The 144,179-nt window shown below is 43.0% G+C and overlaps 2 protein-coding genes across 5 annotated transcripts; one reads left to right on the forward strand and one right to left on the reverse strand.

Annotated features, from left to right (window-relative positions):
- Positions 1-1,636: 1,636 nt before the first annotated feature.
- On the forward strand, positions 1,637-78,000 carry LOC126457515 (uncharacterized). Of its 3 annotated transcripts, none has more exons than XM_050093863.1 (4): positions 1,637-1,791; positions 31,332-31,549; positions 43,252-43,613; positions 63,129-63,332. In XM_050093863.1, the coding sequence occupies exons 1-4, from the start codon at positions 1,737-1,739 to the stop codon at positions 63,226-63,228; spliced, it is 735 nt and encodes a 244-aa protein (XP_049949820.1). In that variant the 5' UTR covers positions 1,637-1,736; the 3' UTR covers positions 63,229-63,332. The 3 variants fall into 3 exon arrangements, with proteins under 3 accessions (XP_049949820.1, XP_049949811.1, XP_049949829.1); XM_050093854.1 differs by lacking the exon at positions 63,129-63,332 and adding an exon at positions 77,472-78,000 and having other exon boundaries at positions 1,639-1,791; positions 43,252-43,597; XM_050093872.1 differs by having other exon boundaries at positions 1,639-1,791; positions 43,252-43,597; positions 63,129-63,288.
- A 10,090-nt stretch (positions 78,001-88,090) lies between these two features.
- LOC126457529 (follistatin-related protein 3-like) lies at positions 88,091-130,387 on the reverse strand. Of its 2 annotated transcripts, none has more exons than XM_050093886.1 (3): positions 130,268-130,387; positions 93,525-93,674; positions 88,091-88,248 (listed from the first exon to the last, which is right to left on the reverse strand). In XM_050093886.1, exons 1-3 carry the CDS (start codon positions 130,323-130,325, stop codon positions 88,145-88,147), a joined length of 312 nt encoding a protein of 103 aa, XP_049949843.1. In that variant the 5' UTR covers positions 130,326-130,387; the 3' UTR covers positions 88,091-88,144. The 2 variants fall into 2 exon arrangements, with proteins under 2 accessions (XP_049949843.1, XP_049949851.1); XM_050093894.1 differs by lacking the exon at positions 130,268-130,387 and adding an exon at positions 107,882-108,095.
- Between the last annotated feature and the right edge of the window lie 13,792 nt (positions 130,388-144,179).

Consider the following 144,179-nt stretch of genomic DNA (forward strand, 5'->3'; position numbering starts at 1 on the left):
AATGTCCCATGCATCTAGCTCCAACTACCATTCCTCGTTCAAAGTCTGCTCATTTCCGTTTTGCGGCCACAATCACGCCGGAAACATTTTCGCGTGAATCACCCGAGCACAAATGACAGCTCCGCCAATGCGCTGCCCTTTTATACACTGTGTACGCGATGCTATCGCCGTCTGTATAACTGCATATCGCTATCTCATGACATGGTCACCTCAGTGTACGCCTAATAATGGAATAGCTAAATTTTCAATACTGTATAAACAAATAGGAACAAGAAACTTTGGATGTCCCTTAAAGAGCTGGTGTGAACATTGCGAGTGGAGCAAGCCAAAAGGCCTGATCCTCGACGACGATGACTAACCAAGCCAGGACTTGTCGAATCCACGCCACAAAGAATCGCTGCTGTATTGTGCTTCAGTGGTGGACGAAGGTGCTATTTAGCATGTTTTGGCTCGTCAGTAGTTCTAATTCATGGGCAACTATTCAACCCTGGTTCAAATGGCTCTGAGCACTATGGGACTTAACATCTGAGGTCATCAGTCCCCTAGAACTTAGAACTACTTAAACCTAACTAACCTAAGGACAGCACACACATCCATGCCCGAGGCAGGATTCGAACCTGCGACCGTAGCGGTCGTTCGGTTCCAGATTGAAGCGCCTAGAACCGCACGGCCACACCGGCCGGCAACCCTTGAAATTTATCCAATTCGAACTTGTCCTAGAGTATCCAAATGAGATTTTCACTCTGCAGCGGAGTGTGCGCTGATATGAAACTTCCTGGTAGATTAAAACTGTGTGCTGGACCAAGACTCTAACTCGGGACCTTTGCCTTTCGCGGGCAAGTGCTCTGCCAACTGAGCTACCCAAGCACGACTCACGCCCCGTCCTCACAACTTCACTTCTGCCAGTACCTCGTCTCCTACCTTCCAGACTTTACAGAAGCTCTCCTGCGAACTTTGCAGAACTAGCACTCCTGAAAGAAAGGATATTCCGGCGACATGGTTTAGCCACAGCCTGGGGGATGTTTCCAGAATGAGATTTTCACTTTGCAGCGGAGTGTGCGCTGATATGAAACTTCCAAAATTCCTGCAGGAGAGCTTTTGTTTGGAAGGTAGGAGACGAGATGCTGGCAGAAGTGTTGTGAGGACCGGGCGTGAGTCGTGTTTGGGTAGCTCAGTTGGCAGAGCACTTGCCCGCGAAAGGCAAAGGTCCCGAGTTCGAGTCTCGGTCAAGCACACAGTTTTAATCTGCAGGAAGTTTCATGTCCTAGAGTACGCCATATTGCACTATGACCTTCGCCTCTTTATTGATGTTGCATGTAACACGAATGTTTTCAAATGTCATAGACCCTTCGACGACGTGAACATTAACGATTTCCATTGTGCCGTTTTGTGATCAGCTGAAGGCGATGTTTGTCACGTGCTAAAAGTGTAGGTGTAAACAGACGACAACGGCACCAAAACACTTCGTCAATTATACGTCCTCCGTGTGGCAAGACAGTTAAGAAGAGGTTTTGTGTGTGGGATACTGAACGGCGACGCTTTGTGTTACGCGAGTCGCGAGACAAACGCGGGCGCCGACTTGCGTGAGAAGAAGGCGGGAGGCCTTCGCACGGTTTGCCGGCACCAAGACGGAGAGGAAGCGGCGGAGCGCCAGCAGCAGCCGCGGGCTGGGCGAGGGAGGGGAAGGTGTCTGCTGCTAGGTCGCGCGCCGGCACAGTGAGCGCCCACCTGCAGACATGGCAGCCACGCCGCTACTCAGCCTGCTCCTACTGGCCGCCGCCGCCACCATCGGTAAGTGAGCCTCAATAGACACGTTTTCAAATGTTCTCTCTCCTGTTCCTGAAATGGACAAGCTACATGTACACACATATTAAACCAACGGTATATACACTACTGGCCATTAACATTGCTACACCACGAAGATGACGTGCTACAGACGCGAAATTTAACCGACAGGAAGAAGATGCTGTGATATGCAAATGATTAGCTTTTCAGAGCATTCACACAACGTTGGCGCCGGTGGCGACACCTACAACGTGCTGACATGAGCAAAGATTCCAACTGATTTCTCATACACAAACAGCAGTTGACCAGCGTTGCCTGGTGAAGCGTTGTTGTCACGCCTCGTGTAAAGGGGAGAAATGAGTACCATCACGTTGCCCACTTTGACAAAGGTCGGATTGTAGCCCATCGCGATTGCAGTTTCTCGTATCGCGACATTGCTGCTCGCGTTGGTCGAGATCCAATGACTGTTAGCAAAATACGGAACGGTGGGTTCAGGAGGGTAATACGGAACGCCATGCTGGATCCCAACGGCCTCGTATCACTAGTGGTCGAGATCACTTGGCTGTAACGGATCATGCAGCCACGTCTCGATCCCTGAGTCAACAGATGGGGACATTTGCAAGACAACAACCATGTGCACGAACAGTTCGACGACGTTTGCAGCAGCATGGACTATCAGCACGGAGACCATGGCTGCGGTTATCCTTGACGCTGCATCACAGACAGGAGCGCCTGCGATGGTGTACTCAACGACGAGCATGGATGCACGAATCCAGGTTCTGTTTACAGCATCATGATGGTCGCATCCGTGTTTGGCGACATCGCGGTGAACGCACATTGGAAGCGTGTATTCGTCATCGCCATACTGGCGTATCACCCGGCGTGATGGTATGGAGTGCCACTGGTTACACGTCTCGGTCACCTCTTGTTCGCATTGGCGTCACTTTGAACAGTGGACGTTACATTTCAGATGTGTTACTACCCGTGGCTGTAGCCTTCATTCGATCCCTGCGAAACCCTACATTTCAGCAGGATAATGCACGACCGCATGTTGCAGGTCATGTACGGGCCTTTCTCGACACAGAAAATGTTCGACTGCTGCCCTGGCCAGCACATTCTCCAGATTTCTCACCAATTGAAAACGTTTGGTCAATGGTGACCGAGCTACTGGCTCGTCACAATACGCCAGTCACTTTTCTTGATGAACTATGGTATCGTGTTGAAGCTGCATTGGCAGCTGTACCTGTACACGCCATCCAAGCTCTGTTTGACTCAATACCCTATCAAGGCCGTTATTACGGCCAGAGGTGGTTGTTCTTTGTTCTGGGTAGTGATTTCTCAGGATCTATGCACCCAAATTGCGTGAAAATGTAATCACAGGTAAGTTTTAGTATAATATATTTATCCAATGAATACCCGTTTATCATCTGCATTTCTTCTTGGTGTAGCAGTTTTAATGGCCAGTAGTGTAATATCCTGTTCTCCCTTGCAAGTTCCCTCGCATAAGTAGCACGAAAGAACACAAGGTGTTTTCAGCAGGAACTGTAAATACGAGGGGCTTTGAGTAAACTGCAACGCATTTTTTTCTCGCCCAATTTCTGTTGGAAAAATGTGGAATTTATTATGGGTCATCGTGGAATATGTGCGCTTCAGTTCCTATAGCTTCACGAAGTTCGGTAGGTCGAGGCGCTATACGTAGCCTTCAAAATGGCCTCTGTAACGGAGATCCGTTCCAAGCAGAGAGCTGTTATCAGGTTTCCTCTGCAAGAAAAACAGAGCATCGCAGGTATACACAGGCGCTTTCAGAATGTCTATGGAGACTTGGCAGTGACAAAAGACGGTGAGTTGTGTGGCGAGGTTTCTGTCATCATCGCAAGAAGGCCGCTCGAGCCTGTCCAATCCGCCACAGGCCGAACGGCCGCACACAGCTGTGACTCCTGCAATGTTGAAGCCTCATTCGAGGTGATCGACAAATCACAATCAGACACACTGTTCTGCAACTGGGGAGGTTATTGATGCAGCAAGACGTTGGGCATACAAGGCCGCCCTGTAAGCTGGCATTGAACGAAGTTTATGTTGTAAAACAGGACTTTTTAGCCAAAAGAATGGGGAATAATATAGCGTATTGAAAACCTGAATAAAACCAACCTACTTTCAGACAAAAATGTATTGCATTACTTACTGAAGACCTCTCGTATTTTGAGAGGTAGCACTATAGACTATTTCGAATAAAACATTCCGTGTAACACGTGTCGGAGATGTATTGGTTAAAAAGATGTACGTGATACTCTGTCACCTAAACAAATACTAACAGAAGGTTTTAAGACTGTCACCCAAACAAATACTCACAGAACGTTTTATGCAAAGACAAATAAGTTCGAAGTTGATTTTCATAAATTCAACCCTCTTTGCATTCAATGGACATTCTAGTTCTCCTCTCAAGTTGTCTCGGCGTTCTTGTTGAGGTCTGCGCTATTCAGAATCCGATTAGTTTTTTGATTACAGGCTATCAGCCATCATCACAGTCAAAAGTCTAAAGGGGTAAGGTCGGGGGATATTGGTCACAAGAAGCTTGACCATTTCTGCCTTTCTAGCTGCAGGGAATCTTAGCTTAGGTGATGTGTAATCTGACGACTTGAATATTCAGGGTCTTCCATCATGCTGGAAGAACATACGCATCCTTGTACCCAAAGGAAAAGCTCCCAATAGCGCTGGAAGCTCGTTTTCAAGAAAGTCCAGATAACAGGGACAGGTAAGACGATGCGGTAATTCAATAAACGCAATCAAATGATCGTCCATCGTACCAGACCACATATTTATAGAAAAGCGTTCATCGGACCACCAAAACAAAACTAATAGCGGATAAATAAACCCATAGCAGCTGGAGTTCAAACATGCTAAATGCAAAATTCTCTCTATAACCAACTGTACCTCTGTACCTAATAAAAACTTGACACATGTTACACGAAATATTTCATTTGTATTGGCCCATATTTCGACCTCCAAAAATATTTGTTATTCTTCCCGAAACACTCTTTATATCCCTAGGAATCAGCAACTATCGCTATTAACTTGCCCTTACGCAGAAGATACAATAGAGACATTTAGTATTGTTTTGCTGGTTCTCGTATTTTATCAAACAAAGAATGTTAAGCAGAATACAGTAATTATTCCATCACTGCCCATCTAAGTTTCCAGAACATAGCTTCAAAACATTCGTATTGACTAAAAACACACGTGATAAGTATCACTCAGTGTCTTAGACATGTATCTTCAGGCTGACTTGTGTTTCGATCGTGATCTTCAGCCCTAATACTGGTAGCGCCTGACGCTGGTCGGTCGTGTGCCAGCTTCTTCATCTCCCTGTAGCTGGGGCAACAAACATTAACTCGAGCCTCCTTACTGTTGTCAAGACTGTCTCCATCTACATTTTAGCCGGACGCTGTGGCCGATCGGTTCTAGGCCCTTCAGTCCGGAACCGGGCTGCTACTATGGTAGCAGGTTCGAATCCTGCCTCGGGCATGGATATGTGTGATGTCCTTAGGTTAGTTAGGTTTAAGTAGTTCTAAGTCTAGGGCACTGATAGCCTCAGATGTTAAGTCCCATAGTGCTTAGAGCCATTTGAACCCTCAACATTCGCGCCCGGGTTCCCAGGTTCGATTCCCGGCGGGGTCAGGGATTTTCTCTGCCTCGTGATGACTGGGTGTTGTGTGATGTCCTTAGGTTAGTTAGGTTTAAGTAGTTCTAAGTTCTAGGGGACTGATGACCATAGATGTTAAGTCCCACAGTGCTCAGAGCCTCCCTCAACATTTTCAACCCCCACACTCCCCCCTCCCCCCACTCCCCGTTAAAAAATGTACGACTCCTTGATGCCTCTAGATCTGTCCTATTAACCAATCCCTTCCTTTAATCAAATTGAAAGATAAATTTCTTTTCTTCCTAATCCAATTCCGTATCTCCATGATGTAAACCGATCTTCCCATCGAATCTTCAGCATTGTTGTACAAACCACATTTAAAAAGCTTATATTCTGTTCTTGCCTGAAATATTTATCATCTATCTTTCATCTTCTAACGGAAAAAGATTTCCTAATTCTCTAATTGATATTCGATGTTAACATTTTTCTCTTTATCAGGACAACTTTCTTACTGTTATCAGTTTGCATTTATATTTTCCCTAGATCGGCTATTATCAGTTATTTTGTAGCAATACTTATCGTCTGCTACTATTGTCTGATTTCCTAATGTAATTTCCCCACCATCGCCTGATAATACGACTCCGTCCTGTTACTCTTATTCACCTTTTGTTGATATTCTTTTTATAATCTCTTTTCATTACAGCATTACGAATATAGGCCACACGATGATAGAATACGTTGTTTATTCTGCAGAGGCATCTTATTCTCGCAAACTTTTTTCTGATGAAGTCACCTCGCCTCCCAGTAACTTCCTCTCTTCCTCTTTGTCGCAACACCTAAATATGTGTTCGATGTGACTGACTCCGGATGTTGTTATTAATTCTATAAAACAAAGTAATATTTTCTGATATTTCTGAAATATAATTTAGCTCCTATTCTCATACACTGCGAGCTTGACTTGAATAGAACTATTTCGGCAGTCAGTGTCACTTTCGCGAGGAAAGAGATGGCGAGGGGGGGGGGGCACATCCGTGTTCTGACTTGCCTCTATACGGCGCGCTACGACTTCCCCTTCTGTCCAGCCTCTTCATTTCAGAGTAGCACTTACACCCAACGTTCCATCTTATTTGTTGTTTGTATTACGATCTCTGTCTTCTCCTACAGTTTGTACCGTCTACAGCTCCCTCTTGTACCATGGAAGTCACTCTGTGATGCCCTGAAACACGTCCTGTCATCCTGCGCCACCTGCTCAGTGTTTTCCACGTATTTCTTTCCTCACACATTCTGCGGGGAATCCCCTCATTCCTTACCTTATCAGTCCACCTAATTTTCAACATTCTTCTGCAGCACCACATCTCAGACGTTGGGTTCTCTTCTTTTCTTGTTTCCCCACAGTCCACGATTCACTTCTACACAACGCTCTGCTCCAGACATACATTTTCAAGAATTTCCTTCTCAAATTAATCCCAATGTTTGATATCAGTAAACTTCATATAGGGAAGAACGCTATCTCTGGCTGTGCTAGGCTGATTTTTATGTCTTGTATTATTCGTCCGCCGTACGCTTCTGAACTAGCAGAATTTCTTCACTCTTGTGGACCCTAATTTAGATGACAAATGTCTCATCTCTTTTCTATCACTCTTCATTACTTTCGTCTTCCTTCGGTGTATTCTCAATCGATATTCTGTGCTCAGTGGATTGTTCATTCCATTAAGTATGTTATGTGTCCCTCCTTGCTTCCACTGAGGATAGCAATGTCATCATCGAATCTTATCGGTGGTAAACTTTCATACTGAATTTTAATCCCATTCCGGAAGCTAGCTTTAATTTATGCAATTGCTTCTTTGACGTACTTATCGAACCGAAGAGGTGGGAGGGATGCGGTGGGTGGAAAGACTGCATGTCTTGTACCTTTCCAACCCGATCACTTCTTATTTGGTCTTCCATTTCTGTTGCTCCTTCCTGATTCTTACATATGTTCTATATTACTGTTTGTTTTAAAGCTTACGTTTGTTTTTCTTAGAATTTTGAACAACTTGCACGCTTTTACTTTGTCGAACACTTTTTCTAGGTCCACATGTCTTATGATGTGACTTGATATTTCTTAGTCTTATTCCCATTAGCCAATCTGATCGTTACCCATGTGCTCAATTTTTTTATCCATTCTTCTGTATATTGTTCTCGTCAGCTATTTGCGTGCTTGAGTTGTTAGGTCAAGCTTGCGATGATTCTCATATTCATTTAAACTTTGCGTCTTTGACCTTTTGTGGATGACATTTTACCGAAAGTTTGATGCTAGGTTTGCAGCCTCATAGATTCTACTATGTCACTTACGCACTTTAAATAATGGCTCTACTTACGCACCTTAAATAATGGCTCTCAAGTAAGATATCCTAATAGTAGAAACACTTTTAACAGCTACCCGTGGACCACAAATTGACATTAGTGCTGACGACACCACTGATCCACTGATGGCAACTGAGGGAAGCAATCTATGTGCCTGTATCGTCTTCACCTTCTCACTCTCATCGCGCAATCACTCATAATGACACAGAGACAAGCAGTCGCCGCAATCGTTTGCTTGTCATCATCACGCAGTGGAGCCCGCCTGCCCATCTGACACGTAGGCGCAGCTGGCTGCAATGCGGAGGAGCCGGGTTAGATTCCAGATACAGTCAGGTTTCTTTCTGCATGAAAGGAGGCATCCAATGGCGCCAGTGGCAGTGGTTATCTCTGCAGTCGGTCGGTGGACGGAGTTATTTAGTTAATTAGTGAGTAAGCAGAGGACGCCAGACACAGAACTATAAGATAAAGAACTCAGCTCTGAATTTTTCTTTGACTTAGTAAAACTATCCGCAAATCAGTTGCAAATTCAGGTTGGAGAAATGATAAGGCACTACATTTCAAATGCTAGAAACAACCGCTTTCTCAGTGTTTATTAATCACTGCAGGAGAATACGAATGCAGCTACCCTATTTCAGTAGCTATATTACCCAAATGTTCCACGAAACTGGTGCATTAAATCTTTGAAGAACAATACTAGAGCGATTGCTGGAGAGTGTCTGTTATTTGTCCTCCGGCATACCTCTAATCCAAGTGTGGAATTTGTTCCATACCTTCTTTCTCTTCTCTTTATTCTTCTGTTGTCTCTATATCGCTAAATGTACTGAATTCACAGAAACAACTGCAAAAATTATTTCTTAGAGATTACTAAAGCCCGATTTCCAACAGACTCTTAATGCGAAATTTGCAAAGTTCTATGAACACTCTACATTCTTTTGGTCTCACATGACGTTATGCTTAGTATTTTGTGGTTTCCTAAACTCAAAAGATATTTTCTTTCAGTTTTATATACACGCTTCTTACAGCATCATTCTCATTACTGATTGTGGAACGCTTACTTGCTTCCATTTCCTTCTTATTTCTGTCTTTAAACACTCGAGTTTTCATATAATGTAGATGATGTTCCACTATGTAACAACACTGTAGCTTGTAGGGATGCGTTTTACTTAGTAAGACCACAGGAACCAAATAAATAAGAAATGCAGAGAGGCCAAGGCTAAATACCTGAATGAAAACTGCGAACCGATGTAAAAAGAAATGGTCATCGGAAGGACGTATGCAACAAATAGAAAATTCATGACAACCTTCGGTGGAATTGAAATCAAAAGAGTTAACTCGAAGAGCTCAAGAAGGATTTCACTGTTAAACGGTGAACAGAGTATACTGACAGCCCCGGCGAGTGGGGGGGAAACTGACTGAAGATGTGACAGAATGAGAAATGGGAGTCGATATGGAAGACAATAAGGATCCAGTATTAGAGTCAGAGTTTAAGAGAGCTTTGGAAGACTTTCCATCAGATAAGACGGTAGGCGTGTACCACATATCTTCCGAATTTCTAAAATCATTGGGAGAAGTAGCAACCAAACAATTAAAATTTCTTTGTGGAATCTCGTTTGAAGATTTTCGTAAAAATGTCATCCACACAATCCCGAAGACAGCAAGGGCAGATAACTGTGACGACTGTCGCACACTGATCTTGAAAGATTATGCATTCAAGTTACTGCCAAAAATAATAAACAGGTGAATGGAAAAGACTACCCCTTCAGTTTTTACCTTCTGCGACTTCCTCAACCACCACGGAAACTATTCTCTAATGTCTTAACACATGGTCTATCACTTTATATTTTTTGTCAATGTTTTCCACATGATCCTCTCCTCGATGGTTCTAGGGTGAACTTCCTCATTTCTTATCATATCAGTTCACCAACTTTTAGGCATCCTTCCGCAGCAGCACATCTTAAACTTTTCGATTCGCCCCTTTTCCAGTTCCCCCAACAGACCATGATTCACCTCCATACACTGATGTCCTCCACACGTATATCACCAGAATTTTCTTCCTCAAATTAAGGCCATTGTATGATGTATAAAGAAAATGAATGATCTTTTAAATGACGATCCATTTGGCTTTAGTAAAGATAAAGGCACCAGAAAGGCACTTCTGGAAGCAAGACTTAAGAAAAACGAAGACACGTTCAAAGGATTTATGGATCGAGTAAAAGTGTTTGGTAATTTAAAATGGTGCAAGTTGTTCTAAATCCTCAGGAAAATAGCAGTAGGCTACAGGGAAAGACGGGTAATAAACAATATGAATTTGGACAACTAGTCGCATCTTCCCATGGCTACAGTTGTTCAATAAGCCTGTCACTGTCGTTTCCTGTTGTACTTCATGAGAATATTTACGCAGTTTGCGCCACTTTATGTGTTTTATGGATGACTTACATAAATAAAAAATGTACTAATGTACAAAAAGCGAATGAAATGTGACCATTGATGAGAGCATCAGTGATCGATATTTGTATTAATATTTGTGACTAGTCGATCTCAACAACCTTGTTGAAATGTATCTGACTCTCAAAACAAAAATTTCATTCCGCTAGTAGAGTGCACACAGTAAAGAAAGATGCTAACATGTTAAAGCTGTATATCGGACCACAGCTTACACATTATCTGATAACACAACTGAATTTGCTTGCAAATTTCGTCACCGTAGGAAGATAATCAGTCGAATGGAGTAACAAACTAATGGAATCTGACATTGTAGCTTGTGAAAATCTGACATCGAAAGGTGACAAAATAGATTCCCAAAACCGAATTTCTCTCTCATTACTCCTTATTGCCGTATGCTGTTAACTTGTTTGCAAGACTTTTCAGGGAACTTATTGCCTACGTGTTGTATGGCACCCTGAAGTGCTAAGCTAATGATAGGAAAGAATACGCATCTACTTAATAGTCAAAAGCGTTTCTTGTTTCAAATACTATGCTATAACACGACTGCTTCATTGTAGTGATGAAATTACATAGCGAGGAAGAACAGCCTGCAGGTGAAGGACTATCATTAGTTCCGCTTAGGCAGAGCACCTGAGAAACAGCGTTTTCGTTACCCAACGTGCCTCCTCAGGATTGTCACCGCATAGGCTAGTCTTGTGACGATGCAGGAGGAAATTTATCAAGATGTAAAACTGTATTGTTGTGTGTGGTCTTCAGACCGAAGGCTGGTTTGATGCAGCTCTCCATGTTACTCGATCCTGTGCAAACCTCTTCATTTCCGAGTAACTAGTGCAGCCTACAGCCTTCTGAATGTGCTAACTGTATTTCTCTCTTGGTCTCCATGTACGATTTGTAACCCCCACATTTCCTTCCAACACTAAATTGGTGACTCCTTTATGTCTCAGAATGTGTCCTATTATCAGATCCCTTCTTCTACTCAGGTTGTGCCACAAACTTTTTTTCTCCCCAGTTCTCTTCATTACCTCGTTATTAGTTATGTGATCTACTTATCTAATCTTCAGACTTCTTCTGTAGCATCACATTTCAAATTCTTCTATTCTCTTCTTGTCTAAACTGTTTATTGTCCATGTTTTACTTCCATACGTGGCTACACTCCATACAAATACTTTCAGAAAAGATTTCGTAACACTTAAGCCTATATTCGATGTTAGCAAATTTCTTTTCTTCAGGAAACCTTTTCTTGTCGTTGCCAGTCTACATTTTATATCCTCTCTACTTCGGTCACCATCAGTTATTTTGCTTTCTAAATAGGAAACCTCATATAGTACTGTAAGTGTCTCGTTTTAATCTAATTCCCTTAGCGTCACCGGGTTTAATTCGACTGCATTCCATTACTCTTGTTTTGCTTTTTTTTTATGTTCATCTTATATCCTCTTTTCAAGACACTGTCCATTCCGTTCAACTGCTCTTCCAAGTCCTTTGCTGCTGTCTCTGACAGAATTACAATGTCATCGGCAAACCTGAAGGTTTTTATTTCTTATTCCAAAACTTTAATTCCTTCTCCAAATTTTACTGCTTGTTCAGTGTAGATATTGAATAACATCGGTGATAAACTACAAACCTGCCTCTCTCCCATCTCAACCACTGCTTCCCTTTCATGTCCTGCGACTCTTATAACTGTCATCTGGTTTCTGTAAAAGTTTAAATAGCCTTTCGTTCCCTGTATTTTTCGTCTGTTATCTTCAGATTTTCAAAGAGAGTATTCCAGTAAATATAGTCAAAAGCTTTCTTAAGTCTACAAATGCTGACAATGTAGTTTTGACTTCCCTTAACTTCTCTTCTGAGAGAAGTCGTAAGGTCAGTATCGCCTCCTGTGTTCTTACATTTCTCCGGAATCCAAACTGAACCAGTGGTCGGCTCCTACCAGTTTTTCCATTCTTCTGTAAGGAATTCGTGTTGGTGTTCTGCAACCATGAGTTACTAAACTGAGTGTTCGGTGCTTCCTTAGCAATTCGGATTATTATATTATTCATGAAATCTGATGTATATTGCCTGTCTCATACATCTTGCACATCAGATGGAAGACTTTTCTGATGGCTGGCTCTCCCAAAGCTATCAGTAGTTCTGATGGACTGTCGTCAGCTCCTGGGAATTTGTTTCAGTTTACGTGTTTCAGTGCTCTGCCAAATTCTTCTAGCAGTGTCATATCTCCCATTTCATCTTCATCTATGTCCTCTTAACAGTTCTATAATATCGCCTTCAATTACACCTCCCTTATATAGACCCTCTATATTCTCATTCTACCTTTCAGCTTTCTCTCCTTTGCTTAGGACTGGTTTTCCATCTAAACTTTTGGTATCCATACAGCTGTTTCTAATTTCTTCAAAGGTCTCTGTAATATTGCTGCAGAGGGTATCTATCTTTCCTCTAGTGATATATGCTTCCAAATCCTTATATTTGTCCTGTAGCCATTCCTGATTAGGCAATTTGCTCTTCCCGTCAACCCCATTTTTTAGATTTTGTATTCGCTCTCTCCTGCTTCATTTGCTGCATTTCTATATTTTCTCCTTTTATCAGTTAAGTTCAGTACCTCCTGTGTTATCCAAGGATTTGTACAAGGCCTTGCCATTTTCCCCCATTTGATTATCTGCTTCTTTCACTATTTCATCTCTCAAAGCTATCCATTCGTCTTCTAACGTATTCCTTTCCCAGTTCTTGTCATCGTTGCCTAATGCTCCCTCTGAAATTCTCAAAACCTTTGTTTCTCTCAACTTATTCAGGTCCTGTCTCCTTAATTTCCTACACTTTTGCAATGGGACAGTTTTATTCGTCGTATAATCTAATACAGAGTCTAAAAATAGCTATACTCTCACATCAGACTTAAAAATAGATTTCCATTCTCCGTAGCTTGCGATGAAATCTGTCGACAATTCAAGGAACTTCCGGCTCCATTAAAAGCGTTATTTTCAATATACACATTTTTTCCGAGACGTTATCCTTGGATTAGATTAACACAATGCCTTCTAGCATCAGATATGACGGACTCAAGGCTATGTTGTAAGGCTGGAGTAGACTACCACACAGTAAGCGTCTGCTGCACCTCCTTAATTGTATATCTACTAGTATTTAAAAAACTCCAGATTTATTGTTATACTCAGTGAGGGTTAAAAACTGAAGGACAGATTTGGTGCCCTGCAATAGTCTGTCAGTACTCTTATAACCAATACGTTCATTATATGTGCATCAGACCCATTCAGAGGTGGATGGAACATTGAAACTACTGCTGAAGAATGTTCCCCTCTGCTTCCTTTCTGTTATTTATCCGCACTCAAAATAACAAATTTATTCAGCAGACGAAATCTTTCAGAATATTCATAAGATACTTCAGCGACTGTAGATTCAAGGAGCAAACATCAACTGCTGTATGACATTCCATGAGTGGGATCTTTTTGTAGGGCGTGTATACTGAAAACACTAGCGTAAAAAAATGTAACATCTCTGTAGCTAGAAAAGCTTAGTGTTAATAGGAACAAGAGTATTAGAAAGAAGGTAATATGCTAAGGTTAATAATATCATTGATCCGATAATGTAAATCTTAATCAGACTTCGCATAGGAACCTGCCCGATGACACAGGACCAAATCACACGTTAGGTAATCCAGTAGCATGGGTCGAAACTGGTGTGCCATTATCAACGGAACACCTTTTACTAAACTGTGTTCGATCCTGTGACAGGGAGAGCAGTGTTAGAATTTCTTAGAGATTTGCTGCAATTTACGTTACAAAGAAACTGGTGCAGAAAAGATTTTAAAATTTCGTTTGTCCGGTATACCGCTAAAACTTTTAGAAAGTAGATTTCCATATGTGTCTCAAGTGGTGATATATCGTTTTTCCTATGAAATAAAAAGATTACGGGAAAATCCATTGCATGCCTCAAATAGAGAACCTACCTAACAATACTCACTACAGAAGTACTTTCTGAAAGTGAACGTGGACATTAGAACAGAGTGGAATAAACCAGAGGTATGAGGACAACAGGGTAAAGATCAGAAGACACACTCGGAGCTCCATCAGATGCATCACGTCAGTGTTAGTACTCGTATCGTTGTCAAAATGTTGCGCACCTGTTATGCTTGTCGCGTTAAACGTGGATAGTAGGCACCATATTTTAGACGTTTTGCCACCGTCTCGAGTTCTGAGTTCTCCCATGTGTCCTGCGCAGCAGCAGCGATGGATGTATGATTAAAACGAACCACTTTGAGCGCCATGATGTTTTTCGTACATTCTGGCGTGGAGAGTGTTTTTTACAGATCTTCGACAGCTGGCAGCACGTGCTATCCACGGAACGGCCTTGTTGGTGTTGTGTGTTTACGCGAGACCGCTTCGTACGTGACACCTGTGCTCACAACAGGTCTGGCTGTTCTTTGGGGACTGTTGTTTCCCCTAAGACAGACATTAACGGAACCCATCTTTGTTAACTTTACGTACTCAGGGAGTAGCTACCAGCCTCCTTACCGTAATATAAAAGCTACCGATTAAAATTAATAACAACCTCATAAGAACGTTAATTTTTTAATCGGGAGAAGGAACCTGTTGACTATAGCGGTTGATGTAGCACAATGAAACTTTGGGAAAAACGTGAGTGAAATTGTAGAACGGAGCAATCAGTAAATTTTTCTCGTTTTCGTAAATTATACGAAAGCTCTAGTAATTTCAGTTCCAACAAAATCTGTGCTGATTTCATTGAGGTACAAAGTGTTGATTCAACATATTATACCCAATAAAAACATACATTTTCACAGCTTCCATTAGACTTCATTTGGATAATGAGGAATTCAGAACTGATAGAGCAGCCAAGCAAGAAGGTTCCACAACATCAAAATATTTCTTAGCTGTCCTAGAGAAAGTTTCCAGATCTTTAAACTGGGCGATCGAAGATAGGATATGCTTCAGTGGAATATAATGGAGCCACCTCCTTTCCTTTATTCACATTGAACTGTTTGCCTGTAACTCAAATAAACTTTCCACGACGAATGCAAGAATTTAGCAGAGCAAGCTTAAAATAGATCTGAAAAGCAATGTCATTGTAACTAATACAACGTATAATTACATACACTGAAGAGCTGAAGAAACAGGTACACCTGCCTAATATCGTGTCAGGCCCCAGCTAGCTGTGCTGTGTGCAGTCTGTGGCTGGTTGGCATTGTTGGAATATTCGCTTGTGTAGTGTTGGGCAGCCGGATGGGAACAGCGTGTAGCGTTGCGCAGTTGCAGTTGAGCCGCCAGCAGTGGTGGATGTGGGTAGAGAGATGCCAGAGTTTTGAGCGGACGATCTGGACGTGCGCCCGTCAGAAAAAGGAATTTGTTTAATTGGATGACATAAAATTATATATATATATATATATATATATATATATATATATATATATATATATATATGCACACAGCACAGTCAGTGATTTTCATACAGAGCTCTACGTGGAGTTACCAACATCAAAACCTAAACAGCCTACTTACACCGTGATTATCAGGAATACGGTAAAATATCACATCTCCGACATCACTGCGGTCGGAAAAAAGATCCTGCAGTAACGTGACCAACGACGACTGAGATTGCAGCAGATTTCAGTGCTGTGCCATCAGCGTGCAAACGAATAAGCGAAGCATCATCTATATGGGCTTTCAGAGCCGAGAGCCCACTCGTGTACTCATGAAGACTGCACGACACAAAGCTTTACGCCTCGCTGGGCCCTTCAACACCGACATTGGACTGTTGGTGACTGGTCACACGTTGCCTGGTCGGATGAGCCTCGTTTCAATGTCTATAGATCGGATGAACATCTACGGGTATGGAGACAACCTCGTGAATCCATTGACCCTGGATATCAGCAGGGGACTGTTTTAGCTGGTGGAGGCTCTGGTGTGGGATGTGTGAAGTTGTAATGATATGGGACCTCAGATATGTCTAGATACGACTCTGTCAGGTGACACATACGTAAGCATCCTGTCTGATCACCTGCTTCCATTCATGTCCATTGTGCATTCCGACGGACTTGGGCAATTCCAGCTGGACAATGCGACATCCCACAAGTCCAGAATTGCTACAGAGTGACTCCCCAGAAATGAACATTATTGAGAATATCTGGGACGCCTTGCAACGTGCTGTTCAGAAGTGATCCCCGCCCCGTCGTACTCTTACTGATTTATGGACAGCTCTGCAGGATTAATGGTGTCAGTTCCCTGTAGCACTATTTCAAACATCAATCGAGTCCATGCCACGTCGTGTTGCGCCACTTCTGCGTGCTAGCGGGGGTCTGACAAGATATTAGGCAGGTGTACCTGTTTCTTTAGCTCTTCAGCGTATATATAAAGAAACAGAGGTAAGTGAGGTAAGAGATTCATGAAAGGTACAGGTTATTGTTAGTCAGGGCCATACTTTGGTGGGGATTATTGAAAGTCAGATTGCGCTGTGCTAAAAATATTGTGTGTCAGTTTAGTGATGATCAGAATAAGCAAAGAGAAAACTGTTTGAGTACGTTGAGTTTTGCTCAGCTGTTTGAAAATCAAATAACGTAGGAGTTTACCAGCACAGTCATTCTTAATTTTCAAAGGGGACGTGTCAACGCTACACTCGTGAAATGGGTATACGAGAAAATCCCCACTTCATCGCTACCTCGAAGATGCTGTCCCATCCCTCATGTGCCCACTATAACACCCCTTTGAGACACACTTAAATCTTGGTAACCTGCCTTTGTAGCAGCAGTAACCGTTCTAACGACTGTGCCAGACACTTGCCTTGTATCGGTTGTATACGTATTCTGGTTGTATACGTATCTCGGTATTTGAATTCGCATGCCTATAACAGCGTCTTTGGCGGTTCGATGTATATAAAACCAGCATATAGAAGAGAGAGTTGCACAAATTAACAAAGTAGTTGTGATAACAGTTGATGAACTTTTCGTATCATAGCAAAAGTAGGGGAGTAAAAGTGGCGAGGTGAAATTTTAGTAAAGTAAATGACGTGTTCAAAACCAAGCTCTCTTTGTTTCAGAAGCAGAAAGATTATACTCATAAACTGAGGGTGCTCAGTGAGCAATGTAGATATGAATGTTGGAAATTTTGGTTACTAGGAGACACAAGAAAGCGAATAAATGAATCAGGTAAAAGAACAAAGTGGAGTGCAAGACGTAGCTCTGAATGTAATAAAAATAAAACAGGAGCTAGCCAGATGAATAGAGGTAGAACAAGGAATTTCGTTGTTGGATTGCAAGATATGAAACCGATATAGCGAAACGATCTGATAAGCGGTCGGTCGGCCAGAGTGGCCGAGCGGTGCTAGGTGCTACAGTCTGGAACCGCGTGACCGCTACGGTCGCAGGTTCGAATCCTGCCTCGGGCATGGATGTGTATGATGTCCTTAGGTTGGTTAGGTTTAAGTAGTTCTAAGTTCTAAGGGACTGATGACCTCAGAAGTTTAAGTCCCGTAGTGCTCAGAGCCATTTGAACCATTTGGTACAAGGTCGGTGAAACAGATATTGTAAATAAACATAATTGTCCATTACTTTCTATGTCTGTGAGTCCAAGAGATAGGTTAAAAACGTTTCCCAGTTTTAGCGGTTTAAAATTTTGAAATTAGTGTTTCGTTATTTCATCAGTCACTTGTGCAGTACTAGCTGATTCGGATATGTGGCCATTATCAACTGGGAAAGTTTTGTTTACAAAGACAATATCTCTGAAGTGTGGAGGAAGTTCTATTTTTGACAAAAGCCACATAAAAAATCTTTTCAACGTTGTTCAACGACGTGGGGTTGAGGAAGTTGTGTTAGTTCCCTATTTCATTGCTGTACCAGCACAATTTCTTGTTGAATCTGACAAAAAATCTACAGCACAGTATGAATGGTCCGTAGCATCTGAGAATAGGTGTAACCACTACCTAAGTCTTTCGAGCACACCTTGTGCGAGTCCATATGTATAAGGTTTTGTTTGTATATGAACGTCCCCGGTATTCAGGCTAGTAGTCGAAGTGGGCATCTAGGTCGGGTAATGTGTTTTGGGAGTGGTTGGCAAGTTTTTGCCGTGTCCTCAGAGTACAGCGGTGTTCTCGCGAGAGTGGCCTGCGGGCATCCGCCGCGACTCCGCGTCGTCTCGGCAGAGGCGGCGTTTTTGCGAGTGTGACGCAAGATCCTGGCCACGCTATTACCTGCAGGAAGCACTTATCGAAACAGCCATCTCCGTCTCCAGGAGACAACCTCGCTACGGCATGAACTTAAGCAGGTCTTTCTTCAAACCGCTCGGCGTCTGTATCCACGTTCCACACCGTTTGCTAATATACCTGATGTTCCCCCATAGCTGGAGCAGTTATTGGTACAGTGCGATAATTATCACAAGTATGAAGAAATCGGGACCGTAATCGCTTGAACTATATCCTGTGCATTTCCTTACATTATTCACATAACTAGCGAATGTTTACAGCTTTCGTTTAATGAAACAAAATGGTTCAAATGGCTCTGAGCACTATGGGACTTAACATCTTAGGTCATCAGCCCCTAGTACTTAGAACTACTTAAACCTAACTAATCTAAGGACATCACACACATCCATGCCCGAGGCAGGATTCTAACCTGCGACGGTAGCGGTCTTGCGGTTCCAGACTGAAGCGCCTAGAACCGCTCGGCCACTCCGGCCGGCCTGAATTACCGCCCAAGGTATAAGTGATACGCCGCCACTGAAAACTGGTGCAAAGACATATCCTCCATTAATTTAATCTGTGGCGGATGGCGTCGAACTGTTGAGCCACGCCGCGTCACACCCTCTGAAACGCTCCACCTGTTGAGCCAAAACTGTGGATACTATCACGAGGAACAAACAGTATACCCTGTCCTGATAAACCAGTACTAACTCTGATTTATAGTACACACTTCCCGTCCATGCAGTTGGGTAATTCTTCTGGAAGACTATACACACTCTAGTATGTACAAAACAATACCTCTTTCAATTACTCTGCTTTTCAACTCACTTATGGCATTTCTAGAATGTTTACTAACCCAGTTAGAAATAACATAACGTTAAAATAATAGCGTAGGCTTCCGCTGCCAGTCAGTTAACGTGGGACTTTTCTGGGTATGGTATTGCATCATATTGTCGTATTGTAAATAACTATCACTAATGAAATCAACGTTTGGGTAGACCCAGAAAGAGGCCACTGTAACCTCTGCCGAAACGCTGGTTTTATCAGTGATAGTCTTTTACAATATGACACGGCAGTATACCCAGAAAACTTTCATGTTAACGGAACATTAGTTCATCAAGTGAAACACAGTTGACGTTTAACGAATATGTAGTGATAAATGAAAATTTTTATCACGCTGGAATGAGAATCAGATTTCCCGTTTTTTTTTTTCGAGCAGCTGCCATAGTATGCTTCCAGACCTCACAGAAGTGTTCAGTGTTACTGTTTCTCAAGATTGATTTCCGGCAGGTACTGCCAGATGTTCTTACTCGGGACAGACGGGACTAGGACCACTGGTGCAACACCCTATCTAACTGAATAGAAGTACGAGATGCTTCAAGTACGGTGTTTTCCTCTGCAACTTAAAAAACAACTGAAAGGAATGTTTATTTAGATATGTAAACGTAAGAACAATGCTCTTTGTCCGGAATTATAAACATAGTTAGCTTAGTTATTTACCACAAAACTACAGGACGAATTACAGTTTTTTCAATAGAACGTTTTCCCTATCATGCAGCTACACTACTGGCCATTAAAATTGCTGCACCACGAAGATGACGTGTTACAGACGCGAAATTTAACCTACAGAAAGGAGATGCTGTGATATGCAGACGATTAGCTTTTCAGAGCATTCACACAAAGTTGGCGCCGGTGGCGACACCTACAACGTGCTGACATGAGGAAAGTTTCCAACCGATTTCTCATACACAAACAGCAGCTGACCGACGTTGCCTGGTGAAACGTTGTTGTGATGCCTCGTGTAAGGATCAGAAATGCGTACCATCACGTTTCCGACTTTGATAAAGGTCGGATTGTAGCCTATCGCGATTGCGGTTTATCGTATAGCGACATTGCTGCTCGCGATGATCGAGATCCAATGACTGTTAGCAGAATATGGAATCGGTGGGACAGGAGGGTAATACGGAACGCCGTGCTAGATCCCAAAGGCCTCGTATCACTAGCAGTCGAGATGACAGGCATCTTATCCGCATGGCTGTAACGGATCGTGCAGCCACGTCTCGATCCCTAAGTCAACAGATGGGGACGTTTCCAAGACAATAACCATCTGCACGAACAGTTCGCCGACGTTTGCAGCAGCATGGACTATCAGATCGGAGATCGTGGCTGCGGTTACCCTTGACGCTGGATCACAGACAGGAGCGCCTGCGATGGTGTACTCAACGACGAACCTGGGTGCACGAATGGCAAAACGTCATTTTTTCGGATGAATCCAGGTTCTATTTACAGCATCATGATGGTCGCATCCGTGTTTGGCGACATCGCGGTGAACGCACATTGGAAGCGTGTATTCGTCATCACCATACTGGCGTATCACCCAGCGTGATGGTATGGGGTGCCATTGGTTACACGTCTCGGTCACCTCTTATTCGCATTGACGGCACTTTTAACAGTGTACCCGTGGCTCTACCCTTCATTCGATCCCTGGGAAACCATACATTTAGCAGTATAATGAACGACCGCATGTTGCAGGTCCTGTACGGTCCTTTCTGGATATAGAAAATGTTCGACTGCTGCCCTGGCCAGCACAATCTCCAGGTCTCTCACCAACTGAAAACGTCTGGTCAATGGTGGCCGAGCAACTGTCTCGTCACAATACGCCAGTCACTACTCGTGACGAACTGTGGTATCGTGTTGAAGCTGCATGGGCAGCTGTACCTGTACACGCCATCCAAGTTCTGTTTGACTCAATGCCTAGGCATATCAAGGCCATTATTACAGCCAGAGGTGGTTGTTCTGGGTACTGATATCTCAGGCTCTTTGCAGCCAAATTGCGTGAAAATGTAATCACATGTCAGTTTGTCCAATGAATACTCGTTTATCATCTGCATTTCTTCTTGGTGTAGCCATTTTAATGACCAGTAGTGTACGTATTTAATCCATGTACAAATCTGTCTAATCAGATTTCAATAACATTTAGTTTGGTCGCTATAAACTTTATAAACATTCCACAATCTAGCCGAACATGACTTCAGACTGTACACCGAGAAACCTTGTCTCTCCGTTACACAAATATCTTTAAGTCTACATCTAGTCCGCAGTTCGTTTAGAAAGCACTCTTACATACGAAATGTGGAAAATAGGCTGTTTTTGGAAACCTAGCTTAAATGAACACCCACACGAAGACAGGCAATTATGAACAGTATGTTGCATCTACCCGTAATACTCTGAACGTTTCTAGCTCCATGAATAAAAGTTATAGAAATATAATTTAAATTAATTTGCACACAGTTGGTTCAAATACGTCAATTGCAAGGTATAAAAAACAATTTTATAATTAAAGAGTTATAACTTCTTGCTGCTGCTCTTGGGACAACCACACATATTAGGAAAATGGATGTATGCATATACGTATACACTGAGGTGACAGAAGATCATGGAATACCTCTGTTTTCCGGGTGTAAAGCAGCGATACGACGTGGCATGGACTCAACAACTCGCTGTAAGTCCCCTGCAGAAATATTGAGCGATGCTGCCCCTATAGCTGTCCATAATTCCGAATGTGTTGTCGATGTAGGATTTTATGCTCGAAAGGAGCTCTCGATCATGTCTCATAAATGTTCGAAAGGATTCATGTTGGATGATCTGCGTGGCCAAATCATTCGCTCGAATTGTCACGAATGTTCTTCAAACCAATCGTGAACAATTATGGTCCAGCGACATGGTGCATTGTCATCCCTAAAAATTCCATGATTGTTTGGGAACATGAAGTCTATGAATGGATGCAAATGGTCTCCAAGTAGCCGAACATAATTGGAGGATCCAGCCCATTCCATTATGGAGCCACCACTAGTTTGCAGAATGCCTTGTTGACGACTTGGGCCCATAGCATCGTGGGATCTACGCCGCACTCTAAACCTACCATCACCTCTTACCAATTGAAATCGGGACTCATCTGACCAGGCCACGGTTTTCCAGTAGTCTAGTGTCCAGCGGACTCCTTGTACAAATGGAGCATAGTGCCATCACCACAGTGCGACTGTGTGTGATAATGTAACTGTTTTGTGTGTTATGTACTTTTAGATTTTTCATACGTGATTTGTACTTGCCATACGCTAAATAAATAAAATAGTGTCCAGCCTATGTGGTCACCAGCCCAGGAGAGGCGCTGCAGGCGATGTCAAGCAGTTAGCAATGGTACTCGCGTCGGTCGTCTGCTTTCATAGAACGGCAGATTTCACCGCACTTTCTTAATGAATATGTTCGTCGTAGATCCCTCATTGATTTCTGCAGTTATTCCATGCAAGTATTGCTTGTCTGCCAGCACTGACAAGTCTACGCAAATGCCGCTGCTCTCGCTCGTTAAGTGAAGACCATTGGCCACTGCGCCGTCTGTGGTGAGAGCCAATGCCTGAAATTTTGGATTCTGTGCACGCTCTTGACACTGCGTATCTTGGAATATTGAATGCCCTAACGATTTCTGAAAAAGGACGTCCCATGTGTCTAATTCTCCAACTTCCATTCCCCGTTCAAAGTCCGTTAATTCTCATAGTGCGGCTGTAAATACATCGTAAACCATTTCACATGAATCACCTGAGTGCAAAAGACAGCTCCGTGAACAAGTTGTCTTTTTATACCTTGTATACGCGATACGGAAATTTGTAAATTTGTGGTAAGGTCTTATAGGATCAAACTGCTGAGTTCATCGGTCCCTAAGCCTACGTAGTACTTAATGTAACTTACGCTAATGACGACACACACATCCATGCCCGAGGGAGGACTCGACCTCCGACAGGGGGGAGGGGGGGGGGGCGACCGTGACAAGACGCCCAAGACCGCGCACCTACGCCGACACTACCGCCATCTGTACATGTGCATATTTCTATCCCACGACTTTGTTGTAACCCCAGTGCATATGTTTGTATGTTCCACATCTTCTCCTAAACTATTAAACTATTGGACCGATTTCAACAAAACGTTGTATACCTATCACTTACTGTCTGAAAACAATCGCAGTGAAGATAAGGAGCACCTACCTACCCAACGTGTTGGGGGGTCGGTGAAATAAGACGTGTAGTCCGCGACACGCAAATGACCAAATTAATTCATCCAATACATAGTTAGTCACTTGGAACATGCTTTAGAGATAATTTCAAACCTTCAAGAAAGTTTTTGTCGCTGACAACCTCCACAAAATGATGAAGGGGGAAAGTTTGTCCCTTGTTATATTGTCGCTGCTCAGGCAGTAAAACTCCTGCATCAGGCATGACGTTTAAAATGATTATTTCTTCGCTGCTAAGTCGATCCGCAATTCATTTCACAGACAGTATTCACATGTGCCGCTGAATGTATCTACAAAATTACATCATTGTGCGACACATGGTTCAGGAGATATGACGTAGTGAACATTGGGCTGAATGGAAACGAAGGTGTAGGGCGAATTTCGCTAGAGATACAGGTGAAATATGTATGAAGTGAATTACATACGTCATGCAAAAGTGCGTATGTGGGCAAAGCCACGGGTAAAATATTCTCCTAAGCCCCTGAATTGTGTTTTTAAACTTGGTACTCTTATTACTCACTATCTGGAAAGAAATACAGTAAGGGTATGAACCAGCAATCTCGCATTGGGATAGGAGTGCTGACGTGGGCAGAGAGAGACTGACAGACAGGAAGACAGACAGAGAGCCAGAGAAGGGGAGGAAGTATTGGACAAACTGAAATGGCGAAAGAGGATATGGACACAGGCGGGAGGACGAATTGGACAGGGAGGGGGGATGAGGAAACTGACAGAGAAATGGAAGGGGAGATAGACAGAGAGAGAGAGGAGAAGTAACTTTAAAGAGAGAGTTGGAAGAAGCTGATGGAGAAAGAGAGGGTGGTGGGGGAAGAGCAAATGGACAGAGAGAGTCACAGGTGGACAGAAAGAGAAGGGACAAGGAGATGGGCTGGAAGACGCTGAAGGTGAACAGAGGAAAGGGAAAGGCTGAAGTGGGCTAATAGATTTGTTACAAAATTACATCGTTGTGCGACACATGGTTCAGGAGATATGACGTAGTGAACATTGGGCTGAATGGAAACGAAGGTGTAGGGCGAATTTCGCTAGAGATACAGGTGAAATATGTATGAAGTGAATTACATACGTCATGCAAAAGTGCGTATGTGGGCAAAGCCACGGGTAAAATATTCTCCTAAGCCCCTGAATTGTGTTTTTAAACTTGGTACTCTTATTACTCACTATCTGGAAAGAAATACAGTAAGGGTATGAACCAGCAATCTCGCATTGGGATAGGAGTGCTGACGTGGGCAGAGAGAGACTGACAGACAGGAAGACAGACAGAGAGCCAGAGAAGGGGAGGAAGTATTGGACAAACTGAAATGGCGAAAGAGGATATGGACACAGGCGGGAGGACGAATTGGACAGGGAGGGGGGATGAGGAAACTGACAGAGAAATGGAAGGGGAGATAGAAAGAGAGAGAGAGGAGAAGTAACTTTAAAGAGAGAGTTGGAAGAAGCTGATGGAGAAAGAGAGGGTGGTGGGGGAAGAGCAAATGGACAGAGAGAGTCACATGAGAGGTGGACAGAAAGAGGAGGGACAAGGAGATGGGCTGGAAGACGCTGAAGATGAACAGAGGAAAGGGAAAGGCTGAAGTGGGCTAATAGATTTGTTATAAACTAATAACTAAACAAAGAATGATCATAAATCCGCAGAGAGACTCAAATTTGTTACGCTTATTTATTGAATTACAGAGACTGAACAAAAATAAGGAGACACCGCGAAAAATGGATGCTGGAACATAAATGCAGATGCAAGCCAAACCTGCAGGTTCCGCTGTTTATTTGATCACGAACGGTTTGTCTGCAATATCCTCAATACGTTGCAGGTGTCAGTCGTCGTTAGAGCAGTGTTCTGTGTAGTTGTGAGTGCATTATGTCGGAGCTAAGTGAATTCGAACGTGGGCAAATTGTGGGTCCTCGTATGGTGAGTGCTAATCAGGGGAGCCAAAATGTTTGGTGTTTCATTGGGCACCGTGCCGAAGATTTTACCGCATTCGAGGAAAGCGAAAACACGTCTTCTTCCTAAGTCACAACGTGGATGAAGCTGTGTGTCGAGTGATTGTGGCAGACGGTTATTGAAGAGGGTTGTGACGAACAATACGAGAACGACAGCTGCAAAAGTCACTGCACAACTGAATTTAGGTCTTACGAATACTGTCAGCACTAAAACAATACGAAATGGCTCCATAATCAGGAAACTGCAGAGCAAGTAGGAATTACAAAACAACTCGTCTGTGATGTCAATGCCCGTAACAGAAAAACGTGGCGCCGAAGCCATGAAACCTGGACGATGGAGCAATGGAAGAAAGTAATTTGATCATATGAGTAGTGTTACACACTTTCAAACCTCTGGCCGAGTTTACGTCCCAAGTCCTAACCATGACGCCGGTTCGGTGATGATTTGGCCAGTTATATCGTTGTACTCCATGGACCTCATGGTTACTCTGCAAAGTCGCAATACTGTCAAGAGTTATGTGACCGTTTTGGTTGATGAGGTCCATCCCACAATACAACGTTTGTACCGTAATAGCGATGCTGTGTTCCAAAGCGACGTGACCTCTGTTCACACAGCAGACATCGTCCACGACTGGTTTTGTGAGCATTACGATGACTTGTTGCAGCTACCCTAGGCCACCAGAGTCACCAGACCTCTATATTATTTAACCTTTGTCGCCTTCTTTAGAGAGAAGGGTGCTTGGTCGCCATCGACTTCTAAAGTATCCCATTAGGGGTAAAGCGTGCACAAGAAGAGAAATACGCCCGGGTAGCCAGAAACAACAGAACATTATTACTACAGAGAAATATATAAGAACGTGGGCAACAGAAAACAGTTTCATGATGAAGGCAACGTAAAGATCATCCTGATCTTATGAAAGAAACTCGTAAATACGACAGAGTTCTTGAAAGCGCAAACTGAGCACCTAGCGTGTCACTATTGATAATCAATGCTGTAGGCAGGGTCGGTGTAGACTGCACTAATAATATCCAAGGTCCCGATAACATACGCTGTACTTGGAGGAATAAGATCGCGGCACTTCCGAAGTAGAACGTCGATGTCCAGGCACGGGCTCGCACTGGCTAGCGAAGGCTGGGTGGTGTTCTATGAAGACCGCGCGGTGGAGGAACACAGGGCAGTTGTCTGGTGTCCCGTGGCTCGCGGATGTAAGCTAGTCCCGGCCTTATTCAGCGCCCTCAATACTGTGCGTCAATGATGGGGCCGCGCTGACTTGCAGGCAACCCGCAGCACTCTGTAGTGTGACGTGTAGCTGGGCCATGAGGCGCCATCAATACGCTACACACCTGTCACCGTTACCTGAACTTTCCACTGTTTTGCAGGAAGAATGGTATAAGATCTCTTTAAAACCATACAGGACCTGTATTTATCAATTCTGAGGCGAAATGGACGTTACTTTAATGTCAACACTTTCTCTACACTATATTAGGTATGATAATGTGTAGTGTTTTCGGTATTTTCATATTTTGTCCATCTCCTGTTAATATTCTATTCACTTATGACAATGCTTGACCAAAAAAGTGAAGCACCCACAAGGAAGAGGGGGGGGGGGGGAGGAGGGGAAAACTTCACAGGTTGAGAGGCTATGTGATTTTATTTCAGTGATCACAGTATCGAGTGAAATTTACAAAGAACTGGGCAGTACGAGACGACATATCAATACGACGCTGCAGAACCTCTGGCATGGATTCATGCACTGAATCGATTGCGAAGGGTGCCACACAGCCATTGTACCTTCTCCTGAGGCAAACTGGCACACAAATGTTACAATTGATCCATTATATTCTTGATACTAGCCCAGGGTAGAGTTGACGACCGAGCTGGTCCCACAGATGTTCTGTCGGGGACAGATCTGGGGATCTTGACAGCCACGGGAGTACCTCATCAGCACGCAGACAGTTAACAGAGATGCGTACCATATGCGGACTTGGATTGTGTTGAAAAATGGCTCGACTATATACTGTCGCATGAGAGCTAACACATGAGGAAGCAGGATGTCCTTGACTGACCGTTGTGCCGTCAGCGTTCCTCCAGTCACTACCTACCACAACCTGAAGTCATACAAGATGGCTGCCCACACCATGACACCAGAAGCAGTGCCGACCTCCAAATATTGGAAGAATGAGAACTCTCTGTAGGTAGCCGCTATACTCGCCGATGATGGTCATCCGGGGTATGGAAGAATCGTGTTTCATCACTGGGCAAACGCGACGTTATTCATCAGCAGTTCATGCTCGCCCGTCACTGTGTAACGATGCTATATTCTTGAACGTTACTTAAATTACCTTAACTTGGCCTGGAGTTTATTTGATGGGTAAAAATAACAGTTTCTAACTTCATAAAATTTATTGACAACTGAGCTGCATACTCGTCACGTTAACAAAGCACTGACTGACATACTTCACTGATCTCTTTGACTGACAGAACAACAACTCAGCAACTAACTCCCAAAAACTGACCTGCTGGCAGCAACGCGGCTTTGCTTTGTATAGAATTTTAATAATGAATTACAAAAAAAATCCATTATTAAATTTGTACAAATTCAATGTTACACATAAAATTTACAAAACGTAAAGAAACTGATGTTACAGCTGAATAAGGTAAAAAATACAATATTAATTGATGTAATTCCTATAGCATCATCACTATTTTTAAATATGAAAATCGATCTGAACTTTAATTACAATAATGTCTCTTGTATTATTTTAGTTACGTAATTAATTACAGTTTGGATTTTGTTACTAACATTCAATGACATTACAAATCTTGTACTTTATCCGACTGCATACGAGAAAGTTAAAAATAACGCCTCAAATTCTGAAAATCGGAAAATTGTGTGATGTAGGAAAATTGAAGAGTTAATTATAAATGCAGTTACAAAGAATATTAATTACAGAGGAGGACATAAAAATAGATAACAAATGAAAATACATCGCTTGGTAATAACTTTTAAGCTGTTTCTAAAGATAAAGATGTTTTCTGTGTTTACTCGTTATTCAGTTCTAATTGTGGTAATTAGAGGCGCCAGCATTTCCACGGCCTTTTTACATTTGTTCTAAATATCTGTTACTTCAAATTCGCAACTAGGGTTTTAATTTTGTTAAAGACAACAATCCCATGACAATCATGATAATATACGTTTTTCCAGAACTTTCTCTATGCTTTCACAATGAATATCAAGTGTTTTAACAAATTGGACAGAATGATATATATAAAGACACACATACAAGGCCTTTGGGAGCACTAAAAAAAAGGTAGTTCAGACATTTCATTAGAGTTTTGGGGAAGGCTGTATCGTTATAACGGGACACGTCTAACCGCAGGCGTTTGTACTGTGATGTTAACAAGAGCCTACGTGCACAATCCCCCAGTGCGGTTGCTGATACTCTCCCACCAACAGTGCTGTATGATACTGAACATTGCAGGAAGTCCATTACTTGTCCTTGGAAGGCAGGCGCAAATGTGGTGCAGTGACAATGTGCTTGGTGGACAACATGGCGATCGATCCTTCTGGTTGTCAGACATGGTCGATAGAAAGCTTGACGACGAGTATGCCTCTCCTCAAGTTCACATGCATTCGAACATCGAGCCACTGTCACACCGAATATCCGAGAAATCTGGATATTGAATGATTGTACCAGCCGGCAGAATGAAGGTTCACAGTGAGACCTCTTTCAAACTCTGTTACGTTCTGATAACGCTCTCTCACACAAAGACGTGACATCTGTGTCCTACACTGTGGTCAGCATCTAACGCTGTTCACGCCCGATATATACCTTACCATGCCTGGCAACAACATTAAACGCAAACAAGACTAGTTCACTACGGTGGCCGTTCTATCTGTCACCAGATAACTGCAACTGTAAGTATTTACATGCTCTCTTTCAAATTCTGAAGGTGGCAGGGGTAAAATATAGGGAGCGAAAGGCTATTTACAATTTGTATAGAGACCAAATGGCAGTTATAAGAGTCGAGGGGCATGAAAGGGAAGCAGTGGTTGGGAAGGGAGTGAGACAGCACTGTAGCCTTTCCCCGATTTATTCAATCTGTATATTGAGCAAGCAGTGAAGGAAACAAAAGAAAAATTCGGAGTAGGTATTAAAATTCATGGAGAAGAAATAAAAAATTTGAGGTTTGCCGATGACATTGTAATTCTGTCAGAGACAGCAAAGGACTTGGAAGAGCAGTTGAACGGAATGGATAGTGTCTTGAAAGGAGGATATAAGATGAACATCAACAAAAGCAAAACAAGGATAATGGAATGTACTCGAATTAAGTTGGGTAATGCAGATGGAATTAGATTAGGAAATGAGACACTTAAAGTAGTAAAGGAGTTTTGCTATTTGGGGAGCAAAATAAGTGATGATGGTCGAAGTAGAGAGGATATAAAATGTAGACTGGCAATGGCAAGGAAAGCGTTTCTGAAGAAGAGAAATTTGTTAACATCGAGTATAGATTTAAGTGTCAGGAAGTCGTTTCTGAAAGTATTTGTATGGAGTGTAGCCATGTATGGAAGTGAAACATGGATGATAAATAGTTTGAACAAGAAGAGAATAGAAGCTTTCGAAATGTGGTGCTACAGAAGAATACTGAAGATTAGATGCGTAGATCACATAACTAATGAGGAGGTATTGAATAGAATTGGGGTGAAGAGTAGTTTGTGGCACAACTTGACTAGAAGAAGGGGTCGGTTGGTAGGACATGTTCTGAGGCATCAAGGGATCACCAATTTAGTGTTGGAGGGCAGCGTGGAGGGTAAAAGTCGTAGAGGGAGACCAAGAGATGAATACACTAAGCAGATTCAGAAGGATGAAGGTTGCGGTAGGTACTGGGAGATGAAGAAGCTTGCACAGGATAGAGTAGCATGGAGAGCTGCATCAAACCAGTCTCAGGACTGAAGACCACAACAACAACAAGCATTTACATACCCGCCGATGTGTGTAGGTGTACGAAGTTACGTTGACGTCTGACTACGTCTTCTTAGTGCACTTCTTTGTCAGGCGGTGTATTTTGTAAATCACAGAGAACAATGCGTTATCTGAAGCACACTGTATATCCCTTGCGACTGGGTAAGCCACGGTCGCCCACCAGCTCAATTCCCCAGTTGTGCTACTGCAACACACTCACCGGGAAGACCTCTAGTAGCAGTGTTAGGAGACCATCCGTGGGAACATCCGTGACAATGGAAGTCTGAGTGGAGGCTGGCTCAGACTGGCTAATGGTTTCAGAGCCACGAGAAGGGTTTCCAACCAAATAAACTGATTAGACTTTCAGTTTGAACTAATACAGAAAGTTGTTTTTAATTATTCAAGCAATATAGCCAAATAATTGAAACAGGCGCACGAAAGTCTCCGCTGAGAAAGGAGGAAGAATTCAATAAATAAATAAATAAAATTATTAAGCCGACTGCTCCCGATAAGCAAGAAGTCAGAGCACGAGCACCTCCCCTGTAAAAATTTTCGGTTCTCACCACATACGAGAATTCATTATACTGCGTGGTCAGCATGTCTGATATGTTTGCACCGATATATCACCCCATTACATCTTTACTGATATCACCCTCACTCATCCATTCGTTTCCTATCAGCTCACTTCATTCATTTCATATGGTTTTTAGGGACTCATAGTTTTAATGCTTAGTACATCGTCCTTACGAAATGGCATCCTTTTTCATTTGTCTTTCACCTCTTACCTCCCGATAAAAGTTTCTTTCTCGAATTTCAGACACTACGAATTTGACACAGGCTGCAAAACGTAAAGTATCAGTAGTGAATATTAAGGATAACAGTCTGATTACCGCAGACTGCTGTTGCATTATGTTTTTCTTGTGCAGCCTCTTGATTGTCAACCTTGTGCAGGCTTGTGCGTCGAGGTGAGCAACAAGCTGGACTTTTGGGAGGAAGAGGAGACGGACACGCACGAGAACGAAGTGGAGCATCGTCCCCCGCCGCTGACCGTCGTCGACGTGCACGTCGTCGTGGCTAACGGCAGCGCCGGCAGCACCGAGAAGCACCGAGACGTGCCCGTCTACGTGCCCGTGGAACTCGTCACTCCCAAGCCAGCCACCTCCCGCCCGGTAAGTTGTCTCGGCACGTCGCATACCTATGAATCTTTGACTACGAATTTTATTTCGAAAACAATAACGAATGTCTTAGTCGGAAGTAACAATAAGAAAATAATATTTGCCGCCAGGTAAGGCACAACGAGTTGTGACTCCACAAAACATTGCAGCAGTTGAAGCCATAGTGAAGGAAAACCGCTGAGTGACACTCAATGACACTGCAGCATGTTTACAGATTAGTCATGGGTCAGCACACCACACTGTGCATGATGTGCTCCTGTTTCACAAAGTGTCTGCAAGATGGGTGCCACGGCAGCTAACTCCTGAAATGAGAGAACGACGTGTCGATGCTTTGTGAAGAACTTTTTCGGCGCTTTGAACGAGAAGGTGGTGGCGTCCTTGGAAGAATCGTTACTGGGGACGAAACCTGGGTTCACTTCCACCAACCGGAAACGAAGAGAGCGAGCAAGGAATGGCGTCATTCCTCATCGCCAAAACGAAAGAAGTTTCTAACACAATCATCAGCAGGGAAGGTTATGCTGACTCTCTTTTGGGACGAAAAAGGCGTCATTTTGGAGCATTACATGCCTAGAGGGACCACTGTCACCAGTCCATCATACACAGATCCCCTAAAAAATCATTTTCTGCCTGAAATCAAATCAAAGCGACGTGGATTGCTGTCAGCAGGTGTCCTTTTGCAACATGACAATGCAAGGTGCCACACTGCCCGTACAACAGTTGCAACAATCGCAGACCTGCAGTTTGAGTGTCTTCCTCATCCACCATGCTCACCAGATCTTGCCCCAAGTGATTTCCATATGTTTGGACCACTGACAGACACAATGGGAAGAAAGAAGTTCCGTTCTGATGAAGAGGTAAGCCACGCAGTGCATGAGTGGTTGCGCGGACTACCAAAAGAATTTTTTTCTAAAGGAATTTATGCACTTTGTAAGCGCTGGAGGACTTGCATTGAGCGTGGGGGAGATAATGGTGATACAGCTTTGTACGACTGCTGCTGCTTAAATAATATATAAAAAATATTTAAGGTTTTCATTTGACTAACCCCCGTACAAAACATAGGCTTGCTCCCCCAGCGCTGGATCCCCGGTGCTGTGTGTGGATTGGCTACCAGGCCAACAGAACAGTCAAGAGGAGAGATTCTATAAGTAGAGGATAGTTCGATTGGTTTTTACGATTGTGAGCGTCTTTTTTTCTAATTCGGGTCCCGTTCGGAGGCTTGGTGGAAAGTCATTGCGATTCTTTGCCCCGTCGTCTTGTGGTGCTTCTCTGATGGAGAGCTTCAGGTCTTTCCTAGTAGATAAGACTTGGGGTCAGCAACTTGTGGTGGGCTAACAGCCAGTTATAACTTCCAACTGTACCGCCAGTGGGACTGCATATCATGTCGGACACATCGCGTGACATGAGAGTGAACTTATTCGTCCCGAGTCGGCTGTCTGACGTTTGACAATTCGAGCACGCACCGTCGTGCCTCTGAGTCAAAATGGTTTGGCTAGACCAGCGCACGGGTGCACCTTATACTGAAATCTGACGCCATTTCAGGGCTGTGATAGGAAAGTTTCCCGCGTTCTAATAATCAGAACGCCAGTCCACGTAGTTTGCAAATTTTCGTGTACGCGTCAGAACATTACATCTGCTGCAGCGCTCCGCTCCTCGCCCACAATGAGCCGCTTTCTGCTGCGTAAAGTATGACTGCACCAGGGTATGGTTGTTAAATGATATTCACAGCTCGCTGTTCTCCCGTGAATCGTAGTTTGTGGTGCACTTGGTCGTAGTTGATTCTATTTGAATAGAATGGGGAATCATAGTGGATTTATGTAAACAAAGTCAGATTGTGAAAATTCCTGACAGATTAAAACTGTGTGTCGGACCGAGACTCGAAATCGGAACCTTTACATTTCAAGGGCAAGTGTTCTACTAACTGAGCTACCCAAGTACGACTCATGCCCCGTCCTCAAAGCTTTACTTCTGCCAGTACCTCGTCTCCTACCTTACAGACTTTACAGAAGTTCTCCTGCGAACCTCGCAGAAGTAGCACTCCTGAAAGAAAGGATATTGTGGAGACATGGCTTAGCCACAGCCTCGGGGATGTTTCCAGAATGAGATTTTCACTCTGCAGCGGAGTATGCGCTGATATGAAACTTCCTGGCAGATTAAAACTGGAGAGCTTCTGTAAAGTCTGGAAGGTAGGAGACGAGGTACTGGCAGAAGTACAGTTGTGAGGACGGGGCGTGAGTCGCGCCTGGGGAACTCAACTGGTAGAGCACTTGCTCGCGTAAGGCAAAGGTCCTGAGTTCGAGTCTCGCTCCGGAACACACTTTTAATCTACTAGGAAGTTTCATATCAGTGTTCACTCCGCCGCAGAGTGAAAATCTCATTCTGGAAAGTCAGATTGTGTTATAAAAGGGATTTATTCAGGGAAGGATTTGTATAGTTTCCACCCCAATGACTGCTTTGCCAATCAAAAACCATCTCTTTTCTGATTTGTTTTTGTCTTTTTTTTAAGATTTATCAGCTCGTTGTAGCTATATAAGGATGAATAAAAACTTGTCTTTGTAAACTTAAATAGGCCACTGTTCTCATTCAAACTCCCTCAACTGCCCAATGTTTTTATTTTTTTGTGGTAATACATGGATGCACCTGCAATTCAAGTTTCAATTTTGTTAAATTAGTTAATCTGATTATTAATTTGAGTTATGAACGTGACCGCAGATATAGGCAACGGAAGTGCCACGAGTTAATTCATTCTTTGAAAAATTAAGCTGATTCGTGTGTTACATTGCTGATTACGTTTACATATACTCATAGCTTGGCGTCTTCTTTGCATTCATAAACATTTTATTGTACCTGTTATTACTTTTCTATTGTAATAAAAAAGAACAACTCGGCTAAGACAAGAACAGACAGAATTCATGTATCAAGCGACAGGGACCGCCAAGAATTGCGGAGATTGGTTCTAAAAAAATCGGATGAAATCACGGAAGGAATCACTCGTGCATCCCCGAGTGACACTAGCATTACTGTGCGATGGGAGTTACAAAGTATGGCGTACAATGGTCGAGCACTCTTCATGAGCCACGTTCTTCTGTTGTCAATGATAAGCGAACTTTGAGGTGGAGTAAACAACGACGTCATTGGACAGTCGATGATGGAAACGAGTGATTCGTCGGGATGAAGCGTGCTGTACCCAGTGGCAACTCGATGGAGGTGTTTGGATCTGGCGAATGTTAACTTCCATCACGTGTAGTGCCAAGAGTGAAGTACAGACGAGCTGGCTTTACTGTACGGAACCTGTTTTCCGTGGTTAGGGTGTGGTCTCCTTAATTCTCTTAAAAAAACGCTAACTGCGAAACAAGATGAACACATTTTACAGACCGTGTACTGCGTAAAGTAGAGAAACAGTTGAGAGACGATAACTGTATCAGCATGACAATGAACCTTGTGGTAAGGCAGCAAATATGAGGCAATTGTTTGTGGACAACAACTTTCCAGAAATCGTCTGGACCGCTCAAGGTCCCGATTTCGAATGAGTTAGAACGTCGATTTCTCTCCAGACCGCAGCGTCCAACATCTCTACCTTCTCTGGTTTCGGCTCTTGAGGAAGAAAGAGCTGCCATTCTTCCACAGAGATTCAGACACATGATTGAAAGATCCCCCAGCAGAACTGAAGCCGTCATAAAGGTGGAGGGTGGACACATCCCATATTAATTTCCACTATTAGCCGTCCAGATTCTCTTGATTAGATAGAGTAGGAAATCGTCAAGTCGAAGAAGTCTTCCACGGCTTCAACCACGAATTTGAAAGAAGAATTATTGGGCACAGACACGAGAAAAAGAGGCAGGAGGACCACTATCGGCAGGAGGAAAGTTACGCAGTTCTATTCATTTGCTGGAGGTGGCAAGCTCGTGGCGAACGCGGGCCAGATCACAAAGATGCAGACGTAATGGTACAGCCCGCAGGTCTTCCACGTAAGCGATCATTCCTTTTAGTGCTCACTGCACTTATGTTATAGAGAAAAACCAATTATAGTACTGCAATTAGCCAAAGTGGTAGAAGGTAAATGTCTATTGGTTCAAATGGCTCTGGGTACTATGGGACTTAACTTCTGTGGTCATCAGTCCCCTAGAATCTAGAACTACTTAAACCTAACTAACCTAAGGACATCACACACATCCATGCCCGAGGCAGGATTCGAACCTGCGACCGTAGCGGTCGCTTAGTTCCCGACTGAAGCGCCTAGAACCGCTCGGCCACTCCGGCCGGCTTAAATGTCAATTATTTACATAATCGCCATCACGGTCTGTGTTAATAAAACTTCTCCTAGCTTCAGTTCTGGAACGTACTTCGGCACATACACTGCATTGGTGTAGGTGCGATTAAGGTGTGTACAGGGTAAGGACCCCTATTTCAAAATGATGTTCTTTCTCTCAAAGGCCACCCTCAAACAACTCGTAAACATTCTTCGTGCACAGGAAGTGAATCATCCATAAGGAAACATTCTATTACCACGTAGACACTGAACCTTATACGAGGGCCGTTCAGAAAGTAACCTCCGGTTGATTTAAAAAAATACACCAAGTTAAATAAAAATATTTTAATATATGCATCATACAACTACATCTTTGCACAATTTTTCTACATAGTCTCCATAGCGATTGAGGCACTTATCGTATCTCTTCACAAGCTTTGAAATTCCTTCTGCATAAATATCACCCGCTTGTGCCTGGAGCCAGCCTGTGACCGCATCTTTGAGCTCTTCGTCGTCATCAAACCGCTGTGACCCGAGCCATTTCTTCAAATGCATGAAGAGGTGATAATCACTTGGCGCCAGGTCTGGGCTGTAAGGTGGATGGTTGATAACGTCCCACTTGAAGGACTCAAGAAGGGCCGTTGTTCTGCGAGCAGAGTGAGGACGGGCGTTATCGTGCAAAAAAACGATACCGGAAGTCAGCATACCACGGCGTTTGTTCTGTATAGCCCGTCGTAACTTTTTTATTGTTTCACAGTACACGTCTTGATAATGGTCGTACCACGTTCCGTGAATTCAACCAACAACACCCCTTTGGCATCCCAAAACACCGTTGCCATCAGTTTTCTGGCAGAAAAATCTTGCGAGGCTTTTCTTGGTTTGGTAGGCGAATTTGAATGTGCCCACATCTTTGATTGTTCTTTTGTCTCAGGGTTCACGTACTTAATCCAGATTTCGTCACCGGTCACGATTCTGTTTAACAATGGTTCTCCTTCGTCCTCATAACGTGACAGAAAGTCTAATGCAGAGGCCATTCTTTGAGTTTTGTGGTGGTCGGTATGAATTTTGGGCACCCATCGTGCACAGAACTTAAGGTAACCCAATCTTGCTGTCACTATCTCGTGCAAGAGAGTCTTAGAAATCTGTGGAAAACCAGTAGACAACTCCGACATTGAGAAACGTCGATTTTCACGAACTTTTGCATCAACTGTCTGAACGATTTCGTCAGTCACCAATGATGGTCTACCACTCCTCTCTTCATCATGAACGTTTTCTCGTCCACTTTTAAATAAACGTACCCATTCACGGACAACTCCTTCACTCATAGCTCTTGGTCTGTACACGGCACAAAGCTCACGATGAATAGCTGCTGCAGAATATCCTTTGGCTGTAAAAAACCTTATGACAGCACGCACTTCACATTTGGCGGGGTTTTCTATTGCAGCACACATTTCAAACTGCCACAAAAACTAAACTAGCGCAGATACGACGTTCACTCGACCACGGCTTGATGCCGACTGACCTGTTGAGTGCGTGAACGTACAGATGGCGTCGCTACTCCCCCCACAACCCGCACTGTGACCAATCGGAGGTTACTTTCTGAACCGCCCTCGTACTTGCAGAGTCCAATGAAGTTACTTTTTTCTTTGTTGTCATTTGGGCAGTACTACTCAGCCATCCCTCTAAATTTGCACTTTAACTGAAAGGAGAATGGTCCAATCCAACATGTCGAAACCTACTCTAAAATTTTTCACTCAGGAAGAATACGTCGAAAGAAAAGCACTGTTCAAATTTTAGCTGCTAAGGCTCACTTCAAGCATTATTAAAAATATTGAAGTTACTCATTTTGCCGCACGAAGAACCTCTTATAACAGAGGTTTGTACAGCCGTTTCTGGCCAGTGCGCGAATTCGCTAATAAGCAGACACAGCTGTGACAACAGAATGTAACGTGATGAAGCGTGAAATCCAAAGTGCACATACGCGAATTTTAATCACGTAAACCATATCAAAAATATAATTGCGTAGCCTTCCGCTGCCAGAGTCAGTAGACATAAAAGTTTTCTGGTTGTGGTACCGTGTCATAATGTATAAAACTACTGCTGCTGGAGAAAAACCAACGTTCCGGTCACGGTTAGCAGCGGCCTTCTTCTGGGTCTACTCAGAAGAAGGCCGCCGCGACCGTGGCCGAAACGTTGGATTTTCCCCAGTAGCAGTAGTTTTATACATTATGATACGGTACCACAACCAGAAAACTTTTATGTCAATATCAAAAATGTCACAAATCGTCAGTTATTTGAATAACCTGTAGCTCATATCGACAGTTATACTGTTGCAGATGTATTACACAACTAACTAGGAGAGGGAAAAAAAATCAATGCAGTGTATGTTACATCACAGACGTCTTCGATCAATCGCGACTTCAATTTGTTGACATTATTTTACAGCAGTTGCTGTGGCACAGTTCTTATGATAATTTTAATAATGTATATTTTACTTTCAATGAAACAGTTTCTTGTTTATTCCCTGTAGTCGTTACAAAAATACGAAGTGTCTGTTGAATCACGAAAACAAACATTTTCCTTACACCAGGCACATCTGATAAAAAAAATATTCGAATGAATATCCAGAAAATTAACGAATAAATACTTCAGGAGTAGTAAGCGATTTCGATTGCATACCAGGTTCTTCATATTTCATCTTACTGAGGTCGAAAACATTATTTGGATAAACATTAATGTGAAACTATGTAACTGCACAAAGACAGATGCTATTAGCAAGCGCCGGCCGGGGTGGCCGAGCGGTTCTAGGCGCTACAGTCTAGAACCGCGCGACCGCTACGGTCGCAGGTTAAAATCCTGCGTCGGGCATGGATGTGTGTGATGTCCTTAGGTTAGTTAGGTTTAAGTAGTTCTAAGTTCTAGGGAACTGATGACCTCAGATGTTAAGTCCCATAGTGCTCAGAGCCATTTGAACCATTTTTGAAGCTATTAGCAAGCATGCAAAAGAAAATTGCAAAGAACATTAATTTAGTTTTATCTCTGTTGTTAACACGTAGTGATGCCGCAAAGCCAACTGTTAATTTAATGGGTGTTAAATGAGTCGAGTGAATAATAACTGTCAACAATTTACTGTGTCAGAGAAACTATCAACGGAAGTTGAGATTCGTTTAACAAATTACGATCCTATTGTGCCAAGTTATGTTTAACGATGTGGCGTTAACTAAGGATTGTGCTCGATTTGTTGCGCACGGTTAGCTACTGCAGGAGTGTACATTTCTCCAGCCGCCTGGCGAGCTAATAATTTGGAAATTTCAAATTTCAACATTTAATAAAAATACTTTCAGTGTGCTTTAGCGTCTAACATTCTGACATTGTGTTTCTTTCGCTGTATACCCCCTGCTTAAAAAAACAGGGAAGGTTTCAGAATGTTGGCTTGGACCATTCCCTTGTGAGGTAATAACATCATCATAAAAGAAATACACTCCTGGAAATTGAAATAAGAACACCGTGAATTCATTGTCCCAGGAAGGGGAAACTTTATTGACACATTCCTGGGGTCAGATACATCACATGATCACACTGACAGAACCACAGGCACATAGACACAGGCAACAGAGCATGCACAATGTCGGCACTAGTACAGTGTATATCCACCTTTCGCAGCAATGCAGGCTGCTATTCTCCCATGGAGACGATCGTAGAGATGCTGGATGTAGTCCTGTGGAACGGCTTGCCATGCCATTTCCACCTGGCGCCTCAGTTGGACCAGCGTTCGTTCTGGACGTGCAGACCGCGTGAGACGACGCTTCATCAAGTCCCAAACATGCTCAATGGGGGACAGATCCGGAGATCTTGCTGGCCAGGGTAGTTGACTTACACCTTCTAGAGCACGTTGGGTGGCACGGGATACATGCGGACGTGCATTGTCCTGTTGGAACAGCAAGTTCCCTTGCCGGTCTAGGAATGGTAGAACGATGGGTTCGATGACGGTTTGGATGTACCGTGCACTATTCAGTGTCCCCTCGACGATCACCAGTGGTGTACGGCCAGTGTAGGAGATCGCTCCCCACACCATGATGCCGGGTGTTGGCCCTGTGTGCCTCGGTCGTATGCAGTCCTGATTGTGGCGCTCACCTCCACGGCGCCAAACACGCATACGACCATCATTGGCACCAAGGCAGAAGCGACTCTCATCGCTGAAGACGACACGTCTCCATTCGTCCCTCCATTCACGCCTGTCGCGACACCACTGGAGGCGGGCTGCACGATGTTGGGGCGTGAGCGGAAGACGGCCTAACGGTGTGCGGGACCGTAGCCCAGCTTCATGGAGACGGTTGCGAATGGTCCTCGCCGATACCCCAGGAGCAACAGTGTCCCTAATTTGCTGGGAAGTGGCGGTGCGGTCCCCTACGGCACTGCGTAGGGTCCTACGGTCTTGGTGTGCATCCGTGCGTCGCTGCGGTCCGGTCCCAGGTCGACGGGCACATGCACCTTCCGCCGACCACTGGCGACAACATCGATGTACTGTGGAGACCTCACGCCCCACGTGTTGAGCAATTCGGCGCTACGTCCACCCGGCCTCCCGCATGCCCACTATACGCCCTCGCTCAAAGTCCGTCAACTGCACATACGGTTCACGTCCACGCTGTCGCGGCATGCTACCAGTGTTAAAGACTGCGATGGAGCTCCGTATGCCACGGCAAACTGGCTGACACTGACGGCGGCGGTGCAAAAATGCTGCGCAGCTAGCGCCATTCGACGGCCAACACCGCGGTTCCTGGTGTGTCCGCTGTGCCGTGCGTGTGATCATTGCTTGTACAGCCCTCTCGCAGTGTCCGGAGCAAGTATGGTGGGTCTGACACACCGGTGTCAATGTGTTCTTTTTTCCATTTCCAGGAGTGTAGTTTCCGCGGTATACATTCTGGTAAATTAACCAAAAAGCGTTAAAGAGTGTGAGTGGACACGACAGATAAACTTTCAGATATTGATAAAGATTAACAATGGTCTTTTTGTGTAAGGGAGCTGTTATAACTGACACTTTGAAAGTTTTTACAACACGACTTTTATTTACGTGAGTCTACATGGAATAGACTGAATAACAACGAAAGGCCAGAATCACAACCTGTAAGAATTTCCTACTAAAGGCAACAAAAGGTAGCTTCTAAGTTTCTCAAAAGAGTCCGAGGTAACACACATACACTTAATTCCGAGTCCTATTCCAATGGCGAAGACGTAGTCTTCCGTGTAGACGTCCTGGAGGTCGGTATTCGGCGTGAACTGTCTTCGTGTATTTGTTCTAGCCTTTAAAAAATATTGGCCAGCCAATCAGAAGTTGGTGTAGTAATACTTCCTGCAAGCCATCTCGAACTCCCTCTGCAGGAAGTTGTACGCGAAATGTCTGTTTCTAAAACAGCCTATGTTTACCATGGCTTGCGTCTTGGGCATAGGCAACCTCGGTCCTGTGTGGTGTTAGATGTGTTGCCAGCCCGCAGGGGCTACCTTGGCGACGGCGTAACAGGAGCTATGGCTTGTTCTGAACGAAGAGACGATACAGCTTTTCTCCGCGTTGCTAAGAATGTATAATGTGGGGTGCTGACAATGTTTCCGTTTGAAAGACCTTACGCATTCCGTGCGACATGACTTTGCTGTATTGGGCAAGCATTTCCGAACAATTAAGAACGTGAAATAAAAGAAATTATTCAGGCAGTGTAGGGAGGTGGCAGGGGTAAAATACAGGGAGCGAAAGGCTATTTACAATTTGTACAGAAATCAGATGGCTGTTATAAGACCCGAGGGGCATGAAAGGGGAACAGTGGTTGGGAAGGGAGTAAGACGGGGTTGTAGCCTCTCCCCGATGTTATTCAATCTGTATATTGAGCAAGCAGTAAAGGAAACAAAAGCAAAATTCGGAGTAGGTATTAAAATCCATGGAGAAGAAATAAAAACTTTGAGGTTCGCCGATGACATTGTAATTCTGTCAGAGACAGCAAAGGACTTGGAAGACCAGTTGAACGGACTGGACAGTGTCTTGAAAGGAGGATATGAAATAAACATCAACAAAAGCAAAACGAGGATAATGGAATGTAGTCGAATTAAGTCGGGTGATGCTGAGGGAATTACATTAAGAAATGAGACACTTAAAGTAGTAAAAGAGTTTTGCTATTTGGGGAGCAAAATAACTGATGATGGTCGAAGTAGAGAGGATATAAAATGTAGACTGGCAATGGCAAGGAAAGCGTTTCTGAAGAAGAGAAATTTATTAACATCGAGTATAGATTTAAGTGCCAGGATGCCGTTTCTGAAAGTATTTGTATGGAGTGTAGCCATGTATGGAAGTGAAACATGGACGATAAATAGTTTGGACAAGAAGAGAATAGAAGCTTTCGAAATGTGGTGCTACAGAAGAATGCTGAAGATTAGATGGGTAGATCACATAACTAACGAGGAGGTATTGAACAGAATTGGGGAGAAGAGGAGTTTGTGGCACAACTTGACAAGAAGAAGGGACTGGTTGGTAGGACATGTTCTGAGGCATCAAGGGATCACAAATTTAGCACTGGAGGGCAGCGTGGAGGGTAAAAATCGTAGAGGGAGACCAAGAGATGAATACACTAAGCAGATTCAGAAGGATGTAGGTTGCAGTAAGTACAGGGAGATGAAGAAGCTTGCACAGGATAGAGTAGCATGGAGAGCTGCGTCAAACCAGTCACGGGACTGAAGACCACAACAACAACAACAACAACAACAACATGAACGTGAATTTGGTAACAAAATAAAATGTTATTACTGTACAACGAGCCACCAGAGACAAAGGTTTTATTGCATCAAAAAACTCTGATTAAACCTCTGTAAGTCTGTCAATAGAACGAATGCTGTTGTCTGAGGTTCACATTACGGTGTCCTCGATTGGTGTCGATAATGCCATGTATTTTTGTATAAGTACGATGTTATATTCTGTTCCCTGTAACAGCTGAAGATTACGTTATTTTAGGTGATTTTTCACGACCGTGTTTTAACTATAATGTGTAAGTAGGTCTACAAGTAGCCTTGGTGAAAAATTTCACTTTCATTTAACAAATGAAGATAATGACTGTCCTTAGCGCCCAAATTCCTCGTCTATATGTAAACATTAGCGTGTACAAGTGCACAGTAACCTACCAGTTTTTTCGTATCAAAAAGGGAACTTACTTAAGTTTTAGAAATTTAAACAGGAATTCTAATGAATCGGCACAATGAAGAACTAAATTGGTACTAGACGTTCCTACAATACGTCGCCATCATTATAAGCCTACATAAGCCTTTACATGTCATCAGATGTATCCGGGAAGGGCAGAAAGTATGCAGCGTGCTGCAGAAGCGGGCCACGCCAGTATAGTTTCTTCTAAGAAAGAGGATAGTTCAGGTAGCACTGTGCTGCTACACAGAACTAACTGGTTTGTTGTATGTGCAGTGGAAGCACCACGGCAGCTACGCGCCATCGAGTACCGTCCCAGTGCACGACGTGCCCGTGTACGTGCCGGTGGCCAACAGCGTCTCCAGCGGCGGCAGCGGCCACAAGGTGCACTACGACGACGTCCCTGTGCTGATCGGCAGCAGCGGAGTCAAACACGTCAAGACGGACGACTCCCAGAAGACGGTGCCCGTCGTTATCCCCATCAGTATCAACATCAGCACCGGCAAGGAGGAAAAGTCCCCGCCGGCTAAGCACCCGGACGTCCCGATAGTCATCGGCAAACCTCCAACTGCCTCCAGTACGGTGCCGCCGGATGTCCCCGTCGTCTACGGACTCAATCTAGGTGAGCCATTCTTTGCGTAAGTATCTGCAAGAGTGTCATTGTTATTGTTGTTGTTGTTGTTGTCTTCGGTCCAAAGACTGGTTCGAGCATTTCTCCATGCCATTCTATCCTGTGCAAGCCTCTTCATCTTGGCATAGCTACTGCAGCTTACATCCACTTGTGTAATGTAGTTAAGTCATGGCCTTCCTCTACAGTTACTATCTCATATACTTCACTCAGCTACCAAATAATCTATACCCTGATACATCAGGATCTTTCGTATCAACCCGGCCGTTCTGCCTGTCTTTATGCCACAAATTCGTTTCCTTCCCTATTCGATTCAGTACCTCTCCGATACTCACACAAACTACACTCCTGGAAATTGAAATAAGAACACCGTGAATTCATTGTCCCAGGAATTGGAAACTTTATTGACACATTCCTGGGGTCAGATACATCACATGATCACACTGACAGAACCACAGGCACATAGACACAGGCAACAGAGAATGCACAATGTCGGCACTAGCACAGTGTATATCCACCTTTCGCAGCAATGCAGGCTGCTATTCTCCCATGGAGACGATCGTAGAGATGCTGGGTGTAGTCCTGTGGAACGGCTTGCCATGCCATTTCCACCTGGCCCCTCAGTTGGACCAGCGTTCGTGCTGGACGTGCAGACCGCGTGAGACGACGCTTCATCCAGTCCCAAACATGCTCAATGGGGGACAGATCCGGAGATCTTGCTGGCCAGGGTAGTTGACTTACACCTTCTAGAGCACGTTGGGTGGCACGGGATACATGCGAACGTGCATTGTCCTGTTGGAATAGCAAGTTCCCTTGCCAGTCTAGGAATGGTAGAACGATGGGTTCGATGACGGTTTGGATGTATCGTGCACTATTCAGTGTCCCCTCGACGATCACCAGTGGTGTACGGCCAGTGTAGGAGATCGCTCCCCACACCATGATGCCGGGTGTTGGCCCTGTGTGCCTCGGTCGTATGCAGTCCTGATTGTGGCGCTCACCTGCACGGCGCCAAACACGCATACGACCATCATTGGCACCAAGGCAGAAGCGACTCTCATCGCTGAAGATGGCACGTCTCCATTCGTCCCTCCATTCACGCCTGTCGCGACACCACTGGAGGCGGGCTGCACGATGTTGGGGCGTGAGCGGAAGACGGCCTAACGGTGTGCGGGACCGTAGCCCAGCTTCATGGAGACGGTTGCGAATGGTCCTCGCCGATACCCCAGGAGCAACAGTGTCCCTAATTTGCTGGGAAGTGGCGGTGCGGTCCCCTACGGCACTGCGTAGGATCCTACGGTCTTGGCGTGCATCCGTGCGTCGCTGCGGTCCGGTCCCAGGTCGACGGGCACGTGCACCTTCCGCCGACCACTGGCGACAACATCGATGTACTGTGGAGACCTCACGCCCCACGTGTTGAGCAATTCAGCGGTACGTCCACCCGGCCTCCCGCATGCCCACTATACGCCCTCGCTCAAAGTCCGGCAACTGCACATACGGTTCACGTCCACGCTGTCGCGGCATGCTACCAGTGTTAAAGACTGCGATGGACCTCCGTATGCCACGGCAAACTGGCTGACACTGACGGCGGCGGTGCACAAATGCTGCGCAGCTAGCGCCAATCGACGGCCAACACCGCGGTTCCTGGTGTGTCCGCTGTGCCGTGCGTGTGATCATTGCTTGTACAGCCCTCTCGCAGTGTCCGGAGCAAGTATGGTGGGTCTGACACACCGGTGTCAATGTGTTCTTTTTTCCATTTCCAGGAGTGTATAAATCTAATCTTCATCATTTTTCTGTAGCACATTTCAAAAGCTTACATTCCTTTCTTACACACATCTAAAAATGTTTTGCATCACCTAGGTTCTGGGAGTTCTGGAACCTGTACAGAGAATTGGAATAGGGATCAACATAAACATCATTTCCGCCCTTTTTATTGCTCATCCAAACAACACACTGCATGTTACACCATCATACAGCGGGACCTTCAGAGGTGGTGGTCCAGATTGCTCTAAACACCGGTACCTCTAATACCCAGTAGCACATACTCTTGCATTGATGCATGTCTGTATTCGTTGTGACATACTATCCACAAGTCCATCAAGGCACTATTGGTCCACGTTGTCCTACCCCTCAACGGCGATTTGGCGTAGATCCTCAGAGTGGTTGGTGGGTCACGTCGTCCATAAACAGCCCTTTGCAATCGATCCCAGGCATGTTCGATAGGGTTCGTGTTTGGGGAACATGCTGGCCACTCTACTCCAGCGATGTCGTTATCCTGAAGGAAGTTATTCATAAGATGTGGACGAGGGGGGCGCGAATCGTCCTGTATGAAGACGAATGCTTGGCCAATATGGTGCCAATATGATTTGCACTATCGATCGGAGGATGTCATTCACTTATGGTACAGCTGTTACGGCAACTTCCACGACCACCAGCGGCGTACGTCGGTCCCACATAATGCCACCCCAAAGCAGCAGGGAACCTCAAACATGCTGCACTCGCTGGACAGTGTGTCTAAGGCGTTCAGCCTGACCAGTTTGCCTCCACACACGTCTCCGATGATTGTCTGGTTGAAGTGAATGTGATGCCAATCCTGAGCGGTCCATTCGGCATATTGCTGGGCCCATCTGTACTCCGCTGCATGGAGTCGTGGTTTGAAAGATGGACCTCGCCATGGACGTCGGGAGTGAATTTGCGCATCAAGCAGCCTATTGCACACAGTTTGAGTCGTAACACGACGTCCTGTGGCTGCACGAAAAGCATTATTCAAGTGGTGGCGTTGCTGTCAGGGTTCCTCCGAGGCATAATCCGTAGGTAGCGGTCATCCACTGCAATAGTAGCCCTTGAGCGGCCTGAGTGAGGCATGTCATCGACAGTTCCTGTCTCTCTGTATCTCCTCCATGTCTGAACAACATCGCTTTGGTTCACTCCGGGACACCTGGACACCTCCCCTGTTGAGAGCCCTTCCTGGCACAAAGTAACAATGCGGACGCGATCGAAACGCGGTATTGACTGTCTACGCATGGTTGAACTACAGACAAAGTGAGCCATGTACCTCCTTCCTGGTGGAATGACTGGAACTGATCGGCTATCTGACCCCCTCCGTCTAATAGGCGCTGCTCATGCATGGCTGTTCACATCTTTGGGTGGGTTTAGTGACATCTCTGAACAGTCAAAGGCACTGAGTCTGTGAAACAATATCCACATGCAACGTCTATCCTCATGGTTCCCGGGAACCGGGGTGATGCAAAACTTTTTTTGACGTGTGTATTTGGATTTACTTCCGTACATGCCTGTACCTCAGACAAATACCTTCGTAAAAGTTTTTCTAACACTTACATTTATACTAGATGTCAACAAATTTCTCTTTTATGAAAATGATTTTTTTGCTGTTTTGCAGGTCAATACTTTGGACAAAGCAGATATTTTGCTGCCCAAATAGCAAAACTCATCCACTGCTTTTAGGACGTCATTTCCTAATCTATAAGGTTCCTTCAGCTTACCTGATTTGGTGCAACTGCATACCAGTGCTTTTCTTCCACTTTTGTGGATGTCCATTTGATAACCTCTTTTCCAAACTCTATTCATTTCGCTCGACTGATCTTCGAAGTCTTTTACCGTCTCAGATAGAATTATACTGTCGACCCAAAACACGAAGTTTTTACTCTTCAAATTGCTTCTTGAGAGGGACTGTAATAAGAGCTGTAGCTTTCAGTCTTCTCGAACTGTATCTTGACATTCCTCAATGAACTGATACACAAGTTTTCGTTAAACATCTCTTACACAACTTGCATAGTTAGTTACGTTTCATTAGTATGGCTGTAATTATGAGCTAATACCTGTCTTACACTATGAAGCTCTTAACAATATTTTGATCTGCAAGTCCTTCATACTGTAATGAAAACATTTTTAGCATGTTTCTACTTTGTACGAATCTTGCTTAGCATAAACGTCATATAATACAAATGCTACATTATAAAACATTTATCTCACATGTTTAATGCAAGCTTTTCATTCCGTAATCTAAATAAGTCCTTTTCTTTTGACAAACATTCGTAAACAATAAGCTGATGCATATGGAGCGTATGGTGTCATAAATTTATTTAACTTCAGGAAGGAACGATTACTTTGAACGCCATTGGAGCGGTATTATAGTCACGGCCGTCAACTCAGGATTTTGTAAGGACAGTGGCTACAATTTCACGGCAGTTTGTTACTTGATAATGGCAGGGAAGATATTTGCGAATTTTCGTACATTTTTAGCTATCCCTTGTGATGCATTAGAAATAATAATACATTATCATTAAGCGTGACTTGCGTTGAATTTATTGGCTCGATATTTTTCTTAAAAATTTTCTGTATGCCTTGAAGAACATCCATTGCAATATATGGGATGGTCAGAAACAGTCTTACAAAGTTTTGATGGTGTTGCAGGATAGGTTGTGATGAGTTGCAATTGTTAAAAAAATTCGGTACGTTCTGCCGTTTCCGATTTAATTTGCATTGAAGTTAGCCAATCTGGTAGCTGCGCACACTAAATACGGCGCTGACATCTGCGGATTTGTGAATTACCACTTTTGAAATACTCACTACCAGTTAAAATGTGCCTTTCTCGCAAGTAATAAATTTAAGGTAGGTGAGCAAAAGCTTCGTTTGTTCAGTCTGAGAAAACCAAACGAAGAACACGTGTGTCGACATTGTCTCTGGCAGGCCGCTTGAATCTGCGTGCGCAGCAACCTGATTGGCTAGCTTCAGTGCTAATTATATCGGAAATGGCTCAACGTACCCCTTTTTTTCATAACAGTTATTTCTTAGCACACTCTACGCAACAAAACCCTTACAAGCTCTTCAGACTGTTTCTGATCTCCCTGTATATATGCAGGATACACAGACAATACTTGCCACCACACAACCTGAAAAGACCGCACATTTCCCTATGTTTAAAGAAAACATCATTTTCTTTCAGGCTGCCGTATATCATGAATACAGTGGGTATGTCTTCGTAAAAATATAGTGCTAATTGGAGGGATAATCATGTCCTACAGTGTCGCTCACTAAGAACTCATTACCGCTCGGTGGGTAAGCGCCACACTACGCATTTAAAGGTGTGGGGTTCGGTTCTCGTCCATCCCGCGATATTTGCCTCTCACGTATCTCTTGTTTCATCACTGACAATTATTGTTAAAGTGAAAAATACCAAACTGCACCTGGGTCTAAATCCGCATTCCCCTACAACTGGTTGGATGAGTTAGTTCAAAGGTCATAGGAAGGCAAGTCTGTGCCACCTCCAGTATGTCCACAGCTAGGAAAGCACCTCGGTGATCTAAACAACATTCAATGTGATGACAATTTTTGTTACCGTCCGTAACGCAAACAAGAAAAGCAAAAAAAAGGACTAAATGTAGGACGAACTCAAACGATCACCAGAATACATCATCATCTGTGTCACGGCTGTTTTCGATTTCGACCACTTTAAAAATAGAGTATGTCATTGCTACAAGTATCTGTTTCTGTTCCATGCATCATCGCTACCAACATCCATTGCTGAATAAAGATTCGCCAATTTTTCGTGCGTTACAGTAGTCATCCATACATATCCACGTTACTTCAGTATGCTTTCAAATGCCTTCTATCCACCTTCCATACAATCTTCATATATTTTTATTATCATTTGGAGCCCTGCAAGGAACTTGCTTGATTTGTCTGATATCCATTCATGTGACTACATTTGCAGCTGACCTCCGCTTCATTTTCATTGCCTTCATAGTTACCTCTTCTACTCGGGTCTGTTGCTGCCTGTTCCTAGTTCTTCAAGTAATTCCCAACGTGCATCACTCCACTGCTTGCAAAGTAACACCTAAGTTTTAATTTTTATCCTGTAATTCAATGCCTCAGTGACATAAATCTAAACTGGTAATACGTTTCACATCAGTTTTATTTAGTCGTTCACTTTAAATCGCTCCTAGATATTAAATGAACTAGGCTTCTAATGATGTAATAATGGGTCATTCTGCTTATTTACACTATGTGATCAAAAGTATCCGGACAACCCCAAAAACATTCGTTTTTCATATTAGGTGCAGGTACTCCATATCAGCGACCTCAGCAGTTATTAGACATCGTGAGACAGCAGAATGGGGCAGTCCGTGGAACTTACTGGTTTCGAACGTGGTTACGTGATTCAATGTCACAGGTCCACTGTTTCCGATGTGATAGTGAAGCAGAAACGTGAAGGGACACAAAAGCGTACAGGCCGGCCTCGTCTGTTGAGTGACAGGGACCGCCGACCCTTGAAGAGGGTCGTAATGTGTAATAAGCAAACGTCTATCCAGACCATCACACAGGAATTCCAGATTGCATCATGACCCACTGCATCTACTATGACAGTTAGGCGGGAGATGAGAAAACTTTGATTTCATGATCGAGCGGCTACTCATAGGCGACACATCACGCCAGTAATGCCGAACGACGCCTCGCTTGGTGTATGGAGCGTAAACATTGGACGATTGAACAGTGGAAAAACGATGTGTGGAGTGACTAATCACGGTACACAATGTGGCGATCCGATAGCAGGGTGTGGGTATGGCGAATGCACGGTGAACGTCATCTGCCAGCGTGTGTAGTGCCAACAGTAAAATTCGAAGGCGGTGGTGATATGGTGTGGTCGCGTTTTTCATGGAGAGGGCTTTCACCCCTTGTTGTTTTGCGTGGCACTATCACAGCAGAGGCCTTCATTGATGCTTTTAGCACTTTCTTGCTTCCCACTGTTGAAGAGCAATTCTGGGATGGCGATTGCAGTTTTCAACACGGTCGAGCACCTGTTCATAATGCACGGCATGTGGCGGAGTGGTTACATGAAAATAACATCCCTGTAATGGACTGGTCTGCACAGATACCTGACCTGAATCCTATAGAACGCCTTTGGGGTGTTTTGGAACGCCGACTTCGTGCCAGGCCTCACCGACCGACATCGATACCTCTCGTCAGTGCAGCACTCTGTGAACAATGGGCTGCCATTCCCCATGAACCCTTCCAGTACATGACTGAACGTATGTCTGCAAGAGTGGTAGCTGTCATCAAGGCTAAGGGTGGACCAACACCATATTAAATTCCAGCATTACCGACAGAGAGCGCTACAAACATGTAAGTCATTTTCAGCGAGGTGTCTGGATACTTTTGATCACATAGCGTATGTGCAATACGCTACAGTGGTTGATGTTCGGGGTCAACTGCTATTCCCTGTACCAAGCGTCGATTATCTGCACACCCACACGGAAAACGTTATGCGAGAGTGTTTGGATCAATGGAAGGAGCAAATACTGGCGTGTGTGGGCTCAAGTGGGATATACTTCCAAGGCGATTAACACTAATTCAACACTGTTTGTTAGTGCAAAAATGCTGCAGCATCAATCTCGTTTTTCTTGAGGCGAGTCTTTCCTCTTTTATAGAGAAAATTGTCACATAGTACGAACACAGTTGAATGTCAAAAGTCAGAAGCTTACTAATACGTAAAGATAAATATTTCCTTCTTCAATTGCAGTTTCAGAAGACGACAATTTCGACTTCGTTGCAGATTATACAAGAACCTGAATAGAAAACAACACCAGGCTTTTTACTGGGAAGATAGCTAATGAAATATTCGAAAACGTCGATGGCCGATTCAGTCCAAATGAATTATCGCTGAAGACTGAGCACATACAGTTCAGTGCTTCTCAGAGATCGCCAGACGAAATAAAACAACTTTTCAGACCATGAAATACAAGAAGACCAAAGTGTCAGGTTTTATGGATTTACAGAGAGATCATAATTTTAACTGGAACACCCACTACCTAGACTTAATGAAGCACTTTAGTTCAACTACTTTAGCAGGTCGTATTATCGTATTTTTACTACCGTGGTTGATTTAAAAATAAATAAAGTAGTATGTTGCACTAATTAATGAATTATAGTATATTTTCTGGGGGAATTAAACTGCCATAGACAGTATATTAAAGAACTCTGCCATTACTAGTACTTCTCTTACCTCAAAAACTAATGAAAATCATTAATACATACACCAAAAAAGTTTCGCATCTCCCCGGTTCTCAGAACTCCTGTATATACACGTTGACTGTGGATATTGTACCACAGACACAGTCCCTTTGACTGCTCAGAGGTGTCACTAAACCCACCCAAAGATGTAAACAGCCATGCATGAGCAGCGCCTATTAGACGGAGGGGGTCCGACAGCCGAACAGTTCCAGTCACTGGCCCAGGAAAAAGATACACGGCTCGTGTTGTCTGTAGTTCAACCATGCCTAAACGATCGATATAGCGGTTCGATCGCCTCCGCGTTGTTACTTTGTGCCAGGAAGGGCCCTCAAAAAGAGAGGTGTCCGGTCGTCTCGGAGTGATCCAAAGCGATGTTGTTCGGACATGGAGGAGATACAGAGAGACAGGAACTGTCGATGACATGTCTAGCTCAGACTGCCCAAGGGCTACTACTTCAGTGGATGACCGCTACCTACGGATTATGTCTCGGAGGAACCATGACAGCAAAGTCACCATGTTGATGCTTTTAGTGCAGCCACAGAACGTCGTGTTACGACTCAAACTGTGCACAATAGGCTGCATGATGCGCAAATTCACTCCAGACTTCCATGGCGAGATCCATCTTTGCAAATACGACACCATGCGGCGCGATACAAATTGGTCCAGCAGCATGCCGAATGGACCGCTCAGGATTGGCATCACGTTCTATTCACCGATGAGTGTCACATATGCCTTCAACCAGACAATCGTCGGAGAAGTGTTTGGAGGCAACCCGGTCAGGCTGAACGCCTTAGACACACTGTCCAGGGGGTGCAGCAAGGTGGAGGTTCCCTGCTGTTTTGGGGTGGCATTAAGTGGGGCCGACGTACGCCGCTGATGGTTATGGGAGGCGCTGTAACGGCTGTTCGATACGTGAATGCCATCCTCAGACCGGTAGTGCAATCATATCGGCAGCATATTGGCGAGGCATACGTCCTCATGGACGACAATTTGAGTCCCCAATGTGCACATCTTGTGAATGACTTCCTTCAGGATAAACACATCGCTCGACTAGAGTGGCCAGCATATTCTCCAGACATGAATCCTATCGAACATGTCTGGGATAGATTGAAAAGGGCTGTTTATGGACGCTGTGACCCACCAACCACTCTGAGGGATCTACGCCGAACTGCCGTTGAGGAGTGGGACAATCTCGACCAACAGTGCTTTGATGAACTTGTGAATAGTATGCCACGACGAATAACGTTTGACGGTCTCACTGTATAGTGGTACAACACGCAATGTGTAGTTTTCATGAGTAATAAAAAGGTCGGAAATGATGTTTTTGTTTCCAGAATGAAATATTCACTCTGCAGCGGAGTGTGCGCTGATATAAAACTTCCTGGCAGATTAAAACTGTGTGCCGGACCAAGACTCGAACTCGGAACCTTTGCCTTTCGCGGGCAAGTCCTCCACCATCTGAGCTACCCCAGCACGACTCACGACCCGTTTGGAGGGTAGGAGATGAGGTACTGTCGCAATTAAAGCTGTGAGGACGGGTCGTGAGTCGTGTTTGCGTAGTTCAGATGGTAGAGCACTTGCCCACGAAAGGCAAACGTCCCGAGTTCGAGTCTCGGTTCAAATGGTTCAAATGGCTCTGAGCACTATGGGACTCAACTGCTGAGGTCATTAGTCCCCTAGAACTTAGAACTAGTTAAACCTAACCAACCTAAGGACATCACAAACATCCATGCCCGAGGCAGGATTCGAACCTGCGACCGTAGCGGTCTTGCGGTTCCAGACTGCAGCGCCTTTAACCGCACGGCCACTTCGGCCGGCTCGAGTCTCGGTCCAGCACACAGTTTTCATGTTTCTGTTGATCTCTATTCCACTTTTCTGTACAGGTTCCGGATCTCTCGGTACCGAGGTGATGCAAAACTTTTTTTGATATGTGTATAACGCTAGGAGAAAAACATCTACAGGATTCAAGGGGTTAATAGTAGTACACAATGGTGTCAGAGGCATTGGTGCACCTGTAATCAACAAACGGCCAGATCACACTAAATGCCACGTAGCTAATGTGGGGCAATTTAACACTGAATGGAAGGACTTTATATTGGGCAACTCCTTCTATACCCTTCAAGAGTGAATTCACAGAAACTCTTAAATATAATATTATAAGTTGGTTTGTAATTATAATCACAATTAGCACTGTAATGCAGTAATGTAAAGTTGTTTCCGTATATTGCGCTTACATTAAATTATATGTACAATTCTGATTTCCCTTCACATCCCAGAGGTCACTCGCGTGACATACATGTAATCAGTAATGTGAACAGTCTCGTTTCTTCTGTAATTCTTTTGTGTGTTCAGATATAAATATTAAACATACAGTACTAATATCAACTAATGCACAGGTACTCCAAACAAGTCGTTTATGCATTGCAGATGGTTCAAATATTTGCAGCCACCGAGAGCTTGCGATCTAATACACATGTATTATATTGGTGCATAAGTTCTTAGTGTTTTTCCATAGGCTTAATAAATGCAACAGATACACATAACAGTCTACCATAGTTGTGATAACTTTTCGATTCCGCGACTTTAGAAATCACGTGGTTTTGAGGGGGAGAGTCGTCGAGCCATGTTCGGAGCGTATTTTTATCCGGAGACGAAGTTCCTTGAAGGTAGTTCGATAGAGAGCGGAAAAGGGTGAAAATCTCAGGACCAAGGTCAGATGTTTTGGGTGAGGAAAGATTTCCCAACCCAACTTCTGTATAGTGTTTTCTGTCAGTCTAGCAGTATGCAGGCGACCGTTATCGTAGAGTAGCATCAATTCACGCAGTCTTCCTGCCCGTTGTTCTTGGACTGCGTCTGCAAGGCGTTTAAATTGTTGACAATAAATGTCAGCAGTGATGGTTGCACTTCGCAGAAGTAATTCGTTGTACACCTCACCGTCGCTGTTCCACCAGACGCACAACATTATATTTTGTGGACGTTAGCAGGTCTTTGAACGATGATTTCCTGCTTTCTTGGGCTCAAACATTCCTTTCTTTTGTTTATGTGACAATACAGACACCATTTTTCGTCATAGTGACGATATAGGATAGAAATGATCGGTGTTGTTCACGAGCCAATTGATCACAAGTAAACAGGGATGCACATATGGACCCCGGCTGATTTTTGTGATTTTGGCTTTGAGCACTCGCAAACACAGTTTTTGAACCTTCCCCATTGCATGCAAATGTCGCACGATGGTTGAATCATCACAGCTCATCACACTTATCAGTTCTCCAGTACAGTGGCGTGGATCATTGTAAATTACTGTATTTAACCGATCTTTGTCAGACTCTGAAGGTCTTCCCGAACATGGAGATTCATTAATGTCAAAAGGATCCTCTTTAAAACGAGTAAACGATTTTCTTACCATGCTTTGTTCAGTGGTTCGTATTATCCACATATACGGTGCAAATGTTTCTGGCTGCCTCCGCTGTTGTCACCCGTGTACAGAAGTCAAACAGAACAATATGTCGGAAATGTTAACATTTCTCCACTCGCACTCCATTTTCTAGCGCCCACAGCTCCACTCACTATCTCCAGATGCCAAAATGACAATATGTAAACTCAAATAGCAACAATCAACTACAAATGAAGAAACCTCAATCAATAAATAAACGCATAGCCACGGGAATATCAACATTCAAAACAAAGAAGCTACAAACTTATGCATCAGCCTAATACATTCTAGAATAATTGATTCACATTTCGGTGAAGTTCTTTCATGATATACTCTCAAGTAACTGTACTTTCAACAACAATTCAGTTACTAAACAATGCATCTGAAAGTTGCAAGAGAGCGCAAGCTCAGAAAAAATTTTTAAAAATTGTTGGGTAACATGTACCCTCCACCACTTACGTAAGCCATGGCAGTGAAGTGATGTCTATGTGTCAGTCATTTACGGGGAATCGGGGCAGATCTGACTGAATGGCAGCAAGAAGCTACCGTGTTTAAACGTGTCCATGGCCACATTGTGAGCGATGTTGCACGATTTGTTGGTGTGTCAACGCAGACTGTACAGTGTACACAAGGTAAGGTGCACCAGCAGCATGTAACACAGTGGTCGTAAAATAGATTCTAACCGACAGATACCGGAAAATAGAGCCACTCCCTGTCATCGGCAGTTGGTTTCAGGCCCAAGATGAATTGCTCCAGTCAGCGAATTCAGGCCCATCTCAATCAGTTTCCAAGGGACCTTTGCGTTGGGAACAGCATACAGTAGTAATTTTTAAGTCGGGCACTTCGCAAAATGACAATGCTCACTGTGGCACCAAAACGTGCACTTCAGTGAGGCGAACAACACATAAACTTGACAATAACTATCTGGAGGCGCGTAGTGTCTTCGGACGCGTCGAGAATTACCATTTTTTCGAATGATGCACGCGTTGAGTACTGCTCAAAATAAAGCGATAACCTGCAGTGTCTGAAGGACACTGATGAGGTGTGTGAAGTTTTGAGGGTGTTCCCAGCACCATGGCTTATGCCTGCCGTGAACATGATCCAGCATGTCTTTTTTTTAATATTCTTGGTGACCAAAGTCCGCCCCGATAGGTGAATGGTCAGCGCGGCGGTATATCACGCCAAGGGGCCAAGGTACGATACCCGGCTGGATCGGAGATTTTTCTCCGCTCAGGGACTGGGTGCTGTGTTGTCCTCATTATCATTTCATCATCACCAGTGGAAGGCAACGGGAAACCACCACTGGAATCACTTACTTAGAAGTTCATCCGGTGGACCTCTCTGACGAGGCTTCCCCCATGACAAGACCTGCCCTAAAGCAGAACACAAAGCTTGTTTTTGTTTTTTGTTTTTTTGTGACCAAATGTTGCCCTTTCATCTGCATCTACGTGATTAGAATGCCGCCGGCAGTCCCATCTTGTAAGATGGATGCTCCCGTACATTTGACGAATATGAGGCGTCCTTTAATACACCCACAAATGTTCCGCTAAGTCAGCCGATCGCAGTCCCACCGAAAATATATGGGAGTGTGTGGAAGACCGGGTGTAAAGTAGCTATCAATATCCCCACCATTTTGTAGTTCTAGGGTTGACATGCATTTCATTGTGTGTGCTTATTATTGGAAATACATTTTTTCCATGGTTTCTCCATCGAGCAAGTCACTATGGCTATGACTGGAAGTACTGTAACTTTTTCTTCCCAATGTAGTTATAAGCTTCGTATTCGTCATATAGAAGTGATGTCGGTAATACACTGGTGTGCAAAGTTAAGGACGAAAGTATCTTTAGCATGATATGTCACTGCCAAGTAACAGCTCGATGAAACTTGCATAGCAAGTAGGATAGTACAGAGGGTAATTGATAGAACTACACAATGAGCGGAACAAAAACGACAGTTTTATTGAAAGAGAATAATTACACTGAACTTTCGACGATTCATGATGATGCTCTGGATACTGTGAAAGGTTCCTAACAGGGTGCGTGATCACCACGGACAGGTAAACATACTTTGAATGTGCTCTCATGCTGATCATGATGTTGGTAAGGAGTTCTTCTGGTAAGCCTTTCCATTCCTTCACGATCACGTTTGATAACTGCTGGATGGTCGTTCTTGCACATGTTTGTGCTACAGACATCTCCCCAACGCATCCAACGCGCTTTATCGGATTTAAATACGTGGAACCGGCAGGCCAGTCCATTCGTCGAATACCCCCTCGTTCCTAGAGCTCCTCCACCTACTCTGGTCGATTCGATCTCACACTGTCATCCATAAAAATGAAATCTGAGCCGGGCGGACCCTTGAAAAGACGCGGAAGTACAATGTCACAACAATGATGACCGGCGAGTGTACCGTGTTGAAAGATTTGGATGTCAGTACACCCATGCAACATTATATCTCCCCACACCATAACAACTGCACCACCGAAACGGCCATGTCTGACGATTCCATGCCACTGTGGAGTGTAAGACTGGATGCCTTGCAATCCTGTTAAATACAGCTGCAATTGCATCCGCTATTTGACGCGTACCTGATGCACACTGTAGCGGTCATCTGCTACTGACCGTGACCGACCACGTCTTCTTCTTGTCACGCAGCTGAAGCAGTGCTGTTTGCAATACCAAACTCATGGGCTGCACTCATCACACTTCATCTCTCTTCCAGTTTCTCGGCGGTTCTTTCCTACGTGAACTCATCCAAATGCTGTCCCCGGGCCATATTGTAATGAAGAACACCACCAAACCGCACCGTAACTGTTCGCTGACTGACAAACACTGTCTTTTCACATTCCTTAAGCTGCCTCGTTTCGCGGGGCCAGCCCCATTTGGCGCTATAGTCACGATGACCTCGTGCCGTGCGACAGCCAGCTTCTTGTGCACGACTGGGAAACCCCTGGTAACATGCTCCCGCAGTTTCACACATTTCCACGAGCAGATAATATGTTACGGTACTCTAGCCATCTCGTCCTTAAGTCTTGCAGAATAGTGTACTTTGATAGATATTTACTCTGATGTAACGTTCCAAAGGTAATGTTGAATTGCGTACTAGCTAGTTGTTTTAAAAGTGAGAACCTGTGTATTAGGAAATTTCACACTTTTATTAAAGTTGGCACCATCACTTTTTAGGGGGGTAAGTAATACGGCCTACTACCTGGAATCGTAAGTCGTGATGAAAGTCTTAAATCTACCGCGAAGCGTGCTGAATCAGAACTAAAGAAGTATGTGTGCCGTCTTACGTTTTCCCCGTCTCTTGCGTCTTCTTTCTCATGGCGTTTCGCTGTTTTTTTTTCAGTTTTTTTTTTTTTGCTTTTTTTAACTGAGTGTATTTTCCATTGGTTTATGCCGGCCTTATTGTTTTGGTTTCTATATCTGAATTTTATCCTGCTCGGACGTCTTTTGATTTCCAGTTATTTCTCACTTCAAGTGAATTTGCTCTGTACACATGTCTTGCTAACCGCTCTATTCTCTTATTAATGGTATTCTACGGAAATTTGTCTGACATATTATTTCTAGGAGTTCAGTTCAATATAGTTTTTAATTGTTATGATACAATATCTGGAGCTTTTCTAGTTTCTTCCTTCTTTTCTCATTGATTACAGTTTACTTCCATGCGATACTCTGCTGGAGACGAACACAACTCATTCAGAAAGAGTGTGGTTCACCAATCCTCATCTGGTTATATAGGTTTTTTCATGTATTGCAAATTACGTATCATTATAGGCATTTATCGCAAGATTTGGAAGATCAAGATCTTATTTTTCGTCATGTCGATCAATTTCTCTAGACTTACATATGCCGCAAAGTCTTCCAGATATTATTTTATTCTTCTTTCCTTTGTAATACACAGTCTTTGTTATGTACATTTTCAATATTTTTTTCTGTTCTTCTGTATATTACTGTACCAAGGAGCTTACAAGGGTGACGTTTCAGCACAATCGAATTTTTATGAGCAGCCTTTCTTTCGAATACAGATAAACACTTCAGTAAAGCAGCTTGAGAAAAAAGCAGGATCATGAAAAAAAAAAACTATCTTCTCGCAATTACACGAACCTTCACGACGCACAACATTTAGAAGCTAACGACCATAATGAATAATTTAACGTTCATAAGACTTGTTTGTAAAAATAACTTGTTCATTTGAGTTAATGATACCATAAAATTTTCTAAAAACAGCTTTCTTTAAGAAAAAGATCTGATTCATTAGGGAATAATCTTATTTATTTACACACGTTATTACGTTAGCTTATTTACATTCCTCACAGATTTCTGTGTGAAAAACATGGAATGGAATTTGCCACCCGAAAATTGATAAATTATCATCTTATTAGCTGTATGTGTATTTCAACACAAGATATGTATGACCATTCAATGGAGGCTATTTATGTTTGTTACAGTAGAGCGTTGTTTTTTATATCGGCTTGCAGAAAATTTGTGTATTATAAATACCTCCCTCCCCCCATGAACCATGGACCTTGCCGTTGGTGGGGAGGCTTGCGTGCCTCAGCGATACAGATAGCCGTACCGTAGGTGCAACCACAACGGAGGGGTATCTGTTGAGAGGCCAGACAAACGTGTGGTACCTGAAGGGGGGCAGCAGCCTTTTCAGTAGTTGCAAGGGCAGCAGTCTGAATGATTGACTGATCTGGCCTGGTAACAATAACCAAAACGGCCTTGCTGTGCTGGTACTGCGAACGGCTGAAAGCAAGGGGAAACTACGGCCGTAATTCTTCCCGAGGGCATGCAGCTTTACTGTATGATTAAATGATGATGGCGTCCTCTTGGGTAGAATATTCCGGAGGTAAAATAGTCCCCCATTCGGATCTCCGGGCGGGCACTATTCAAGAGGATGTCGTTATCAGGAGAAAGAAAACTGGCGTTCTACGGATCGGAGCGTGGAATGTCAGATCACTTAATCGGGCAGGTATCTTAGAAAATTTAAAAAGGGAAATGGGTAGGTTAAAGCTAGATATAGTGGGAATTAGTGAAGTTCCGTGGCAGGAGGAACAAGACTTCTGGTCAGGTGACTACAGGGTTATAAACACAAAATCAAATAGGGGTACTGCAGGAGTAGGTTTAATAATGAATAGGAAAATAGGAATGCGGGTAAGCTACTACAAACAGCATAGTGAACGCATTATTGTGGCCAAGATAGATACGAAGCCCACACCCACTACAGTAGTACAAGTTTATATGCCAACTAGCTCTGCAGATGACGAAGAAATTGAAGAAATGTATGATGAAATAAAAGAAATTATTCAGATAGTGACGGGCGACGAAAATTTAATAGTCATGGGTGACTGGAATTCGGTAGTATTAAAAGGGAGAGAAGGAAACGTAGTAGGTTATTCTTGATTGGGGCAAAGAAATGAAAGAGGAAGCCGCCTGGTAGAATTTTGCACAGAGCACAACTTAATCATAGCTAACACTTGGTTTAAGAATCATGAAAGAAGGTTGTATACATGGAAGAACCCTGGAGATAATAAAAGGTATCAGATAGATTATATAATGGTAAGACAGAGATTTAGGAACCAGATTTTAAATTGTAAGACATTTCCAGGGGCAGATGCGGACTCTGACCACAATCTATTGGTTATGAACTGTAGATTAAAACTGAAGAAACTGCGAAAAGGTGGGAATTTAAGGAGATGGGACCTGGATAAACTGAAAGAACCAGAAGTTGTAGGGAGTTTCAGGGAGAGCATAAGGGAACAATTGACAGGAATGGGAGAAAGAAATGCAGTAGAAGAAGAATGGGTAGCTTTGAGGGATGAAGTAGTGAAGGCAGCAGAGGATCAAGTAGGTAAAAAGACGAAGGCTAGTAGAAATCCTTGGGTAACAGAAGGATTATTGAATTTAATTGATGAAAGGAGAAAATATAAAAATGCAGTAAATGAAGCAGGCAAAAACGAATACAAACGTCTCAAAAATGACATCGACAGGAAGTGCAAAATGGCTAAGCAGGGATGGCTAGAGGACAAATGTATGGATGTAGAGGCTTATCTCACTAGGGGTAAGATAGATACTGCCTATAGGAAAATTAAAGAGACCTTTGGAGATAAGAGAACCACTTGTATGAACATCAAGAGCTCAGATGGAAACCCAGTTCTAAGCAAATAAGGGAAAGCAGAAAGGTGGAAGGAGTATATAGAGGGTCTATACAAGGGCGATGTACTTGAGGACAATATTATGGAAATGGAAAAGGATGTAGATGAAGATGAAATGGGAGATACGATACTGCGTGAAGAGTTTTACAGAGCACTGAAAGACCTGAGTCGAAACAAGGCCCCCGGAGTAGACAACATTCCATTGGAACTACTGACGGCCTTGGGAGAGACAGTCCTGACAAAACTCTACCATCTGGTGAGCAGGATGTATGAAACAGGCGAAATACCCTCAGACTTCAAGAAGAATATAATAATTCCAATCCCAAAGAAAGCAGGTGTTGACAGATGTGAAAATTACCGAACAATCAGTTTAATAAGCCACAGCTGCAAAATACTAACACGAATTCTTTACAGACGAATGGGAAAACTAGTAGAAGCCGACCTCGGGGAAGATCAGTTTGGATTCCGTAGAAATACTGGAACACGTGAGGCAATACTGACCTTACGACTTATCTTAGAAGAAAGATTAAGGAAAGGTAAACCTACGTTTCTAGCATTTGTAGACTTAGAGAAAGCTTTTGACAATGTTGACTGGAATACTCTCTTTCAAATACTAAAGGTGGCAGGGGTAAAATACAGGGAGCGAAAGGCTATTTACAATGTGTACAGAAACCAGATGGCAGTTATAAGAGTCGAGGGACATGAAAGGGAAGCAGTTGTTGGGAAGGGAGTAAGACAGGGTTGTAGCCTCTCCCCGATGTTATTCAATCTGTATATTGAGCAAGCAGTAAAGGAAACAAAAAAAAAATTCGAAGTAGGTATTAAAATCCATGGAGAAGAAATAAAAACTTTGAGGTTCGCCGATGACATTGTAATTCTGTCAGAGCCAGCAAAGGACTTCGAAGAGCGGTTGAATGGAATGGATAGCGTCTTGAAAGTAGGATATAAGATGAGTATCAACAAAAGCAAAACGAGGATAATGGAATGTAGTCGAATTAAGTCGGGTGATGCTGAGGGAATTAGATTAGGAAATGAGACACTTAAAGTAATAAAGGAGTTTTGCTAGTTGGGGAGCAAAATAGCTTATGATGGTCGAAGTAGAGAGGATATAAAATGTAGACTGGCAATGGCAAGATTTAAGTGTCAGGAAGTCATTTCTGAAAGTATTCGTATGGAGTGTAGCCATGTATGGAAGTGAAACATGGACGATAAATAGTTTGGACAAGAAGAGAATAGAAGCTTTCGAAATGTGGTGCTACAGAAGAATGCTGAAGATTAGATGGGTAGATCACATAACTAATGAGGAAGTATTGAATAGGATTGGGGAGAAGAGGAGTTTGTGGCACAACTTGACCAGAAGAAGGGATCGGTTGGTAGGACATGTTCTGAGGCAGCAAGGGATCACCAATTTAGTATTGGAGGGCAGCGTGGAGGGTAAAAATCGTAGAGGGAGACCAAGAGATGAATACACTAAGTAGATTCAGAAGGATGTAGGTTGCAGTAGGCACTGGGAGATGAAGAAGCTTGCAAAGAATAGAGTAGCATGGAGAGCTGCATCAAACCAGTCTCAGGACTGAAGACCACAACAACAACAACAACATAAATACCTCGCGAACGGTTAATCAAGGTAAAAGCAAAGTCAAGATGTGTATGATTGTGTCGCGTTGGTGGTTGAAGGCAACAAAAGAAAATATCAAAAAACTCAAATTTATTCAGGAGATTACCAAACAAGTTCTTTGAACTTAATACTTCCACATTTGCGGGATCATTCCCATAACATCGAAAAGAAAAAAGTTAGAAATTCAAACTTCAATGAAACGTTCTGTACGTTTTTTATAGCAGTAGATTTGTTTAGTTGTTACTAATAAGTTTTAATAACTATGGAACTTCATTGTTTTTAGGTTTACCAGCTTTCACGGATGGTCGCTGAAATATAACATGAGGCAAACCATTTCCAGTTATAAAAATATCTCATCCGTAATGATGTCATTACCACAGTAGATCTAATTCCATAAATATTTAAACATTTCTTTTATCATCTGTAACTTCTTTCTCTTTTCAAACAAGTGTTCCTTCTATGGTTGTTTTTCTCTTGGCGTGGGTAATAAAGCTGTAGTTAACAGATTTTTTAAAATTTATTTTTAATTTTTAATGTTCATTGGTTTGTCCACTTTCATCCCTATTCTTATCTTATGATCAACTACTTGTGGATAGTAATGGACGTATAGAATCTACAACCGATTTTTCGGTTCCACAGAGTACGAAAATAATAATTTACGACTTACACTTACTTGTTAACTATGACGCCATGGATCAAATATCGGGAAATATCTAATTAAAGCTATACATAACAAACGTATGCAGTGAATGTCTATTATATGACTAAAGAAAGTTCCCAGAGCAATGAACAATTCAGTATTTTATTAATGTGGGAAACTATTGTTAATAAGTTCAGGTAGTTAACACAATCTCTATGTAGTATATTACATATTTTGTGAACGAACTGCGTATTAACCACAACTTGTTTCTTATCTAGTTGCAGTTTAGCTCCAGGAAACCTTTCCGTGTGTGTTGTGTAGAGTAGGAAACGTGAATTCAGTATACCGTACTTCTTTGAAATCACGTAGTCATATCCGAAATTATTTTTCTTGATGTTTTATAGTGAACTCTGACCGTGAGTGAAAATTCGGGAAGCTAGTAGATTGATGAGTAGTAGGATGCTCTGCAGTAGATGCAACAGGCAGCCTCAGAGGGAGTAAAAGTGGGTGAAGCTGCCGATTAGCTTTGTGACGCCCTCTCCTGGTCATTCCGATCTCACAGCGAGAACTGACAAGAGAACCTCCCCATCGCACCCCCCTCAGATTTAGTTATAAGTTGGCACAGTGGATAGGCCTTGAAAAACTGAACACAGATCAATCGAGAAAACAGGAAGAAGTTGTGTGGAACCGTGAAAAAAATTAGTAAAATATACAAACTGAGTAGCCCACGCGCAAGATATGCAACATCAAGGAATATGTGAGCTCGGAAGCGCCGTGGTCCCGTGGTTAGCGTGAGTAGCTGCGGAAGGAGATGTCCTTGATTCGAGTCTTCCCTTGACTGAAAATTTTACTTTCTTTATTTTCACAAAGTTATGATCTGTCCGTTCGTTCATTGACGTCTCTGTTCATTGCAATAAGTTTAGTGTCTGTATTTTGCGACCGCACCGCAAAACCGTGCGATTAGTAGACGAAAGGACGTGCCTCTCCAATGGGAACCGAAAACATTTGATCGCAACGTCATGGGTCAACCGATTCCTCCACGGGAAAACACGTCTGATATATTCTATACGACACTGGTGACGGCATGTGCGTCACATGACAGGAATATGTTGTCGACCCACCTAACTTGTACACTTGGCGAATGGGTAAAAAGGTTCTTCTACCTTGCCCGATTTAGGTTTTCTTGTGGATGTGATAATCACTCCCAAAAAAGTGATGAAAACATAAGAGTTTGTCACATAAACTGAAAATAAAAAATTAAACTTTTCACTCTAGGGAAGACTTGAACCTAGGACTTCTCGTTCCGCAGCTGAAAACATAAGAGTTTGTCACATAAACTGAAAATAAAAAATTAAACTTTTCACTCGAGGGAAGACTTGCACCTAGGACTTCTCGTTCCGTAGCTGCTCTCGCTAACCACGGGACCACGGCGCTCCTTGACTCCCAGCGTCCTTGATGTTACCTATCTTCGTATGGACTACCCAGTTTGTATATTTTGCTTATTTTTTTCATAGTTCCACACAACTTCTTCCTATTTTCTAGATTGATCTGTGTTCAATTTTTCAAGGCCTATCCACTGTGCCAACTTATAACTAAATCTGAGGGCGGTGCGATGGGGAGGTTCCCTTGTGAGTATGGATGAGAAGAAAGGAGAGAATTTTCAGCCACCTACACCGATAGGACACGAAAAATACTCAAGCAAAAAAAAAAAAAAGAAAAAAAATCGCAATACCAAGGAGTTGTGTGACGTACGCGAAAGTTAGTAAGTCTGTTCTACATTTGAAACATGATGTCTCTTCAGATTTCGCGCCACTCGCTTAAGAGTGGCACTAATAGCGCCACTATGACGATGAAAATCAGGTTTGCTTTAAATACACGCTGTACCGGTCGTAAGCGTTAGTTATCTTTAAGATTGGACGCGGTGAGTCGATGATCGTCAAGAATGCCTTTAATGAGATAAAGACACCATTATCAACATCTTACTGGATTCGAATGGGGTCGTTTAATAGGGCTATGGGAAGCTGGATGTTCCCCCGAAAGATTTGGCAGGAAAGTATCCAATGTACATGAATGCTGGGTAGCGGTTATCATGAGAATGTACGGTTGCAGGAACACCGGGCATCGGACGCCCAGGTAGCACTACCGAGAGGGAAGACCATCGTGTTCGACGTATGGCTCTGGCGCTTCGTTCTGCATCTGCAGCAGCAGTTTGAGCAGCAGTTGGCACCACAGTTACACAACGAACTTTTACAAATCAGTTACTTCAAGGAGAGCTCTGAGCCAGATGCTCTATAGCATGCATTCCACTGACCCCAAACTATTTGCAAAGTGGTGTCAAGCGAAAGCTCACTGGAGAGCGTGGTGTGAGTCTGGTGTGTTTTCCGGTGATAGCTGGCTCTGTGTCGGTGCCAGTGATGGCCGTGTGTTGGTTAGAAGGAGGTAGTTGAGGGTCTGCAACCAGTCTTTCCGCGTGCTAGACACACTAGACCTAAATTGGTTTTATTGTCGGGGTTGCGATTTCGTATGAGAGCAGGATCACTCTCGTTCTTATCCCACGCACACTGACTGCAAATTTGTACGTCCATCTGGTGATTCGACTTGTGGTGAGTCCATTCATGAGCAGCAATCCAGGGGGTGTTTTCCAACGCTCGCCCACATAACACTGCTGTAACCCAATATACTCTACAGAATGTCGACATCTTGCCTTGGCCTGCTCGATTACCTTATGTCTCCAGTCGAGCACAAACGGGACGTCACCGGATGGCAACTCCAACGTCATCCAGAAACAAAATTAACCGTTCCTGTATTGACCGACCAAGCGAAACAGGCATTGAAATCCATCCAGCAGCTCTACAACAAACCTCACGCACGTTTGAGTGTTTGCTTTCAACATTCTTGTGGTCACACCGGTTATTAATGTACCAGAATTTCACATTTGCAATGGCTTATCTCACTCTTTTCTGAGCCTGTGATCTTGCGGTGTTAATCACTTAAATAAGTTACCTGCATAAATGTGTTGCCAAAACTTCATTACTCTACATTAACCATTTTTTGGTGTTACGACTTTCTTTTGCTAGTGTATAATGAAACAGAAGACAACACTTTTGAAACTGTGGAGGTGTTGTAATATCTCGTGGAAGGCAGAGACAAAAAAGCCACCAGCAAAAGTCGAATGCATATCGCTATGGTATGATTAGTATATTGTCCACATTCAGCACCAATACCACAAAGTAACATCACATGTTGTAGTATCTTAACGTAAAATGGCTTAATATTTGGGCACCTCACTTGAGGAAGAAAGAATATTTTTAGCCAAAAAGCGAATCATCTTAACTATCTGTCGTTATAATTCACTAAATTCGTTTAGGCTTTTATTCAGCGACCTGAATAGGGAATAGGCTATGAAACTGGGAGAAGATTTCGAAATCTTTGTCTGCGCTACCCAATGCTAGAATAAAAAAATACAGTAGATGTGGAACATAATGAAAGATTTGAGATACTATATGGCCTTTCGAAAACCTGAGGTTAGTTTCAAAATTCTAAAGAAATTCGAGAGAAGACAGTAGCGTACTTACTTTGAAGTATAATCATGAGAAAATGCAGAACGGTAACAGGAGAATGAGTTCCAAGGGCACTAATCACGAACGCAAACAAGCTAGAAGGAGAATGAAGAACTGCCCACTATAGCGATGGAAGAAGAGAGTTTTCTCAGGAAATTTGAAAGTGAAAGGGGGAGAGCCATGAGCAACAGTTTTCTAGATAACTGATTGGCCTAATTTTTTACAAGTGATCAGGTAAAAATTAAAGACAGGCGACCGCACATCGATGATATATCAGCGGAATTACTAAATCCCTAGTTGTTAGAGTAGATACACCAGATAGCGAGATATGCCTAACACACAAAATAAGATACGTACCAGCAGTCTACCTTGGTAGAGTCTCCAACAGAATTAATGCACCTTTTAAAGCCACAAATATTCAACTACCCTTTCGAACCAATAACAACCTGCCAATAAATTTCGTTACCCCACCACTAGAACATAACCCAGGTATATACAAAACTACATGTGGCAGCTATAATAGCTTTTGAATTGGCCAACAGGAAAATTTTTAACGTGAGATATAAAGCACATACTAGAGAGAGTGAATAAAATCAGTCGAGCTTCTTCCCACATTTGGAAAATCAAAATCACACTGCTGATACGATCTAAAATGCACTACAGATTCTGCGCAGAATACTAAAGGGTTTTGCAATGAGCATTCTAGAGGAATTAGAAATTTACATGCGTATGACAAAATACCCACAAACAATATTAAACGAGCGTACAGAATTTAGACACAAGTACTACCCTAAAACTTTATTGAACTTTTAGAACACAAAAATGGATAAATTGGGAGTAACATATGCAACAACCAAAGATAAAGTAACATATACAACAACAAAAGCTAATCGTAAAAAATTGTAATTAATAACGTAATATCGCTCTTGATCTGCACAGTCTTTGTAAACATATAGCGTCGTAAGAGTGGAACTGTCATACCGCTGTCCCGTCGTAACTAACATTTAATTTCAACATATTGACATCATTTACGATCTTAATAAAGCAGTGACAGTTACAAAACAGTCCACTAATGACGAAATATGGACGTCACGTCAGTCTAGACGTGAGTACAATATTGCTATTTTAATATGAATGACACTGGCATCCATACCTATTCTCACCAAAATTGTAATTGCAGGTACTTGAAAATGGCGATTAAGCCGAAACAGACTGTCGTAAATAAAGATTAGTTTTTATAAGCAGCTACTTGGTGTATCTACTCTAACAAAAATGTCGTTATCAGACATATATTACGCTGCTGGACCTCAAGAAGATAAATCACTAGTGTGTTCAGAAGCTAGAAGACCTTTCACTCTGATCTCCTATAACGCTAGTAGAAACCAACAGTTTCCCGAAAGGCATTGTGTGATTCAAAGAAACCGCAGTCATTCGAATGAGAATTTTTCGTGATCAATTTGTCACACACTGGGACTAGTCCGCCAGACTGATATACAGATCAGTAGAAAGGAAAATCGAAGAGATAGTTCTTGATAATCAGTTTGAAATCAAAAAAGGTAAATAAAGGTACAAAAGATGATACTCTAGCATTTCCCTAGAAATGAAGCGGAGAATAAAATTAAAAGAATGCAGAAAAGGAAGCAACAAATTTTAACTTAAAAGAACGGAAGCGTGTAAGGTAGCTTGTAATTGTTGGCGATAACAGGTTATAATTGTACGACATAATACATATGTACGTACATTAAAAAAATGAGTAGTAGTAAACTGCTAATCAAAGAGAAGTTCGCCTCAGATTAGTCTGAGACACATATTGTTTGCCAAGGATCATGAAAATTTCAATACCAAATAACTTATATAAATTTCTACCACCGATGACGTAAAACACGAATTAATCGGTTTAAAGAACTGTACACGGCCTCTGAGATCTCAGTATGAAATGAAAACCCACAAGGTGCGATCAGATCTTCTGAACGTCGTAGCATGGAACCAAGGAGGGTCGGAATATGCCCCAGTTCAACAATGGCTGGAAGACCCTGACGAACAAGTTGGTGACTAACCGTGTTGCGGATTTCTTCGATGGGCGATATTTTAGACGAATGTGCCAGCCTGAGAAGCAGTGGAACTCGTCGTTTTCCGAAGAAGGCTTATACATTCTGTGGCACAAGTTGCTGTTTGAAACAGGGGCGTATTGAGTTACCCAAGGCTCAAAATCTGGGGCTCTGAAACCGCTAATACAATGGAGACAGACTGTGTGTGACCGTACCCTATTCAGTGGTTCTATACATGTATCACTCTCGCAGCATCGTATTCTGTGCGAAAGAAAATGTCTTGAATGACAAACCCTTTTCGTGGAGATTAGAGATCAATAACGTTTGTCGTTCAAATTTGCCCTCGTGCCATCGACATCTGCTATAATGCTATAAAAAATATGACGACATTGGTTAATTGATACGAACTAGCACGTAATATTTGGTAAAGGATCTGTAGACGGCTAATTAACAACCAAAATGGCCTTAAAATTTCTTTACTGTTTGATTAAGATTGTCAATTAATTCGGTATTCAGCCTTATTGTATTTACAATGCTTCCTGTGACTGATGGTGTTCTGGCCAGTCATAATCGAATTCAAATTCCACCTTCCAATGTACAGGGTGTTTAAGAAAAGTGTCACATTTTTTACAGGAGGTAGAATTGGTCGTAACTAGAAGAAAAGTTCGTATAACGATCGGAACCAGACTGCTGTCGACATATAAACCAAGAAGTCCTCTCGTTTCCACGTGTCTGTTACGTTTGAGTAGAGACTATAGGCAGTGCTGCGTGTGATTACCAAGTATCCTGATTCACCCTTCAGGCCTTCTTCACAATGAATCACTCATTCCTTCAAATACACCTGGCTCCATTTGGATTGTGTCACATGCACTGGCCATACGCTCCTGTAGCCTCTGCACGTTGGCAGTGGGTTAGGCATACATGGATACTTTTAAATGTTCCCACAGCCAGAAATCCGACGTATGCAGTTCAGGTGAACGGTATGGTCATGCTACCGGACGCCGTCGACCAATCCATCGGCCATGAAACTTTGCGGCGAAGTAATGTCGCACGATCCGCAGAAAATGGGATGGTGTCCCGTTGTGTATAAACCACGGTCGTCTTTCTGCATGGGTAGCATTCTCCAATAGTGCTAGTAACTGATCGGTGATGATACGTGGTACTTACTGGAATTAAGGAAAACGTGGAAGGGAGGACCCACCAATATAACTTTCTTTTCACACAACCTGTTTATTTAACAATACATATATACTGTGTTTTACAGATCATCGAAACATTTAATCATAAAATTTTCTTTACCAAAATGAACAAATTTGCAAAATTCTTTTGACCTTAAACCATAAGTCGAATAAGATTTTATCTTTGCAAAAGAAATCTTAAGTGCTGTATTGCAAAACAGCTAACAATATGCAGCCCGGGTGAAACAGCGGTGTTTACTACCTCGTTGGACACAGTCTGTCTTATTAAATGCTCTTCTGCAACACATGAAAACTATATAAGCACCATAGATGACAAGAGTGATTCAATTACTCAAAACAGATGACGTAACCTTTAATTTAAAAGCTGTATGTCGAAAGGTTCGAGGTTAAGATGCCCACCTGTGCTTAAAGGTTAAACAGATTAGCAAACAATATGGCAACGATAACGCTTGCTTCAAAGCAACATACCTCTTAATTTCAATGGGCATCCAAGGTGCGACTGAATCCAAACCCGTCCCTTCTGACAATTTTATTTTGACTAAGGCCCTGGTGACACTTGGCTGTTAATATTTTCAAAGTTAAACTGACTGTCTGTTATTAAGACTGTTCTGAAGGAACGTCTTAAAACATTACTTGCGAACACTTATTACAAGAGAATCCACTCGATGGAACCTCCAGCTCCAGCTAAAATACACCAATAATGACTCAGTCTTTCAAACACAGAAAGGAACAGCTTTGTACAACAGGTTGTTCAGATTATAAATGATGACTGAGAATGCAATTACAGCCAAAGCTGAATCTAACCACAAGGTTCCCCTCTGTTTAACGGTACCAATTGTTCCGGCTGCATTTATGACCAAGAGCTGATTAATTAGAACATTAATGATCGTGTATGAACCAGAAAGGAAAGGCAATGTAATAGCGGGACAAATTTTCAAACGACAACTAGTGTCTTAGTACAATATTACCGCCTATATTACGACCAAAGGGCCGACCGAGGGTCGGGTACAAACCAGAAAATAATAAGGAGGGCAGACAGACAATGAAACAAATCACCACAAAGATTACAGAATATTACTCCCCTTTATCAGTAAGCAGTTCCATGGACCCACCGTGCGTCGCAACGGTTTCAGAGTGGTGCCGATGAAAGCCAGATAGAAGAGGGCTGCCAGGCCACGAGCTGTCGTCCGACAAGAATATTCCAACCAACCGACGGGATGTCGGCCTGCTGCTTGGCGCTGACCCCGGTGAGGTACTCCGGTATCCTCGCTCTGCGCAGGCCCTTCTTGCGCAGCTCGTGGCTTCGGCCACTCGGACCTCGTGACCACCTCTTGTCGCGACGCTACCGCCAATCCGCTGACTTCGTGCCTCCTTCTCCTTCCAGCAGACTCCGTATATATATCGGCAAGCAAAGACCTTCTAAGGACACAACCCACAGATACCAACTATTCCTCATAGATACTGCCAATGGGGCTGCAAGAGGGGTAGTCGATACTACACCTGAGCCAGTGGTGCCAGACAGAACAGTCTACTATCTCAATGGCGCCACGGTTCAGGTGATACACAAGATCAGTTAATATATTTCACACAATTTATGTCCCTGTGACTCCTGTCACCAACATTTCCCATTCACTGATGCTGAAGTGACCCTGATGCCTCGCCTCCAAGATTGCTGGGGGACTTGCATCTGCCTACACTCCCGTACTGTGGCAACGTACTAAGCTATCTTCTGGGAATCCAGACTGATCTGCAAATAAAATGTACTTTCATGGAAATGGAAAAAAGAACACATTGACACCGGTGTGTCAGACCCACCATACTTGCTCCGGACACTGCGAGAGGGCTGTACAAGCAATGATCACACGCACGGCACAGCGGACACACCAGGAACCGCGGTGTTGGCCGTCGAATGGTGCTAGCTGCGCAGCATTTGTGCACCGCCGCCGTCAGTGTCAGCCAGTTTGCCGTGGCATACGGAGGTCCATCGCAGTCTTTAACACTGGTAGCATGCCGCGACAGCGTGGACGTGAACCGTATGAGCAGTTGACGGACTTTGAGCGAGGGCGTATAGTGGGCATGCGGGAGGCCGGGTGGACGTACCGCCGAATTGCTCAACACGTGGGGCGTGAGGTCTCCACAGTATATCGATGTTGTCGCCAGTGGTCGGCGGAAGGTGCACGTGCCCGTCGACCTGGGACCGGACCGCAGCGACGCACGGATGCACGCCAAAACCGTAGGATCCTACGCAGTGCCGTAGGGGACCGCACCGCCACTTCCCAGCAAATTATGGACACTGTTGCTCCTGGGGTATCGGCGAGGACCATTCGCAACCGTCTCCATGAAGCTGGGCTACGGTCCCGCACACCGTTAGGCCGTCTTCCGCTCACGCCCCAACATCGTGCAGCCCGCCTCCAGTGGTATCGCGACAGGCGTGAATGAAGGGACGAATGGAGACATGTAGTCTTCAGCGATGAGAGTCGCTTCTGCCTTGATGCCAATGATGGTCGTATGCGTGTTTGGCGCCGTGCAGGTGAGCGCCACAATCAGGACCGCATACGACCGAGGCACACAGGGCCAACACCCGGCATCATGGTGTGGGGAGCGATCTCCTACACTGGCCGTACACCACTGGTGATCGTCGAGGGGACACTGAATAGTGCACGGTACATCCAAACCGTCATCGAACCCATCGTTCTACCATTCCTAGACCGGCAACGGAACTTGCTGTTCCAACAGGACAATGCACGTCCGCGTGTATCCCGTGCCACCCAACGTGCTCTAGAAGGTGTAAGTCAACTACCCTGGCCAGCAAGATCTCCGGATCTGTCCCCCATTGAGCATGTTTGGGACTGGATGAAGCGTCGTCTCACGCGGTCTGCACGTCCAGCACGAACGCTGGTCCAACTGAGGCGCCAGGTGGAAATGGCATGGCAAGCCGTTCCACAGGACTACATCCAGCATCTCTACGATCGTCTCCATGGGAGAATAGCAGCCTGCATTGCTGCGAAAGGTGGATATACACTGTACTAGTGCCGACATTGTGCATTCTCTGTTGCCTGTGTCTATGTGCCTGTGGTTCTGTCAGTGTGATCATGTGATGTATCTGACCCCAGGAATGTGTCAATAAAGTTTCCCCTTCCTGGGACAATGAATTCACGGTGTTCTTATTTCAATTTCCAGGAGTGTAGGATGTGAATTGCGGATCATCAGCAATTTACTGCAAAAGCCGTTGACAGGACTGTAATCGGGATTGGTGATCTGCTGGCCGGAGATCTTCCACGTGTTGTTTATGATACAGATAATGCAACTGCTGATACAGAACTGGCCATGGAAGAGTCTGGTTGATATCTACAGTAACTTAAATTCTCCGCACGCTTGCTTCATGACCATCGTCTACATGTCACAAAACCTATTCCTCCACCTGTGGCGTGTGAACTGTGCGGTTTGTTGTCCTTGATGTGAATGATCTAGTGTATGCTAGTAACTGGAGTATCCTGCTGATTGATGCTTTCAGACGGAATGGCGCGCTGTGGATGTCGTTAGGCATGCACTTCACGGGCCTGGTGTTTAGCATCATCGGCAAACCATTAACAGATTACTGCTTCTGTCAATTTCCGTATGGAATAGCAGGTCTCCAGTGAACTGTTTACACTGCACAGAATCGCTAATCTTGTTATGCTAACGTAGAGCATGAGCAACACAATCTCATCTAAAGCAGTAGACAGTTGAGGCACTGCTATGACTGATATCAGCGCCATCATCAGTGTCCTGCAAATGACAACCAGTCAGACATGCATAATGACAACAGTACGACGCCCTTCACCACTGAATACCACACATTACTCGTCACCAGTACATTGACCCACATCTCAACAGGAATTACTTTATGGACATGTGGCTGTAAGAACTTTTCTTCTAGATTTGATCAATACTACCCCCTGTAGAAACACGTAACACTTTTTTTAAACCTCCTCTGTACGCGAACGGTGCTGCCGCGTAGCTACAGACCCCACTATCATTGGATCAAATGCTATTTTTTCTTTATTATTTCTCCCTGTCATAGGGCTTTTAACAAAGCACTGAAATCTGCAGTGAGCAACTGTAATGTCATTCGTGGTGGTACCAATGACTATGAGAAGTACTGTATACAACGAAACAAAAATTAATAACAGTGTCAAATAAAGTACCTATACTGATCAGATCTTCGCAGTTCAGGGAATAGCGTGTATCTGAAAGTGGTCATCAGTGCCAGAATACCGAATAATATCATAGCGAAACTGGTAAACGTCACGTGAAGTGAAATTCCAACTTCCTCCGAGTAGCCCTTCCTTGATGCTCCTCGGCGAAAGTCTGTTCGTGATCATCTGTTTGGTGCAGCTATGAATGAGACATGACAAACTGGACAAGCTGCTTAAGACCAACTCCTGACAATAAGATCTCCCGCTCATCACCTTATCACATCGCATATTTAAAAAGGCCGGTAACAGAAAAAATTAATATAAAAATTATGAAACTGACCTACGACGACTTATGAACATTCAGACGAGATCACGGAACACCACCACACACGATCCAAATTCCACATTCAACTTCACCGGAAGTGATAAGGCAGTTCATTTTGTTGAAATTCTATGTACTAGGGCTATTCCTTTTTCAACCTGCAATTTTCGCGAAATTAAAACCACAATGAAAAATGCGGTGAAGCTTTGCGCAGATGTGTAGCGCAATGTCCCTTGTATGCCAGTCTACAGCGTCACGTCGCACTATTCAGTGCTGAGAGTACAATGAGCACATAAAGATGCGTAGAAAATACTGTCTCCCGCCAAGTATGAAGTCCTGCTGAGGAATTCCACCTGATTTCATGCAGCCCACATTCCGTAGTAGTCATGAGTTTCCATCTTCATGAAAATTCTCAGGTGCGTATCGCAGGTGCAACGAAGATGCTGCTGCAGCGGTTTCGATGTGTGACGTTTGATCAATAACCATAGAGCCCGGACTTGGTGTGAGTTTTCTGTAAGAAATTTATCTGTGTATGAAAATACTGAACATTCCTTTCTCAAAAACTTTCTCTTCGCGTAACATGAGCATTAGATACTGTATTTAACTCTTGAGCAATATTGACTGCTGGTTGGTCGTATATTGCGCATGTGAATAGGGTCGTGAAACAATACTTGAATCTTAGTGAAATGCCGAATGTGAAATAATGAAAATGAATCTAATTTAATACCAAACGAAACTAATTGTGTGCTCACTGAAAACTATATAACTAAAACCCAATACTGAAGTATATATTATAGAAGCTGTGTAACATGAAGTGCAAGGTCTGACTTGAAATATCCACGAAAATAAAATACTGCTCTACACAGAAGAAAATAATTGTCTGAGATTTTGCACACCACCTAAAAATTCCATCGACTGTTTCCACTTAAGAATGCAAAGTAAAATCTGCCCTGAAATATTTGTCCGCAGCTCGTGGTCTAGTAGCTAGCGTTGCTGCCTCTGAATCATGAGGTCCCAAGTTCGATTCCCGGCCGGGTAGGCGATTTTTCTGCCGGGGACTGGGTGTTTGTGTTGTCATCATTTCCTCATCATCATCATCACTCGTGACAGTGGCTACATTGGATTGCGAAAAAATTAGACTGTGTAAAAATTGGGATTTCGCACGGGAGCTGATGACTGCGCAGTTGAGCGCCCTACAAACCAAACATCATCACCATATGCCCTAAAATAAGAGTAGCTTACCTCGTACTCGGTAGGCTGCCTCGTGTCTGGTGTACTGATGTTCTCGGAAGCAAATAGAAATCAGCAGATGCAGCAGCCAAAGGAAAATGAATTAGTCACTACAAAATTTTTCTATGCTTGTCAGGAACAACCTGTGGCTTCGTGTGGTGTAAGGCATAATGCACAGACGACAAAAACGTACAAAACGTTACTTCTATAATGGAGGTGAGTATTACTTTAAAGAAAAGTGTTCTTGAAAAATTAAACTCTGATTGTTGCCAAAATAAAAAAAAAACTGTACGACATAACAATAGTTAACAATTATGAAATTATCTCAGCACAAAAATTACAGATATTTACACTAACTGCGCTGTTTGTGACAAAATGAAAACGAAGAGATCAAATTAGCAATAATTATGAATGTTATTGGTTATCTGAGGGACAAAAATTTCATTCAGTTAATATATCTGACATATAAAAATTTCATTCTTGCTCATGAATTGTTTACCTTTAAAGATTCAAAAATAGCTCTGAGCACTGTGGGACTTAACATCTGAGGTCATCAGTCCCCTATAACTTAGAACTACTTAAACCTAACTAACCTAAGGACATCACACACATCCATGCCCGAGGCAGGATTCGAACCTGCGACCGCAGCGGTCGCGCGGTTCCAGACTGTAGCGCCTAGAACCGCTCGGCCACTCCTTCAAAGATTCCTCCAAAAAATCTTCTCCATCAATAGAATGAATAAGATATGTCTACAGACAAGTTTTCATCTCTATAATAAATGAAGTATTCCAGATAATTTCTATCAAATTCACAAATATTAAATCGCGTTCTGTAAAAACTCAACTGCTCGCTGTTATGCCTGAATTAAGAATTACACAGCGCTGCAAAACTGACAGGTGAGCAAGCGAACCACAGATAAACTTAAATACAGAGTCAAGGATCTTATTTACTGATCGTGCAGCGCGCTCATTCATCTTTGCCGCAGTACAGTAAAGGTGAATTATTTACAATGACAGAAATCGTATGAAAATCTTACATTGGCTCCCTTTGTGTTTTGTCTTTTCGCATGCATTAACGGCTGGATATGAAGACAGCATTTTGAGACAGCCGAGATGCAGACCAGCGTTCGGGATTAGCCTTAAATGATGAGGGCATTGAAAAATTGGTACCACAAATGTCAAAGTCTGAGCGGCCACTATGTAGAGAAGTAGCTAGAAGGTGTAGCTATAAGTTTCTGTTTTTCGCTGTTGTCTACATTCCGCAATCTATCAGAGCTTTTTAAAATATAAATTAATTAATTAAACTCTTAGTTTATATGAATTTAAACTTTTAATTTAGATTGCCCTCGATGTTTGTGCTTCAACGTCGGACAGATAAACAAATACATGAGGTATCCATGGTAACAGTTCCTTGAATGTCCTCAGTGAGTGACGTGGCTGTGTCCGGCAGGTCCGCAGTTCCACCGTCGAGGAGGCGGTGGGTTGGTGAGGCCGGCGCCGCCGCTGCAGGACCGCACCTTCTGGTGGCCGCCCGTCGTGGCCATCGCCCCCCGCCCCTGGCTGCCGCCCGTGCAGCTACCGCACTACCACCCCCAGCCCCCGCAGCCGCCTCCTAGGCCCGTAACTCCCAGCCGCACTACGAGCACCACCACAACGACTGCCTCTTCGTTGGTCGTCGACGGGAAACTTGACTTCGGCGACTATTAGAACCAGACGCTGTTCCTGCTGTATAAACATGGAGGGCAAAATATGTATACTCGCCAATATCAGGCCTGATAACTTCATACCAGAAGTGATTAATGTTCATCTGAGCATGAATCTTGATTTAAATGCCTGTATTATCGATGCAGGTCAAAGTTTCACTGAAAAACAAGGTATTGTGAGATAAAAAATTAATATCTGTACCGTATGGCAGCAGATGACAGAGTGTTAATTTACACATAATATATGTTTTTCAGTATAAATTCGTTTAATTCTTATTGTTCGGTAATTAATTTGAGCAACTACTGTCTTAGTCAAGGTATCCATGAAGAGATTCGGAGCTACAAATATCTATCATCAAGCGAGTTGTCTGAAAATCGTGTGTAAACGCAAAAAGTATTTTGGTTGGTCGACAACGTTAATTAAATGTGATTAACCGACTTTGTACACTAACAGGAATTTTAAAATTAATGTTTGCATTCGTCAGACGTTAGTGTGATGTCTCTCATTTTCTGATAGTGTCAGCAGCTTTGGTTGGAGACAGGGATATAATAAAATATAAGCGGCTGGTTGCAGAATTTATTCTGCTGATTAGACACAGGTACGGTGTGCTCATCATATACTGTTTACATTCAAAAGTTATTTAATGGCGATTTCAAATTTATACTTAAAAATTAAATATATGTTCAACAATGAATAATAGAGTCTATAATGTACATAAGGCGTTGAATTTTAATAACAGGAGATAATACACCAAACTTGGATCCACAGAGAAATCTGTTGAGTTTTGATACCAGTTAACATTAAAATTCTGATATCCATAATGTGCTCCTGTGTCAGGAAGTCGTTTCTGAAAGTATGGAAGTGAAACATGGACGATAAATAGTTTGAACAAGAAGAGAATAGAAGCTTTCGAAATGTGGTGCAACGGAAGAATGCTGAAGATTAGATGGGTAGATCACATAACTAATGAGGAGGTATTGAATAGAATTGGGGAGAAGAGGAGTTTGTGGCACAACTTGACGAGAAGAAGGGACCGGCTGGTAGGACATGTTCTGAGGCACCAAGGGATCACAAATTTAGCATTGGAGGGCAGCGTAGAGGGTCAAAACCGTAGAGGGAGACCAAGAGATGAATACACTAAGCAGATTCAGAAGGATGTTGGTTGCAGTAGGTACTGGGAGTTGAAGAAACTTGCACAGGATAGGGTAGCATGGAGAGCTGCATCAAACCAGTCTCAGGACTGAAGACCACAACAACAACAATGTGCTCCTGCTGTGGTCACTGTGGTGTGTCCCACCTTCGAACAGTTTCTGGGTATTACAGTTCAGCCACTTTATCAAAAACTCATTCTTTTGAGCGATACATTACATAGGGCTACGGCAAAGATGATATTCTGTACTTTTATCGGCTACTAACAATTTAATTGTTAGGTTTACGGCAAGTTTGCTTTGCGCTTCTGGGTGAATGGACTAGTGAGAACTGCCCACAACTAGAGAGCCTGTATATAGAGAGAATGGCCATAGGTGAAGTTGTCTGTGATTGGTTGATTAGCTTTGGCGCCATTTCTCTTCCTAACGTCTCTCGCGCTTCCTATGTTCGCCGTGCTTTTGAGTTGAATTGAAGTTCAGATGACTTTTGGTAACGATTAAAAGGTATTTGAATTATTGAGAGATTTGTTATGCGTTGTGCATGCATGTTCGATTTAGTTGTATATCGTTTTTAGTGCGTAATTAGCGTTTGCGATCTTAAATACGAGTTGAACTAATGAAGCGTTTTGTGATGAAGTCGGTAGGCCTACATGTTTGAAGCAAGCACATTAGTAATAGTACAGTATTGGTTTCGACATCTGTAATTCGTTCTGCAGACGTTCGTAAACGATGCCAGGTTGTGCTGCATTTGGTTGTTCCAATAGAGGCAAAGGTGGATTTCGCATGTTAGCATTTCCACGCAATGGTTGCTGAAACATTATTCGTAGTAAATAATTGTACGTACTCTTAAAGGCTGTTTTTAATAGGCCTACTTACTGTAGGGTAGAAGGGATACGGTAGTTTCCTTGTTGTATTTGGTCGTTATTTACAGTAGCCTACATTTAACATTACCTGATTTTTTAAATCTTTTTCGTTTGTTATCTACGAGAGGTATTCAAGTCGTAAGTAGTTGTTTACTTGTGACATGCAAAAAGTTTGAAGACGTGACAAGAAGTACTAATACGTCTCACACTTTTTTCATGTCACAAGTAAACAACTGCTTACGACTTTCATTCATCTGACGTAATACAGGTACGTTAAATCTTTAGCGTTATGGACTTGCGATACAAAACAAATGCTATACACTATATTTTTTTTATTTACGTTACTTTCATTGCAATATGTCTAGTAAACGAACTTTAAAGGAGATAAATGCAAGTAAGGAATAATTTTTACAGCCACTGTATCAAATTTTCCTGTTCTGTACGTAGAAGGCTACTATGAGTATATTATAGCTGTAAAGAAAGGCATGTAACGAATGATTTCGCCATATTGTCTTGTGCTTTTGATTCGGTGAGTGTGTACTCTACTACTGGCCATTCAAAAGTCCCGCCCGCAGTTTGGCAGAAAAATGGCCACCGTATCGTCCGGTTGGCCACTCTCTCCCTATACAGGCTCTCTACCAACAACCAAGAGATGCTGGAGTCCGGCCTTTAAAAAGTCACTCTCTCGTCTTCCGTTTTGAATTGGAAAGACATGTAGGAATTAGCATCCTACATCGGCAGTTTTGAAGGTTTCCTTCATCTGTCTGGCGACTCTTGGTTGCGTGACCGTCTGGGACTGCCGAGCACTGGTGGCAAGCAGGGTGCACTCAGCCTTTGTGAGACCAACTAGGGAGCTGCTTGATGAAAAGTGGCGGCTCCAGTCACGATAACTGACAACGGGCGGAAGAGCGGTATGCTGACCACATGCCCCTCCAGATCCACATTCAGTAACGTCTGTCGGCTGAGGATGACACGACGATCGGTCGGTTCTGTTATGTCTTCCGATGTCTGTTCGGGGGGAGGTTTTTTTTTTTAGTCTGTCTGTCAAGTGTCAAGCACATTCCATGACCAACAGATCCCAAGAAATCAGTTGTCGGCCGGCCGGGGTGGCCGAGCGGTTCTAGGCGCTACAGTCTGGAGCCGCATGACCGCTACGGTCGCAGGTTCGAATCCTGCCTCGGGCATGGATGTGTGTGACGTCCTTAGGTTAGTTAGGTTTAAGTAGTTCTAAGTTCTAGGGGACTGATGACCTCAGCAGTTAAGTCCCATAGTGCTCAGAGCCATTTGAGCCAAATCAGTTGTCAAGGTGGCGATGTATATAGACTCCACGTCAAGAGTACAAAGGTCGTCCAAGAATGCTTCCAGAACAAGACTGGATGCAAAACCAGTACGCGGTTATGTGTCACAGTTGAATGCAGAGTGGAATACACAAGTGGCATGTAGAAGGATGTGAATGACATATTGCCAGGAGTACCTGTTTTAACTTTACTTGGCTGTTTCTTATAATTTATGTATACCCATCCGTGTTTCTCTATCCGTTGACATTATTTTATTTCCATCCTTATTTTTGACATTCAATCAAATACTTAGCGTTGTAGATGTTTCACATATTAGCGCAACACTACTGTTACTGGGTAGTGCGACTGTATTGTGTGAGAATGCAAAACAGACCCTACGAAGGGTCAAACATATCAACCTAATTCCGAATATGGCTTTGTGAATGTATGAATGAGAGTGGATAATATGTATTGTAGGAGACACAACTGCCATTACAGTCTTTTTTCGGTGCCTGCTAAGTAAAGAACAATAAGCTAAGAGCCGCACTGGCACGCGAAAGTGGTGATACAGTTTCCCTTTCAACTTTTCAGAGGTGCTGCACCAGATTTGTACATACCAAAGATGGGTGAGTACGTCGCAGTCTCGGAGCTCAGTGTCGAATTATTTTTACAGAAGCACATTTCGACGCCCTCCAATCTCATCTTTTTAAGTTTTCCCACTATCCATGTCGCATTTCATTGACCACCGCCTTCCAGATGTGCTTTCTCCGAACGCTACTCCTTTATTCTACCTTGTTCTCCGTGGTGAAGAGGTTTATTTTAGTGTAACTGCCCCTCTAACGTTTTCTCTGAATTTAGTGGAAGAGCTGGTTCAATTTTATAGTTACGAACGCGTAAAAGTAGTTCTGTATATGATATGCAGGCGGTTGTGATTTGAAGTGTATCTACAGGGAAACGTAATTAATGACTTCGTAGTCACTTTCGCGTACTACATATGGCTTGGTACAGAAAATCAGTGTGATCGTAACATCAGCAATCCAACCATTTTGAGTTTCTAAACGAACTTATATCGTTTAACTAAATTAAGCTTATCCATTACGGATATTTTAGAGTCCGTGAATGTTAACTGAATGTAAATAAGTTACATAAAACTGCAACCACTCACTTTTTTGGAATAATTATGTTTTATTCCATGAAACGGTTTTCAAACCTTTTCAGGTTCAACTTCAGATGGTTTCTGGAGGTTACATCACTATTTCTAGCATAATGCCATAAGCCAGCACCCAGCTTTATGCTTTTACATTTAACTAAATGTTTCCGCGTTTGATTTTCGGTCATCATATGTTTTAAAACAGAGTAAGGAGTTTGTTGTTACCCTCTTGTCTTGCAGGTGTCTGCGTGTTACGATGTACCTCCTTATTCTATCATTTTGTTTGTAAAAATAATGTTATCTAAGTCCATTTATGTTTCTTTTGAAGAATCAGTAGGCCATAATTCTTTACTAACGATGATGCAGAATTTGTGTGAGTTTCAGCTATTTAACTACGCTGAAAAGCGATTGGTATGGCGGCGTGTCAATTATGCGCCATCATACACACATTTACTTTTTGTGAATAGAACCTTGCACTCCAAATTTCTCATTATGAAACCCGATAACTGTTCTGTGTAATGCGAACCATTTATTGTATTATATTTAAATATTATCACGGCCCGGAATGACGACTCTCAACCTGACCCTAAAAGAAATCACAAAATAGTAGGTAACGGAGACGTCTTCAGCCAAGTAGCAGTTTTAACACTAGTTAACATTAAAATTCTAATTATCAATTGTTTTTAATGTGCTCCTGCTGTGGTCACTGTGATGTGTCCTACCTCCGAGCAATTAGATTTCGGAGGGCTGAAGTTGAATCATTTTATAATACATTGAATCTTTTGAGGAGTATATTACACACGGCTACTGCAAAGATGAGATTCTGTACCTGTTATCGACTACAAACAAGTTGATTATCTTTGGAGGCGTACGGGAAGTATGCTTTGCGCTTCCGGGTGTGCGGGTCATTGAGACCTGCCTGCCACAGGAAACGTTGGAGGTCGGCGTTTGAATAAGCACTCTCTTGTCTTCCTCTCTGTTGTGAAAAGACGTGTTTTGGTTGACTGCTGGTGGTCGCTGAGATTACTTTGTGGCGAGATGGTATCATATAGTTGGGATGAGTGTAGGTGATGCACTTCTCAATACATGCTTGTATCATATGATTAACTTTTCCTTTATACGCGTTACGCTACTGCTATGATTTCAGCTCGTTGGATTCATATTTTTCCTATCGATGAAACTTGCTAAACGCTTTGCTTTGTGACTTGTTCTGAACTTAGTTTATTTGTTGTTATTAAATAATTATTTTAACTTTGCGTGTCACGTCTTATCTGTGCACTAACAGTTGCTGTATTACTATGTTTATCTGGTTTTCTAAAGTCATTTATACGAGTTTATCTGAAAATGCTTTTGCTATTCCACTTATTTGCTATATAGACGCATTAGCGTGACTTGTACTATGCAGCAATTATACGATAACAGGATTTAAAATGCAACCATTGCCTTCAGCATGTGGTAACAAGTTTCTTACGGCATTTCACATCAAAGTTAGCATCCGTTATTATGAATATTATACATCAATTTGTTTGCATGATTCTCAACAGATAAAGTACGTCTTGTCGTTGATGCAGCCTGCAGAGACACTGAAAGATATTATACACAAACAGAAGTGTATATGTATGATGCAGTATATTTGTGCGTTGCTATAACTGCGTCGGTTTCACATCCCCACTTACAGCAGGCTACAAACGACGTTGTTTAAACACTTTCATGTTTGCTGAAATACTAGATATGATTTCTCACATCACTTAAAATCAGTTTCTGCTTGCTACTGTCACTAACTTGCTAACTGATGTACATGCTAACGTAACTACCACTGCAACTGTTCTTGTAACACACGTGATTTGCTGTTGGATGCAAAATACAGAATGTTAAAGTGTTATAATTGTCACAGATATATTGTCGTAAAAAGCTAGTCGCTGAAATAGTACTGGAACTATCGACGTACACAGAGGTAACAAAAGTCGTGTTTCGGACCTCCTTTTGTCCGGCGTAATGCAGAAACTCGAGGTGGCGTGGACTCAAGGAGTCGCTGTAAGTCCCCTGCAGAAACACTGAGCCATACTGCCTCTACCGTTGTCCATAATGTTGTGGATTGGCAAGAGAGCCAACCCGCTATGAGAGGAAGCCGAAAGGCACGCGTTTTAGCTCACGCAGGCTGGCGTGAGGTCTGGAACAGGTCAAGGAAATGAGACTAACAAAAAACGTACGTAGCTGCTGGAATACTTAACTTTAATCCATAATTGGTGAACATCGCTCTTGACGGTACATGTTTTACAGCATCAATAGTAACTGGTAATGGCGCCTTGCTAGGTCGTAGCAAATGACGTAGCTGAAGGCTATGCTAACTATCGTCTCGGCAAATGAGAGCGTATTTTGTCAGTGAACCATCGCTAGCAAAGTCGGCTGTACAACTGGGGCGAGTGCTAGGAAGTCTCTCTAGACTTGCCGTGTGGCGGCGCTCGGTCTGCAATCACTGATAGTGGCGACACGCGGGTCCGACGTATACTAACGGACCGCGGCCGATTTAAAGGCTACCACCTAGCAAGTGTGGTGTCTGGCAGTGACACCACACATAATTGCGAAAGTGTTGACGGTGCAAAATTTTGTGCACTAACTGTCCTCTCGACTATGTCCCAGAAATGTCTGATGGTTGGCCAAAACATTCACTCGAACTGCCCAGAATGTTCTTAAGCCAGTCGCTAGTAATTGGGGCCAGATAACGTGCCGCACTGTCATCCATAAAAATTCCATCGTTATTTGGGATCAAGAAGTCCATGAGCGGCTGCAGATGGTCTCCAAGTAACCAAAATAACCATTCCCAGTCAATGATCGTTTTAGCTACACCGGAGGATCCAGTCCATTCCACGGATCCACAGTCCATACCATTATGGAGCCACTACCAGCTTGCACAGTGCCTCGTTGACACTTTGGGTCCATGACTCCCTGGGATCTACACGACACTCAAACCCTTCCATAAGCTCTTAGCAACTGAAATCAGAACTCATATGGCCAGGCCACGGTTTTTCAGCAGTCTGTGATTCAACCGATATGGTTACGAACCCAGGGGAGGCACTGGCAGCGATATCGTGCTATTGGCAAAGGTACTCACGTCGGTCGTCTGCTGCTATACCCCGTTAATGCCAAATTTCGCCTCACTGGCCTAGCAGTTACGTTAGCCGTACATCCCACATTGATTTCTGCGGCTATTTCACGCAGAGTTGTTTGTCTGTTAGCACTGATAGCTTTACGCAAACGCTGTTGCTCTCGTTCGTTAAGTGAAGGTCGTCAGCCACTACGATGTCTGTGGTGAGATGTAATGCCTGAAACGTATTCTCGGCACACTCTTGACACTCTGGATCTCGGAAATTGAATTCGCAAATGATTTCTGAAATGAAATATCCCAAGAGTCTAGCTCCAACTTCCTTTCCGCGTTCAAAGTCTGTTAACTCCCGTCGTGCGGCCATAATAACAACGATAATCTTTTCACATTAATTACCAGTATAGAAATGACAGATCCGTCAATGCCTTGCTCTTTTATACTTACTGTACGCTGACACTTGGTTTAAGAATCATGAAAGAAGGTTGTATACTTAGAAGGAGCCTGAAGACACTGGAAGGTTTCAGATAGATTATATAATCGTAAGACAGAGATTTAGCAACCAGGTTTTAAATTGTGAGACATTTCCAGGGGCAGATGTGAACTCTGACCACAATCTATTGGTTATGAACTGTAGATTAAAACTGAAAAAACTGCAAAAAGGTGGGAATTTGAGAAGATGGGACCTGGATAAACTGAAAGAACCCGAGGTTGTAGAGAGTTTCAGAGAGAGCATTAGGGAACGATTGACAAGAACGGGGGAAAGAAATACAGTAGAAGAATGGTTGGCTTTGACAGATGAAATAGTGAAGGTAGCAGAGGATCAAGCAGGCAAAAAGACGAGGGCTAGTAGAAATCCTTGGGTAACGGAAGAAATATTGAATTTAATTGATGAAAGGAGAAAATATAAAAATGCAGTAAATGAAGCAGGCAAAAACGAATACTGCCTACAGGAAAATTAAAGAGACATTTGGAGAAAAGAGAACTACTTGTATGGCTATCAAGAGCTGAGATGGAAACCCAGTTGTAAGCAAAGAAGGGAAAGCAGAAGGGTGGAAGGAGTATACAGAGGGTCTATACAAGGGTGATGTACTTGAGGACAATATTATGGAAGTGGAAAAGGACATACATGAAGATGCAGTGGGAAATATGATACTGCGTGGAGAGTTTGACGGAGCACTGAAACACCTAAATCGAAACAAGGCCCCGGGCGTAGACAACATTTCATTAGAACTACTGACAGCCTTGGGAGAAGCAGCCCTGCCAAAACTAACTCTACCAACCGATAGCAAGATGCATGAGACAGGCGAAATACCCTCAGACTTCAAGAAGAATATAATAATTCCAATCCCAAAGAAAGCAGGTGTTGACAGATGTGAAAATTATTGAACTATCAGTTTAATAAATCACGGCTGCAAAATACTAACACGAATTCTTTACAGACGAATGGAAAAACGGGTAGAAGCCGACCTCGGGGAAGATCAGTTTGGATTCCGTAGAAATGTTGGAACACGTGAGGCAATACTGACCCTACGACTTATCTTAGAAGATAGACTAAGGAAAGGTAAACCTACATTTCTGGCATTTGTAGACTTAGAGAAAGCTGTTGACAGTGATGAGTGGAATACTCTCTTTCAAATTCTGAAGGTGGCAGGGGTGAAATACAGGGAGCGAAAGGCTATTTACAATTTGTATAGAAACCAGATGGCAGTTATAAGAGTCGAGGGACATGAAAGGGAAGCAGTGGTTGGGAAGGGAGTGAGACAGGGTTGTAGCCTATCCCCGATGTTATTCAATCTGTATCTTGAGCAAGCAGTAAAGGAAACAAAAGAAAAATTTGGAATAGAATTGGGGAGAAGAGAAATTTGTGGCACAACTTGACCAGAAGAAGGGATCGGTTGGTAGGACATGTTATGAGGCATCAAGGGATCACCAGTTTCGTATTTGAGGGCAGCGTGGAGGATAAAAATCGTAGAGGAAGACCAAGAGATGAATACAATAAGCAGATTCAGAAGGATGTAGGTTGCAGTAGGTACTAGGAGATGAAGAAGCTTGCACAGGTTAGAGTAGCATGCAGAGCTGCATGAAACTAGTCTCTGGACGGAAGACCACAACAACAACAACGCGAGAGTAACGCCATCTTTTGTCTGCATATCGCTACTGCATAAATTTTGTCACCTAAATGTATGCAGACCCATAGATCGTCTTTGGTTTCACTGGTTAACGGTGATCAGCGGTGCTGTAGGCAATATATACTAGCATAATGTGTCCGATCGTAGCGTAAATGCTGACTGTTGGTATAGGATGAAAGTGCACTTGTGGCACATTTTTTGACTGACATTGTGATTTTTGTTACTACATGACAACAGGTAACTCTGTGTAAACGCAATGCATGTACGTTGCTCATGATATTCTTTGTCGTACCTCATTACATTATTCTGTGTGTTGTACTTTTATTTCCAGCGACAGTTCTTTATTCTGTGACATCACTGGTTTTACATCGTTTAGCATCATTTAGCAGTAGGTGACAGCTTTTCTTGTAATGCTTTTTATACGTTCTTTCATTCGGTGTACAGGAACCTGATGGCGGTTCGTGAACCGAAACTGGTTGTTCAGCGAAGAAATATTATCTTGACGGTAAATCATGGCGTTTTCAAATAATTAGGACCTGTGGAGCACCACCTTCTTACAAACACAAACGTTCCGGTCACATATGAAAGGAAGAGGATAGTAAACATGTGGCACTAGTTATCAGAAATCACTTCTCTTTTTTATTACCATTTGGCACATGTACAATAAATGGATACATTAAATTAAATGAATTGGCACTGTACAGAACAGACGAGCCCCGTGTTGTGAGACACGTGCGCGCTGGCAGACCTCAGCGCTTGCCGTACACCACGGGCACGGCATACTGGTACTGGGGAGGGGGGGCGTATCCGGCCACGGCGGGCACGCACACCCCGGCATAGGCCAGCAGCAGACCTGCAAAGGAAACACAGCGCAGGGCCGCTCTTACTAGTCGTACAGCCTGCATTCTCAATGGCAAGGTGAAGCAAACAGGTTTACAGTGTATTAACAGATGCGCTATTTGATCAAATGTATCCAGACGCATATTAGTGGACAATATGGAGTGCGTCCATCCTTCGCCTATATCACGGCTTGAACTCTGCGGGGGATACTTCCAGCGAGGTGTCTGCATGTCTGTGGAGGAATGGCAGCCCATTCTTCCTCAAGACCCGAAACCAGAGAAGGTGATGTTGGACGCTGAGGTCTGGAGTGAAATCGGTATGCTAACTCTTCCCAAAGATGTTTCACTGGGTTCTCTGGAGAGGCCAGTCAACTTTAGGAATGTTATTCTGCACAAAACATTGCTTCAAAGATGATGCCTAATGATAGGGCGCGTTGTCATGCTGATACAATAATCGCCTCAGGAATGTGCCCCTGCCGTGCACAGTAACAGTGCTGTACAATGTCTTTGTGTCCTTCCGCATTTAGCGTTTTCTTAAGCCTAGTTTACACGAAGACACTAGGTTGCTGGCAACTGCGAGACTGATCACTTTCGGCGTGTTCCAACTTTGACGACACTAGTTGCATGAGTTTTGAGGTTGTGTGTGTTCGTAGAGTGTAGACAAACTGAAATATGCAGTGAGGAACAGAGAATAATATTCGCTTTTTGGATATCTATGCTTTGCATAGGTGTTTGTGAGATTTTAGTGATGCTGATTACAAAAATAAGCAATATATTGCTGCTCCTGAGACCTTCACGTGCGATCAGAACACAGAAGGTTTGACAATATCTGAGCTGCAGGGCAAAATTTATTGGATTAGAAGCACATATACAATTGAATTAAGAAAAATTTAGAAGCACATATACAATTGAATTAAGAAAAATACAAGCAAATTTAATTCTAGCTGTGGAAATGCTCTCGTCTACAAGACTAATATCCCATCGTTCGAGTTGCCGACTTTTTTTTTTTTTTTTTTAAGGAATATTGTTGACAGGAGGGAAGGCTACACAAATCAAGAAGCTGCTTTCTTTATTCAATATTCATCTATTTAAAACGTCGCAGAAGTCCCATTCACATGTGTTTCAATTTTGAAATATTGCCACTGTACAGATCCATCTTCAAGAGAGTAGTTTGCAAACCATTCTCTTCTTAATGCGGCCTTTTCGAATAATTACTGCTGTTAACGTTAATAATTACTACTATTAATGTTAATGATTATTGGTGTTAATGAGAAAGTGTCATCACCAACTAAATCCGCATCTTATGGCATGCCGAGTGTTCGCGATTCTAATGCTAGCAATGTGATATGTAATTTCAGTTCCGGCAAAGTGCTTCATGCATTACAGTATCTTTATTCCTTATCGCAAAATTAACTCTATTTAGAAGAAGCGTGAACAGCTCTGGTGACATTCTAAGATAATTTCAAGAACTTCTTGGGTCTTCCATTACAAATTATTTCAGCAAGAATGTTGAGCAACGGAGCTGACGTCTTTTCTTCGTTCAGTCACGAATCGAAACACGTTTCTTATTTTTTTCTTATGCAGCGATTCCACGCAACAGCTCTAACGCTATCGCAACTCGTGCGATGTGCAGCTGCCAAAACTTTCATTTAAGACACGACTCAGGAACCCACAAAACGACGAAACTGAAGTGTATACTGGTTTCGTCATGTCGACAGTCAAATATAAAATCATTTGCGTGCAACTCAATCCACACGAGTGGCGCAACCCAATGTCGTCGTGTAAACTAGGCTTGAAGCGCAATAAAGGATCACACCTTACCCACGAAAACCGTCCCTATACTGTAACACCACCCCACCTGTACTTCACAGTTGTCAGTACATGTGACCTCCAAGTATTCAACAAACCATGAACCTTGCATTGAATTGCCACAGGCTCTATAGTGATTTATCACTCCAAATCACTCGTTTCCAGTGATTCAGGGGTGTCGCTCTTTACACCACCTCAAGTGTCGTTTACCAGAACTGTATAGCTTATGAGAAGCTGTTCAACCGTTTTTTCCCATTCTTTGTCACCACCTACGCACAGTCGTTATGCTAGGTGTTCTGCTGGTAGCACTTTGGAAATCACAATTCACAAGTGATACTTTCTGCTGATTTCATGTGATTTTTTGCAAACCCCCCACCCCCCTACCCCCTCAATGGTCGATGGACGCTGTCCCGTCAGCACACGATGTCTGTCTGATCTAGATTCAGCTGTGGTTATTCCTTCACAATCCCACTTCACAAGCACATCACCAACGGTCGATTTGCAGCTTCAGAGGGATTGAAATGTCTCTGATAAATTCTTTATTCAGGTGACATCGAATGACTAGCGCATGTTCGAGATCACTGAGCTCTGCTGACCGTCCAATTCCGTTGCTACGGCTTCTCTACTGACAAAACAAAAGTCTCTGCCTCCTCCTGTAATGGCGGGTCCGTCTCTTGTGACGTCTAGTCACCAATTCTGTATTACAGACGAGCGTACGAGTACTTTTGATCAAACAGTGTATGCTCAATTGCATGAATAATAAATGTGAATAAGTTATCTTCGTCACATAACAATCGCGTGCCATGCGTAAGTGTGCTCAGTACAGTCGTCAGTGTGTACATTTCGCGACCTATAGCCACAAAGCACACCTACACTCATGCTTATAAAAGGATAATTGCGGAACGTGGTGCCACACAGCGTGGCACTACACAAAACTGGCGCTAATAGCATAGGCACATAGGGAACACACACGAAACAGATCTGTAAGTCCGCACACACACACACACACACACACACACACACACACACACACACACACACACACATGTGCTACAAAACGCCACTGTTTCCTGCGCATGTACCCCGACATCATATGGGATATGATCACCGTGCACACGTACACAGGCTGCACAATGGGTTTACATACTCTGGATCAGGTGGTCCAGCAGCTTCTGGGGTATAGCCTCCCATTCTTGAACCAATGGCTGTCGGAACTCCTGAAGTGTCCTAGGGGTTTGAAGACGTGCAGCGATACGTCGACCCAGAGCATCCCAGACGTGCTCGATGAGGTTTAGGTCTGGAGAACAGGCAGGTCACTCCATTTGCCTGATATCTTCTGTTTCAAGGTACTCCTCCACGATGGCAGCTCGGTGGGACCGCGCGTTATCATCCATCAGGACGAAGGTGGGACCCACTGTACTCTTCAAAAGGCGGACATGCTGGTGCAAAATGTCGTCCCGATACACCAGACCTGTTACAGTTCCTCTGTCAAAGATATACAGAGGTGTACGTGCACCAATCATAATCCCACCCCACACTATCAAACCACGACCTCCATACAGGTCCCTTTCAAGGACATTAAGGGGTTGTTATCTGGTTCCTGGTTCACGCCAGATGAAAACCCGGTGAGATTCACTGCTCAGACTATACCTGGACTCGTCCGTGAACATAACCTGGGACCACTGTTCCAGTGACCATGTACTGTGTTCTTGACACCAGGCTTTACGGGTTCTTCTGTGACCAGCGGTCATTGGAATGCACCTTGCATGTCTCTGGGCGAATAAACCATCTCTCTTCAGTCGTCTGCAGACTTTGTGTCTGGAGACAACTGTTCCAGTGGCTGCAGTAAGGCTACCTGCAGTAATCCGTGGCCGTCTGCGGGTACTGATGGTGAGATATCGGTCTTCTTGTGGTGTTGTACACTGTGAACATCCCGTACTGTAGCGCCTGGACACCTTTTATGTCTGCTGGAATCGTTGCCAGAATCATTAGGTCACACTTTGTGGCACACGGAGGGCCCATGCTACGACCTGCTGTGTTTGACCAGCCTCCAGTCGCCCTAGTATTCTACCCATCATAATGTCATCAGTATGTATTCTTTGAGCCATTTTCAACACAATCACCATTAGTACGTCTGAAAACGTCTGAACACTTACTCGCTGCACCGTACTCTAACATGCACCAACACAGCTCTGGGTATGTGGACTGCTGCCAGCGCCACCGTGCGACGACCGCAGGCCAAATGCACCGCTTGGTCATACCTCGAGGTGATTTAAACACGCAAACCACCCACCAGAGCGTTCTTTCGCCATGTATCAGCATTATCCTTAATTTATGAGCGCAAATCGCCCACCAGAGCGTTGTTCACCAAGTATCAGCATAATCTTAATTTATGAGCATTAGTGTAGCACAGCTGTTCACGGCTCCGCGGCGTGTCTAGAAATGTCATCTAATATTATTTCCAACTTGCATCATCTTGTGCATGATAACTTTTCTCGGTAATGGCTAAGTCCTACTTCTTATCCCAATTGCCTCTACCGGCTGATATTTGTCAAATGAGCACAAATATCTTCTAGGAGCTGATTCCCGCTGCGACACAGAAAATGGTCAACCGTAACGCAATAATAAAGGTAACAAAATCCCTTCCACATAAGTGTATCGACGCAAGCTCTTTAAAGAATATATAATGCTGACAAACTCGAAGACGGACTGAACCTGTATTCCAATTTAGAACTCGAATCCAGCTCTTTTAGTTTCGTGGTTTAGGGTGTTAACGAATTCGCTATCCACTCACGACTCACAATCCTCCTTCTCAGCTTCTGTTCTATTAAAAAGTCTCTCCTGCTTTCCAAAATCTACAGAATTTCTCCTGCATATCTTAACCCAATGACAAACATTGAAGGTACAAACAGAGCCGTCCTCCCCATGGGCTTTTGCCGAATAAAGGGCTCAAATGATTGACAATATAGTCTTGGAAAACGTGAATGTATTCCACCGGATTCTCCCTGGATCAATCTACAACCACTTCTCCTATTTCGCCTGTAATCAACTTGCCATTTGTGCTGTGGGAACAATGTGATTTGGACACAAGTGATTGTTATCCGCTTTCCAAGTAGACAGCCATACTTGTCTGAACAGAGTACCTTTGACTGAGTCCGGCTGCAGCATGAGGTTCCATAAAGTCATTGCTCACTGGCATAAACCGGAGATGAACACCGTTCCTGTTTCTTGATGAGATACGACGGCTTGTTTTCTTGCAGAATCGCAGTGGATCTATAGTTATTGCAGGCAAGTATCATTCGCAATTTATACGAGAAAATCACTCACTACAGCGACGGAAGTAGTGAGCCCTCAGGATCGGCGTCAGATGACAAGTCCGAGCATAAAAGAAGGGCCGGGCATAATGGTAATTACCGTGAGCCACATTTGGAGGTGGCTGCACAGGAGGGGACGACATGTGGGCAGCAGGTGTTGGACTTACCCGGTAAATCGCACTGTGCGCAGCGCAGTTCACACTCGTTGAGGTACGTGACGCCATTGTTGCCGCACACGGGTTGTTGTCCCTGAGAACAGGCGCAGCCGACACCGCAATGTACGCTGCCCAGTTGCGCATGAGCGCAAGCCACCAAAGCTGCAACATTGGATCAAGAGGCCGTGATTAAGACTATGGACAGGCATTTGAGCCGATACGGACAGAAGGAAGATTAGGATTCAACGTCTCGTCTTGAGCACATAACGAAAACTTACCACTGAAAGTTGTGATGTAATCTAGCTGAGACATTTTCTGATTTCTTCAGTACCGACGGGTATCGGTAATTTCATTACATAGTACAAAAATCGTGTAAAACTACACCCAGTAAAATTCATTACTTCATGCATAACTATTTATATCTCATGTGTTTGGAACAAATTTTGAAGTTTTAACACAAAAATCCATAAAGTTAAATCTAACAGGTTTAGCTAAATATTTCTGACCTAATGTCTTTCATAACGAAGTACACCTCTTTGCTTCAAATGTTATCTTTGTACTTCGTCTTTGTATATTTTCCAGCCGGCCGAAGTGGCCGTGCGGTTAAAGGCGCTGCAGTCTGGAACCGCAAGATCGCTACGGTCGCAGGTTCGAATCCTGCCTCGGGCATGGATGTTTGTGATGTCCTTAGGTTAGTTAGGTTTAACTAGTTCTAAGTTCTAGGGGACTAATGACCTCAGCAGTTGAGTCCCATAGTGCTCAGAGCCATTTGAACCATTTATATTTTCCAGGAAGTTGTGGGGTAGTGGAGGCAAGTCGTGTTTTGTGATGCAGTAGAAAGCAGACATTGTAGGAACTGAGAGACAAAGAAAACGAATGAATGCTACATTATGTTATACCAATTTCTGAAGAGTCAAAATACAGATATTGAAATGTATAGATATTTACTTCATTCGTAGTTATTGACACATCAGGCGTTCAGAATCCTAGCACATGTGGATACTTTCTGTACAAACCAGACCAGCGGACATTATCATGCCTCTATGAAAAGACAGCGAAGACAACTTCAAGACCATTAGCTAAGCAAAATTTTGTACGTATTCTAGAAAAGTGAATATACCCTTCAGTGCAACTCCATTCAGAATGATGCCAAACGTCCGTTCCATGGACGTCATTGTGTACACCGTACTGAATCGGTATATTACACAACCCACACCCATATATAGTAATCAGATGAAGACGAATGGCAACAGTGGCCGACACGTTCGTACATCATTTTTCAAGACGACAAGATCTACAATCCAAAATAATTTTAATAGAAATTGAAACCGAGCGAGAAAGCCAGTTAACAATGTACACTTCCTTTTTACATGTCGTCACGAGTGGACACGTAATCTAGCGCTCTTGGAACTGAGTGAACAGAAGGAAAATGTGGTCCAAGTAGGCTGTAGGCTGTTATCCGTACAGTTGACTAATTTCAACTGTGGATCATTTTCAAGCAGTTATTTTAAGCTTTACGCTTCATTTCACATTCTTATTCATCGCTGGTACATGTGGACGGGTATACATCGCATTTCTGTGCGTATGTGGCACAAAACAAACATGTGTGCATGATTACGTCCATTGACAGAGTAAAGGTTAACTCAACTAATGTTAACGAAAGCTGGGGGAATAAGAGGGCCAGAGAACATTAAAAATCTCGAACGGCATGCATGTGCTGTGGTTTAGATTGTTTTTGTAGGGCAGTATGACGTGGTTCATCAGCTCGATAAGCCACAGATATGTTATATCAAATAGTTCGCCACGTTTTCTCTTGCGGCACTGTGTTGTGTTGTTATAGGCAAATTTGTCTCTAAAAACAACTATAAAATATGTTGGTAAGCGCATGTTTAATTGTCGTATTAAGATTTCCTTCCGTTTCATTTAGGGTTATGAGATGTCTTACAAACCTGTGGCCCATAAGTAACTGAAGGACGTACCCATAGTCCCAGAGCGAGTGATGTAGTAGGTGATCCAAGTAAGCTAAACATCTCTAAAACTTCATAAACGTACACTACAAAATGATATTAAAGAAAGAAAGAAAGAAAGATTAGCGTTTGAGGAGCTTTTGATATTGAGTTCACGAGAGAGAGAGAGAGAAAGAGAGAGAGAGAAAGAGAGAGAGAGAGAGAGAGAGAGAGAGAAGCTGAGCAACTGGCTCATCACAATACGCCAGTCGCTAGTAGTGTACATTCGGCAACCGTCTTATTGTAGGTTACTTAGTGTATCTCTGCTACTCCCCACCCTTTTTCTGTTCTAGTCGCGAATGGTCCGCGCAAGAAACGATTGTTGGTAAGCCTCTGTGTAGGCTTGAATCTATTAGCTTCATTACCTTTTCGCGAGATTCCCGTACGGGGACCCAAGATATTGGCTGATTCTTCTCGAAACGTTTTGGTGCTTACTAAATGAACCTGTAACGAATAGTGCTGCTTTTCTTTTGATTTTCTCTTTCTTCTCTATCCTATCTGGTACGGATGCCAGACTGACAAACAATTTTGACGTATTGGCCGAACGAGGGTTTAGCAACTTACTTTCAGCTGTGTTCTGTTTGCTAGGTTTTCTTCAGTCCAGTCACACGACTGGTTTAATATTCGGGACGCTCGTAATTTTTTCACTAGTCAGTGGTACGGAAGTGTTTCGAACTGTGTCTGGCGGTCAAGAAACACGGTACCAGTCTGGGCGCCAGTATCTAATGCTTTCTGGATCTCGTGGATGAACAGAACGAGCTGGCTTTCATACGATAGTTGTTTGCACAAGTGAAATTTAAGTGTAGTATCTACATAGATTAAGTGCTACATTTGCTTCAGTTTACTGAAGAAATGGTGATTTTGAAAAGTCATGATATAGAATATTGGTACACACGGCCGCAATCGTAAAAAAAAGTCATACTGCATAGATATACCACTTAAGGCTACTCATGGAAACACAGAATAGCCTATCAGATGAAACATTCAAAAGTTCTATACATATGGATTAATATTTCACTGGTCATGTGTTGTGGGAGTTCAGTTTGAGTAAAATAGATCTATGATCATACTTCCCTGTAAACTCGCGATATGTCATGTTGTTATAAACTGCTACTATTCTCAAACACTCGAATACTATTGCAGTATGTAATGTGTTGTACTTCGTATCGTTCGCATATGAACAGTGGTTTTGCCGAATCGTACAGAGGTACCAATGGCTGTCAGCTACTTCGCACACCGATAAACGTATGTACTTGTTCGCTTCTTTATTAAATCCGACGTCTTACAGAAGGGGTCAATAGATCTAACAGAACTGCAATATCTCATCTTTGTACAGTGACGCCTCGGGCATGGATGTGTGTGTTGTCCTTAGGTTAGTTAGGTTTAAGTAGTTCTAAGTTGTAGGGGACTGATGACCTCAGAAGTCTCATAGTGCTCAGAGCCATTTGAACCATTTTTTTGTAAAGTGACTCACAGCAGTCAAATATTATATTCCCGAGGATAGAGAGATTTTAGAACGCATTGAAAAGGCCTGTAAATAGATACATTTTTGTTCAGGAAACAGTGGCTGTTATATACTTATTTAAGTAATTTCCTTCACGACCCATCTTCAAAAAATAGTTTTATTTTAATAAATAAATATGAAGCGTATTGCTTCATTGTTCCCATATTTGCTATGAGAGATTCAGCTGTTAGCTGTGTTAGGTAATTGAAAACACAAGTCTTGTCTCGTAGGAGCATTTAAAGCATACAACTTGACGCAATTGTAGAGAAATGCACAAACACCCAAAATATCGCTTCTTTCTTTGTGAGTGAATGTGGAAGAGGTTTAATAAGACCTCTGAGTAATTATTTCTACGTCTCAGAATAGGACTACGATCTGATTATATTTTACACGTTGATGAATGATTTGCTATTTGCATATTGCCTTCTGCCCACACTTCTTTACATTGGAGCTACTTTTCAGGCTTAACCACAAACTTACACACACGTAGGTAACACATTGTTCATATGACTGAGAGCAATATGGACACCCCACTGCATGACGTATGTTTCGTGTTTGTTAATAGATTTTTGGTATTTTGCGCCATATTAACGTTTGTTTATTCCCATATTTCATTCTGATCAGCATTCTGTCTTCGGTCTTTGACTTTGATCCAAAATCCGGTTTTAACTTCTTGCGTGGTGAGAATATATTATTTTGTTTTTCAAAATGTGTGCGTCTAACTGCGTATGATACGCCAATCGTAACCGGCACGTCTCAACATGTTAACATACAACGTTTAAGAGGTTTTGTTTGTAATGCACTTTCAAATGACGCTAACAATTCCATTCGACAAATAGTTGCTATTATAGAAATTAAATAGAGACGTGGTTATGTTGCTGCATTACAGTTCCACTGATTCTGACAGTTATGGTATTTATGTAGTTTATGATCCTGCTATTTGTTTCGGACGGTATGCGGAACTTAATCGGAGCCACGCCGGTTTACCTTGTTGTCCACTAGCTGACAAGGATCTACAGACTGTAAGAGCAGGCAGTTAGAGGCTGATGATCCGAATAGAGGAAGGTTAGCTGGAAATATTTCAAGGTTAAGACGTTGCTTTCAATAGCAGCTTATAGTTATTCGCCCTCAACACCTGCCACGGAGACAACCATTGATGTGTCTTCAGATATAACGACCCACGTGGTGTCATTTAGGAGCGGGAGAAGCAGGAGTTACGCAATACCTACAGATGTCTGAAGCGCTGAAGCGTGGAAGCGTCACACAGTCCAAGGGGGAAATATCACATTTATATGCAGAATCAAAACGCCAATATGTGCAAACTTATTTGTGTCCAAGGAACTGAGAAAGTATTCTGATACCACAGAATTATGCTGCTCTCCTTATCGCCGTAATAATCAAGAAAATTAGACGATCGAGGTGCCACACCACAGAACTGACTAGTTCTGAGTGCTAATAAGAAAGTTTTTGTTTCAGGTGCCATTAATACAGAGACACTACATTTTTTGTGGTAAAACGAGCATAGAAAAACAGCACTAATACTTGAACTAGCTGAAATGCAGTCAACAAAACACACGTATCATAAGTTCTCCATTTTTGAAAAAGAATAATGAAATTAAATTTAAGAACAAAATTTCTCATTATTGACTTCTGTTTCTTACGTAATTACATTCTTGCAGTCAGGTGTCGCTAAATTTACTGTAGAAGTTCCTGCGCCGTTGAGGAAGAAATGGGACCATTACGAATAGATCTTTTTATTTTACAAATGGTAAACATAGCTGGTCTTTCAGATGAAGTACGGCATAGCATACATCAGACATGGTCTTTTCTTTTTTCGATACCCTTTTGCCATTCTTCCGCTTAAGTGAAAGAATTTTTTGTAGCTGTTTGAAACGGATGAGCATCAGATACTTTGGCCTACTGCATTTGGAGCTCTTACTCATCTGCACTCATAACGTTTCCGCAGCATCTTTAAAATCAAAGAAATTCTATGCAATGGAATTACACGGAACAGGTTCATAGCTTAAGCTGACTCAACAGTCTGTCTTGCAGAACAAAGATGTTGCGCATGGCATTTGATACTGCAGAAGAAAGCACTACTTGGCACAAATACCAAGCGCCATCTATTGGTAAATATTTGAAACAATGATTTGACTCTAGGGACAAATCTAAGGACATGTAACGGAGTGACGAGAACACAATAGCACAGAAAACGTGATTTGTGAAGAAGTGGCTCTTAGAACGTTTGACTTTTCCACCCTTCAATTGTTGTCTCTGGCCGTCGAGAATGCTACCAAGCCTTCTGCAACAGTGTAATCAGCTATTACAAAAGCACGAGAGATTAGAGCTCAATTTCAGCTGGAACAGAAATTTTTACAGTATTTCCATGTAACGGAACTGACAGTTTTAACTGAAGAAAGAGGATTCGATAGTTGAACATCCCATCGTCGACGTCTTTGAAGACAGAGGAAATGGGTAACGACCTTCTCAAACGAACCCCCCCCCCACCTCCCCCCCCACCCCCCCCCCCCAGAATTTGTCTTCAGCGATTAAGCAAACTAAAAAACACCTAAATATCTTTAGCTGGACCGGAATGTGAACCTGTTGTCCCCCCGAATATGAATCCAATGTATTACCACTCAGCCTTCTCGCTGGTTAGTACTGATCTAAATCACGAGTAGGAGTCTCGTTCCGTCAAGGATTTTTCGCAGCCCAGATGAAAGTAGCGTATGGCACAGGAGTTCCGCACGTCCTAGTGACACGTAATGAAATGTAGGTATTCTGAGACGATGTGATGTGACCTCAACTCTCTAAAGCAATGCGAAATCAGCAATATACTTTTATTCCTTCATGTTCACGTGGAAGTGAAGCGTGATTAGCGCACTGAATTAACAAAACCAATATCTAGCGTTCTTCCGCTAGTAGTACGACTATCTCCACATAGGGCTGTGAAATCTTTTGAAAATTTGAACATTTTTGGAAGGAACTATCAACAGCCATCAAGTAATATATAAAATGCATGTTTGACTATCAGCCGCTTTTATTTTAAACCCGAATATCGACCAATGTCATGGACCATCTTCACGGATACGGGTTAAAATGATTTAAGTCACAGTTTTATATTTGTCATTACTTAAATAATGTGTGGAGCATGTCATGAATATCAATATACGACACAGGACTTTTAGAAGCAAACATACTAATAAGTGTACACAAAGCAGTACTGAAGAGAAGGTGAGGACTGTAGGTATTACAATGTAATACTTTTAGTCCTGATCTTCTCTTCAGTACTACTCTGTGTATACTTGTTGCGTTTGCTTCTAAAAGTGTAAAAATTAATTTTCTACACCCAAAACTTCTAAAAATACACAATTACTAAACTAGTTGTTTGGTTACTTTCCCGTGAAGATTATCGTTTTTTAGACACCAGCTTTTTGTGCACCCCTTCGCCCTCATGCACGCATGTCACATATATTCACGCATATTCAAATTTACACATATTTAAAACTTTTCACACCAGCCTGCATTGTGGTGACGTGTTCCAGCACAGCCTGAAATCAATGGTGTCATTGATAACATGTTTCATGTCTTTGCAATAGTTTTGCACTTTCCACTTCCGTTGAATCTGACCGACAGAATTCGGTTTCGTCTGAAGCAGGCTGACAGGTTGACAACGACAACTTATCATCGTTTCGACAAAAAAGATTGCGATTAGAAACTGTCTGATTCTCCACTGATTTACACTAAGTAACTCCAGAGAAAACGTTAAATGTACTGTTGTTAGGACTACCAGGTGTCCCGCCTCAACCGGACATGTCCAACTTTTTACGGTCGTGTCCTGTCAGATATCAAGAGCTCTGCCTGTCCGGCTTTTGTTAGGCTTTTCAGCGATGAGTAAAGAACACACAACTACGGCCCTTTGCAAGCTAATGACGCACGCGCGAGAAATAAGTAAAGGATGAATAAGGGGACTGATCATAAGGATGTACAGACAAACCAACCGGTATTATTCTTATGTCCTGCATCCTGTGTTTTTCTTCATAGAACGAGCGAGCCTAACACACAAAGTCCACTACCAAGCGAGGCATAATGCAATGTACCCATCAATCGATGCCATCTCGCCCCGCCACATCCCGCTAGCAGTTTGCTCCATGCGTGATAACCTTGTGTCGTTCCTACTCGTGTTCAGACGAGCAAGTGCGAACGATAATTAGTCTGCGCCGTTCCTTCCCTATTCCGATACTGATTATTCATAAGTCCAATTGAAATAACCAAAGTTATTGAATATTTATTCGTTTTCTGTCGCAGAAGAATGCGTTATCGTTTATTATGTTTAATGAAGAACTTTTATTTTTTGGTAAAATTAACTTAGCAATAATACTGTGCAATTGAGAAGGCTGAGCACTTAGTTGCTACCATAACTGCCAAATCAGAAGGCTGTTTACTGATTGTTTTCTTAGTTCATGCTCGTTTAAATTTGATCTTCCAAAAACCTAACTGCAACGATTGAAAATATCAAAGGAATAGTCCTGTGCTTAAGATAAAATGTCCAGAAAAATACAACGCCGAGTCCAGCTTCTCTTCTTTTGGACCTGGTAACTCTATATGCGGTATCAGTAAAGTATTCAGCCATGTGGTATGATCTTTGGCCGAGAAATATGTTGACAAAATTAGTGGATAGCTGGAGAGCTGACTCTCGCGTTTTGGTTGACGGTGCATACTTTTAAAGAGTTCCAATTCAACTAAACGAAGGAAATCAGTTCCAATATTACCCCTCTCCCATAGGGGTAATATTCTAATGGTAATGTTGAACAAATGATGTGTCATGTATAATTTGTTGAAATGTCCCAGGCGTTCCCGAATTTTCTGTCACATATTTTCGCGCCAACCTTCAGCCATTGGGTTGCTATAGGTGTCTCACTGTCACAGTAATTTTGTCCAGGTAGTAATTGATAAGTCTGGTAGATTTTCCTTCAGGCCCCACAGAGATATGCTGATACGTCATGGTCTTTGTGCCGCCCACCCCGCACATCATCCCCCCCCCCCACCCCTACGTGTAACAGCTAATTGGGACTGTTTACCGACGCCGGAAACTATTGATGTGATACTAACATCTATAGCTATTCAATATTTTTATATGTCATGAGTTCGTACAGTCTCATGGTGTATTTTTCCCTGTGAATATACTTGAGAAAAGGACTTAATGTTTTTCTGTAATACGAGGATTGGAACTTTGATATTGGCAACTACTTATTTACAGCTCATACAAAATAGATACGTGTTTCAAAGTTTTGCGACTTTCAAAGTAGTCACCAGCATTGTGTATAACCCATTGCCAGCGATGTGGAAGTCGTAGGGTACTCTTAGCAGTGCCAATTGTGTTGACAGTTCGATCGGCGCGGCCTATTGCCCGACGAATTTGTAGCAGTTCTGAAGAGAGTGCCGTGAAGTGTTTCCTTCAGTTTAGAAATCAAGTTGAACTCAAGAGGGTTTAAGTCAGGGGAGTGCAGTGGGTGGTATAGCACTTAGCAGCCCCATCAGTCAAACAAATCAGTAACAGCTCGCACTGTACGTGCTTGAGCATTGTCCTGCAAAATGATGGTCAGGTCCTGCAGAAAGTGTCATTACTTCTGTCTCTACGCAGTTCATTTTTGGAACGCAACCTACGACCAGCTTAGAGACAGAAGTGATGACACTTTCTGCAGGACCTGACCATCATTTTACAGGACAATGCTCAAGCACGTACAGTGCAAGCTGTTACTGATTTGTTTGTCTGAGGGGGCTGCTAAGTGCTATACCATCTCTTGACTTAAGCCTTCGTAAGTTCAACTCGATTTCTAAACTGAAGGAAACACTTCATGCCATTCGCTTCAGAACTGCTACAAATTCGTCGGGCAATAGACCGCGCCGCTCGAACTGTCAACACAATTGGCACTGCTAAGAGTACCCTACGACTTTCACATCGTTGGCAACGGGTTGTACACTATGTTGGTGACTACTCTGAAGGACAATTAAATTTTGAAACACATGTCTATTTTGTACGAGCTGCAAATTAATAGTTACCGCTATTAAAGTTGCAACTCTCGTATGTGACAACATTGACATTTTCCATGTGAAGAGCATCGAATGAAAAGGATACAGACAATAAGCACGATTTATTATCCGTGTAGACAATGCTTAAAGAAGACAATATAAACCCTACTAATTTTTATTTGTCCGATTACAGAGAAGACATGGAACCCCTTTCGAGTACTGCCGCCGATTTAGCAAGACGCGCTCTTCCTACGTTCCATGTTGAGAAGTCTGTAATAAGTGTAATAATTGTTCAATTGTGTAACAATATAATAATACAATATTATTTTTTACTATTGAAACAATGTTTTATTTATAGTAGAATTGTTGTTTCCTGCAGTTACCGACAGTTCCCCCCCCCCCCCCCCCCCATGAACCATGGACCTTGCCGTTGCTGGGGAGACTTGCGTGCCTCAGCGATACAGATGGCCGTACCGTAGGTGCCACCACAACGGAGGGGTATCTGTTGAGAGGCCAGACAAACATGTGGTTCCTGAAGAGGGGCAGCAGCCTTTTCAGTAGTTGCAAGGGCAACAGTCTGGATGATTGACTGATCTGGCCTGGTAACAATAACCAAAACGGCCTTGCTGTGCTGGTACTGCGAACGGCTGAAAGCAAGGGGAAACTGCAGCTGTAATTTTTCCCGAGGGCATGCAGCTTTACTGTATGGTTAAATCATGATGGCGTCCTCTTGAGTAAAATATTCCGGAGGTAAAATAGTCCCCCATTCGTATGTCCGGGCGGGAACTACTCAAGAGGACGTCGTTATCAGGAGAAAGAAAACTGGCATTCTGCGGATCGGAGCGTGGAATGTCAGATCACTTAATTGGGCAGGTACGTTAGAAAGGGAAATGGATAGGTTAAAGTTAGATATAGTGGGAATTAGTGGAGTTCGGTGACAGGAGGAACAAGACTTTTGGTCAGCTGAATACAGGGCTATAAATACAAAATCAAATAGGGGTAATGCAGGAGTAGGTTTAATAATGAATAAAAAAATAGGAGTGCGAGTAAGCTACTACAAACAGCATAGTGAACGCATTATTATGGCCAAGATAGACACGAAGCCCACACCTACTACAATAGTAGAAGTTTATATGCCAACTAGCTCTGCAGATGATGAAGAAACTGATGAAATGTATGATGAAATAAAAGAAATTACTCAGGTAGTGAAGGGAGACGAAAATTTAATAGCCATGCGTGACTGGAATTCGATAGTAGGAAAAGGGAGAGAAGGGAACGTAGTAGGTGAATATGGATTGGGGGAAAGAAATGAAAGAGGAAGCCGTCTGGTAGAATTTTGCACAGAGCATAACTTAATCATAGCTAACACTTGGAGATACTAGAAGGTACCAGATAGATTATATAATGGTAAGACAGAGATTTAGAAACCAGGTTTTAAATTGTAAGACATTTCCAGGGGCAGATGTGGACTCTGACCACAATCTATTGGTTATGAGCTGTAGATTAAAACTGAAGAAACTGCAAAAAGGTGGGAATTTAAGGAGATGGGATCTGGACAAACTGAGTAAACCAGAGGTTGTACACAGATTCAGGGAGAGCATAAAGGAACAATTGTCACAAATGGGGGAAAGAAGTACAGTAGAAGAAGAATGGGTAGCTCTGAGGGATGAAGTAGTGAAGGCAGCAGAGGATCAAGTAGGTAAAAAGACGAGGGCTAGTAGAAATCCTTGGGTAACGGAAGAAATATTGAATTTAATTGATGAAAGGAGAAAATATAAAAATGCAGTAAATGAAGCAGGCAAAAAGGAATACAAACGTCTCAAAAATGACATCGACAGGAAGTGCAAAATGGCTAAGCAGGGATGGCTAGAGGACAAATGTAAGGATGTAGAGGCTTATATCACTAGGGGTAAGATAGATACTGCCTATAGGAAAATTAAAGAGACATTTGGAGAAAAGAGAACCACTTCTATGAATATCAAGAGCTCAGATGGAAACCCAGTTCTAAGCAAAGAAGGAAAAGCAGAAAGGTTGAAGGAGTATATAGAGGGTCTATACAAGGGCGACGTACTTGAGGACAATATTCTGGAAATGGAAGAGAATGTACATGAAGACGAAATGGGAGATATGATACTGCGTCAAGAGTTTGACAGAGCACTGAAAGACCTGAGTCGAAACAAGGCCCCAGGAGTAGACAACATTCCATTAGAACTACTGACGGCCTTGGGTGAGCCAGTCCTGACAAAACTCTACCATCTGGTGAGCAAGACGTATGAGACAGGCGAAATACCCTCAGACCTAAAGTAGAATACAATAATTCCAATCCCAAAGAAAGCAGGTGTTGACAGATGTGAAAATTATCGAACTATCAGTTTAATAAGCCACAGCCGCAAAATACTAACGCGAATTCTTTACAGACGAATGGAAAAACTAGTAGAATAATTCCAATCCCAAAGAAAGCAGGTGTTGACAGATGTGAAAATTTCCGAACTATCAGTTTAATAAGCCACAGCCGCAAAATACTAACGCGAATTCTCTACAGACGAATGGATAAACTAGTAGAAGCCGACCTCGGGGAAGATCAGTTTGGATTCTGTAGAAATATTGGAACACGTGAGGCAATACTGACCTTACAACTTATCTTAGAAGAAAGATTAAGGAAAGACAAACCTACGTTTCTAGCATTTGTAGACTTAGAGAAACCTTTTGACAATGTTGACTGGAATACTCTCTTTCAAATTCTAAAGGTGGCAGGGGTAAAATACACGGAGCGAGAGGCTATTTACAATTTGTACAGAAACCAGTCGAAAATCATGAAAGGGAAGCAGCGGTTGGGAAGGGAGTGAGACAGGGTTGTAGCCTCTCCCCGATGTTATTCAATCTGTATATTGAGCAAGCAGTAAAGGAAACAAAAGAAAAATTCGGAGTAGGTATTAAAATCCATGGAGAAGAAATAAAAAGTTTGAGGTTCGCCGATGACATTGTAATTCTGTCAGAGACAGCAAAGTACTTGGAAGAGCAGTTGAATGGAATGGACAGTGTCTTGAAAGTAGGATATAAGATGAACATCAACAAAAGCAAAACGAGGATAATGGAATGTAGTCGAATTAAGTCGGGTGATGCTGAGGGAATTAGATTGGGAAATGAGACACTTAAAAGTAGTAAAGGAGTTTTGCTATTTGGGGAGCAAAATAACTGTCGATTGTCGAAGTAGAGAGGATATAAAATGTAGACTGGCAATGGCAAGGAAGGCGTTTCTGAAGAAGAGAAATTTGTTAACATCGAGTATAGATTTAAGTGTCAGGAAGTCATTTCTGAAAGTATTTGTATGGAGTGTAGCCATGTATGGAAGTGAAACATGGAAGATAAATAGTTTGGACAAGAAGAGAAGAGAAGCTTTCGAAATATGGTGCTACAGAAGAATGCTGAAGATTAGATGGGTAGATCACATAACTAATGAGTAGGTATTGAACAGAATTGGGGAGAAGAGGAGTTTGTGGCACAACTTGACAAGAAGGAGGGACCGGTTGGTAGGACATGTTCTGAGGCATCAAGGGATCACAAAGTTAGCATTGGAGGGCAGTGTGGAGGGTAAAAATCGTAGAGGGAGACCAAGAGATGAATACACTAAGCAGATTCAGAAGGACGTAGGTTGCTGGGAGATAAAGAAGCTTGCACAGGATAGAGTAGCATGGAGAGCTGCATCAAACCAGTCTCAGGACTGAAGACCACAACAACAACATTAACCGACAGTTATATTAGTTACGATCTTACACTATTGTTGTCCGCCATTACGTTCGGTACAACTATTTTTGGTAATTACGGCTCTTCTAATCCAGATACTATTGAGGATATTTATTCATTTTATGTATTTATGAAAGTAGCAAAGCATCTCCGTCATTGTTTTCACATTATGATGCAAATTTTCCCGTACTGGGCCACCACTAATGTCGAGTATGTTATTTTTCACGTAGGTGCCACTACAGAGACAGGTGTAACTAAATATGCTTCACGCAATTAAAATTAACCAATGTGTTATAAATAAATATGTATACAGAACCCTAAAGTTTCAAACTCTGAGGCGAAAACAGATCATTTTCATATGTTGTTTCTGCTTTGCTGTGTAACAACGTATCAGTACGTCAACGTAACTTCAGCAAAAGGAAATACAGTAATTATAATCAATTTTTTAGCACACTGAAGTGTTGGGTGTAATAAGCCTGCTAACATTTTTTCAGGTTAAACGAGTGCCAGAAGATGTGTGGTAAAAATAATTAATCAGTATCAGTTTTACAAGACGTTACAATTACGTTACATACATTTCAATTTTCATATAAAGGCTATGTCATGTATATACAAAATTTTGGTTGGCAATGCTCCATGCATTCCTGAGTTATGCTTTTACATCACTCCCTTTTGATACCCATCCGCACCCCCATAGGAGATACGTAGTTACTCCAACAGTGTTTCTTTCGAGATAGTAAACGGTATATGTACCAAATTTGGTTGAAATCGGTAAAGTGCTTTAGGAGGAGATGTGGAACGTACATACAATGTACAATAATTTTTATAAATGTGTTAATAGATAGACAGTATAGGTGTAGATATGGGTATAGATTGTTTTCTAAACGTAAACCACGACGAGGAAGGCTAATGGCTATCTGCCCACGGACTACGCCTGTTCTGATAATTAGTAGAGGTTCTACAAATTACACCTGAAATCTAAGGCAGCAAAAATATTTTCACGTAATCCAGTACTAAAATAAATAGAAATTGAAAAGGGCACTCTAACTTTTAACAATAATGAAATGAAAGATGAAACTCACCGACGAGGAGAATTGCGACCACAGTATTCATCTTGCTGTGTGTTGTGTGTTGCTGTACGGCACACTCTGCCCAGACGGTGTACTAAAGCGTCTTTTATAAGGCTGTGAGACACTTAGCATGGGCGCACGGGGTGCGTCGTTAAGATTATGACGGCTAATGACCGGGCGTTCCGGCGGCACGCACGCTTGCCGCTGCCGGCTCTTCTACTACGGATTTTCCGAGTAGATTCCGCTACAGATAACTCCCATCCTTCTGCCACGATTCCTTCGACAGTCTGCGAGAATTTCTCGCGGAGTGATATATCAACGGAATGGTAGGCACTATTGTGACATTGGCACTATTGACATGTTACGACAAGCGAGTTAGTAATTCTGTTTCATAACCTATCAACACTAATGCTAACGGAAACTGCGGAATCTCGATTCCGAGCGGGAAGACGTGCCGGTCCCCGGCACGAATCAGCCCGGCGGATTAGTCTCGAGGTCCGGTGTGCCGGGCAGTCTGTGGATGGCTTTTAAGGCGGTTTTTCATCTGCCTCGGCGAATACGGACTGGTTCCCCTTATTCCGCCTCAGTTACACTATGTCGGCGATTGGTGAGCAAACACTGTCTCCACGTACGCGTGCACCATAATTACTCTACCACGCGAACATTGGGGTTACACTCGTCTGGTGTGAGACGTTCCCGTGGGGGTGGAGGGGAGGGGGGGGGGGGGTGGACTGCTGTAGCCTGCATGAGGTTGTCTACTGAGGGCTGACCTGCCCGTATAAAAGGAGGCAATGAGTATTATTTTGTCGGCAGAGAAGCAGTAACAACAAAATGAGTCGGACAGGAAAGGTCAGAGACCTCTAATGTGGACTGGTCATTGGCTGCCGCATGAGTAACAAATCAATCACGGACATTTCAAATATTCTAAGGCTGCCCAAGTCGACTGTTGGTGATGTGATTTTTGAAGTGGAAACGTGAAGGGGGGTTGTAAAACCACATAAATCAGTGGAAGGGATGACTCATTTATTCCAAAGTGCTGACACCAGAACAGATAGCACAATGGTTGCGATTATTAAAAGTAATGGGGTACAGTGGACACTGGATGGCTCGAAACGAGTTAATTCGAATGATGAATCACGCGATACCCTATGGCGATCCAATGGAATGATATGGGTTTGGCTAATTCCTGTTGATCGTTACCAGCCATTACATGTAGTGCCAACAGTGAGTTACGTAGGTGGTGGTGTTACGGTGTGGAGACACGTTTCGTGGTTAAGGTGTGGTCCCCTTACTGCACTTAATAAAACTTAAAGTGCGAAAGAATACGAACACATTTTACAGCGTCGGTTGCATAATACAGAAGAGGAACAATTAGAAGACGATGATTGTATCAGCATGACAATGCAGCATGTCTTGAAGCTACAACTGTGGGGCAATGGTTTGTACACAGTAACATTCTTGAAAGCGAAGGTCTTGCCCTGGGTCCCAAATGAACCCAGTGGAGCACCTTTTGGATAAATTAGAACACTAACTTCTCTCAAGACCCCTTCGTCCAACACCTCTACCTCCTCTTGCTTCTGCTCTTGAGGAAAACTTGGCTGTCATTCCGCTTTAGACATCAGGCACTCTCACTGAACTTGTCATCGGTGAAGCTCAATCCGTCATAAATGCGAAGGGAGCTGACAGCAAAATATTGTCCACTAATACATGACCGGATACTTCTGGTGCGATACCCAGCAGAGAGAAAATAAAAATATGGCTGCGGTAGAAGAACGTGGGATGAGGAACAGTATATTCGTAGTACAAAAGCGAACTGAAAAATTGATCAAATGATTACATCAAACGAGAAGAATATCATCTTGTACTATGCAATGTCGAGAGCAATTTATCATTTACATCTCACTATACAATGGCATACTGAGTTTCATCTTCGACGGCCTAGTCCGGGTTAGGCACAGTCTTCGGAGGAGAACACAGGACAGATCACACATATTAAATTTCATGTCTACTCTTGGGGTGGAGTCCTCAATGAAGGAAGGGAGGAAATTTTGACTTCAACATTTTCTCGGCGACGAGGTCATTAGAGACGGATTAAAAAAATATGGGGAAGGAAATCGGCCGCGTCCTTATCAAAGGAATCGTCCGGGCATTTGCGTGGAGCGATTTAGAGAAATCCGGAAAACCTAAACCAGCCGGGGATTTGAATCGTCGTCCTGTCATGAAACCTTTTATGCTTGATTTACCGATAACCCAACAAACAAAGCACGCTAATCTAGCTGACATAGAGAAAAAGAAAAGAAAAAAATAAGTTTTCATTCTGAATCCGCCATATGACCCGTATAGTATCCTAAGAGCCAAATGCTGCTTATCAAAAGCCAAAAAATGTAAACTTTATTTTTACTGCTTGATATCTTACTGTATCCTCTTCAAATATATTGCCTGTATACTAATGAACAAGACACAAAATTTTACACAATATTACAACGTTCTTAGGCAGATGGTAGTTGCCTGCTCTGTATCTACCGAGCAAGATGACGGTACAGTTAAGATCCTGGACTAGTATTAGCCAGGAACAGGTTTCAAGTTTCCGTCTACGAATGCTGATTTATGTTTCCCGCAGTATCCTGAATGCTTGACCAATGACAGGTTGTGTCTCTATTTCTCGTCCCACTTTTTGTCTCACCGCTGTTCAGTTACGAATGCTCTTGCAGTTTCCAAAATGTCCTAATTTAGTTCTCACGGGGTAATGAATAAAAAATAGCCAGAAGCGGCCGTATACTGGGGGACCATTATCGGGGAAACACATGTTTTGTTTTATTGTTATTGTTGAGTAAACTGGTTTCCTGTTCTTTAACTTTCTCACGTTTCTGTGTCGAATGTGAACCTCAACAATGCAAGTGATGCGATTACCTAAACGTTATCTGAACAGTCGCCAAATACATCAGAAACTGTGTAACTGTATCATAATTAACTTTTACCAAAAATAATTAGAAACCCTAAAAACTGTATACTAGCAAAACTATACCGCGAAATTTTGTATTGTGCAGTGCAGTGAACAGTGATACAACGTGTGAATCACAGTACCTGACCTGCCGCTGGAACGCACAGAACTAAGAGTAAAATTTTACGTACAATTACAAATTCAATTTTGAAAAAAAAGTCTAAAACGGTTCTGTAAAAATAACCTATATACGTATGCAAATTGACTAAATAAAATTCCGAACACTAAAAGGTATACACGCGAATGTAACACTGCACTGAAAGGGAATGTCTGCGTAAGAAATGAGATCTGAACAGAACTTTAACGAAACTGACCCTGAAGATAATTTTGAAACACAATGTTTAATTGTGACTGATCTTACTGTTTCCTGTCAGATGCTGAAATGACCCTAACAATTTTTGCACGACTTACGTTGTGGCAACGGAAATTTGCTACTGCTCGAAAGCGATGAATATTAAAATACAGTCCCACAGCAAACCAGTTAAAGAAAAACTTTGCCAAGGACAATGCAAGACAAAATAGCTACGCTAAGCACATCAGGCTTTTTTCAGTGACTGTTCCTCTCAGTGCGTTGCCGCAACACACGATTAGAAACTGACCTTTCGTAAGGAGACGGTGGTAGAAACTAAATCTATTGATGTCGAAGACACAAGCATTCAAAAACTTTATTGTGAATTATGAGACTCATTCCTTAATAATTACAACAATCTTCAAAAAATTCATGTCTTATTGAAAAAGATGTTAATCTGCTGTATAATATGTTAATGAAATAGTAAAGGAGTGGTGAAACTGTAATTCTGAGTCCAAGCTATGTGAGCAGATAACTTTGTTTAATCACGTGTCGAAAATCAAATTGGCTGACCCTGATCAATAAAGAAAAATCGTGCTAGAACTTAGTCTTTCTAAAAGTCATGGCAAATTACGTACCAGTATGAAAAGCAGCGACAATATTACCTGAATATCTTCAAACTTCTCGAATCAGTCTTTACATAATCATGTTTCCAAAAAACAACATCCTCTGTGTTTACGTTTCTGTGTTCTGCTAGTTGTTTCCAGACTGCTCAGCAGCTTAACACACGCCCTAATCTCTATCCGTCTGCAACTTTACGAGACGCCTTTACGGAAAGTAGTAATCTATCTTTTCCTTACATTGCTGATACTCCAATCCGTAGTTTTCATTGTTTTGTTTTAATTATCACTGAATGCTACACTGACAACGATAATGCTACTGACAACCAAAGATCACACTGTTTGTACTCAAGACCTGTGTAGTGTAACATACCTACAATTGAAGACTTTTGTTTGAAAAATATCCAGCGTACAGATATGAATAGAAAGAGAGCTCACATCAGTTCCATGGAATACCAAAAATTGGCTACAGATCTTACACACTCACTCTTCCAGTGAGCAGCTTAACAACTGATTATCTTTTCGTTTTATGAACGTTGCGAAAATATACAAACAACAATTGGGACAACACAGAATATATTCACCCATGGAAGCAAGCAGATGAGCAATCTTTGACTTTACCACTTCACCCTCAATGTTGTCTTCTAGTTAGAAAAAAAAGAACACCCAAAGTCATGTTTTAGGGCGTCTGTAAGCAACTTTATTAATCGAAAACTGTCATTATCTATAGTAATTTTGTTTAACGTTCAAAAGCAGCCAATCGAGATGCTGTGATAAAAAAAAGCAACAAACAGATTAAACGCTATGCAAGAGTGAGTGATGCCATACGCCCCCCCCCCCTCTCCCTACACACACACGCACACACACACACACACACACACACACACAGCCGAAAAACTAGTTAGAATGTTCCCAAAACTTCTTGGCCAATCCAGGTCACTTTTTCTCCGCAAATACAACAGTTCTTCTACTTCTTTTTTATCAGCCGTTTGTGTGCGTTTTCACTCCCCCCTTTCTCCCCGTCGCTTCTATCTTCCATATTGGCCACCACTACCACCCCCCATATGCCCCCTTCGCTGCCTCTGTCTCTGTATTAGACGGGTTTGAAATCATAACGCCTAAATATTGGTACATTTTTATTATAGTGTGATTCCAGTTATACATTTAAACAGTTTTAACTTGCCTATATCGTCTTCGTTAAGAGTTACTCTACTTTTTCATTCTAGTTGGTATATTGCTGTTCATTACATAGAACTTAGATTAGGCACACGCGAAAGTAATGGAATAACACGAAATGGACTAGCTAACGGTTAGGAAACTTGGAAGACATTAAAGATGATGCACCTGAGAGCATTCGTAGACAGGCGGAAAGTCTGGAGACCCGTTAGGAGATACCCAAACAGTTATGTAGCACCAATACAGAAGAGGCGGAGCGAGTCCGCAAGCCATTCACGTTTAGCTGAAAGCTTGTCTGGTTTCTCTTGCATTCAAAAGCTATCTCGTGCATGACGTGTCTTCTAATTTCCTAATTTATTCAATGAACTGTTGCTGCAGTTTATGTTCACGCAACGAATGCGACGAATTGCATAGTTTAACAATTAACACGTTAATGCTGTACAAAATTCCGAGTAATTCGAATCGTGCGTTACGTCAGACTGAAAAGACACATACAGGGTGAATTCGATTTCAACCGACCTTTATTTATGGATATTTTCTGAACATTTTGGTATAAGAGATGCGTGGTCTCCGGTGACCAGCTCAAGTGTAACAGTATTTCATTTTATTTCTTATTCCCATTTATCTTCGCATATGTCCATTGATAAAATGGAGCCTCATGTGATAGTTCTTCTTCTACATCTGAAGATGAGTACGCTGCAACAATCGATACTAAACTGTTGAAAGTGAGTTACAATATGACACTGAATACGAGGCGCAGGCGTAGTGTTGACAATCAACAGAAAATGAGGAAGAGTGAAGTAACTGATTGTCTCTCTGTGGTGAACCATGAATCGCAAAAGAAAAGGAGGCCATGGTGCTCGAAGGCCGATGCTATAGCAGTCCAGGTGATAGTGGAAAAAGGGAAACTCAGTCCTTGGCCAATCTTCAGTACGGCATATTGAACATGACGGGGGCCGCCGCCAACTGGAATGCATGGATGCTAAGATCCTTTCGCACCGCATGCCGAAGGGAGGCAGCAGAAAAAATTTTGCAGCTGTGTCGGTCTGTCCATATGAGTTGTTTAGTCGCCAGTCACAATGGACGAGCGTTGACCGTTTCACCATGACTCAGACATAAAGGAAACAATACGTAGTGATGAGTAGTTTCTGGGACTACTATTTATTTAACGTGACAAGATTAGTGCCATCAGGTGCTCACTTACATCTAACCAGAAATTTTACATATTTGGCAATATGCATATATAATATGCAACAAGATAAAACATTTAGTAAATACTAGCGCAGAAAGAGGAAAAAAGTACTCTACATCAGTAAATGTGAAGTACAACTCTAATGACAAGGTACAGTTAAACTACGAGAGCTGGCAGCAGTGGACACGCGAGAAAGATTGGAAGAGAGGACGAAAGATGAACTTGATAAAAAAATATTTGCGAAGACAAAGAAAAAGGAAGTGACATGATTGACTGAGAAATGGAAAGAACAAGAAGATTACAACAGTATTTTTGCTGGTAAGAGCCACATCCCAAGACAACGATGGACATCATTTAGTTTCAGTATGATGGACGTATTGGAATTATGGCCAAAGTTTAAACGGAATGTAAATCGCTCTCTGGGCAAGTATTGCTGAGTAAGTGGATTTAGTACAGCCGTATTTGCCGATTATAGGTGGCCACCACAAATAAGCTAGAAATAAATAAATAAATATTTTGCGCGAAAATAAGCCGCATACTGATTGAGAGGAGAAAAATTACCAGAAATTTACTAGTAATTACGAGTAAAACTTAGGAATGTCTACATCTACATCTACATGGATACTCTGCAAATCTCATTCAAGTGCCTGGCAGAGGGTTCATCGAACCACCTTCACAATTCTCTATTATTCTAATCTCGTATAGCGCGCGCAAAGAACGAACACCTATATCTCTCCGTAAGAACTCTGATTCCCTTTATTTTATCGTGGTGATCGCTTCTCCCTATCTAGGACAGGGTCAACAAAACATTTTCTCATTCGGAGGAGAAACTTGGTGAGAAGGTTCCGTCGCAACGAAAAATGCCTTTCCTTTAATGATGTCCAGCCCAAATCCTGTATCATTTCTGTGACACTCTCTCCCATATTCCGCGATAATACAAAACGTGCTGCCCTTTGAACTTTTTTGATGAACTCCGTCAGTCCCATGTGGTAAGGATCCCACACTGCGCAGCAGTAGTCTAAATGAGGACGGACAAGCTTAGTGTAGGCAATCTCCTTAGTAGATCTGTTACATTTTCTATGTGTCCTGTCAATAAAATGGAGTCTTTGGTTAGCCTTCCCCACAACATTTTCTGTGTGTTCCTTTCAATTTAAGTTGTTCGTAATTGTAATTCCTAGGTATTTAGTTGAATTTACGGCCCTTAGATTAGACTGATTTATCCTGTAACCGAAGTTTAACGAATTCCTTTTAGCGCTTATGTGGATGACCTCACACTTTCCGTTATTTAGGGTCAACTGCCAAATCCGCACCATTCAGATGTCTTTTCTAAATTGCTTTGCAATTTGTTTTGATCTCCTGATGACTTTTAGTCGATAAACGATAGCTTCACCTGCAAACAACCTAAGACAGCTGCTCAGATTGTCTCCCAAATCGTTTATATTGACAAGTAAAAGCAAAGGGCCTATAGAGCTACCTTGGGGAACGCCAGAAATCACTTCTGTTTTATTGGATGTCTTTCCGTCGATTAGTACGAACTGTGACCTCTCTGACAGGAAATCATAAATCCAGACACATAACTGAGACGATATTCCATCAGCACGCAATTTCACTACAAGCCGCTTGTGTGGTACAGTGTCAAAAGCCTTCCGGAAATACAGAAATACGGAATCGATCTGAAATCCCTTGTCAACAGCACGCAACATTTCATGCGAATAAAGAGCTAGTTGTGTTTCGTAAGAACGATGTTTTCTAAATTCATGTTGACTGTGTGTCAATAGACCGCTCGCTTTCTTCAAGGTAATTCATAATATTCGAACACAATGTATGTTCCAAAATCCTGCTGTATATCGACGTTAATGATATGGGCCTGTAATTAAGTGGATTACTCCTATCACCTTTCTTGAAAATTGGTGTGACCAACTTTCCAGTCTTTGGGTACGGATCTTTCGTCGAGCGAATGGTTGTACACGATTGTTAAGTATGGAGCTAGTGTATCAGCATTCTCTGAAAGAAACCTAATTGGTGTACAGTCTTGACCGGAGGACTTGCTTTTGTTAAGTGATTTAAGTTGCTTCATTATTTCGAGGACATTTACTTCTACAATACTCATGTTGGCAGCTGTTCTTGATTCGAATTCTGGAATATTTACTTCGTCGTCTTATGTGAAGGCATTTCGGAACGCTGTGTTTAGTAACTCTGCTTTGGAGGCACTGTCTTCGACAGTATTTCCATTGCTATCGCCCAGAGAAGGCATTGATTATTTCTTGCTGCTAATATACTTCACATACTATCAGAATCTCTTTGGATTTTCTGACAGGTTTCGAGAGAAAGTTTCGTTGTGGAAATGGTTATAAGCATCTCGCACTGAAGTTCGCGCTGAATTTCGAGATTCTGAAAAAGATCGCCAATCTTGGGGATTTTGCGTCTGTTTAAATTTGGTATGTTTGTTTCGTTGTTTCTGCAACAGTTGTCTGACCCGTTTTGTGTACCAAGGAGGATCAGCTCCGTCGTTTGTTAATTTATTTGGTATAAACCTCTCAACTGCTGCCGATACTATTTCTCTCAACATGTATCGTAAACATTTGTTTTAACTTATGATACAGCTTATTGGCACCCAATAACGGTACCATATTTTGTTTTAGGCTATTCGCTCTCATCACTGTCAGCACCGGTATTCACTTCATTATACTCACTCCCACCATTTTCTTGATTCTCTTCCCACAGTACGTCTTCCTCGCTGTCATCCAGCGCATTCGAAATGCAGAATTTCTTCAACCGCTTGATGTTGAACTCTGATGATATGGAGGACCATGAAATAATAATTCGCTTGTACAGGAGAGTGGCTGATAGCTTCTTACTCTTATATTGTCTATTGAAACCGAGGATCTAGAAACGACTGAGAGGTTTCGTCCCGCCGTAGCACTCAGCGGTTCACAACCCCACAACAGGCCACAGCAGTCCACCCACCCCACCGCCGCCTCCTCACACCCAGAGTTATTGTGCGGTTCGGTCTCCAGTGGACCCCCCTGGGAGCGCCTCACAACAGACGAGTGTAACCCCTATGTTTGCGTGGTAGCGTAATTATGGTGTACGCGTACGTGGAGACAGTGTTTGCGCAGCAATCGCCGACATTGTGTAACTGTGGCGGAATAAGGGGAACCAATCCGCATTCGTCGAGGCAGATGGAAAACCGCCTTAAAAACCATCCACAGACTGGCCAACACACCGGACCTCGACACTAATCCGCCGGGCTGATTCGTGCCGTGGACCGGCACGCCTTCCCGCCCGGAAAGCAGTGCGTCAGACTGCACGGCTATCCGGGCGGGCCGTAATGGTGTAACTACGGACAGTAACCTACCACCTCTCGAGGCAGCTTATTATCCCACTATGACATCCGAGCTTATTATTATCCTGCAGTTTTCCTTATCGAGATTCAGTAGTTTCTGTTAGCATTAGTGTTGATGTGTTATGAAGCAGAATTACTAACTCGCTTGTCGTAAGATGTCAACAGCCGTCCCTAACAGCGAAACTGTTGCACGAACTGACTACTCGATTATGTCGTATAAATGTTCGATGGGAATCCCGTCGGGCGATCTGGGTGGCAAAATCATTCGTTGGAATTGTCCAGAATGTTCTTCAGTCGCGAACAATTGCGTCCTACTGAAATGGCGCATTGTCATCCATGAAAATTCCCTCCTTGTATGGGAACATGAAGTCCATGAATGGCTGCAATCGGTCTTCAAGTAACAGAACATAACCATTTCCAGTCGGCGATAGGTTCAGTTCGACCAGAGGACCCAGTCCATTCCATGTAATGCAGCCCACACCATTATGGAGCCGCCGACAACTTACACAGTGGCGTGTCGACAACTTAGGTCCATGGCTTCGTGGGGTCTGCACCACACTCGAACCCCACCATCAGCTCTTACCAACTAAAATCGGGACTCATCTGACCAGACCAGAGTTTCCCAGTCGTCTAGGATCCAAGTTGTGTAATCACGAACCCAGGAGAGGCACTGTCGTGTTATTAGCAAAGGCACTCGCGTCGGTCGTCTGCTGCCATAGACCGTTAAAGCCAAATTTCACGGCACAGTCCTAACGTCCGTCGGTAATTCGCACATTGATTTACATTGATTTTTGCGGTTATTTCACGCTGGGCTGCTTATCTGTTAGCACTGATAACTCCATACAAATTCCGCACTCTCGGTCGTTAAATGAAACCCGTCGGCCACAGCGGTGTCCATGGAGAGAGGCAATGCCTGAAATTTGGTATTCTCGGCATGCTCTTGACACTGTGGATCTCGGAATATAGAATTCCCTAATGACTTCCGAAAGGGAATGTCTCTTGCGTCTAGCTCCAGCTACCATTCCGCGGTCAAAGTCTGTTAATTCCCGTCCAGCGGTCATATCACGTAGGAAGGCTTTTCACACGAATCACCATAATACAAATGACAGCTCCACCAATACATTACCCTTTTATACCTTGTGTACACGATACTGCCGCCATCTGTATATGTCCATATCGCTATCCCATGACTCTTGTCAGCTCAGTGTATTTGTTGTGAGGTTACCATTTAAATGTGATAAGAGACCAAAATGTATACATTTTATGACAGTGGAATCAAGGATTGTAGCGAAATTGATTCGACTTGGAATATGATACTCTAGCTTCACGTGTATGAGATTACTGATTTTTTGTGTTTTGTTTTAATGCCTACGATACCAATCATGAACCAGACAATGGGCGGGTCAGTTTAATTCATAACCGTATAACCATTCTTAACGTAGGAATACGATATAGTCGCAGACTGACGGACGGTTATTGCTACTTATACAGAGCGAATATTAATAAAACCGACAAACATCAGGTACATATTCCTGGGAAAAAGGTTCTACGAACATGCGTCCGGAAATGCACGCTTGTCATGGCAGATAGCGCTGACGAATGGCAGTGCCTCTGACAGATCTCCCGGGTTCGATTCCCTGCGGGGTCAGGGATTTTCACCTGCCTCGAGATGACTGAGTGTTTATGTTGTCCTCATCATTTCATCATCATTCATAAAAGTGTCGAGTTTGGACTGAGCAAACGTTGGGAATTTGAACGGGCGCTGATAACCGCGCAGTTGAGCGCCCTACAAACCAAACATCATCATCATCATCTGACAGATTGCTGTGTGTTTCTTATGTGTAGCAGGCTGTGTGATTGACGCAGCGTACTGTAAGCAGCAGAATGGTCCGGTATTCATATCGGAAACAACCCGAGATGGTGTTTGTGCACGGCCAAGCATATGGAAGCGTTGGGGAGGCAGCACGGCTATATCAAAGTAAGCACCCTCACAGACATTAGACACCTCACACAACATTTCAAGCCCTTTTTGGGCGTCTGTGTGATCATAGGTCCTTTCAGACAGACGAATGTGCAGGGAGGCGACGGACTGCGCGTACACCAGATATGGAGGACCGGGTTCTACAGGATACTGGGACGAACCCTAGCATAACCTCCAGGCAAGTGGCTCGCCAACATGGTGTAACCTAAAGTACGATTATGTGTATCCTGCGTGACAACCGCTACTATCCGTATCACCTGCAATCCCATAGAGGCCACTTTGAACATCTGTTGTTGATTTCAATGCTATGCAGCTCTGTACTGTGTTCCGGGACGACTTGTTGTTGCACGCACACTGGCCATTTTCTGACACGTGTTCATAGGACCTTTTTTCCACCATTTCCAGTCAGTAATCCGTCCCTGCAGCTCGTCCACTCTGTATACTACTGATAGCACCACACGCGACGACTATGTACTGCTGCGAAGGAAAATTCAACTCGTGGTGTCAGGCCATGCTTTGCCACACAACACTACGAACATAACATGCACGAAATTTTAACTTCTGCATCGCTTTAGCAACACTACCATACGAAACCTGAGATTGGACACAAAGTCTCATGACACCTTTTTCAAGGCGAACTGAGTCTCACATTCTTCGTCTCAGCCAGTTTAACGTGTGTCAAAATGACCGGTCTCCAAGTTTTCTTTTTATCAGCAACTGACCCGCATGCTCGAAAACGGGTGATTAATCTCGCTAGTGTGGAAGTGTTCGACACAGCGGCATCTGTATATTTCCCATGAATTGCGTGTACAACACTCCGTGCATACCAGCAACTTGAAAAATACTGTTCAGCAAGAAAACTCGTTGCTCTTGTGAAAACATGTTTACCAAACAATGAATTGCGCAATACGAATGACGCATATGACCTGTACCCATCACAATGACGTCTTGGTGTGTTGTCGGTAATACTTTTAGTGCTGTCATGCAATCGCTGATTTAACGAATGCGATGCAACTCCAGTTTACACACACTTCTCTTTCTGTAAGTGCGACTTTTCGATCGTGCTGCAAGGCGAACTATTGTCTGCAACAGGTCGATATAGGAAAGCGTTCTTTCTGGCAGGGCAGTCCCAGTCATTAACCAATTACCGACGAGCCTAGTCAAATGAGACGCGAGAGGAATTTCCGAACGATGTGGCGATAGGTCACGCTGCACGAGTTACCACCGGACTCATAACAAAGCTGCTATCCACTGCGGGAGTCAGACAGTCGTTATCGTGGCTGTATCTTAATACTTTGCTGCAGCGTGTGATAGAATTCCAGGTGTCCGCTGACTTACGTGAATTGAAGGTCGTTTTTATGTACAAGTTCGATAACTGACAGTCTATTACAAACTACTCGTACAATGTCTCTAACTCATAAGGTAAATTTACGTGGTTTCTCAGCTACATTTCTCCCTTCGTTGGGGTTCAAGTCCTCCCTCGGGAAAGGGTGTATGTGTGTGTGTGTGTGTGTGTGTGTGTGTGTGTGTGTGTGTGTGTGTGTGTTGTCCATAGCGTAAGTTTATTTAAATTAGTCTATAGGCTTAGGAACCGATGAGCTTAGCCGTTTAGTCCCATAAGACCCTTACCACAAATTTCCAATTTCAGCTACATTTCACCGGGCGAGATGGCGCAATGATTAGCGCACTGGACTCGCATTTGGGCGGAGGACGGTTCAAATCCTCGTCCGGCCATCCTGATTTACGTTTTCCGTGATTTCCCTACATAGCTTCAGGCAAATGCCGGGATGGTTCCTTTGAAGGGGCACAGCCAACTTCCTTCCCCATCCTCCCCTAATCCGATGGGACCGATGACCTCCCTGTTTGGTCCCTTCCCCCAAATCAAACAACCAACCAATCAGCTACATTTTATTGTTCATAATATCGTTCCGACAACACCGTGCTTGTAGTTTCTTCAGTTTCTTGATACCAGGCGTACAAAATCGCTTAGGCCTATGGATATCTTTGAGTGAATCCGATATAAGCTTCAGTTTCTCTGTTTCGTGTGCACGCATAAGTGTTCTAACATTTATTGAAAGGCAGAACATAGTTTGATTGGAACGTAAGCTGAAGTGACTTTGATTAGAAAACAAGAAGTAATGGTAACATAACAGGGTTCGTTGGAGATATAAACTGCCCAATCACATGCGATATGAAAGCTCGTAATGCATCATTTTCATGACATCTTCCGCCAGAATGATAGCGCTGCTGCGGTTGATGCAGGGTGTTATACTACATCGCAATTGAATGTAAGCAAATGGCTATGTTTCAATTAATACTGAGTTAATGACTTAAAACAGGGCCGTTAAAAGCTTAATTACTTCATGAATAGTCCTAACATTTTAACACCAGAAACTAATTCTACATTGATATTGCAGACGGTTGATGTACATCAACATATTATTTTAACTTTCTTCTATTTTTAAGGAAAAAATAGGTATTTTTAAATGTGAGCCATATTTTGTTCTTTTTTCAAAACTAATTCGATCAGATAAATGTAAATAGTGATTATATAGCAAAAATGTGGCATTCTGTCATAGTCACCATTTAAAATTACAATTTATGTACACCTGCATAAATCATTCAATCGACAATAAACTCTTCTGACTTGTAAATTACAACGTTGCCCTGTGCTGCTTTTAAGGAGAACCATTCCAAACAGCGAGTTAGCAAGTGATGAACATGACATTTGTCTGTTACTATACAGCTGCTAGAAAAGTTTCCATAAATATCAGATTCACAAGATATCAGTCAGTTTGTTTCAGCTGGAAGGTAAGCTGTCGTGTCTTGTGTTAGTTTATAAAACAAAGCAATAACATTTCCCTGAGTTTCTTTTAGTTAATGAGTTGCCATCCACCATCGAAAATCAGTTCCAAAATGAAGATGGATGTAATGTTTTTATTGTTTCTTTTTTCCACCTATCATTGAAAATCAGTACCAAAATAGTGAACCTGTGGTAGTGCAACATAAATTTAAAAAAGAAACAAGCTAAAGTAAGTATTGCAGCTTCATGGTTTAGAAAAAAATATGGAAGCACCAAAAAACGCTTCGGTGTAGAAAACCCATCAGCATTCAAAACTGCTTCCAGTCGCCTCGAAATAGATAAGGGAATCGTGTAGCATTCTCCCTGCAAGATCTAATGATTGTGGTGACCAGGGGAACTACGACACTTCACCTTAGTACTCACTAATCCAGTCCTGGATAGAGATGCAAATGGTACATCGATGCTTCGAAAACATCGAGATTTCGACCATAAATATCGTGGCTTCCGTCGTTGCTTTGAATGGCAATACATAACCGATGCATCGATGACAAAATTCCAAAAACATCGAAATCATTCAACAATGGATGATTCACTCCGTTCGTGGGTCCTCAGTCTTCGACGCTTCGGGTCTCGTAATTTGTGCAGTGTTACATTTACTGCGTCGTCTCGATTTTTGTACTTTCGATCTAGTGGATAAGTAAAATAAGGTTACAAGATTTCATTTACTTAAAATAGTCTCCATTGAATTATGCGCTGGGATCACTGATTGTAATACAAGTGATTCTCATTGTCCCAGTGTCCATTTTACAAGGTGTCAAGTCGACAAACTATAAAAGCCAGGATTGACGACTCGTATGATCAATGAATGATATTTCTAAAACATACAATAAGAATGCCAAATACTGATGCATTACCTACAATATTTGGACAGAAACAATGCAAAATTAATCATTTGTGGGCATTAATATTCACTTTCTAGACAAGGCTCAACTCCTCAGCCGAGCATTGGTGCTTTTGAGCTGACAGAATACGACACATCGCTGTACATCACTGGAAAAAATGACAGATATATTCTCCGAGTGGAATATTTCAATCGAAAAAGTTTCAGCTACCATATCAGATAATGACAGCACTGTTATGAAGGTCATTTGACACATGTTCGGCGACAAACGACTACCTATTGTTTTGCTCATACGATTAACGTATTCGTAACTAAAATCACTGATGATGCAAAACATTAAACTGAATTAATACTTACGGTCCGAGATATCATCAAATATATTAAAGCGAGCATCAGTGCCATCGACCAGTTGCGGAAAATATAGGTAGAGACGAGACTGAAGGAAGGCCAAAGTAAAAAAAAATAAAAAAAGCTTTACTTGGTATTCGCGCATAATGGAATTCGTGCTTGTGTATGCTGGAACGTTTCCTAGAGTTAGTGTCCGTTGCGGGAGTGATACTTCTAATTAGACTGAGGCTCTCTCAGTGGTTTCCAGCAGCGGATTAGATTGTGTCAAACAAATGGCGGAATCTCTACGACCATTTGGAAAACCAACAAAACCGATTTCAGGGGACACTTCCATTACAGTAAGTAATGCGATCCCGTTAGTCACTTGTGATCGGTACACTGTCGAAAAGATGATACCTACAAATAAAAGCTGGCAAGAACTTTCGGCAACTTAGAACATACCATCTTTCTGCCATTTTCAACAATTCTTGATCCAAGATTCAAATTCATTGCTAACTAAAAGGTAATTAATTGCCGCCGGCCGAAGTGGCCGTGCGGTTAAAGGCGCTGCAGCCTGGAACCGCAAGACCGCTACGGTCGCAGGTTCGAATCCTGCCTCGGGCATGGATGTTTGTGATGTCCTTAGGTTAGTTAGGCTTACTTAGTTCTAAGTTCTAGGGGACTAATGACCTCAGCAGTTGAGTCCCATAGTGCTCAGAGCCATTTGAACCATTTGAATTAATTACCTACATAAACGTATACGGGAATTTACAATCAATTACGACACATCCGATGAGTCGGATAACGAAGAGTCTGACACTTGAAAATACCACAAGCAGCTGACACACAGAAAGATGACAAATGAGTGATCAATCTCTGCTGGAAACATTAGTGAAAATGAGGTTCAAATGCACCTGTTGTCTCTTGTTACGCCACCAATAAAAAGAGGCTATATTGCAATCTGGGAGCGCATGAAGTAATTTTTCTTAAAACTTGCAAAAACTGTCAAAGTGTGTCTTCCCGTCGCCGCCACATCTGTACCAAGCAAGTGCTTGTTCTCTAAGCCTGGGGCAACCACCCAGGAAGAAGCTTTTAGGAACTAGATTATCTAAGCTTTTTTCCTAAATTGCGTGTTGTCAAATGAAAAAAAAAATAATTTAATGATAAAGAATGAATTTCCTTTACAAGATCCATTTTATTTAGTTTCGTAATATGGTTTATATGAAGATAGTCACCGCATCGGCATCATTGCGTCTAACGTAACTTAACGTTAGAAATAACATTAGAGAAGGAAAGTTGCTGCTCACCATATAGCGGATGTGCCGAGCCGCGATAGGCAAAAACAAAAAGTTCCCACAATTATAGCTTTCGGCCATTAAGGCCTTTGACAGCAATACACACACACACACACACACACACACACACACACACACACACACATCTGCAGTCTCAAATAACTGAAACCACATCTGAGAATGGAGACGTGTGTGTGTGTGTGTGTGTGTGTGTGTGTGTGCGCATGTGGGTATGTGTGTCTATTGCTGACAAAGGCCTTAATGGCCGAAAGCTATAATTGTGTGAATCTTTTTGTTGTGCCTATCGCGGCTCGGCATCTCCGCTATATGGTGAGTAGTAACTTTCCTTCTCTAATATTGTTACATTCAATCCTGGATTTTCCATTGTTTGATTTTTGCTTAACGTTAGAAACGATAGACAGATCTGTGAAGAAACAGGTTCCTTCGTGTTTTAAAATATCTCTGACCACATAACGTATGCTGTTTTATTATGCTAATTAAAAATATCATTTTGGCTTGCTTTTTCAAATATTTCCAAAACACATAGAAACATCGTAAATACATAGATGTATCGTTTTTAAGAGTGATGTTCTTTTACTATCTCCGGCCGGAGTGGCCGAGCGGTTCTAGGCGCTACAGTCTGGATCCGCGCGACCGCTACAGTCGCAGGTTCGAATCCTGCCTCAGGCATGGATGTGTGTGATGTCCTTAGGTTAGTTAGGTTTATGTAGTTCTAGGGGACTGATGACCTCAGAAGTTAAGTCCCATAGTGCTCAGAGCCATTTTTTCTTTTACTATGGAAGCTTTTCGGGTGAACGTCGACGTCACAGCATCGCTGTTTCACTACTGAGACGTAAACTCGGCCAGAACTCGCAAACGGTGTGAAATAAGACTAAGCCCACAAAATGACTTTCCTCCATTGCTGCATAGTCCATGTTTTATGGTTTTCACGCCACGTTTCCCTGTTACGGGTGTTTGCGTCACTGATGAGTGATTTTGGAATTCCATCTCGCCTTACATTTCCTTGCTTATAGAGGTTCTTCTGCGTTGTTTTAGTGCTGACAGAGTTAGTCAGCGTGACATTCAGCTCTGCAGTGACGTTTGCAACTGTCGTCCTGTCATTCTTCGTCACAGACCTGTTCAACGGGCGTCTGTCACGATCACACATCACGCAGTTCCGCCCGCGTTGTATCTCAGCTGATGTTCTTCCGCTATCCCTGTATACGGTATAAACCTTCGATACGACACCTCTTCCAACACGAAACACTTCGGCTGCCTTGGTTACGAGCACCATAGGAGCACAATTTGCCACTTTCTAACTCATTCGGTTCCAACATAACGTACTCATTTATAAATACACAGAACACTGTTATGACCATGACTGACAACTGAAACGTTTTGCGGACATCGTTCAGGTGCCGTTCGAGGTCAAATACAACAGCACAACCTGTAGGCTCTGCTAGCATCTGCATTTATGTTCAAACATGCGGGCCTCGAACTGTTTTCATACTTAACGTCCAACCGCCGTATTGTGCAAATGGAGATTCATTCACCTGTGAAGGGTACTAGATTTATGACGACATGTGCTCAAAAACATATCGGGAATGGTCAACAATGCCGATACAACCGGTACGCAACATTTCGGTCGTCTGCTGCGTCCGTACAAAGACTTAACTTCAAGGTACTACCACAGAATGGCTAGTATACAGAAAGGAAGCAGAGGGTGGCTCGTTTGTTATATGTATGAAGTCATGCATTGCGCTCAACGCCGTATTGAAACCGAGTAAAGGCGAAGCGATAGCTGCTTACTGCTACGGCTCGAAATGGAAATCCTTACCAAACGGAAGTAATGCAACCGTCAATGAAACAAGTTGTGATAAATCTTTAGTTAAAAACTTATAATATAAGCCCTTAAATTCATTACTATTCATATGTGCAAGCTGAGAACTGCCACTCCTAATTTCAGATAACAATGAAACTTCTTTGTTATGTAAATATCGGTTCTTTCTTTGCAGCAATTTCATTTTACCTCTTAATTTTTCGCCGCGCGGGGTAGCCGTGCGGTCTGGGCTCCTTGCCATAGTTCGCGCGGCTCCCCCTGTTGGAGGTTCGAGTCCTCCCTTGGGCATGGGTGTGTGTGTTGTCGTCGGTGTAAGATAGTGCAAGTTAGATTAAGTAGTGTGTAAGACTAGGGACCGATGACCTTAGCAGTTTGGTCCCATAGAACTTACCACAAATTTCCAATTCTTAATTTTTCTTTTCTGGGGACTTCGAGCTGAATATCAAGTTCACCTCCAACAGAAACAGCTGTTGCGGGACACTTCGCAGCGGTTTATGTTGTATCAGTGCTGAAATTTTCATTTGCACTTCCAAACTGAAAACAACGCATAGGTGTTATTTCCTTGTATGTCTGGATGAACAGCCGTTAATGACTGCTGTCTGAAATAAATTCACAATAAATTGGTGTGAACGAATAGCCGAAGTTGTTACGGCGACCACCCGCAAGCGGAAAATCCAGGTTCGAGCCCCAATCCGGCACATATTGGGATGTCACAGATATATGGTATATGTATAAACACAGCTGATGCCAAAATATTCGCAGTCAGCGAATTGATTTCCAAATGACAATCGTACAACTGTAAATGAAGACAGTGTGTGATGAGGTCCTACACTCCGAGGAGCGTAGGGGACGATGCTATGCTAGGCAAGGTCCTAGTGGTGGTGGTTTGCCATTGCCTTCCTCCGACCGTAATGGGGATGAATGATGATGATGAAGACGACACAACAACACCCAGACATATCGAGGCAGGAAAAATCCATGACTCCGCCGAGAATCGAACCCTGGACCCCGTGCGCGGGAAGCGAGAACGCTACCGCAAGACCACGAGCTGCAGACAAATGAAAACATTAGGCTGCATTAAAATTTAATTCATACAAATGTTTTGAATCAGGCCGAGACCTGCAAGTTCACTCTAACATGTCATGTAATATGAATCATATTCGTTCAATAAACGACTGATTAGTGTCGCAAACAAATTCTTAAAAGCTTTATCCTAAATATGAGATGTGTTTTAGATTTTCCATTATGTAACTGTTGGTATCTAATGTCTTCTTCACCATTTTCTTCGACCAGTAAGTAGAACAATAAATCGTGATTATTAATCACTGGACTCTCATTAGTGTGGACGACGGTTCAATCCCGCGTCCGATCATCCTGATGTAGGTTTTCCGAGATTTCCCTAAATCGCTTCAGGCAAATGCCGGGATGGTTCCTTTGACAGGGCATGGCCGACATCCTTCCCCATCCTTCCCTAATCCGATGAGACCGATAACCTCGCTGTTTGGTCTCTTCCCCCAAATCAACGCAACCTTAACCCAGCAGTGATCATTTATTGATGAAACATGCGTCTACTTGCAAGAACTGTTCACGACTGAGCTTCAGCCGACTTGCACAATTTCAATTTATAAGCTATATTTAGCGCGCAGCATGTATCATCTGAAATGAACTAAACTTAATGTAGCCAGTGACCACATGTTTCACTGCAAACACTTCAAACTATTTGCTGCAGAGTATTAAAAATCAAATGTCGCCGAGACTATGACCAATTTGAAAAAATAGGTCATCATTGACCTGTGATACGAAATTGTAAGTTATGAAAGAATTGTTTTGTGCACCAGTTGGTTTCCTCGGAATCTAACGAGAGGTATTAATGAAGAAAACGCGCAAATGCAAAACAAGTCGTTTCTTTCTTTTTTTTTTAAAAAGAAAAGGACCTCTACCGAATAATTAATCACGGGATTTGGTGTGGCTTTGCTTCATTTACACTTTTTAGAGTTTAATGAGTTATTACTGTTTAGAGCACGAAAACTGGAAAAGTCACTTTTCGAGGTCCTCGTTCTGTAATATTTTCTCCCGTTTGATAACATTATTTACCAAACGCAATCGACGATTCATGGCTACCAAGGAAGTCGGCGGTGTGAATTTATGGAACTTGAAAGAACATCATGAGAAATACTCATGGTAGTAACGGAAGATTTTATGTGTCCCAGGCACCGTACAGAAGTACAACGTTTTGTGCAAAAAAAAGTATTCTGTTGGTCTTTACCAAGTTATGAAACGCCCACAACTGATTCCACACAGGAGTATCTGGCACCATACACAGGAGCTGCAACAGTAAGAGTAGTAGCTGCTATAGCAGAGGTTGTAACACTAACGGTCTGTAGTAGCTGCGGTTTTACTGATAACAGAATCATTAAACCTGACAACGTTGGAAGTAGGTTAGTCGTTACAGCGGTTATGTGTTTCTCCGTGACGACTCAATGTAGTCGATGTCTTGACAGGGTTAAGTTAATGGAGGAGCATATAGCAAATAATATTATATTAACTTAATGCTCGTGATTATTTCATCACTAGTTGTGCACTGACGGTAGAGTTGCCTGTAGCAGGACGATCAACCAGGATTCATCCATTGAATCAAATCAAACGACGAGTAACACTACAATGCACTAAGATAACCAGATTATTCGCTGCACCCATCTTGTAAGATGATTGCGTATTACTGGCCATCGTACCGTTACATAACAGGGAAACAATCTAAATAATTAATAAATGAAATACTGATGCAGAAATGTAAATAAACGGAAGACACAGCCACTAAAACGAAAACTGTGCAAATTAATGTAAATTCATTACTGATGTCAATAGTATTCCAAAAATGCTAAAAAGACGGTAAAGTCACAGCTTCTTCTGCGTCGTTCATGACAGTAAAGAAAAACAAAAATGTGACGTAAAATACTGATTCCTAACATTGATCTTGAGGTTCTTAAGTTACTAGTTAAAATATGAACGTGTTTATTTCTTTCAAAAAAATGGTTGTTAGCTTGTTGTGCAAAGTAGCATATGGACCTCGAAAATGTTTCTTCAGTCAGTGTGAATCCACAAGGGGCTCGGGATATTTCATATTATTCTTTGAGTTAAGGGGGGAGTGCAATGAAAGGTTCATTTATTTTTATTGGAATACAGAGAGAGACGTTCAATAGTGTAGAAAAGGTTTGGTAACACTGGTTCCTCCATGAAATGTTTTGCTTACACTCAGCGCGGTGTTGATTATCTTTGAAGCTCCCTCCGCGCATTTTTAAGCCATCACTTCTGTGGCAGTAATCCTTATTTTAGAAGGAACAATCCGCTTCAATACCTATCTCTCACTGTCAGCAAGGTTGATCATCTTTCCATTGTCAAGGCACTTGATACTATAGCTTTAGAAGAAGGAGATTAACACGTGTGAAACATGCACGAATTAAATAGGCACTTCGGAACTGTGTAAATGGCCGGTAATTAACCTAACACCACAATATCCGCAATCTCAAAACGCTTTCAGCGAAATAATAGTATGAGGGAGAAAAAAACAAAACGTCGTTATGCAACAGCCAGATGCCATGATAAGCTCATAACTTGAGGTGTCCTTACCGTGGAGGTCCTTACCATGGTGTTCATATTTCTTTTGTCCGTCCCTGTAATATTCCATGTATTTTAATACCCGAGTTATGTGTAACTAGTGTCCACGTCATCTGTTAACAGAACGCAGACTTTAAACAACATTACACAAATGCTTCGCAGAAAGTTATCAGTACTCGCAACATGCCCAGGAATGTCTTCGACTTGAGCTTCATTCAGTCGCAAATATACTCCATATCGAAGTCAACCTGGAAGGCATCGGTGGTGCAAAATCCCAAAACTGGTCACACAATTATTTACATATTCTCCGTTGTAAATGAATTAGGTACTGATGTGCAGTTTTCCATATTTGACGTATTCCTTAGAGTTCAGTTCACATCAGTCAAGTCCTTAATACTCTAAAGGCAAAGTCGATTTTCAGTTTAGCAAATGTTTTTCTCTATGCATTTCTGTCATCTACGTTCCGTTTTAGTCCTTAAACCAGGCTACAAGGGTCCCATCACCTGTATCTGATTTAATATCAATCCTATTTCGCTCTGCTATAGATAAAAATGGCATTCTATGATAGTTTCAACGTGGTCCATATGCGCAGCATATTAACTAGGTTTATATCTCAGTGTTGGCAGAAATGTAAGTTCATAAAACGAGAGCCGTACCTTTTAAGTGTCCGTTCACATTGAATTCGCGTGAAGTGGTGCCGCCTAGCGGTGACTGCCTGCTACAGCTACGTTTGCCGCCCACCGCTAGATGGCACGTCATTTCACTTCATAGTAGACAGCACCAGAGCAAAGTCGAGCAGCACCTTACCGTGACAGCAAACAAGCTATTAAAATGCGTATGTACAGATAGCTGAAGCAACGAGCTACCTATTGACAAACCTTCCATTCCGCAGAACTACAGTGCAACGAATGACAAGGAAATGTGTATGGACTTGCGCAGTAGAAATCTTCTGACTGTTGTCCCCAGATTCGTGTGATTAAGAAATACTTTGGTTTTGAAGTATCGTTCATATACTTTTACTCTAGATACCGGTACTTATACATACCATAGTTAATATCTTTATCAATTTGTACAAATTTTCCTCATATTTCAACAGTAATGTAAAAAAATAAAAAACATTTCCCCATTGTGCACGTAGATAGCAATTTTGAACTAGTGTGCACGAATACCAAACGGCACCGAACGATCAGATACGACAGAATCAAGTTAATGATAATTCTTAGATAAAAAAAAGGTAATTATTATAAAGAGATTGCCGGTAACATTTTCATGGTGAGATCACTGTATTTGCGTAATGAATTATATGTAAGTTTTTAACGGTAAAAGTGTCTGTACCATCTTGAATGAGAGAGAATTAGGATTCAGAATGAAATTTTCGCTCTGCCGTGGAGTGAGCGCAGATACGAAACTACCTGGCGGATTAAAACTGTGTGCTGTACTGGGACTTCAACTCCGGACCTTTGCCTTTAGCGGGCAAGTGTTCTACCTATTTTTTCCGATTGAGCTACCCAAGTACGAATGACGACCCCTGCTCACAGCTTTACTTCCGCCAGTACCTCGTCTACTACCGCGGGCGTAGCTACCGCCTCATCAATAATTATACCCCCACTCCCCCACCCCCCCTCCCCCCCACGGATTACAGGGGCCCCGACATGTATTAGCAAAAATTCGTAACATGTCTTCTACAATCTCACTCCAAGTGAACGCTTAAGTCTTAAGCCGTACTCTAAACGCTTAATTAACAGGGCGTCCAAATGTTGGTAACACATGTGTGTTATAAGCACAGGTAGAGTACAAAACTTACATTGTGCTGTAGAGAAGCAACGCGAAATGATAACAGTCTGCACATGTGGATTTAAAACGTTATGGGCCGACTACCGGTTGTAGAGCCTCAACCGAAAATGGAGTGGTTTTTCATTCATTAGTTAAGTAACGTATGGCTGATGAAGAAAGGAAATAATAAGACTAGTATAGGCAAAGAGAGAATTCCTGGCCGGAAGAAGTCTATCAGCATCAAACATCGGCTTTAATTTGAGGAGGAAGTTTCTGATAGTGTACATTTGGAGCACAGCATTGTATGAAAGTGAATCATGGCTTGGGAAAACCGGAGGAGAACCGAAGACTTTGATATGTGGTGCTGTACATCCAACAAATAATTTTGAACGGTGAGTGCAAGTGCCACTCCAAGATGAAGAAGTTGACGACTTGGGATCACCTTCGAAACTTCTCCCGACGTTGACATTTTAGATATTGTCCAGAGATTTGCCGCACGTAGATGCTATTTACTGATGCCATTCGCGAAAATCTTACGTCCTCTGTCTCTTCCATGACCCCTTCAAGAGTGGTAGACTGTTCTCCGAAGACAATGTCAGGGAGTTAACGTGGCGGAGTCCCATTCGTGGCGTTAAAATTACGTTCTATTTTTAACTTCACTGTAACATTATTGTTTTGTTGACCTCTTACGATACCTATTTTCTATAATATTTTTATTGTAAAAATGTTTACTTCGTGGTTCTCAACAATCTGTATCTTTTATAAGATATTCATTACGTTCATAAGAGAAACATGTGGTTTGTAATTTGTTGCTACGTAATGCATCCCCTGTAGCTTAGTGCACCAGTGGGTAGGTACGAAGCTACGATCCAAATACTTGGTACGCGATCCCTGTTTGAGCCTAAGATTTTTCTGGCAATTGTCCGCGTCCTTAGCTGAATGGTCAGTGCGTGTGAATGGCGTGCAGTGGACCCATGTGAGATTCCCGTTCGTGTCGGAGATTTTCTCCGCTCGGGGACTGGCAAGAAACCCCTTGAGCGCGAGATCGCAAGTTCAGTCTTTAGTAACTCTCATTTCAGTGCTGTTTTGACAATTATGACAGGAAAAGTGTTAGCTACTAATGACTCATGTGCAGCAAGAGGGCGACAGATAATAGGTTTCCGGGAGATGCAGAGATCAATCTTCTATGAGATTTAAGTAATGTACTTCAGAAAATGGACATCACAGACGTTCAAAAAATGTTCGAAACAAATCATTAACCTGCACCGTAAACACCGAATGAGAAATGGCGCGCCAATGTCATCACGTTCGAAGGAGAACTCCTTGGGAGTTACAAAGAGTGCAAGACGTTCAGCTAGATATCCACTCTAAGAGAATGTACCGAGAGGGTGACAATTATTGAGCTATATGAAAAAAATAGCTATAATTTCTGAACGGTTCGCATTAGGACGTTCAAACTGCACGGTTGGCCGCTGAGCATGACGGGAATTAGTACGGGCATGCATGGATTGGTTTAGCGACGAAGCCCACTTTCATTTGGATGGGTTCGTCAAAAGCAACACTGGCGCATTTGAGGGACTGAGAATCCGCATTTCGCGTTCGAGAAGTCTCTTCATACTCAACTGGTGACTGTGTAGTGAGCAATGTCCAGTCACTGAATAATCGGTCCAGTACTCCAAGATGGCATGGTGACTAGCGAACAGTACGTGTAAGTTTTGGAAGGTGATTTCATCCCCATTATCCAAAGTGACTTTGATTTCGACAAAGTGTGGATCATGCAATACGGAGCTCGACCCCAGCAGGAGAGTGTTTAATGTTCTGAAGGAGCATTCTGGGGACCGCATTCTGGCTTTGGGGCACCCAGAAGCCACTGGCATGAGCCTCGATTGGCCATCTATTTTCCGGATCTGAACACATACGACTCCTTTTTGTGGGCTATATTAAAGACAATGTGTACAACAATAACCCCAAAACCATTGCTAAGCTGAAATCAGCCGTTCAGGTCATCGACAGCATCGATGCTCCGACACTTCAGCGAGTCATGCAGTATTTCGCTATTTGTCTGCGCCACATTATCGCCAATCATGGCAGGCATATCGAACATGACACAGCCTAAATCCGAATATCCGTAGCGACGTTTACCTGTTAAATAAAGTGTGTCCATCCTGTAGATTGTAACTAACGTACGTTTCTTATCATATAATTCAATAATTGCCACCCTGTACAATCATATTGATGTAATGGGCTGGTGAGAACTGATGGAATGTGATGGCACGCAAAATAATGCGAAACAGTCTTCCGTGGAGCCTATCGTGAAACTGGCTATCCTTTACGGCGTAGCCCAGATAGTGTGATAATATGTTTTATAGGCATGGAAAGGACAAAACATCCAGATGCTAAGTTTGTCCAATGGTTCCAGATGGTATGAACTGAGGTGTCGCACACTTTTCAGGAGGTATAGATTGCTGTAAACGAGACTGATTTTTAGACGCAGACCAGGAATCAAGGAAAAGCAAGTTATTTTGACGAGCTATGGGCCAAAAGCAGTGATCATACCATGGTTGTAGTTCTCTTGCTCCCATCTGCTGTCACAAATATTCTCTACTGCCTTGAAAGATCACGCATACTAGAAAGAATCGTAGGGGACATAGCACCTCCAACTTCTCGCAGCGCAGTAAATAACTTTACAGCCAATTTACCATCTAGATTAACTTTCTATATAACTGGTTACGATTGCGCTAAGGCACTGATGTTAACTGATCTCTCTTGGTGCCTCTGATGTCCAGAGTTCCTTTCATATGCATTTCTTCTTCAAATCCCAATTGGTCGAAACTGAAAACAAATTCCTCACTCAACGACGAGATCAGTTTATCTCAGCTACAAATTTTCGGGCCGATTCCGTAGTTTGCTATGCATCGTCAAGTTGATGCTTTGTTTGAAATTTCGTTATCTTACGCCTTCCAATTCTGTAATTGTGAAGTTATGCAGCCTCTCATTGCTACCCTTGAAAACGCTGTGATTCATGTCCCGCATAATTTTATGTGCATAATGTAGTAGGTCAGCATCCTTGAAACGCTCAAACATCAGTTTTTGTAGCAAGTGTGCATTGTTCTACCTCCAATATCTGTAGTTTTTCTTATGTCTTACACGGTCATATTGCTGTGGGCCTGATCGAAATTTGTTCGTAATTGTGCGTGATCTTCGATGTGCGTAATTATGTTTAGTACCCGCTCCTTGGACAACGATTATCCAGCACTATGTTCCAATGGAAACGGCGTTTTGGCTCCCAGCGCGACAAGGATGATGAACTACATGGCTCGAAACTTATTTAAATATCACGTTCACTTGTTGAGCACGTATCGTCATCGGTGTATGCCTCATGTACGAGGGTTATTCCAAAAGTAAGGTCCGATCGGTCGCGAAATGGAAACGACTATGAAAATCCGATAAAGCTTTGCACAGATGTGTTGGGTAGTGTCTCTAGTATAACCCCAGTTAGCATCACGTCGCTCTTCTCATTTCTGAGCTCGCAGTGAGTGCGTAAAGATGTCTAGAAAATAGTGTCTGCCGCCAAGTACGAGGGCCTGGTGAGAAATTTCGCCTGAAGCTATGCAGCCAACATTACATAACTGTCGTGCTGTTTCGTCTTCACGACAATTCTCAGCCGCATTCTGCAGGGGCAATGAAGATGCTCCTGCATCGTTTTCAAATGGAAATGTTAGATTACCCACAATACAGTCCGCAATTGTCTCCCCCTGAGTTTCATCTCTGGTCACATGAACCGCTGTCTTTGAAGACAACATTTTGACACAGACAACGAGGTGTAGGCCAGCGTGGAGAATTGGCGGAAAGCACTGGCGGTTGCCTTCTATGATGAGGCTATTGAAAAGTTGGTACAACGCTATGACAAAAGTCTAAGTCAGAACGGCGACTACGTAGAGAAGTAGCTGAAAGGTGTAGCTAATTGTTACAAGTAAAACATTTCTGATGTTCACTGTGGTTTCAATTTGGCAATCAATCGGACCTTACTTTTGGAATAACCCTCGTACATTGTTCGTGCAGTCGATGTATACGACGCCACGCATTCCACTGACATCTTGCAGATACGCTAATATATCATCTGTCACTTCTTTCTCACTCTGCGAAATTGATTGGGTTCCTCCCTGACGAATTCTCAACTTCGGCGACTGTTACTGTAGAAACAATTCAATGTTTGCTTTTTTTCTCGCTTGCATTGTTCTGCTTTGCGTCAACAGCAATAGCACTGTTGCGAGTTACTCACGGACTAAGTACACTCATGCTCATAAATTAGGGATAATGCTGATACATGGTGAAACAACGCTCTAGTGGGCGGTTTGCGGGTTTAAATCACCTCGGGGCATGACCATGTGGTACATATGACCTGCGGACGTCGCACGGTGGCGCTGGCAGCAGTCCACATACGCAGAAGTGTGTAGGTGCATGTCAGAGTACGGTGCAGCGAGTAAGTGTGCAGACGTTTTCAGACGTGCTAACGGTGACTGTGTGTTGAAAATGGCTCAAAGAACACATATTGATGACGTTATGAGGGATAGAATACTAGGGCGACTGGACGCTGGTCAAACACAGCAGGTCGTAGCACGGGCCCTCCGTGTGCCACAAAGTGTGATCTCAAGATTCTGGCAACGATTCCTGCAGACATAAAAGGTGTCCAGGCGCTACAGTACGGGACGTTCACAGTGTACAACACCACAAGAAGACCGATATCTCACCATCAGTGCCCGCAGACGCCCAAGGATTACTGCAGGTAGCCTTACCGCAGCCACTGGAACAGTTGTCTCCAGACACACAGTCTACAGACGACTGTGCAGACATGGTTTATTCGCCAGGAGACCTGCAAGGTGCATTCCACTGACCTCTGGTCACAGCAGAGCCCGTAAAGCCTGGTGTCAAGAACACAGTACGTGGTCATTGGAACAGTGGTCCCAGGTTATGTTCACGAACGAGTCCAGGTACAGTCTGAACAGTGATTCTTGCCGGTTTTTCATCTGGCGTGAACCAGGAATCAGATACCAACCCCTTAATGTCCTTGAAAGGGATCTGTATGGAGGTCGCGGTTGATGGTATGATGTGGGATTATGATTGGTGCACATACACCGCTGCATGTCTTTGACTGTAACACGTCAGGTGTATCGGGACGTCATTTTGCTCGACTATGTCCGCCTTTTCAGGGGTGCAGTGGGTCCCACCTTCCTCCTGATAGATGATAACGCACGGCCCCACCGAGCTGCCATCGTGGAGGAGTACCTTGAAACAGAAAATATCAGGTGAGTGAAGTGCCCTGCCTGTTCTCCAGACCTAAACCCCATCAAGCACATCTGGAATGCTCTCAGTCGATGTGTCGCTGCATGTCTTCAAGCCCCTACGACACTTCAGGAGCTCCGACAGGCACTGGTGCAAGAATGGAGGCTATACCCCAGCAAATGCTCGACCACCTGATCCAGAGTATTCCAACCCGTTGTGCGGCCCGTGTACGTGTGCATGGTGATCATATCCCATATTGATGTCGGGGTACATGCGCAGGAAACTGGCGTTTTGTAGCACCAATACCGTGGACTTACAGATCTGTGTCGTGTGTGTTCCCTACGTCCCTATGCTATTAGCGCCAGTTTTGTGCAGTGCCACGTTGTGTGGCACCACATTCTGCATTTATCCTTAATTTATGAGCATGACTGTGGTTCAACTACGCTCCACAGCCTCATGCTGTGGTCACCACTGGATACTTCCAGTCCCGCCCTCTGTTGCCAATAGCAGCCAATATTGTAGCTGCATATGTGGAACATCGAATGACGTAAACATCATTAGCCTTTCGCGATCTCACACTAAAGGAGTTTCATATGGGTGCTGTGTTGTTCTTATAATCATTCATCCTCATCGACACGCAGGTCAGCCAACAGTGGCGTCACCTGAAAAGACTTGCAACTCGACGACCTATCTTCTCCAGGTGAGGACTCCCGGCCGTCAGTGCCATATGATCATTTTTTTTTTCATTTCTGTCAACTGAAATGCCCATCGTCACTACGTATCTGAAAAACGCCAAGCCACTCCGTGGCAGTATAGGTTAACACATATTTTGATAAAACCCCAAAGGTGGAGACCTGTACATAAATGATATTGAGGAAACATGATGATGATGTCAAATGCTATTCCTTTTTGTGGACTGCCATGTAAAATCTTCTGACACTATATCAGTTAAAACGTTTACGGAATTGTGGTAACCACATAGAATGAACAGTAAAAAACTATTTCTTTTGGTTTACTTTTGAAGAAGCAAAGTCTTTGGCATCTGTAAACACCGCTATTATACCAGTCTTTGTTGTACGAAATTATTCTATCTGTGAAATAAACGTTAGATGGTTTTTTTCTTCTTCTGGTATCGCCCAGTAAGAGTGGCGTTCAATATGTAATGCAATACCATTTTTTTCTCGCTCAATTTCGCTTGAAAAAATGTGAAATAGTTTGACGGAGTTCCGCTAGGTATCGGCGCTATACGTAGCCTTAAAAATGGCGTCTACAACGGAGGCGGGTTTCGAGCAGTGATATGTCCCTGAGTTCCATTTGGCGGAAGACCAGAGCATCGCAGATATTCATTGTCGCTTGCAGAATGTCTGCGGAGACTGGAAGTGAACAAAAGCAAGGCGAGTCGTGGGGCGAGGCGTCTGTTATCGTCGCAGCAACCTGCTCGATCTCCTACGTGCCGGTTGGCCGCACAAAGCTGTGACTCCTGCAATGTTAGAACGTGCGAACACATTGGAGGTAATCAAACATCCCACTGCACCCCACCATGCCGCCTCATTCCGTGAGTGTCCCTAGTATTTTAATGAGCGGGCCGTCCAGGAGTTCCGGGTGAAGGAAAAAGTACCTGACCCTGTCGCTCGCAAGTTGTCGGCTAGTCGAAAGTCTTGCACTTACTATCCGACACTTACAATAACGTTCTTGCCGCGTAGCACATTGTCGCCCAGGCTTGCGACGTCCAGTTCAGCACTGCAGTTGTAAAATCCCGTTCTCTTCCAGCTGTGCAAGAAGCCCCCAAATATTTGCATTCGGTGGGAAATCACCTGCTACAAAACCGGCAAGCCAGAAAGCACAAAAGGAATACTCCTGCGAAGTCTTCTTACGTCCCTCCAGCCAACAAACATCTACCAATCGCAAAGGCTCTAAGAAATCAAACAAAGACAAACCGTCTTCTCCTACTCCGACTTGTAGATCCTCTTCAACGGTGTTGCCTCACCCAACTAATCTCCAATTCGCCGGTGCGCACCGCCTACCTGTTTTCTGCCCTGGTATCCGGAGGTCGACCCATTGAGAATATCGACACCTCTGAAGATCTCACGGAACAGTATTAAAAAGAAATGTTCAAATGTGTGTGAAATCTTATGGGACTTCACTGCTAAGGCCATCGGTCCCTAAGCTTACACACTACTTAACCTTCATACCCATGCCCGAGGGAGGACTCGAAGTCCCGCCGGGACCAGCCGCACAGTCCATGACTGCAGCGCCTGAGACCGCTCGGCTAATCCCGCGCGGCGGAGCAGTATCGTTCACCCTCTGTGCCCTATAGCAACGAGTCTTCGAAGCCTCAGAGTAGCACTTGCAACCTACGTCCTCAATTATTTGCTTGACGTATTCCAATCTCTGTCTTCCTCTACAGTTTTTGCCCTCTACAGCACCCTCTACTACCATGGAAGTCATTCCCTCATGTCTTAGCAGATGTCCTATCATCCTGTCCCTTCTCCTTATCAGTGTTTTCCACATATTCCTTTCCTCTCCGATTCTGCGTAGAACCTCCTCATTCCTTACCTTATCTGTCCACCTAATTTTCAACATTCGTCTATAGCACCACATCTCAAATGCTTCGATTCTCTTCTGTTCCGGTTTTCCCACAGTCCATGTTTCACTACCATACAATGCTGTACCCCAGACGTACATCCTCAGAAATTTCTTCCTCAAATTAAGGCCGGTATTTGATATTAGTAGACTTCTCTTGGCCAGAAATGCCTTTTTTGCCATAGCGAGTCTGCTTTTGATGTCCTCCTTGCTCCGTCCGTCATTGGTTATTTTACTGCCAAGATAGCAGAATTCCTTAACTTCATTGACTTCGTGACCATCAATCCTGATGTTAAGTTTCTCGCTGTTCTCATTTCTACTACTCCTCATTACCTTCGTCTTTCTCCGATTTACTCTCAAACCATACTGTGTACTCATTAGGCTGTTCATTCCGTTCAGCAGATCATTTAATTCTTCTTCACTTTCACTCAGGATAGCAATGTCTTCAGCGAATCGTATCATTGATATCCTTTCACCTTGTATTTTAATTCCACTCCTGAACCTTTCTTTTATTTCCATCATTGCTTCCTCGATGTACAGATTGAAGAGTAGGGGCAAAAGGCTACAACTCTGTCTTACACCCTTCTTAATACGAGCACTTCGTTCTTGATCGTCCACTCTTATTATTCCCTCTTGGTTGTTGTTCATATTGTATATGACCCGTCTCTCCCTATAGCTTACCCCTACTTTTTTCAGAATCTCTAACAGCTTGCACCATTTTATATTGTCGAACGCTTTTTCCAGGTCGACAAATCCTATGAAAGTGTCTTGATTTTTCTTTAGCCTTGCTTCCATTATTAGCCGTAACGTCAGAATTGCCTCTCTCGTCCCTTTACTTTTCCTAAAGCCAAACTGATCGTCACCTAGCATATTCTCAATTTTCTTTTCCATTCTTCTGTATATTATTCTTGTAAGCAGCTTCGGTGCATGAGCTGTTAAGCTGATTGTGCGATAATTCTCGCACTTGTCAGCTCTTGCCGTCTTCGGAATTGGGTGGATGATGCTTTTCCGAAAGTCAGATGGTATGTCGCCAGACTCATATATTCTACACACCAACGTGAATAGTCGTTTTGTTGCCACTTCCCCCAACGATTTTAGAAATTCTGATGGAATGTTATCTATCCCTTCTGCCTTATTTGACCGTAAGTCCTCCAAACCTCTTTTAAATTCCGATTCTAATACTGGATCCCCTATCTCTTCTAAATCGACTCCTGTTTCTTCTTCTTCTATCACATCAGACAAATCTTCACTCTCATAGAGGCTTTCAATGTATTATTTCCACTTATCTGCTCTCTCCTCTGCATTTAACAGTGGAATTCCCGTTGCACTCTTAATGTTACCACCGTTGCTTTTAATGTCACCAAAGGTTGTTTTGACTGTCCTGTATGCAGAGTCTGTCCTTCCGACAATCATATCTTTTTCGATGTCTTCACATTTTTCCTGCAGCCATTTCGTCTTAGCTTCCCTGCACTTCCTGTTAATTTCATTCCTCAGCGACTTGTATTTCTGTATTCCTGATTTTCCCGGAACATGTTTGTACTTCCTCCTTTCATCAATCAACTGAAGTATTTCTTCTGTTACCCATGGTTTCTTCGCAGCTACCTTCTTTGTACCTATGTTTTCCTTCCCAACTTCTGTGATGGCCCTTTTTAGAGATGTCCATTCCTCTTCAACTGTACTGCCTACTGCGCTATTCCTTATTGCTGTATCTATAGCGTTAGAGAACTTCAAACGTATCTCGTCATTCCATAGTACTTCCATATCCCACTTCTTTGCGTATTGATTCTTCCTAACTAATGTCTTGAACTTCAGCCTACTCTTCATCACTACTATATTGTGATCTGAGTCTATATCTGCTCCTGGGTACGCCTTACAATCCAGTATCTGATTTCAGAATCTCTGTCTGACCATGATGTAATCTAATTGAAATCTTCCCGTATCTCCCGGCCTTTTCCAAGTATACCTCCTCCTCTTGTGATTCTTGAACAGGGTATTCGCTATTACTAGCTGAAACTTGTTACAGAACTCAATTAGTCTTTCTCCTCTTTCATTCCTTGCCCCAAGCCCATATTGTCCTGTAACCTTTTCTTCTACTCCTTCCCCTACAACTGCATTCCAGTCGCCCATAACTATTAGATTTTCGTCCCCCTTTGCATACTGCGTTACCCTTTCAATATCCTCATACGCTTTCTCTATCTGTTCATCTTCAGCTTGCGACGTCGGCATGTATACCTGAACTATCGTTGTCGGTGTTGGTCTGCTGTCGATTCTGATTAGAACAACCCGGTCACTGAACTGTTCACAGTAACACACCCTCTGCCCTACCTTCCTATTCATAACGAATCCTACACCTGTTATACCATTTTCTGCTGCTGTTGATATTACACGATAATCATCTGACCAGAAATCCTTGTCTTCCTTCCACTTCACTTCACTGACTCCTAATATATCTAGATTGAGCCTTTGCATTTCCTTTTTCAGATTTTCTAGTTTCCCTACCACGTTCAAGCTTCTGACACTCCACGCCCCGACTCGTAGAACGTTATCCTTTCGTAGATTATTCAATCTTTTTCTCGTGGTAACCTCCCCCTTGGCAGTCCCCTCCCGGAGATCCGAATGGGGGACTATTCCGGAATCTTTTGCCAATGGAGAACAAGAGGTCCAAATGGGTATAGGTGTGTGTAGAGTCTGAAAGGAATGAGGGTGCTCCAGTGTTAAGACAAATGAGATTAAGTTGATTGAAAAGGTCAGTGAAGAAGGCACGTCTCAAACAGGTTCTGGAAGAGCCCCAAAGGAGATAGTGTGCATTAGAGTCACTGAGCAGCAAAAAGGGATAAGGTAGTTGATTAATAAGAGAGGAGCAATTACGGCTATTGTTGCAATCGCAGCGTCTACTTGTTATCTGCCTCTAAGAAACAAAATTGTGTCCTCGCAACCACTTTGGCCTCTCCCATTTCCTTCTGGTCCTCTATGACCCCCCCCCCCCCCACCCCCGCACCCCTCGGCCCAAGTACGGCATTCCACCTCATAGTGAGTCACGCTGCTAATCTGGGATGACAGTTATAGCCAAACTATCTAACTGAACACTCGGCTGCAAGCTGCTGCGGTCCGCATTGTCCTTCCTCACTTCACCTTCTCTCCTTGCAACGTCTACATCCCACCGTCATTTGGTGTCACCAGGACAGACTTCCTCCCTTATTAATCAACTACCTTATCACTTTTTGCTGCTCAGTGACTCTAATGCACACTATCTCCTTTGGGGCTCTTCCAGAACCTGTTTGAGACGTGCCCTCTTCACTGACCTTTTCAATCAACTTAATCTTATTTGTCTTAACACTGGAGCACCCTCGTTCCTTTCAGACTCTATACACACCCATACCCATTTGGACCTCTTGTTCTGCAATGCCCAGCTTCTCGTCTTCTCGAGTGTTCCGCTCTCTCTGACACGTACTCGAACGACCATATCTCGTATGTTATTCGTTTTCTGGCTCCTACCCCACGTACGTATAAATCCAATTGGCAGCTTTTTAAGGCTGACTGCAAGCTTTATTCCTCCATGACGACCTTCGATGAACAACATTTCCCAAGTTGTGATTATCAGATAGAGTACCTCACGAATGTTATCCTTACCGCCGCAGTACGATCCATACCTCGCACTTCATCTTTACCGCGCCGCGTCCCGGCCCCCTGGTGGACTGAGGCATGCTGCAACAGTTGAGTTCGCAGTGTCATCGCATTCGCCGCGATAGCAAAACAGCTAGCTCTTCTAGCAGTTTCACTCCCTCTTCCATCATGTGGAGCAACCTCCCTCGGCCATCTGGGACCAAGGTCCATTCCCCGATTTGTGGCCTGACTGTAGCAGATGACGTCATTGTTGACCTTACAGCTATCTCCAACACCTTGGGACGCTATTTTGTGGAGACTTAAAGTTCCACCCACTATCACACCATCTTCCTCCCTCGAAAACACGTGGAGGAGACCTCTCCTCTAAGAATCTTGAATGCTACAATGCCGCCACTACTATCAGGGAGTTAGATTATGCTCTCACTTCATCCTGATCTTCCGCCCTAGGGCCAGATCTTGTTCACATTCAGTACGTTTCTCTCACGGCCAACCACTTTCTCCTTCATATTTACAATCGCATTTTGGCAAATGGCACGTTTCCCACACGCTGGCATGAAGCCATTATCATACGCGTTCGTAAGACCAGTAAGGACGAACACCTTCCTTGTAGATACTGCCCATTTCTCTCACCAGCTGTCTTTCCAAGCTGATGGGATGTGTG

The sequence above is a fragment of the Schistocerca serialis genome, chromosome 1 (genome assembly GCF_023864345.2).
Source record: "Schistocerca serialis cubense isolate TAMUIC-IGC-003099 chromosome 1, iqSchSeri2.2, whole genome shotgun sequence".
Classification (NCBI taxonomy): domain Eukaryota; kingdom Metazoa; phylum Arthropoda; class Insecta; order Orthoptera; family Acrididae; genus Schistocerca; species Schistocerca serialis.

What these genes read in the sequence shown, in the direction of transcription:
- LOC126457529 (XM_050093886.1), bottom strand. Translation starts at nt 130,325, where the DNA reads ATGGAATATTACAGGGACGGACAAAAGAAATATGAACACCATGGTAAG. An exon ending in CCATGGTAAGGACCTCCACG is followed by an intron (nt 93,675 to 130,267) that starts GTAAGGACACCT and finishes CCAATGTTGCAG; the next exon opens with CTTTGGTGGCTTGCGCTCAT. An exon ending in CGCACAGTGCGATTTACCGG is followed by an intron (nt 88,249 to 93,524) that starts GTAAGTCCAACA and finishes TTTCCTTTGCAG; the next exon opens with GTCTGCTGCTGGCCTATGCC.
- LOC126457515 (XM_050093854.1), top strand. Translation starts at nt 1,737, where the DNA reads ATGGCAGCCACGCCGCTACTCAGCCTGCTCCTACTGGCCGCCGCCGCC. An exon ending in AGCCAGCCACCTCCCGCCCG is followed by an intron (nt 31,550 to 43,251) that starts GTAAGTTGTCTC and finishes TTGTATGTGCAG; the next exon opens with TGGAAGCACCACGGCAGCTA. An exon ending in CGTCTACGGACTCAATCTAG is followed by an intron (nt 43,598 to 77,471) that starts GTGAGCCATTCT and finishes TGTGTCCGGCAG; the next exon opens with GTCCGCAGTTCCACCGTCGA.